Source organism: Oryctolagus cuniculus, chromosome 16, assembly GCF_051225735.1.
Source record: "Oryctolagus cuniculus isolate XC-2025 breed Fujian yellow rabbit chromosome 16, ASM5122573v1, whole genome shotgun sequence".
NCBI lineage: Eukaryota > Metazoa > Chordata > Mammalia > Lagomorpha > Leporidae > Oryctolagus > Oryctolagus cuniculus.
The window spans coordinates 54,467,840-54,610,955 of record NC_142882.1 but is presented as its reverse complement, the minus strand read 5'-3'; the positions used below and the strand labels follow the sequence as shown (position 1 = coordinate 54,610,955).

Below are 143,116 nucleotides of genomic sequence, written 5' to 3'. Positions count from 1 at the left end.
AAATTAAAGTTTAAAATAAACAAATAAAAACCATGTTGCAACCCACCACACACCAACCTATAATGTGGCTGCTCTGCCAAAGGCATGCACACAAAATTTGCCCATCCGCTGCGGAAAATGCCACTTTTCAAGAGGTCTGGAAAGAAGGTGACTTGCTGCACACTCAATCATGATTGGTCAGATTCTGTCCTTTAAATCATAATATGTATGAATCAGCCCATGTATTTTTCTTTAGTTATTCCCTATTTACTTATTTTTCTCCCAGAAACTTTTTTATTTAAGGTATACAAACATCTATTTACATTAAACTGATATATTCTGTGTAGGACAACAAATAGCAAACATCTTTATCATATTATTGTAAGCAAAGCACGGTTCTCAGAACTTTGTGTATACCGATCATAGCATTGCAGGGTAAAAACCTCTGTAATTCCCATTTTACAGATGGGAAATGGAGACGAGGCATGGACAGAGCAGAGCTCAGCCAAGTTCTCACACTAACAAGCAGCCAAGCTGGGATGGACATTCCACATGACCTCTGTGCCACCCACAGCTTCCACACAAGTGGGCCCACGGCTGACTCTCTGCAGCTTCACAGGAGACCCTCCCGAAAGGAGGGTGGGCATCCCGTGGTCCCTGAGGTCAGGGTCCCAAGTTCCCAGATTCAAACTAACTACAGGGAGGGTGATGGCTGACTTGAGGGAAGCTGCATGACCAAGTATTTCTGGATCCACCAGTGTGGTTGGTTTCTAATGCTATCTTACCTTCAAAGCACACCATGAAGTGTGTCGAGTCCAGGCTCCAAGGGCACGCTTAAATAAATAGATAACTATTATTTGCATATGGATTCATATACCAGAACACTAAACGTTCTCCCTGGACTCCCCTTGAAAATACCAAGTGCTCTGAATCAGTGGAGGAGGTGCCGCCGAGAGGTGCGGCGGGTGGGTCTGCATCTCCTACACACTCCTGAGATGTTGACCCTGCTGAGCAGGTCTCGCCCGACGCCTCCTTGCGTGTAGGCACTCCCTTTGACATTGCCACATTGTGCGGGAATCAGGGGGCTCAGGAAGGGCAAGTTCTCCCCCGCTACCTCAAAATGCAATTTCCTCTTCACTTAGTATCCCCAGCCCTTTATTTGCATATAACATAAACGCTGCCCTGTTCATGCATTCGCTTAACTTTCACTTAATCATTGGGGTTTTTGCCCTTCCTTCTTCCTTTTCGGCAAAGACCAGAATCTATTAAGTTTATCTACTCTTCCCACATATGCACTAAGGTTAATTCTAACTGGGCAAGCTTCGGGTTAGGCCTAGGTAAGTGAGCAAAAGTCAGCTCCAGGGTTTCTGGAGCAGTTTCTCCACTCAAGAGACACAAGACAAGGAAGAGGAGGCTCTGTCTGCTTCTGACTGGATGTTACTATGTCCGGATGTGATGCCTGGAACTGCTGCAGCCATGGATGACCATGAGGGTAGGTTTCAGAACAGAGAATCTCTCAGAAGGACCGAGGCCGGGGATGAGGTTCTGGAGCCATCAAAGTAGCCAACCACAGAGCCCCTCTACTTCTGAACTTGTACTTGTATGAAATAATAGATGTCCTCATTGGTTTAGCAAGTTGAATCAGGATTTTCTGTTGCTTGGAACGAAAAGCATCCTACAGGAGCCTGCAAGACACAATTCACTTTGATTAATTTGTTCAACATATATCAACTAAACATCTACTACCACCAAGCATTGTTCTAGAACTTGGGAACAGAGCAATAAATAAAACAGGCAAATCCCTGTATTTATGGAACAGAAGTTCCAGTGGGGACAAAATGGGAGAGGGAATACATCCGATGCTGGCAGGATGACAAGAACCTTGCATTTGGTTTGCATCACTTGTCAAAGGCTGTCTTGTTTATTCAGTCACCAGTTTCTGGTAAGGATGGTGTTTCGGCCCCCATCCCACGGCTGAGGACACTGGGCTCAGCGGTCATAAGTGGCAGAGCCTGGTGGAGAACCCAGCCCTTCTGACACCCACTCTGCCACTCTTTCAGCTCTCCTGCCCCATCATGCCCGTAGAGTAGGGTGTGGGCCAACGGCAGCAGGAGGACAAGAGCCCTCTCCCAAATCCTGGGGGGCTGGGACATGGACACATTGAGGGTTCACAGCCACTTGGTCTCAGGCCATTGTGTGCCCTGGGGATTGTAAACAGGACGAGGCAGTAAAACCCAGGACAATCCCGAACAGATGGACATCTGGAAGCCAGGAGGTAAACACGGCAAGCTTTTGATGACTTGGTGACAGGGCAGGAAGACATGGAACTGGACACTCTGGAGGGCCTGGGATTTCCTGACCTGGCAGCTCTGAGCCAGGCTGTCCTGCAAGGGATTTGGCCCCAACCCCTGCAGGAGACAAACACGAAAACCCCCTGGACCACAGATACGCTAAGAAAGTCGGGGGGGGGGTGCCCCTTCACTCAAGCATGCCCGCGTTTTGCAATAACAACAAGTAAAGCAACCTTCCAAAACTTCCTGTGGGAGTGCCAATCCATACCATGGAGATGGCGACTTCTGTTTCTTGAGTACTTCATACACGCCAGGCAGAGTGCCAAGTCCTTTCTCTGCAGGATCATATTATGAAGTCCATTGGTATTCCTTTTTTTTTTTACAAATGAGGAAACCAAGATACAGAGTTGTAAACACTTGACATGGTCTCCAAATAAATAAAGGGCAGATCTTGGTTTCAACCAGCCTTCCTCTTACCTACCACTCTGCACTCCCTCTACGAGGGATTTTGGGCCCTGAAGGCCGCGTGAGCTTGCATTCTCCTCTCCGCTCTAGGATGCTGTTTCTCAGCCTGTGCAAGGAAAGGACCAGTTTGCTTGTTTGTGTTTTGTCCAGTTTCCTGGGACTGCCAGAGTCCTGATAAGCCGAAAGATTTCCATCAGTAAGACTCATCCCCAACCTGCTCCAGCTCCAGGACCATCCTCTGACCACTCCACGGATGGTACAGCAGTGCCAAGTCACCATGAGGTTTCCAGACATTTCCTCTCCATTTCTGTCTTGTCCCATGTGGGCCACCACCACCACCAGCAGCAGCAAACAGAGAAATCTTTCATTCGCTGGTTCATTCCCCAAATGCCCACAACAGCTGGGGCTGAGCCACACCAAAGCCAGGAGCCAGGAACTCCCTCTTGGTTTCCCATGTGAGTGGCAGAGCCCCAAGTACTTGGCCCTCTTCTGCTGCTTGCCCAGGCACATTAGCAGGGACTTGGATTGGGAATGAAGTCATGGAGTCTCAAACCGGCATTCAACTGGAGTGCTAGCATTGCAGGCGATGACTTACCCCGCTGTGCCACAACACCAGTCCCTAACATCTTTTAATTCCATTTTTCTACAAACTTTTTGAAGTACCCTCATATCCCCAGGAAAGAGAGCCCGACACTCCAAAGTCCAAATGAGAAAGAGAAAAAAAGAAGCAAAACATTAAAATAGTCCATTTTATTTGCGAGGGAGGGATGGAGAGAACAGGACAGAGAGAGAGAGAAATCTCCCCTCTGATGGTTCACTCCCCAAATGCCTACAACAGCCAGCTGAGGCTGGACCAGGCCCAAGCCAGGAGCCAAGAACTCAGTCTGTGTCCCCCATGTGGGAGGCGAGGACCCAACTGCTCGAACCATCACCTGCTATCTCCCAGAGTGCATATTAGCAGGAAGCTGGAATCGGGAGCAGAGCTGGGACTTGAATCCAGGCACACCAATATGCAAAGTCAGTTTTTCAAATAGCATCTTAAATGTCTCACCAGGTGCCCTCTCCAGCAAAGACTTTTCTGAAATGGCTGTTCACAGATCCAAACTCATCTTTCACCTTAGAAACCAGTACGACCCAATTGCTCAACCAGAGAAGAGTAAGACAATACTCCGGGTGCCGGCAGTCGTTGAGATGGATGTGCCTCCCAGCTCCGGCTGCCAGGACAGCACCACCAAGAGCAGCTGCAACAGCAGGAGCTGGTTTCCTCTGGAGGCTGCGGGTCTCAGCTCGAGGTCCCACAGAGCGCCTGTGGGTCAGGACACAGACATCCCTTCTCCCAGCGACCCAAGACAGGAGTGAGGCAGAAGCTCTCCAGGGCTCTTCCTAAGAGGACGCCGATCCTGGAGTGGGTGTTTGGTCCAGTGGGCCAGTGGTTGAGATGCCACTTGGGCCTCCCACGTCCCACAGCAGGGTGCCTGGCTTCAAGTCCCCGTTCTGTTTCCAATTCCAGCTTCTTGTTAATGTGCACTCCCGGTGGCAGCAGGTGGCAGCCTATGTACTAGGATACCTGCTCCCACGTGGGAGACTCACGTTGAGTTCTAAGCTCCTGGCTTTGGCCTGGTTCCATCCTGGCTGTTTCAGGTATTTGGGGAGTAAACCAGCAAATGGAAGACCTCTGTCTGTCTCAGTCTCTGTCTCTCTGCCTATCTCGTATATAAAATTTTTTTTTTACAAAAAGTACACTAATTATAGTGAATCAAGGCCCCGCCCCACTTATGTAGACTTAATAATGTATATTATGGGGGGCCTGCACTGTGGCATAGCAGGTAAACCTGTCTCCTGAAGTGCCGGCATCCCATATGGGTGGCAGTTCTAGTCCCAGCTGCTCCTCTTCCAGTCCAGCTCTCTGCTATGGCCTGGGAAAGCAGTAGAGGATGTCCCAAGTCCTTGGGCCCCTGCACCCATGTGGAAGACCTGGAAGAAGCTCCTGACTCATGGCTTTGGATCAGTGCAGCTCTGGCTGTTGTGGCCATTTGGGTAGTGAACCTGCAGATGGAAGACCTTTCTCTCTGTCTCTCCCTCTCACTGTTTGTGACTCTACCTCTCAAATAAATAAATAAAATCTTTAAAAAAAAGTATATAAAGGCACTAACTATATCCAAATACAGTCACATTGGAGGTTAGGGCATCACTATATGAATTTTGTATACACTTATTTAGTCTATAATAAAGGGATAAAATCAAAGAATTTTAATATGAAAATATCTATAATAAAATAGGAAGATTAACAAAAAAAATTACTCATTCACTATGAGCCTATCTCTAACATACCAAAACCTATTATTAAGAAAACTTGATAAACCATCTTATCCTTAATAATAAATTAGTAGTAATTTTAGCTACCAGCTTGCATTAATTTTTCCCTTAATATTCTTATTAAAAGAGACTTTAAGAAAGTTGTTATAAATTCATTCTTACTAACGTGTAAATGACTGAAACTCTCTATTATGTCCGAGGGAACATTTGCCTTTGGTAGGAGACAAAGTTAGCTGACAGGAATCCTCAGTTTTTAGCTATCAACTTGCTGTGAGGAATAGCAGTGCTTTGAAACCGGGCATCTGACAGGCTTTTTGGAATCACTCGGTACTTGAGACCAAGACTGTAGATGGCTGCCTTGCTCATCCACGGATCTACGGGGAAGTTTGTAACTACTCAGAAATGAAAAGTCATTACTTCCCTGAAGAATTGGAAAACACTTCAGAAAATTAAAGCAATTCAATTACAAGGGAACAGAAATAGTTGACAATAGCTGATAGATAAAAAGTGATTGCTCGTGGAGCAATGAAGTTCGTCTGCCTTTCCCTCCCAGGACACTGCGCATGTCTCACACAGTAACGACTTGCTGATTAGCACTTCCCACAGTGGGTGTCCAAAAGGAACAAATTTAATCAAAGTGCAGCAACTTGAAGGGTTAGCTGGCTCTCCCTGAGGAAACCGGAAGAGATCGAGAGCGAAATCAGGAAGGATTTTGCAGATTCCAAAGCCATAGCTTGCTCTGCCATCATCTCATTTTGCCAGCGCGTCGTCTGGAGCCAGGCGGGTCCGAAGGGCGTCCTGGGCTGGGGCTCCCGGATGCATTTAGAGCACCCGCACCCCTCCCGCACCCCGCCTGCAGGTGATCCACATAGGTCAGATGCGGTGTCAAGCAAATTAAAGTGTTATTTTATTATCCAAAGTAATTGTTTCTGTATTAAAAGGCTATTACGTGGGATCCGTCATGTTGGTGATTACGCCATGAAGAGGGGGGTGCTGACTCTCCGTGCGCCTGAATGCCATGCCTGTGAATGACTTCTTGAAGCCCTGCAGTATGTGGCAAATCATTCGTAACTGGGCTCTCCAAACGGCCTGTGTCCCTCCAAGGTATTTTGCTAAGCCATTAACACACTGAAGCCCATCCTCCAATTCCCCAGGGGACCATGCATTAGCGGTGTAGGAAGAAAGGACCGGGTCTCGCAGGGTGATGGAACTGGACTGAGCCCTGGGGCAACTGTGCTCGGAACAGGACATCCCGTGAGCGCTCTCATCCACATCCGCGTGCCCTCGTGGGACGTGAAGAGGAGCCGGTGAGCAGAGCACTCACTGCTTTTGTTAACAGTATTCTTTCTAATCTGCTGGAATGGATACTTTTTTGTAAGATTTAAGGATTCTCAGCCGGCGCCGCGGCTCACTAGGCTACTTCTCCGCCTGCGGCGCCGGCACTCCAGGTTCTAGTCCCAGTCGGGGCGCCGGATTCTGTCCCGGTTGCTCCTCTTCCAGGCCAGCTCTCTGCTGTGGCCCAAGAAGGCAGTGGAGGATGGCCCAAGTGCTTGGGCCCTGCACCCCATGGGAGACCAGGAGGAAGCACCTGGCTCCTGGCTTTGGATCAGCGCAGCGTGCCGGCCGTAGCAGCCATTTGGTGGGGTGAACCAGCGGAAGGAAGACCTTTCTCTCTGTCTCTCTCTCTCACTGTCTAACTCTGCCTGTCAAATAAAAAAAAAAAAAATAATAAGGATTCTCAACATTGAGACAAACCCACCAATATGGCCTTCAAATAGCTCACACACAAGAGGTCTTCAGAAGGTTCATGAAAAGGGTGGGTGTTTAGCTTAGTGGCTAAGAAGCCCGTGTGCCATGTCTGAGTAACTGTGTTCAATACCCGTCTCCAGCTCTCTGCCAATGCCACCAAGGGATGCAGCAGTCTGGCTCAAGATATTGGTTCCTGCCATCCTTGCATGGGACTGTCTTTTAAAGTTTTCTTTCTTTCAAAGGCAGGATGAGAAAGAGAGATCATACCTATTAGTTCACTCCCCAAATGCCCACAATATCTGGGGCTGGACCAGTCCAAAGTTAGGAGCCAGGAGCTCCATTTGGGTCTCCTTCGTGGGTGGCAGGGACTCAAGTACCTGGGCCATCGTCTGCTCCTTCTTTATAAGGAGCTGGCTCAGAAGCAGAATACCTGGGACTCAAACCTGCACTCTGATCGGGGATCCCAAGTGGTAGCTCAACCCACTGCACCACAGCACCTGCCCCTGTATGGACATTTAGTGCCTATCAAAATAGCATTTTACATCAGCACTAAGAAGATAAATTATTCAAGACATGGCCTTGAAAAAACTAACTAGCCATTTGGAAATAAGCAATAGAGCTAGATCCCAGCCTTATTATTTACACTGAGTTAAATTTCCAGAAGGATCAACTGTTTCAATGTAAAAATTACAACTGAACAAGTAATTGGGGGAAAACAGATTTTCATTTTCCAGGGAAAATAGCAGTCTTTCCATGAACCAAAGACCAGAAATAAAGAGGGGGGGAGGAACTGATAAATTTTATTTCATAACAGATGTAAAACTTCTATAATAAATGACAATCTGAGAAAAATATCTGCAAGAAATATGAGATTTTAAAGATTTATTTTATTTATTTTGAAAGGCAGAGTTACAGAGAGAGAGAGATATCTTCCATCTGCTGATTCACTCCCCGAATGGCCACAATGGCTGACGATGGGCCAGGCCAAAGCCAGGAGTCTGGAGCTCCGTCTGAGTCTCCCATGTTGGTGGCAGGGGCTCCAGCACTTGGGCCATCATCTGCTGCCTTCCCAGGTGCACCAGCAGGGAGCTGGATCAGAAGTGGAGCAGCCAGGACTCCAACCAGCACTCACATGGGATGCCAGTGCCATAGACGGCAGCTAAATGCCACAGCACCGGCTGTGAAATATGATTTTTAAAAGGTTAATAACACTAATCTTAAAAAGAGAGTATACAAGGCCTGCGGCGCGGCTCAATAGGCTAGTCCTCCACCTTGCGGCACTGGCACACCGGGTTCTAGTCCCGGTCCGGCGCCGGATTCTGTCCCCGTTGCCCCTCTTCCAGGCCAGCTCTCTGCTGTGGCCAGGGAGTGCAGTGGAGGATGGCCCAAGTGCTTGGGCCCTGCATCCCATGGGAGACTAGGATAAGCACCTGGCTCCTGCCTTCGGATCAGCGCGGTGCGCAAGCCGCAAGCACGCCAGCCACGGCGGCCATTGGAGGGTGAACCAATGGCAAAGGAAGACCTTTCTCTCTGTATCTCTCTCTCACTGTCCACTCTGCCTGTCAAAAAAAAAAAGAGTATACAAAATACTTTCTTCTCTATATTACAACATTGATTTTTTACAATGACTATATACCATTTTTGCATTGAGAAAATAAAACTTTTTATTTTGAAAAATAAATACTTGTTTAACATAACTACTTCCTGCAGTATATTACATGTAATATTTAAAGGAACCAATCAATAACTTTAGATCACTTAATCACACCCCTCCACGCAGAGGTTCTCAAGGTTGAACATATTTAAGAATAACCCAGAGGAGGTTTTTTTGATGATTTTAGGGGTAGATGAATTTGCTTTAAAATTTAACAAACATCTTCGTATATCAAGTCTTCTAACCTCACTTTGGAACTGTAATAGTAGTATGGCCTGGGAAAGCAGTAGAAGATGGCTCAAGTCCTTGGGCCCCTGCACCTATGTGGGAGACCCTGAAGAAGCTCCTGGCTCCTGGCTTCAGATTGGCGCAGCTCTGTTGCGGCCATCTGGGGAGTGAACCAGCGGATGGAACACCTTAACCTGCAAAATAGGAGTATCTGAATTTATCAGGTGATGTAGAAATACTCAGTACTTCCTAAAGCAGCTGCATGAGCCATTGAAGTCTTGCCCATAGCTTTGGTGGCCCCGTAAGATCTGATGTTCAAATACTGAAAACGGGGCCAGGCACCTGGCAGTTAAGATCCCAGTAGGGACATCCACCTCACAGTGCCTGGGTTCAAGTCCTGGTTCCACTTCTAAGGCCAGCGTCCTGCTAGTGTGCACCCTGGGAGGCAGCAGGTAATGGCTCAAGCACTACCACCCACATGGATTGAGTCCCCAGCGCCCAGCACCAGCCCTGGCTGTTGTGGATATTTGGGGGAGTGAAGCAGTATATGGAAGATCTCTCTGTCTTTCCCTGTTCTTCTGCTTTCAAAGATAAAAATAATGAATTAACTCAAAAAACAGATTGATTGTCCAGGTTTTACCTTCAAGGGCTCTTACATTTTGTGCCAGGAAAACAATTCTGAGACACCAAGCTGAATTCCCCATAGCTCCCTGGCATGAAGTGTGGTGGCCGCATCTTCCTCCGTTAAGTTGTTCTCACAGCAACTCAATCTCTGGGTGCAGTTCAGATTTCATCTACTGAAGATGCCACACGTTTTCTATGGTGGGGAAAAAAACCCTCTGATTCTTTCTCAGAATTCTCCTGCTTCGCCTTGACAATCTGATATTTTCGTAAACTTGAACGACAGGTGCTGATTTCTACTGGGCTCTTCCTCAGTTTGGGCCTCAGTGTGGAGACCTCACAGGCTTCAAGCTCTGAGACATTAGTACAGCTCATTAGGCAGATATGACTTATTCTAAGCTAACTCATTAGATTAGAATCTTAGGATTTTTTTTTTAAAGATTTATTTATTTGAAAGTCAGAGTTACACAGAGAGAGAGGAGAGGCGGGGAGAGAGAGAGAGAGGTCTTCCATCGGATGGTTCACTCCCCAGTTGGCCACACAGCCAGGACTGCGCCGATCCAAAGCCAGGAGCCAGGAGTCAAGAGCTTCTTCCTGGTCTCCCACGTGGGTACAGGAGCCTATGGACTTGGGCCATCTTCTACTGCTCTCCCATGCCTTAGCAGAGAGCTGGATCGGAAGTGGAGCAGTCGGGACTCGAACCAGCGCCCATATGGGATGCCGGTGCTTCAGGCCAGGGCGTTAACCCAGTGCGCCACAGCACCGGCCCCAGAATCTTAGGATTTTTAACTAGTGACATGCCTAGATTTAAATGTGGTCTGCTTTGAGAGATCTTCCTACAAGGGGTTTTTCAAAGGACATACAGGCTTTAGAAATTGATCGCTTTCCCTAACTCTTGTTTCAAATTTCAGTGATGAATAGTGAGGTCCTATCACCTTCATGCTTAAGTTTGCAATCATTTCTGTCTTCATGCATATGTATTACCATATTAGATAAAAGCAGTAGTTCAGTAGATGGGGGCCGGCATGGTGGTGGCGCAGTGGGTTAAAGACCTGGCCTGAAACACCAGCATCCCATATGGGCGCCGGTTCAAGTCCTGGCTACTCCTCTTCTGATCCAGCTCTCTGCTATGGCCTGGGAAAGCAGTAGAAGATGGCTCAAGTCCTTGGGCCCCTGCACCTACGTGGGAGACCCTGAAGAAGCTCATGGCTCCTGGCTTCAGATTGGCGCAGCTCTATTGCGGCCATCTGGGGAGTGAACCAGCGGATGGAAGACCTCTCTCTCTGTCTCGACCTCTCTCTGTAACTCTGTCTTTCAAATAAATAAAATAAATCTTAAAAAAAAAGCAGTTCAGAAGCAGTTTTATTTGCCTAGCATTAAGTCATTCTTTCTCCACGCATCCATTTGCTGAATCCACTGAGCACCTGGAGAGGGTCCAGCTACTCTATTAGATCAGAAATTATATACACTTTTATGGAACACCAATTCTGAGTGATGTAACTTCCTCCTTGTCCAAATTTCTTCAAGAAGAAACCAAACTCCATAATCACAACACAGCTCCAGGAATGTCAGCTCTACAACTACTGCGATGTCAAGCTCAAGAATCTTGGTCAATGGCCATGAAAAAAATCTTAGAGTTAGTGATATCTTCCCAACTGGGGACCAACAGCTAGAATTCTCTGATCTGTGCTCATAGCCCCAGGTGGACCTCCTGTCCTCACTGGTATAGAAATCCTTCGGGCCCGCTCTGCGGCTCACTAGGCTAATCCTCCGCCTAGCGGCGCCAGCACACCAGGTTCTAGTCCCAGTCGGGGCACCAGATTCTGTCCCGGTTGCCCCTCTTCCAGGCCAGCTCTCTGCTGTGGCCTGGGAGTGCAGTGGAGGATGGCCCAGGTGCTTGGGCCCTGCACCCCATGGGAGACCAGGAGAAGCACCTGGCTCCTGGCTTCGGATCAGCGCGGTGCACTGGCCGCAGCGCGCCGGCCGTGGCGGCCATTGGAGGGTGAACCAACGGCAAAAGGAAGACCTTTCTCTCTGTCTCTCTCTCTCACTGTTCACTCTGCCTCTAAAAAAAAAATCCTTCGGGCTCCTGACCCTGATGGTAGGTGCGACACACTCTGCTTTTTCTCCACTTGGGACACATTCTTTCATGATCACCCTTCCTCCAAAGCAACCTTTACTCTGAGAGTAATCTGGGAGTGGGTCGCTGATGAAGGACTCTGCTCTCTGAACAAACACTGCAGGCCCCTCTTGCCCAGAAGAATGAGAGACTTGTTTAAAGTCAAAACTGACCTCCAGATGAACTTTATGTAATTCCATTTTTACACCCAGGATTTTCCATGTTGTAGTTAAGCCCTTCTAGAAGGAAACACAAGAAGCAGACAGCCCAGGGCACCACAGGCAAGCCATGGCATATCTCTTGTGACCAGTGAGTCACCTACAATGGGCAGTTTGGTGAGAATACTGAATGGCTGAAGAAGAATGGCTCCCTAGCCCTACTGGTCGCTGCTGGCAGTCTTGAATTTCCCAAAGCAAAGCGAGAGGTCTTGGGGGCTGTCCTGAAAGCACAGGGTCAACGGCCATCCCCCAGGCTGATACTGGGAACTTCCAAAACCACTTCCTAGGAGATCAGCTTGTCTACGGAATGCATGGCAAAGACCTCCGCGGGCACAGCCTCACCCAGCTGTCATATCTTCATTGGCATCCAGCATGGCCAGGCTGGTGAGAATAAGTTTTAGCACAAGGTTGGATGGTATGAAGATAGAAAACTCTTACTGCTTATAACTCCTCAACAAATATTTGCTGAAGGATGAATTAACACGATCTAATTCCAATTCTCCCATGTTGATAGGCTATTACCAAATCCAGCTGACCTCAGTGTGATTTGTGGCTCAATCATTTTTTTTTATCTTGACTAACAGCACTTCCTACTTTGCATTCTCACTTCTGCATTTTACATTCATCACGGCCACCAGCACCGGCCCTTTCCCATGAACCTGTACAAAGAACTTGGTGGGAAAATTCACCCTCACACATTAGCAGTATCCTTTGTGATAAAATCCCTTGCTGGTCTGGGGCAGGAAAGCAGACACACACACTGTTAGGTGGAGCATGTGACAAGGAACTTGGTCATATGTGCCAACATTCTATTTTCTTTAAGGATTTGTTAAAAGAAAGATAGAGTCATAGACAGACAGATGGACACATCTTCCATTCATTGGTTTATTCCCCAGATATGCACAACAGCCTTGGCTAGGCCTGGCCAAATCTGAGAACCAGAAACTCTAGCCAGGTCTCCCACATGGGTGGCAGGGATCCAGATCCTTGGGCCATCATTCACTGCATCCCAGGCGCATTAGCAGGAAGCAGAAACATGAAGTAGCCAAGATTTGAACCAAGCACTTTGATATGGGACACAGGCACCCCACCCCACACCTTAATGACAAGGCCAAACACTTGTCCCAAACTTATTTTTTTAATTCCATTTTCCATGAGCTTTTAAAATTCCCCTTGTATGGTCAACTTAAAACACAAATAATTGAGAAGTAATGTCTGACATTAACCTACTTGTGTAAAAAGAGGCGATGCATAAACTTGTGTATGTGTAAAAATTACTGATAGTTTAAGTTACAATAGCAGTAGTGACAAGAGATGGTAAGGAAGAGAGAAAGGTAGGAGAATTTTATTTTTGATTTCATACACTTTGACGGCGTTGGAATTATTCGACTGTTGAATGTATTACTTTTATGATATTCTAAAGTGCCTCCCATCTTCCTCTCACCTTCCTCTCATTGTATCTATCTCCGTTTAGCCAACTTGGTTTTCTCAGGACTGGGGTTATTAATTCTAACTTAATTTTCTCTCAAACTCATATGCATCTCCCAGGCTTGTTCTTCCCCAGCCACTTTTTCCTTAAATTTGACCTTTCCAAGATCATCAGCTTATGACTAAGCAGATGCAACCACTAGTACATGAACCCTCAACTTGGGTACTAAATTAGTAAAAAACACACGGGGCGGCGGGTGGGGGGTAAGCCAACTCAACTGGGTCAGCTAAAACATCAACAAACACCAACAATGCCAGCACCACAATGCAGGTGGTCAGGGGCCGGTACACCCTGCCCTGGAAGTCATGGGGACCTACCTGGGGCAGCTCTGGTTCCGCCATCAGGACCGGGAACACTCTGTCTCAGTGGCAGTGCATAAGACACCGTCGTTATCCGCGGATCATTGCCATGATAGACCCAAACAACTGCAGTCTTTCGTGTCAATGTGTATTCGGGGAGCCTTTTAACGCACGGATCATTGGCGAGCGGCGCCATAAAAGCCCTGTAGGAGCCATGGCCATGGATGGAATCAGAGCACACTTGGGGACTCCCCTAGGCTTGGATCATTTACAGCGCATCGTGTCAATGCGTACTCCGGGAGCCCTCACTCTGAGGCTTGTGCGTGCCGAGGATCGACACACACTAGAGACACGAAATAGCCGTCGCAGTGCGTACACAGTACTCACTTTTCCAAATGGCGTGTCAGCAAGTTTAGTGCACCACAAATAACTCCTAAAAGGCACAAAACACTCCTAGAGGCCCAACTTCAACACGGACGGTTGGCCAATGACATGTGGCATGGCTGTGGCGGGTTGGGGGATGGAGGGTATGAGTTTGTCTTACACAGAACAAAGGGGAAAGGGACAGGTACGCTTTCAGTCAAAGTCACTGCTTCTACTCAGTGTTAAATGCAATCCCAAATACTTCCTAATTATTTTCCTGGGTGTTTGATGCTCCAGCTCCACACCCTCTCCTCCACCTCTGCCAAGTTCCAAAGCATCTGCAGATGTGGTGAGAGCCCAGGGCTAGGACAGGGCTCCTTGGATCATCAGCCTCCAGACAAGCTGTCTGATAGAAACAGAACGTGAGCCACATGGGTTATTTTAAATGCTCTTTGTAGTCACGTTTAAAAAAAAGTTAAAAGAGACACTTAATTGATTATAATATGTCCTTTTATCCAGCATATAAAAAGCATTATCATTTCGGGGGCCGGTGTTGTGCCACAGTGGGTTAAGCTGCGATCTGCAGTGCCCGCCTCCCATATGAGCGCAGTTCAATCCTGGCTGCTCCATTTCCAATCCAGCTTCCTGCTAATGTGCCTGGGAAAGCAGCAGATGACATCCCAAGTGCTCTAACCCCTGCCACCCCCAGGAGAGAGCCAGGAGGAGTTCTTGGCTCCTGGTTTCAGCCTGGCCCAGCCCTGGCCTTTGCAGCAATTTTGGAAATAAACTAGCAGGTGGAAGATGTCTCTCTCTTTTCTGTCTTTCAAGTAAATAAATAAATAAACCTTTAAAAACTGTATCATGGGGCTGGTGCTGTGGCATAGCAGGTAAAGCCCCCACTTGCAGTGCTGGCATCTCTTATGGGCACCGGTCCAAGTCTTGGCTGCTCCACTTCCGATCCAGCTCTCTGCTATGGCCTGGGAAAGTAACAGAAGACGACCCAAGTCCTTGGGTCCCTGTACTCACGTGGGAGACCTGGAGGAAGCCCCTGGCTCCTGGCTTCAGATCAGCTCATATCCTGCCATTGTGGCCATCTGGGGAGTGAACCAGCCTCTTTCTCTCTCTACCTCTGCCTCTCTGTAGCTCTGCCTTTCAAATAAATAAATAAATATTTTTTTAAAAAAAGAATATTCTACTTATTAAAAAAACTGAATAAATTCACTACCCGATCAATATACGATACTTAGAATAATTAACAGGGAGGGCATTCTGCCCAGCATTTAGGACACCCATGTGCTAAATAAGACCCTACCCACCTGCCCTGTGCCTGAGTACCTGCCTCTGGCTCCTAACTCCAGCTTGCTGCTAATGCCGGCTGGGAGGCAGCAGGTGATAGCTCAGGTAGTTGCACCTGCCACCCGCAGGAGACACCTGGGATGCTCCCCAGCTCTTGGCTTTGGCCTGGCCCAGCCCATGTCACTGAGAGCATCCGGGCAGTGAACCAGCAGAGGGGAGCTCTATGTCCCTATAACAAATGACTGTTTAAATTACTGAGGAATGAGACAGCTGACTTTTCTTTGCAAACAAATCTTCTTGAGGACACCTCCAAGGAGAGGCCACGTTCCAGGTGCTCAGGAGCCTGGCGCGCCCTGGGTAACCCCCATGGGCCCTGGGTGACCGGCCTGGCATGGGCCGTGTGCACTGGCTCCCTCCAGCAGCCAGTGTCGAGGCAGGTGTGTGTCTTTCCACTTCATTTGCTTTCCTCGCTCTGAGTGCCCAGCGGCCTTCTCTTAGCAGCCTGGGGGGCAGAGGGCGGAGCAGGCCTTGGTTTTTGTCATCACAAAAACGACCACAAATTATACATTCAGAAAGAAGGAAGGAACGACTCGAGGTGCAAAGGCTAGCGCCGCGATTAGCTCATGGTTCTTGGAGCAGGACGCAGGGGAGAGGGGCCGGCGGCCAGGGAAGGGGCAGAAGCGCGGGCGTGGCACGGAGCCGACCTCTTGCCCAGACGGGCCTCGCGCCCCGGGGGTGAGCAGGGTCCCCTCAGTCCCAAGGCCGGAGCCCGGGCGCTGGGAGCTGAGGCTGAGTCTGACCAGAGACACAAAAGGGAGGAGACAGCGAGGCGGAGACAAAGACGCGGGGCGGGGGAGGAACAGGGAAGGGGCCGGCGCTCGGGGAGTCAGGGGCCCGGGGCGCGAGCGGGGCGGCAGGCGAGACGGGCAAGGCGATTTGAATATCAGGCTCCGCCGCACTCGGGGCGCCGCTGACAACTTCATTACCTCGGCGGAGCACGAGGACTGCGGGAAGGCAGACGCCGCCGCGCCCGCCGGACGGCGCCAGGGGGCGGCTGTGGGAACAGGAACCCCGCCGGGCTCAGCAAGGGCTCTGGGGTCCAGCGCAGACGCTCAGCCCTAGGCGGCGGCGGCGTTGCCACTCTTAACCTGGAACCCTGCTAGGAGGGCTGGACCCCGCTGTGGCCGAGCCGCGCCCATGGGGCTTCAACTGGGCGCCAGCATCTGAGAGCCCCATTTCCTTCTGTTGGGCCTGCAGGGGAGGCCAGGCGCAGGACCCCACTCCCGAGTTCCTGAATCCCTCCTAGGGAAACTGAGGCAAAGCTGCAGAAGGAAAAGCATGCACAAGTAGGGCAGGTCACAGGCCTGGACAAGAAGTCAGCCCATTGCTTTGTAACAGCTCCAGTAGCCCCACCGGCTCCCCCGAGTCCCCCGCCAGTTAAGTCATTTTCAATAATGAAACAGCAGCAGTAATAATAGGAAACACGGTTTCAGGATGTGTCATGCACAGAACACTGTCACCTGCTTTAGCCACCTTGCTTTTGTCGCTAAGCCTGGCAAAGGGCCCGCGGGAGCCCAGCCAGGTAGTGAGCTTTCTTTCGGTTCTGGGCCCTTCTCACAGCTCCCAGGGACAAACCCCAGGTTGTCTAAGTCTGTTAAGCCCCACCCCTTCGTTTGTCCAGGGATTGGTTTAGAAACAGAGCATGTGATCTGTACTGGCTAATCCCGCACCCGGTCCATCTGCTGGGAATTCTGGGAAATGCTTCCTTGCTCTTGCCTGCCTTCTACTGGGTGATGTGTGTCTGCCCCTGGCACCCATGGTGGGGCCTGGCGACAAAAATGTCAGAGGGGATTTATCAGGAGAGCTCTAGTCCTCTCTCCACGATGACATTGGGCTGCCGCCTGTTTTTTCAGGGAGATATTGAAGTTAATTTCTTTTTGGATCAAGATATGATACGATAAAAAGAAGTAAGCAAGTGAAAACTTGGCCCTGTGTCTTCCCTACTCCACGTTTTGTCTCTCCATCAGAGTGTGAGTTCCCCTGGCTCTCAAATGGAACTGTGGCCCAGCAGGTTAAGCCTCTGCTTGCAGCCCCTATTAGAAACACCAGTTCAAGTCCGGACTGCTCCACTTCCTCTCCAGCTCCCTACCAATGCGCCTGGGAACGCAGCATTGGCTTATGCCACCCATGTGGGAGTCCCACATGGAACTCCAGGTTCCCAGTCTCCCACATCTGTGGCAGGAGTCCAAGCCCTTGGACCATCTTCCTCTGCCTTCCCAGACCCATTGGCAAGGAGCTGGATCGGAAGCAGAGCAGTGGAGACTCACGCTGGTGCTAGGATGGATATGAGGTGTCACCATCAGGCACTAGTTTAGCCCTCTGCCCCACATCACCAGCCCTCTTGCACATAATCTTGAAATTTTTGGAAAACAATGACTGTTTCACCAGTTACTTCCTACTTTCCTTGGCCAAATATTTTAAAACAGAATCCAAACTAGCATGGAACATGGGTTTTTATTGTTTTGCTAATGTCATGCATATTTTCCTTTTAAATATGCAAAAAACTATAAAACATACACTGAGCCTTTGTTAGCTCATCCAGAGTCCCTAGGCAGTGACGAATTCAGATATATCACTAGTTCCCACCGCCAAGGAAAGGATGCCCGAACTCCAGAGCAAGACAACTAAGACCCTCCAGAACCTGTGCCCAATCCAGCTCCAGCCGTATTGCACCTATGATATGCATTCCCTCACCTAGAATACCCTTGAACTCCATCTCCAACTTTTTAAATACCATTGATCCTTCCAGGTCCACAGTAAATACCATCTCTTCCAAGTAGACTTTCCTACTCCTGGCATAAAGTGACACCTGCTATGGAGTTCCTGAGTATTTACTCCCAGCAATATTTAGCATGCATTCTGTTTATTCACATCCAGTATTCTTAAAATAACACACATTTCCAAATAGGTGGAGGAATTAAATATTATCATGCAAATAAGTAAAATGAGTGATAAATATTACCCAGGGATCGTATGGCCCTCTCTCCAACTTAAGGGTGAGACCTTCTCTTAGAAGTGATCCAGCTGGGCTTCTTTTTTTTTTTTTCTAAATTTCCTTTTATTGCAATCCAAACATTTGAAAACCAGAACATCTAATTATCTGTCCTAATTATAATGCTCTAGACAAAGCATCCAATGTTTTCTTTACATTCCTTTCCCACAAGCCACTTTGCACAGCTGTTGGTGCTGAGTTTCATCTCACTACCTTTAGTTTTCTGAAACACATGGGAATATGTGAAACTTATTGGTATTTCTCTGGGTCAAACCAGAAAGACGAAAAGAACTAACTGATATTGAAAGTCATTCAAATACATTCAAACTACAGATTCCATATAAATCACTGGTACCAAAGTAGGAAGAGAAAGACAATTACAACTAATATCATAGGTCATCAAAATTATTGCTATACAGGTCTATCTTAGCATAGTGTTCTACTGTATAAAATTACTAGCAAGAACAGCAAAATAGAGATTATGCTTAAATTGACTTTTTGTCATAATCCATTCCTACCCTAGCATTCTCCGATGGGTCCCATCCATGAGCTAGGCAGTAACTGCAGCAACATCTGAATGGCTCACTGCTTGATTCACTCTTAACTCCCTTAGGATCACCTTCTCTGCGATGTTTTTTAAGCTGTGGATATTGGTATGTTAGGTATCTCAGCTTGGCCAGTCGCTCTCTCCATCAAATAACAGTGTCCTTACGCCTCTGCTCCTCTGGGGCCTCTGGAATACCATCTTGACAACTCTGCCAGACTGTTGAGGTGGCTCTTCCGGTGCGGGGGAAGGGAATGTGGTAGAAGGGTTGAGCATCAACTTACTAAGGTCCTTTGTTAACACTTCTGAATCCTGAGAACTTTCTCCCATGGAAATCCAAAAGATTCTGTGGACCAGGTTGGGCCACGCTTTTCTGGTGAGTCCACAGCAGTCTAGTGACACCTCTTCCGTGTTTGGCTCTCAAGGAAAGGAGTGCTGGGCTCTCTAGTTACTCCAAAGTAGCCTGAAGAGAACTTGGGCTTTTTTTTTTTTTTTTTTTTTTGACAGGCAGAGTGGACAGTGAGAGAGAGAGACAGAGAGAAAGGTCTTCCTTTGCCGTTGGTTCACCCTCCAATGGCCGCCGCGGCTGGCGCGCTGCGGCCGGCGCACCGCGCTGATCCAATGGCAGGAGCCAGGAGCCAGGTGCTTTTCCTGGTCTCCCATGGGGTGCAGGGCCCAAGGACTTGGGCCATCCTCCACTGCACTCCCTGGCCACAGCAGAGGGCTGGCCTGGAAGAGGGGCAACCGGGACAGAATCCGGCGCCCCAACCGGGACTAGAACCCGGTGTGCCGGCGCCGCTAGGCGGAGGATTAGCCTAGTGAGCCGCGGCGCCGGCTTTTTTTTTTTTTTTTTTTTTTGACAGGCAGAGTGGACAGTGAGAGAGAGAGACAGAGAGAAAGGTCTTCCTTTGCCGTTGGTTCACCCTCCAATGGCCACCACAGCCAGCGCACCGCGCTGATCCGATGGCAGGAGCCAGGTGCTTTTCCTGGTCTCCCATGGGGTGCAGGGCCCAAGGACTTGGGCCATCCTCCACTGCACTCCCGGGCCACAGCAGAGAGCTGGCCTGGAAGAGGGGCAACCGGGACAGAATCTGGCACCCCGACTGGGACTAGAACCCGGTGTGCTGGCACCGCTAGGCGGAGGATTAGCCTAGTGAGCCGCAGCGCCGGCTTGAACTTGGGTTTCTTACACATCTTGTTTCTGTTAGGGTAACTTTTAAGTAATAGAAAACTTACTTCTATACTAGCTCAACAAGAAGGAAAAGGTATCTTGTTCAGACCGTTCTGAGGTATCAGATGCTAAGTTGGTTTATTCAGTGGCTCAAAAATGTGTGTTGTCAAGGAACTTTGCACTCCGCCATCCTCAGCTTGTTGACCTTGTCCTGAGCTGGTTTCCCTTGGGGTCTCAGAGTGGCTGCCATAGTTCCAGGCATTGAGCACATGGCAAAGCCCATCTCCAAAAGATATTGTTCTTATCTTAACATTTTTTAACAATGGAAATTATGCAGGAAAACCCTTCAGAAGATCTTTAGTCCTATCTCACTGGCCCGACTAGATCAACATGACTATCTCTAAACTACCACTGCCAAGAAAAATGAGGTCATCATAACTGATGTCTAATGAGGATTTACCTCTGAATTACACTGGGGGTGTGAGGAGTAGGGTGGGAGAGCAGGGAAGAGACAAGCAAGGCCCAAACAGAAGCTGAGCTGTTGCCAGTCTCCCAGTGGTCTCCCTGCGTACAAACCATGCCAAAGCTAAGTGACTTTAGAAATGTATCATTTTCTCAGGAGTCTAGGCTGAGCACTGGAACAAGGGGGTATTGCTAATGGGCGGGCACTGAACTAATCTCCTGGGAGTTGATGGTTTATCACTTGAAAGTCAAATTGATTACATTTTGACTTTTCATGTATTGGTTCTTCTTACAAAAAAAATGTGTTTGGAAAAATGATGTATAATAATTTAGCAAATAAACTGGTTGGCTGAATTCACTGCCTAATTTTCTTAGGCAATGGTAAAATGATGTCTGCTCTTTTGCTTTACTGCCCGTGCTCCCAAATAACTAGCCACATTGCAGACTCCGCATGTGGTTCTTTAATTATATTAAAACGTGACTGCATTAAGTCATTTGTGTCCAAAGTTCTTTTTTTTATTTATTTATTTTTATTTTTTGACAGGCAGAGTGGACAGTGAGAGAGAGAGACAGAGAGAAAGGTCTTCCTTTTGCCGTTGGTTCACCCTCCAATGGCCGCCGCAGCCGGCGCGCTGCGGCCGGCGCACCGCGCTGATCCGATGGCAGGAGCCAGGAGCCAGGTGCTTCTCCTGGTCTCCCATGGGGTGCAGGGCCCAAGCACCTGGGCCATCCTCCACTGCACTCCCTGGCCACAGCAGAGAGCTGGCCTGGAAGAGGGGCAACCGGGACAGAGTCCGGCGCCCCGACCGGGACTAGAACCCGGTGTGCTGGCGCCGCTAGGCGGAGGATTAGCCTAGTGAGCCGCGGCGCCAGCCTCAAAGTTCTTTAGTTTGTAGACATCTGAAAATTAAGTCAGGAGGATAGCAAGTTGTTCTTTAGATTTAGCAAATAACTTTGTACCTGGATTATTCGCCATCAAAATACACCATTACAAAAGCATTTTAAAATAAAGTTATTTAATAACCATTCTTTTTTTTCATGGGGCAGATAGAAAAACTGCAGTGTATAGTCTTGGTTTCACAATGTCACCTCCTTGCCCCGCTTCTAGTTCTCTGTTAATTTTTGTATATGTAAGGCAGGAACATTCTTGAGTGGTGGCAGTAGACTCGTGTAATTGCTAAGATAGCCCCTGGACTTCCATCTTTTAACAAGTGCATAGCTGTCTCTGTAACAACACCTGGTTCAGCGATGAGTGTTTGTGAAGCAACACGCCTCCCTCCTCTGCTTCCCCAGATACTCACGGAACTACTTGCAAAAATCTGATGTATTCCAACACCATATCTGTGAGTCACAGACCGTTTGAGACAGAATTACAGCCCTCTGATAGGTGAACAGACTGACCCCGGAGTTTAGAGAACTTTCTGGAAGTTGCCAGGCTAGCTAATGACACAGTGGGGTATCAGTATCTTGTTTCCAGGTCGATGGTCCTTTCCACCAGAGTGCTCCTAACGATCGACATTAAGGACAGATCTACCTCTGACAGATCATCAGGTCGGATTCTTAAACTTTTAAAAATTTAGTTATTTGAGGGGTAGAGAGAAACAGACATCTTCCATCCACTGATTCACCCCAAATGCTCACAATAACTAGGGCTGGGCTGGGCTGGGCTGATACTGGAAGCCAGGAACTCAATCGAGGCCTCCAATGACTTGAACCACCACTGCTGCTCCCCATGGTCTGCATTGGCAGGAAGCCAGAGTCAGGAGCTGCAGGCAGAAATCAAGCCCAGACACCTGAATATGGGCTGTGGGTATCTTAACTTCTCTGCTAAATGCCCGCCCCAAGTCAGATTCTTTAATACAAAGTTAGTGGCACTCATTCAGCCAGGCCCCTGCATGGACAGGATGAGCACAATGTCACCTACCCTCCAGCCAGTCACACCCAGAGTCCCCACTGGTACCCCCACCAAGCCCGTTCACGGGTACCCAGGGGCTCCTTGTATCCCACTGCATTGCATCTCTGCAGCCCAGGCCAACCTGGGGCTCGAGGACCATGCTGGACAAGATGGGTCTGTCCCAATGCCATTCACGCAGTGAAGGAAGGGAGGGACACAGCCATGTATACATTGCTGGCCATCTTGTCACCTTCAAAATGAATTAAGTCCAAATCTCAACATGAGACTTTTTTTTTAAGATTTATTGTTTATTTGAAAGGCACCCATGTGGGTACAGAGGGCCAAGTTCTTGGGCCATCTTCTACTGCTTTTCCAGGCCATTAACAGGGAGCTGGATTGAAAGTGGAACAGGCGAAACTTAAACCAGTGCCCATATGGGATGCTGGCGCCGTAGATGTCAGGTTTACCTGCTTTGCCACAGCGCTGGCCCCAAGACTCCTTATATATATATATATTTTAAAGATTTGTTATTTATTAGAAAGGTGGAGTACAGAGAATGAGAGAGAGGGAGAGACAGAGACAGCGATCCTTCGTTGGCTCCCCACCTGGGTTCACACTCCAGGTGACCTCAATGGCTGGAGTTGGGCCAGGCCAAAGCAAGGAGCCGGGAGCTTCATCCGGGTCTCCCACGTGGGTAGAAGGGACCCAAACACTTGGGCCATCTTCCACTGCTTTCCCAGGTGCATTAGCAGGAGCTGGATCAGAAATGGAACAGCTGAGACTTGGACCAGTGCCCACGTGGTCTGCTGGTGCTGCGGGCAGCAGCTTAGCCCACGACACCGCAATGCTGCCCCCAAGATGGGATTCTGACAGTTCAATCATAAAAGGAGGTTTTCACTTCTCAAATGTCAAACTGAATGGTTCTTCCTTAAATAATTGTTTGTGTTTTCAAGATGGAATTATTCCACTTGCAGCATTCAATCAAACTCCCAGCTCCGTTGTTCACATCATACATTTCCAAATAGGAGAGTGTAAATGCACTCCAGTTCACTGATATTTTTAAGCAATTAATTCATAACTAAGATAATGAAGCCTACCCCCCCCCTTTTTCTTCATCTTTTTTTGACCAACAATTGCTGTAAGCCACACTAATGAGACAGACTGTGTTAAGAATTTTCTTCACTTAACGCCTCTCATTATTAATAAATTTTGCACTGACAACTATAAAGTGAACACTTTGGATTTATGCACCTAACCTAATTACATATGCTGCATGTACACATTTCATTATTTACTTGACAGATTCATTCCTTGATATCATAAATAATTAAACAAGAATCAAATATTAACAATCAGATACATGTTAATTCTCCTCAAATATGTACAAATAAACTATATTTTTATCTTCAGCTCAACAAGCACTGGTTAAAATTTCTTCATTAGGCAAATTTCATAAGCAAAGTTCTTGATCTACTTTTCGGGCTTTCTCTGGAAATTAAGTCTGGAACAAATTATTCCAGAATTTCTTCAAGGAAAGAAATGAACACAACAGGATTTATAACAAGCCATTGGATTCATAATCTCTCACAAGAATCACTGTATCTTATATATGAAACATTAATCTATGTGTTTGTTAGGAATTTTCAAATACAGCTTTTATTATGAGCTAGAAGCCAGCATTGTGTTGGTTGCCAGGAGTATATTACCAAAGATGCCTTGTCTTGGGGGATAATGGTTTTAACCAAAAAATATTTTATAACTTATTGAAAGACTAATTTCTCGACATTATGCATAACAGAACTCAATTCTTTGGACTGAAAATGCACCCTCAGGTCAAAGTGCAGCTGTGGTTTTTTTCTGCTTTAATGAACTATGTTTTAATTTTTTTCTTCATGTAGATCAACATCTTCATTGATCAAACTATTCACACATTTTATCAAATTTGCTTTGGTAGAGCACACCACACAATTTCATCATTTAACAAATATTAAAGATTCATAGATAGCCACATTATTCATAATACAAGATTAATGCCAGGCTGACAGGTTTTTGTGAGGATCTGACTCTTTTTCTCTAAGTGCATATACCATATCTACGTGAAATGTACCTCTGATGATACATATTGATTAGTCTCTTCTCCTCTCTTCTCATGCTAAGGAGAGAATATTACAGGATGATTGTCAGGGTTAGTGTGTCTCTGACCTGCACACATACTATTAATAATTTATAAGCTGATTGGAAATACAGCACCAAGAAATCAACCGAGGACCACTGCTGCTGCCTGGAACCACAGAGCCGCGGGGCTGACAGCATTTGCACCCGGATTTTGAGGTTCTTGTTGTTGCAACATTTAGAGATGCGGATGCTCTAAGCTGGAATCAGCTGAACGGGAGAAGCCAGGCCTCTTTGTTAGCCCTTTCAAGTAGCTACATTTATCTCTTTTCATCTGATCTTTTCTATGACACGAGATTTCCTTTTTAAATTATTTAACTAGGTTGTTAAATTAACTGGGAGTGTCTATCAAAACACTGGAGAATGGAAATTCAGATCATACGGAGGTACAGAAAACCAAAGATGAGCTCCGTCTTATTCTTCCCATGCCTGTACACCCGGAGGTTGTCGGTGCGCAACCTTCCAGGCCGTTTCTATGCTCACAGAAACGCAGGGGAAGTGGGAGAAAGTTCCCCGCTACTTCCAAAGCTGCAGTCACACTTTCTATACTACACTGCAGCCTGCTGTTTCCACTAAACAGTATGTCAAAGAAATCCTCCATATCGGCACATACATTGTAGCTCATTTTTTAAACAAAACACGATGTTCTGTTCTAAAGATGTGCCCAGCTCATGGATCTAGGCCCTTATTAATAGATGGAAAGCTCAGATTTTTCACGATTAAAAAATGCCATATCCACTGGACATGCATGCACATGAACTTGCTTAACCAGTTCACTAAGATATAAGGGGATTTAAAAAATGTGGAAAAATAGAATTTAAAAATAAGTTTATTGGGGGTAGAAAAAAGTAGAAAAGCATGCATAGCTTTTGTATAATATGCAATTTCCATGAACTCTTTTCATGAAAAAACTATACTTGAATTTCAAAAAATGTTTGCACCAAAATAAACTTATCTTTTAGTTCTATTTTATATGAACTTTTGATGTACCCTTGGCATGTTCTAGAAGTGGAATTGCTATATCAGTAACTGATTTTTTTAAAATCTCCTTAACCCATTAATTAGGCAAGAATAAATAAATATTTCTACTCAGGATTTAAGTAATGTCACAGTTCATTAATAGACACTCTTACAACACTTAAGTGCATTCTTAAAGTACTTTTAAAATTATAATAATATAGAGTCATTTAAAGAAAAAAATTGAAGTTTTAGTTACATCAATTCCATGTGAGAGTAGCTTCATGCACACAGAAATTTAAGTCTAAGTTTTTTTTTAACCCTGTAGCAATATGTCATCAAGCTGCGTGCCTGTTTATATTGGTTTTAACATCAGTGTCCAAAGCAGCCAGTCTTCATTGTAGCAATGCTACCTATAAGGAAGGCTTGGGAGGTGTGTTTATGGAGATTGACAACTGCTCAGCTATGAATGCTTTTCAAAGCATTTTATATTTGAAAACACGGCGTCCAGGAAATCTAACTGGAGACAAGGCTGTGTTCCTTTGAAAGCGTCGTAAGCAAGCCCCTCTGTAGAAGCCCCTGCTCTCTGCCTGTGGCGTTTGAAGCCTTCTGCAGCGCAATGCTTACCTACTGTGTCTGTCAGGTTCTATTATACCAACTTGAATATGCTTCCAGAACAGACGCCTTGCATCTGATGACAGGGACTTCCTATCTGCGAGGATTCATAAAAATTGGGACATTGATCATTTCGTGTAGAGATTTTCTTTAGCAAGAAGATACAGGAAATCTTGTTATGCCGAATGACTTACTAGTCAAAAGTAGCCAGGACGTTGAAACCTGGAAACTAGTTAATGGTTTGTAACAAGTCAGAAATAAAGATGTTCAAACAAGAAAATGACGTTAAGCAGCAGTGGCTACGAGAGAAAAGAGCAGGCTGTCAGAATCCGGCGAGGGCCGCGGTGACAGGTAGACAATGAAATGGGATGACACGGCTCCTCTCGGTGGGGGCGTTCTCCACGGCTTTCTCTTGGGAGTTTGCGCGCACGTCCTTTGTCGAGAACCTGCCTTTTAAAAATGGCAGCAGACCCCTTGGAGGTCTTATTAAAATCCCCCTTCTGTGTTATAAAGTGCGCTGTGTACGGCAGATGACAGCACCTGAACCGTGCATCCTTCATCGGATAGGGGAAGTGGGGACAGCAGTCACGCCGGTAAGGGAGCTCTGTGGCTGACATCCCAGCAGTATCGCACGGGAGGCGTCGAGAAACAGGAAATGAGTCAGAGGGGAAATCAGTCCCCAAGCCCCCCGAAAATGGCAGACAGCACGAATCCAACCAGAAGCAATATGGGATGTAATGAATATTTCATATTCAGATTGGTATCCATTATATCTGCAAATGAATTTCCTATACTAAGCTTACATCTCCATGGTGGGTAGGCCGCTGGCATCGTTAGCATGAACACTGTTTGCGTGTTTCACAGAAATTCTCTTTCATTTGCTGCTCCCTGCCCCAAAACTGCAGGTGCACAGCATACCTCCGCCTACCTGGCGATGGGCCACCAAAGCCACAGAACCTGGAGCAAAGAACCCGCTACTGCCCACGGAGCTCCCCGGCATCCGTAATTTCAAGGACTGAATTTCTACCCAGAATAATGTTATTACTGTTTATTACTTAACCCTCTTCTTATGTAGTTATATCATTTCATATATGTCTATTTAAAGTGTTATAATGCCACTAAAGTAATTTCCAATAGAGTAATAGCTGTTAGAACAATCATCTAAGCCATTTCTCTCCTTTTTTTTTTATTCTATTCCCAACATATTTTAAGCTGTGTGACAAAATAAACATTTCATAACCTTTTTCAGTGAAAATTTTTTTCTACTAATGTCATTTCAACCAGTGGGAGGCCTATATTTTCCACACGGCAGTTCTACATTTAAAATTATTTCTGCTATAGATTAGCTGTCCCTTAGTGAGCTATGAAAGACAAAATCTTAGCCTCTTTAAGCCTGTCTTGTTTGACAGCATGCAATATTTACATGAAATAAAAAGCAAATATTTGTTCTTTTCATACAAGCTGTCAGCACAAACGTGGGTTGTTTAGAAACCTGTTTAGCACAACAGAATTGGTATTCCTACACAATATAAGACAAAAGCCAATAATATATCAAAGATTACTTAAAAAGGAAAGTAGCATTGACATACATTTTTGGAACCAAAGGTGATCTTATTATGCCATAAATAATATAATACATTGAAAAATCTTCTCTATTAGTTTAAAAAAGCATTGATGGTGATGACCCAAGTATTTGGGCTCCTGCCACCCACGTGGGAAACCTAGATTGAGTTCCTAGCTTCCAGGGTCAACCTGGCCCAGCCCCAGCCATTGCAGGCACATGGGGAACGAATCAGCAGATGGGCGCAGGCTCTGTCTTTCTACCTGTCTATCATCTATCCAACCATTTCTATTCTGTCTCTCCGTCTCTGTCTCTTTCTCTCCATGCCTCTAGAATAAATTATTTAATTTGAAAATGTTTTTAGGGGCCGGCGCTGTGGCACAGCGAGTTAACGCCCTGGCCTGAAGTGCCAGCATCCCATATGGGCGCCGGTTCTAGTCCCAGCTGCTCCTCTTCCGATCCAGCTCTCTGCTATGACCTGGGAAAGCAGTAGAGGATGGTCCAAGTCCTTGGTCCCCTGCGCCCACGTGGGAGACCAGGAAGAAGCACCTGGCTCCTGGCTTAGGATCGGCATAGCTCCGGCAGTTGCAGCCAATTGGGGAGTGAACCATAGGATGGAAGACCTCTCTCTCTCCCTCTCTCTCTCTCTGCCTCTCCTCTCTCTGTGTAACTCTGACTTTCAAATAAATCTTAAAAAAAAAAAAAAAGAAACAAAATGTTTTTAAAAGAAAGCACAGGTTTAGTTATACTAACGTTAGACGCTCACTTACCAGAGGATTCACTTGAGGTCCACCCCAAGCAATAAATAGGAGAAAATTTGCTGGTCACCCTAAAACTCTCCCAATTAAAGTTCTTTTTCAAGCTCTTCTCTCCGGGGAACTCCTCATGGCTGATGGGAACACCCTGAGCATTTCTTATGTCACTGCCACCTAATTAGGGCCACCAAGCTATCACATTCGGCTGCCCAACAAAGTCACACTTTGCTTAAGAAACTGGAGATTCTTGAATCTGCAGGAGCGGTGATTGACCAAAAGACACTTTCCTGGGCAAATTTGCTTCCCTCCTACCTCTAGGATTTGCACTGCCCTGGCTGCCCCAGAGAATGCTTCAAGCCTAAGGGTAAATTTCACCCGCCCCAGACCCATTCTGTTCAGAAGCCACAAGGCCCGGACTTGTTCAGCTTCCTGTGGACGGTGTCCCATCTGCTGAGCCCCCATTGTAATGCATAAGCTCTATTTCCAGGGATAGCACCTATTGGTATTAGCAAGCAAATAGCATCTCTACAAGATTCCCTGAAAAGAAATCCTGTCAGTGCCACTCATCCCACCTTCAAAGACAAGTCTTTGTAATTACTTTCTCCTCCTCCTTTCCCTGTCTGGATAGAGCAGCAAGATCAAGGGAACCTATCCATTTTCCCCAGATACCCTCCAAAATGCATGTCTGTGCTGCGGGCTGGAATCAGGAATTTCATTATCTGTGTTTGTATTAGTAATTCACTGCACAAAGAGAACAGGGGGCAGAGGAGGAGAGCAAGCATGGAAGCAAACATCAGACAGACAATTGTATATATGCAAATGCTTGCAAATGTCTGCCAGCACCCCCTATTTATAACCAGGCAACATGGAAGCCTATTCTTCCCTCCAGACTCTTTGCAGCCAAACGTGCTTGTGGTCTGGGGGGAAAATCCTCAGAAAAATGTTGAGCTTTCAACCACCAGGACGAAATCTAGCTCAAAACCTAAGACATCGAAGGATAATGCATAAGTAAAATCAGTGATTTCCTAGAGAGACTGGAGATAATGCAACCCCCTGCCACAGAGGATGAAAAAGCAAGATGCCCTGGGAGGGGGTGGGGAGAGGAAAATGGCCTTAATCGGCTCTCCGCCTAGTTGACTGAGAACTGAAATTTGTGTCTCTTATCTTCCGGGATCTGCATTTGCATGAATAAGAAACCAGAAACAAACAAGGTCAAGAAAATGCCCCAAGCTCAAGTTCATAAATATTAAGTGCTTACCTTCATGTAAATATATGTGATGGTTGAAAATGACAGTAAGAATCATCACGTATTTTATCTTGAAATCAATTATTCCCAAATAATAATAGTTACAGACATTTCCATGACTTCCTTTATTCTATCTGCTGCAAATATTTGTATTCTGCACACTGCAAATCAATAATAATGACAATAATTCACAAGTGTATATATTTTTCACATACAATAGCTCAGTTCATCCAAAAAATTATGCTTTGCGGTAGGGTCAGTGTTGGACCCATTTTACAGGTTAGAAATTCTAGGCTCAGAAATTCAGAGCGCTACCCAACTTTCACAGCTGAACCCAAACTCTCAGGATTGACTCTGAGTCCCGAGCACAGACACAGCTCTGGTTGAATGTCCCCTCTGAAGCTCATGCGGGAATTGAACCGCCTTGTAACAGGAGTGAGAGGTGGGACTTGGAAGAGGTGATTAGGTCACGAGGGCACCACCCTCAGAAACCGATTACAGCTGTTGTCACTGAAGCCAGTGTGCTAACCCATGGGAGCAGGGAGGGTAGAAGTCAGCGCCTCACAAGAGGATGATTTTATTTTTCTGTCTCATGCTTGCTCCTTGACCTTCCGCCCTCTCTGACACAGTAAGGGCTCCACCAGAGGCAGCCCTGCCATCTTCAAGTTCCCCGCCTCTAGCACTTATGTTGGCAAGTAATCTTCTTTGCTTATGATTTAGCCAGTCTTTGATATTCTGTCATAGCATCAAAGAATGGATTAAGACACACACGTGGAGCTGTGCAGGGTCACCAGGAGGAACACACTTCAAATGTCGTGATCCTGGCCATTTGCACCTCCCAGCCGAGTTTGGCTCTGCTTCCCACTGCTGCCTCCTTGAGCCCTGTGCTTGCACTCATCTGCCTTTCGCCTTTTAGATTTTCTGTCTCCTTTCCTTGGCCTTTTGTCCACCTCACTTTAAATCTCTGCCATCAGTGAGCAACCTTCACCCACTTCAACCCTTCACCGATGGACTCTGCCAACATCCTTTGGGCACCTCCTATGTGCCAAGCACTAGTCTAGGCACATAGGGTACTACAGGGAGCAACAGCCCATCTCCTTGCACAAATGGAGCTTCTATCGCAGTGCAGGTGCAGAGGTAACAGACAAAAACAGCTATCTGTTCAGATGCTGGTGATGAGCGCTATGGAGACTACAAGGTGGGGAAGAGGGGTGGGAGGAGGGGGCAGGCGAGTTGAGAAGGAGACTGTGATGTTAAATCAAGGCTGGTCTCACTGAGCCCGCATGTGTGTCAGGATGTTCTTTGTTCATTCTCCTCTTAGAGGACTTCCAAATTTGCATCTGTGAACTCTCCTGATTCCAACCCACTTCCTGCACCCACGGCTGCCAGCCCCTCGTGCCCTGTTGCCCACTCAGATGAGCAGTTCCAATGCCGCCATCCTTTGCACCACGAATATGCTCTCAGTAAAGAATCTGAAAGAGCAAATGACCGTTCCAGCTACTGAGAGAACACACCAGTCCAAAAAGAGCTACTTTTGCTCTAAGAAGTTATGTCCAGGGAACTAGCCATGTCCAGGGAATTAGTTAACACATCAACCCGACTCTTCCGCAGTAGGTAGGGACACAGTGAGAAGACTGGAACCCCCCTCATATTCATGTTAGAGGACTGAAGTCAACAGCACAGGTGCAGCGAGTAAGTGGCTAACTGAATGTATCAGCGAGTGGCATGCTACGGCAGCCCTGACACGGGAAGTACTCAAGCTACGTAAATGATGTCACGCAGGTCACGCTCCATCCCTCAGCCTTATCATCTTTTGTGCCCCCGCTAGTTTGCGCAGCGGCCGGATGGCGGCTCAGAGTCTCCGCTCACATCCTAGCCGCCTGCCCCAGATGATGGAAGCCAGCTTCTTTTCTCAAGAGTTGCACAGAAGTCACTGGTTTTGATAGGGACACGTGCCCACTTCTGGGCCAATCACTGGCGCCGGGAAGGTACTGTTGCTCGGATCAGCTAGTCTTGGGTTACAGCCCCCTCTTGGGGATGAAGGCTGAATCAGCAAAGCACAGGACCAAGAGCGGAAGAGCAGGTGACTTGAAGGATAAGAATGGATAGTAGCAGGCAAGACACTGGCTGTCCACTGCCCTCAACTGTGACGCCTGATTCATTCTGTTTTGTATAACAGTTAGATGCTTCCACGTGCAGCTGCCCCAGGAACAAGGACTGTATGTTTCACATTCCACCCTGGGATCCACACCGATCCTCCGAATATGGAACACGCTCTACAAATCTTTCAAACATGAATGGATCCTTAAATTAGTCTGGACTAGTTCTTTTGTTAATTGTAAGTTCTGTGGAGTCTTGTTCTCCTTTTACTACACAGAGAGTGTAAGATCTCAGACACACACACACATACACGCCTTGTAACACCCTAAAAGACATAGGATTCCAACAACAAACGCAAATGAGGCATCTTCTCCACTTGCACGGATATTGATTTCTTTCCCCCAAGATCCTAATCTCAGCTCATTTTACACATGTGAGAAACAAAAGAGCAAGATTCTGTGGGGTCTTTCTGAGACGTTTCATTTTGCTGCTCCATTTTCGTCCATCAGATGTTGCATTCGCCGAAATCTAAATCCTGTACCTTTTCACAAGGTATAAGTAAGCAACTGTCATCATTTAGATTCTAGTACAGCGTAGAGATATCCTCGGTCTTTCCTTCAGTAATTTAATTTCTAAGGCTTTTTGCAATGACTCTCTCTTAAATCCTATAACCTTGGGATGGGCATTTAGCTTAGTGATTTAAGATTCCCGCAGCCCCATGGGGCCGGCACTGTGGCAGAGTAAGTTAAAGCCGCGGCCTGCAGCATTGGCATCCAATATGGGCTCCAGCTCAAACCCCAGCTGCTCCACTTCCAATCCAGCTCTCTGCTATGGCCTGAGAAAGCAGTAGAAGATGGCCCAAGTCCTTGGTCCCCTGTACCCAGGTGGAAGACCCAGAAGAAGCTCCTGGCTCATGGCTCAGCTCAGCTCTGGCCACTGTGGCCCTTTGAGGAGTGAACCAGGGGGTGAAAGACCCCTCTCTCTACCTCTGTGTGTGTGTGTGTGTGTGTGTCTACCTCTCTCTGTAACTCTTTCAAATAAACAAAATACATCTTTTTTTTAAAGACAAGATTTCTGCAGCCCCTATTAGAACTCCTGGGTTCTGACTCCGGACTCCAGCCTCTTGCTAATGCATATCCTGGGAAGCTGTGGCGATTGCTCAAGAGGTTGGGTTCCTGTCACCCTCATGGGAGACATGCTCAGCCCCCCTCATTAGGAACATGAGAGAAAGTTCTTGCTCTCTCTCTCTCTCTCTCTCTCCCTCTCAACTAACATCAATAATAAATTCTATCTTAAAATGCTATGCTCTTGGGGCAGCATTGCAGTGTAGCAGATAAACCACCCCCCCCCCCCATGCAATGCTGGCATCCCGTGTGGTACAGTTGGTGTCTTGGCTGCTCCACTTCCAATCCAGCTCCCTGCTGATGGCCTGGGAAAAAAAGCGGAAGGTGGACCAAGTATTTGGGTCCTGGCCAACCATGTGGGAGACCTGGATGAAGCTCGTGGCTCCTGGCTTCAGCCTGGTCCAGGGCTGGCTGTTGTGACCATCTGAGGAGTGAATGAGCAAATGGAAGATCTCTCTTTGTCTCTCTCCCTCTCTCTCTCTCTCTCTCTCTCTCTCTCTGTAACTCTTTCAAAATAAAGAAATAAATCTTTTAAAAAATATAATAAAATGCTCTTGAGTGTGGCATCCTCTGCTTCCTGGACACACAGCTGCCCAGCTTGAGACATTTTCCAGGCTTGCGTGTGGCTGGATGTGGCCATGTGACTCAGCTCTTATCACGCGATGCAGGGATGTGCACAACTTCCAGATCATCTTCTTAAAGCTATCTGGGATTTGATTTCACATCATATAGCACAGGGAGGGGACGAACGATGAAAGTTCAACCATATGAAGATAAATGTTCAAGCCAAGTGACGGGGCCCGGCGCCGTGGCTCACTTGGCTAATCCTCCGCCTGTGGCGCCGGCATCCCATATGGGCGCCGGGTTCTAGTCCTGGTTGCTCCTCTTCCAGGCCAGCTCTCTGCTGTGGCCCGGGAGTGCAGTGGAGGATGGCCCAAGTGCTTGGGCCCTGTACCCGCATGGGAGACCAGGAGAAGCACCTGGCTCCTCGCTTCGGATTGGCACAGCGCCGACCGCAGTGGCCATTTGTGGGGTGAGCCAACGGAAGGAAGACCTTTCTCTCTGTCTCTCTCATTGTCTGTAACTTTACCTGTCAAATAAATTTAAAAAAATCTTTAAAAAAACTTAAAAAAGATAAAAAATAAAAGAAAAGCCAAGTGACAGCCGTATGGCGATGGATGACACCACGTTAGCCCTACATTTGTGCGTGTTTGAAAAGTCTTACTGAGAAAGCAATTAAAAGATGCTTGTCACACTGGTGTTCTTTTCTCTCCTTACTGGCTGCAAAGGGAGCTGCCTGGGCCAGTGCAGCTCACAGGCGGTGGAGCTACTCCCCCAGCCTGGGGCCCTGAATGAACTCCTGGAGCTGGGCTTGCCCATCTCCCTTGGGGGATTACCTGAACTCCCACTGACTCCGCACTCATAGGGACCCCCACAATTTGGAGTTCTTCTGTTATCCAGGCAACCCTAGCCCCTTACAAACGTCTATTGTATTTCAAAACAGTTCCCATTACTCAAGATAGACTTTCAAAAGGTTCATGAGAAATACATACATGCATACTACGCAACTCTCTATGGATTGCAGTTTCTTACACCAAAATAAAATTCTCCTTCTACGGCTCATGAACTTTTCGAAGTATGCGCATATGTCTGAAACACGATTGACCAAGACCACTTCCAGCCCCTCTCCTTTTTAAAGTAACGCTAACATCCCTCCAGGTGAGTGTCTAGGAAGCAGCTCTAGGGCATTCTGCACCCAGACCTCTTCTCTACTGATGAGGAACCTGAGGCCTGCAGAGGCTGGGAGCTGCCTTGGTTACACACCTGCAGCAGAGCCAGAGTGGGAGCGGCCAGACTTCCTTGCAGACCAACACTTTGTGGCAAAGCACCCTTCAGTACCTCCGGCCGTTCCCTACCTCTGACACTGAAACAGCACAGCATCCCAGGAGTGATAACCTTGTAGCTGTCAGCTTACAAATCACCCTTTTTAAAAAACACAAAGAAAACCCTAGGTGAGAGCTGAGATCGTGTATACAAACTTGAAGTGTGCTTATATACACTGTTAATCGTCCTTGTCAAGGTTTATAATGGTTCTCCAAGTCTTGCTGCTATCAACTGTTTATCTTCATTGCCATCCCACTGAAGTGATAATGCCAGTACAACCACAAGCCCTCTTTTTCCTCTGTGAAGGATAGCAATATATTGGTGCAAATTTCTAGTGTTTATCTTTATGCATTCATGTAAAGGGAACCAAAGCTAAATAAATCACTCATTAGCAAGATAATCACAAACAAATCTTGGTACCTAGTGCTTCAATGATAAATCTCATCATTAATTAAAAAAATTCTTTGGAATCAACACAGCAAAAAGAGGGGCAAGGGGAGAGGTGATAGAATTTTTTTGTGTGTGTTTGCAAAGATTTATAGCAGCATTTGTTATATTCAAATGCGAGTTATATTTGACTGGAAAATTTTGAAGGAGATAGAGAAATTAAAAACAGAATTCAAGGAGCAGGTGATGTGGCACGGTGGGTTAAGCTCCCCCTATCCTTGGGACATGTGTCTTCCATGAGTGCCTGGGATTGAGTCCTGCCTCCGCGGCCCACCCAGCTTCCAGTTAGTGCACCTGGGAAGGAGCAGGTGATAGCCCCCAAGTATTTGGGTTCTCAGCTGGTGGGAGACCTGGGAGGAGTTCCCGGCTCCTGGGTTCAGCCTGGCCCAAACTTGGCAGTTGTGGGTAAATCAGGGAGTAAATCAATGGATGGAAGACCCCCCACCTCCATGACACGCTGCCTTTCAAATAAAATTTTAGAAAGAAATCTCAAGAGCAGTGAGTTCCCCACTTTGCAGAGTATTTGTGAATTAATGACGTATTAGGCACGGACAGCTGCACCTTCTGTGTGCTCAGTACCTGTGCTCCCCAGCATTCACTGCCCAAGGCTGTTCATCAGTAGGGGAGGCAGCAGTACCAGCCAGTGTTTTAAACAAGCAACTCTGCTTATCTTCCTCCTTAGAGCCTGAGGGCAGTTGCTGTATTAACCTTATCATTGTGGAAAGAGACAAAACAAAAAACAAACAAACAAAAAAAAACATCATTTCATCTCTGAAATTTCATCTTTTTCTCAAATGAGCAGTTTTCTGATCGTCAAGAAGGGGAGTGGAAGTTAGATTTTTACTGGGCTTTCTTTAAGAGTTCAAAGAAGAAACCAGGTATTCGCAGTGCATTAACCATCACACAACGGGAAGAGGACACAGACTGTGGACTAAACGCTCACGGTGTGAGTCCTGGGTTTTACCCGCATCCACTAAGCAGCTGTGACCAGACAGGAAGCAGCTCCTGAGCAAGCCAAGCTGTCCTCCAGGTCTCTGTGTTCCCTTAGCGATGTCAGATCCCACTGACCCCTCTGTTTGCCTCCTCCGCCAGCTTCTGGGTGCACAGAGCAGCAACTCCAAGGCTCCGTCTCTGAGTCCTCTTTTTAACTTGGACAACAATGCCAAACCTGACCCTGGGGCCCTTCCTCCTGCTCCTCTCTCCAGCTGCTCAGGAATCACCAAACTTTATGATTGAAATGAATGTTTTTATTCAGCTGCAAACGCTGGAGCTCAACCCGGGTAGCAGTGGCAGGGTGAGCACAGCCCTCCGGCGCGCTCAACCAGGTAATACGCCTTCTCCCCTTTTTTTTTCATTATCCCTTTAATGCAGAGCAGGGCTACTGATTACAAAAAGGCAGCTTGACTTCGGCAATAGGTCTTCTTCACTAATCCTCACTGTCATGGAAATTCCAGCTGCTACAAGAATAAGAGGCTCAATCCATATTTGCCAGCTCTAATATGAAATCTGTCAGGGCCCAAATTAATGAGTTCCAAATTCCTTACATCACGATAACAGGTTAAGACTGGTCAATTAATTACATAAATCCTTCCCGATCCATTGTGCGCGTGCAGCCCAGATCGTGTCTTACATTACTCCACGACACAAGGCCTTTTGGCTCCTGTTGTCCCGCAGAAAAGCCCCATTTACGGGGAGTCCGCCTGCCGCAGCACAATGTGAAATGTCACACGTTACATTGGCACTTTTCTGTAATTGCTTTTGTTAAAAAAAATTAAATTAAAGCACAGGCTCCCGGCACAGGGCTATGCTGAGGGCTGGGGTCGGGCCGCCTGGATGCCAGGGCGGGGGGTACCTGAGCTCCATCTCTGATCACGTCCCACGGCCCCGCAGTGCCTGGGCCCTGCAGGGAGCGGAACCCAACAGCTGTCCACTTGTGAACAACCATGTTCCCTCCTGAGATCCGTGGCAGCAGGGATACACACCCAGGGGGGTGCTTTTCTTTTTAAAGGGCTTAAAATAGGCTTCCCTACACAGCCAGGGGCCCTGGTCGGCCCGCCAAAGTCCTAGATATAAAACACGGCCGGCCTAAGCGCCTTCGTGGGAGTGAGCGTTATCCCCGGCGCGGGCCGCATCCCCGTGCGGTCGGGGCCCTTCCTGACGGCTTTGCTATTTGCATTTGTGACTGGTGCACCCGACTGGGGCCGAACTGGGTCCCCAAATCTTCCGACCCAAGCCTCTTCCTCTCGAAGCGTGGAGATGCATTGGGATCCCGGCTGGCTGAGCGTGCCTCGCACTGTCGTCTGTGGTTTCCGACCGCAGCCTTTTCTCTGCGGGCTTCCACGCCGCGGCTTCTCCGGTACCTAAAGCAGCCAGCGCCAGCCGTGCTTCCTGCATCTCCTTACTGAGGGCTGCGGGCTCGGCGACCCCACGAGCGGGCAGACCGCGCCCCCGGGCGCAGGCAGCCGGTTCTCGCGCCCCGGGACCTGATGCCGCAACATCACGCAGGACCGCGCCGGCCCGGCGGCGCCCCCCTCCGTCAGCCAGCGGCCACAGCTCGGCTTCTGCGCCCGCAGACTGACAGGGTGGGGCACTCGCGCACACAAGGATCTGGACCCCCAGCCTCACGGGATGCGCCTCCCCACGCCCGCGCGCACACCCCGACCCAGGGCGCATCCGGCGCGGACGTCGCCTCCCCCTCCAGGCGCCCCTGCTAGGCAAGGGATAAGACCCCCGCGGGGCCGGGAGGGAATGGGGTGAGCCAACAGCGCGCGGGGCGTGGGCAGAGGAACACCGGCCGCCGGGCAGCGGCCCCAGGCGTCCGCGGGGACCGTGCAGGCCTCGGCCCCACCCGGCCTCCGTCCGGCCGCAGCGCCGCGCGGGCATCTGCAGAACAAAGCGCGGGGTCCGGGCTCGGCCTGGGGACAGCGCCACCGCGGGACCGAGTCGGGCGACCGCCACGCAGTCCTGGCGCAGCGAGGCCCCCTGCTCCACGCGCGCGCTCCCAAGCCGGGCGCGCACACCAAGCCCCACCACCCGAGGCCCCTGTGCGTGATCATTATTTTATTATTCTTTTTCCCGAGCAGCCGGAGTTGTCGCCGTGCCGCCGGCCGGGCGCTGCGGGGCGCCGCGAGTCGCCGTCTTTTTGTGCGGGTCGCTCCTGCTCGGCGCCCGCCGCCCCCTCCCCCGGGTTCTTTTTTTTTTTTTTCCCTTTCCCTTTCCGAAGCGCTGTTGCTATGGGTTACCAGGCGGTTGCCATGGGTTACCGGACCGAGGCCGCCGGCTCGCTACCTGCCACCCAGTCGCCGCCGCCGCCGCCGCCGCGGGCGGGAGGGGCGGGCGTGCGCGTGTGCGGGACGCGGCGCGGGGGAGAGCGCGCGAGCCGCGGAGGCGCCGCAGCCAACAGGCGGCCGAGGGGGCCGCCGCCGCCGGCGGGGTGGGGGGCGAGGCTCTACAGAAGGCCGAGGTAAGCGATGAGCCGAAACAGAGCCGCGCGCGGAGCCCCTCGGCGGCCGGACGTGCGGGGCCGGGGTCCGCTGGCGTCGGCGCTCCCGCGCGGCGGCGAAGGGGGCTCTCTCTGCGCGCTAGCCAGGGCCGGAGCCGCAGCCGCGCAGTCTGTGACCAGCGTTTACATTCCGCAGAAGGCTGTCTCGTGGTTCATATTTGCTCTTGTTAGAAGCCTTTGGAATTTTGCAGAGAGAGGATCATTAAGTCCCAGAGTTGGCGCAGCTAGAGTAAATTAGTGTCCCCTGCGCTGCTGCGAACAGCGATCCGGAAGTGTCCAGCACGAGGGACTGACTGGGTCCTGGCTGACTTAAAGGGACAGCGGTGACGCGTTTGCACCGTGCGTGTGGCAGGGGGAGCCCAGTGCTTTGCAAGTGTAGCAAATGCTGAAGACACTGGTGCTTGTCCACAGCCTCCTAAAATTCCGAACGCCACGTAGAAACGTGTGCATTTCTAATGATTTTGATCTGCAAAGACAAGTGGTGTCCATGCTCTGAATGCCGGGTCGTGCAGCTTGGTCCAGGCAGCATTCTGTATGTGAACGTGTTTTCTGACCCACTCCAGACAAAAAGCACAGACTGGGATTGGAGTTGGTTGCTTCGTGTCGTGCAGAGATGCTGCACTGCGCTCCCGGGGCACCCGCTGGCGGGGGAACTGGTCCGAGCCAGACTGTTTAGGACAGAACACGCTGTTGGTACTTTTGTCTTAAACTTTGGCAATGGGGGCCTCCATTGCAGTCTCACTCCGTACAGATACATTCCTAAGGCACCGGAAACCCGTAAGAGGAGCTCAAAGCCATATCCAATGTATTGTTGGCCATAACAGTACCTGCGGTTGGTTATGCTAAATGGCTTTGTTCAAATTCTTACGAGTTACACAAAAGAAATTTTATTTTACGTCACTGCGTATCACTTTTCTGGGATTGTTCAATAAAATGTGAACTAGGCTCTGGCATGATACTCCGTGTCTTCAGAGACGATCACCACTTAATCTGCCCTAGTAAAGTTTAAAACCTGAAATTTTATCTAGAATAAATCCCTTTGTTGCAAAGGAGACTTTAAAAGGAGCCTCAAGTAACAGGTTGCTGACTTTCACTGTTGACAACTTTGAGTCCTAGAGAAATCTGGTTGTAAACAAAGCACACAGGCTGGCTTTGACCTCTGCTCTCTCGGGATGAGCCTGAGAGATTTGGGTTTGCTGTAAGAAAGCACCGGGGATTACCATTTTTCAAATTTGTGTCACCTTAAAAGTAAACATCTATTGTTTATGTTTATGTCTAAACACCTGTATGTTTAAATAAACATCTGTTGTTTTCGTGTCATTACATTGTTTTCTTTTCCTAAAGAAAGCTTTATGTAAAAAAAAAAAAAAAAAAAAAAAAGCCAGAAAAAAATAAGAGACAAAGCCAGAAAACCACTGGGAGCTGAAGTTCTAAATATCCCAGCCGCAGGAAACTGGCTTTAAAAGCGGCCAAGGCTTAGGCATCAAGACAGCTGGACTGAGGCTGAAGGCCTCATGTGGGTGCCGTGTGGCGAACAGCACCCGAGTTGAACCAAAGTTCTTCACGGAAGGTGACCGGTAACCCAGAAACACACTGCCAACTTAGGTCTAAGTTACAAGAAATGCATTTTCTTGCATAAAATAAGTCATCCAGCCACATCGGTTTGTTTGTGATTTGTTGTTGCTGTTGTTTTGTGTGTAAACAGTAATCTTGTGACGTTTGCATACCCATCAATTACTAGGCATCACTTAGTATTAATTTCGATGGCCACATTACAGTATCTGATGATACTGAAAGGGCGGCCCAGTGCACGATTTTCAAAACTGCTGTGAAGCAGAGACGGTAGGAATGCAAACACGCACTGTGGAGGGCCGGGACTGCTCTCAGAGCCCCCCACCACCATCACCTCCTGCTACGCACGAGCAAGACAAGAAACTGCAAAATCTTTTTTTCTGTGTTAAAATAATGAGCCTTGGATCGTAAAATAGCACATTGAACCAAAACAGTAGCAAAAAGTTTAATGCCTTCCATCAAACAAAAAAAAAAAGAAAAATTAAAGATGTCATTCTAAACTTACATTTTTTCTGTTGTATTTCTATTGGTTTTTCAAAAAATGCATTTCGAAGACTTTAATAATGCAATGGCTTTTAAACTCCAGGTTAAATAAAACAGCTGTTTTCTGTAGCAGCCTCTGCTACCCTCCAATTAGGCTGGAGAACACTTGATTAAAGCCTGTCACCCCAGTTTTGTGAAAATTCCTTCTTGCGAGCTTCCCAGAGGATTTTATACCATGGAACAAGGAAGGAACTTCAGGAATTATCCCAGAAGATGCTGCCTCATCTAAAATTTGAAGTTCAAGGTAGTTTATCTAAGACACCTTAGCTTTGGACTACTAAAAAAAAAAAAAGGAAAAAAGGACATTTTTGTTAAAATTATATCAGTCTTCAGGTACATGCTTAAAAAGAAGGGGGTTTTTAAAAATGAATACTTTTGAAATTAACACGTTGGTATTCTTTTAGATTACTTATTGGTGAAATTTATTAATTTTATAAGATCCTTCCGATTTTAAGTAGTAAGTAACCACTACTGATACTAAAAGTTATCTAGTGATAAGAAATTGCACATTTAGTCAGAAAATTAGTCATTAACCTGTAATCCTAATTACACAATGACCATAAAAACAAGTGATTTGTTTCAGACGCCATTTATTTAAGCTGATTGGGGACAATGAGAATGGACTTCTGAAAGTGTAGCCTGCACAGGGAAGAACAATTACTAGCACTGTTTCTGGTTGTTGTTCTACCATGTAAACATTATTGTAATATGTCTCTATTCATATGATACATTTTCCATCTAAGAGGGAAACAGGGTACTGGAAGGGTTAAATACTCGTGAATATTTCTCTCAAACGCCCACAAGCAAAGTGCTGAGCTGGGTGAGGGGGCCTCCCCATGGGCACAGCCTGCGTCTCTGGGGCCCTGGGGTCCTCGCAGCCGCTGGTCACCGTGGTGACATCAGCCCTGCCCCGCGGCTGTAGGAAGCAGCCCCTGTCTCTGCTTTACCCGTGTTAAAATTCAGTGAAACCCACTGGGTTGTTTCAAACACAGAACTCATTGCGTTTCTGGACAGCATCCTGTTTACCAGGTGAGGTTTGGCCGGAAAGGATAATTCGACATTCACAGGCTTGTAGCTTGACACAGAAAGCTTGGCTGGAATGAGACAACATAAAAACGCGTACCGCTAAGACACAGCCCGGCCACCTAGGGTCGCGACGGTGAGCTTTGGGTAAGAGCGGACTCAGCACGCCGCCTCCTCTGTCCCTCAGACAGGAGCGTGGCCGTCTGCTCAGGACCCCTGGGGATCTGGACTGATTTTACATCCGTGTGAGCTGCTGTCATCACTGCTGTGTCCCAGCCCAGAGGATGAACTGGAAGAGAAGAGAGGGGGGAAAAAATAATAAAAAGAGGAAATTGGTTTCACAACACAGTCAAAGCCTGAGTAACAGAGGAGAACTTTAATTATCTCCAGTCACAAAGAGAGACAGGAAATTTGGACTTTTAATTAGCCATTTGGAGTGCAGTTGGATATTTTTTTAGCTAGATAATTTAAACGCGAATAATTCAAGTCTGACTAAATGAAAGTCACATAATCAGAATGCAGATAATTGAATTTCGACTGCATTCATTAATTCCGCGTGGAGGTGTGTGTGAAGACTACGATGATGAGCTGTCACAGCTCAATAAAATCTCAGTCAATTAATTTTTTCATTATCTTAGGATTGCATCAACACGAGAGGGAAGTGTGCGGGCCCGAGCTGCACACGCACGCACGTGTGCGCGGCCCTACCTCTCCGAGTCGTAGTCTGCGTCGTGGTCCTTTTTCCCTTCCTCGTCCTCCTCGGGGAAGCGTCGGTTCATGAGCGCGAACTTGTGGATGGCCTCCTCCACCGAGTACTTGGTCTGCCCGGACACGCAGGCGTCGATGTCGGCGGCGGCCAGGTGGCTCTGCAGGAAGAGGTGCAGGCTGCTGTCGGACAGCAGCAGCGCGTTCTGCAGGACTCTGTGCGCGAGAGAAACGAGGACAGGGAGTTGGGGTGGGGGCGCGGGCCTCGAGACCCCCACCACCCCCGCCACTGCCCAGGAAAGGGGACGGAGGCCCCTGCTAGCTTTGGAACCGCAGGTGAGTGCGTGATGCCCTGACGCTGAGTTAGGAACACCTGGGAGAACTTCAAGGCCATCGCTTCCATGTAACCATCTGTTATGACCGTGTGCATTCATTATGGAAATATTTTGCTTAGGTACTCACAGAAATTTATTCTACTTAAAAAAAAAAAAAAAAACCTTAAACTTCTGCCAACAGCATGCCAGTTCGGTGATCTTTATTGTATGGCCTGTCACGAAACAGCACAGCTTCCAGCTGATTTTAAAAATCATATAAAAAAGCCGACACATTTCTCAGCACGTCTTACATCTCAGGACGGTGACAAGTGTGCAGACCTGCACCGGTTCATGTTCCCAAGAGCTCATTTTGAGAGGTCTTAACTTTTTTTTTTTTTTTGAATACCTAAAGTTGGCTGGAAATTCTCTGAAACCTTTAGTAAGACACTGAATCTCTGTGTTGTCACAAATGGCAACCAAATCAAACTAATCCCAGCCCGTTCGAGCACAGATCCTTAAAACCTCACTCAGTAGGAAGTCCATACTGGTCTTCCCACGTTCAGGATCAAGGTTTACAAACTTGATTCCTGGGGCCGCCACCTGCAGTGCTGACATCTCATATGGGTGCCGGTTTGAGTCCTGGCTGCTCCACTTCCGATCCAGCTCTCTGCTATGGCCTGGGAAATCAGTAGAAGATGGCCTAAGTCCTTGGACCCCTGCACCCACGTGGGAGACCTGGAAGAAGCGCCTGGCTCCTGGTTTCAGCTCCGGCCATTGCGGCCAATTGGGGAGGGAACCAGCGGATGGAAGACCTCTCTCGCTCTCGCTCTCTCTTTCTCAGCCTCTCCTTCTATCTCTGTGCAACTCTTTCAAATAAATAAATAAATCTTAAAAAAAAAAAAAAAAACAACTTGATTCCAACAAGAGCAGCACAGGCACTTGGAGGACTCAGCCCCACCTGTGGGCTGAAATGCCCGTGGCCGGTGCCTGGGTTTCTTCTCACACATAGGGAATCCAGTCAGCACCCCCGTGTTTAAATAAAAACCATCGGCCCATCAGTCTGTGCTAACGCTCCAGTAGTGATGTGACCCAGACACGAAGACAGTGCCGTGGGGGCAACACCACAGCACCACGACTCTGTGTTACCCCGCGTGGCATTTTTATGCCCCCACGGGAGAGCTCTGAAAATCAGGTCAGGTACTTCAGCTCAATGAGCCTCACCTTCTATTCTGCATATTTAAATAAGCGAGTGGAAAAGTGCGTCTCTGCTGGCCACTCAGACCAAGCTAGTCCAACTCCAAGGTCATGAGGAGACCAAGCCCTTTTCTCTAAGACAAAACAGAATTACTCCCTCAAGGAGGCAGAGGTCTAAAAATGCCCGGTACCAAAGCCCGAGGCCTGCCCGCGCGGCCCGAGAGGGGACGGCTCAAACCTCCGTGCTTTCTCTAAGGCAAGGGCCTGGCAAAGCGGCTGACACATGGCCCCGTCCCCTGCCTTCTCCAGAGATGACCCAGTCACGTGATAGGGATGCGGCCAGGGGTGAATCCCTCGTACCACTCCTACCATTGTTCTAAACACTTCGGATTAACCCCAGAGTTATGGCAGTGGCCCAGTTCACAGAGCCCGGAGCTGGGGCTCCTGTGCAGCCCTCAGGGGGCTTCAGGACCCTCCCTGCTTTGTTCCTGTTGCAGACGTGTCTTATTTTCTTTATAAAATAATGGGTAATCTTTACAATTGATTTTAGATGGTTTGAGGCATTGCACCACAAAAGTAATGAGCACTAATGCCAATGATATTGGACACAAATTCATTTTAGCTTTATTTCATGTCTAAAGCAATTCTGCGAAGCCTTGAACGGCTCGCGTGCGGTTATTAACTTGCTGGTAACCTAACACACGGGCACAGCGAACACGAGTGATCGGCGTCCGGGCTGAGCGGGACCTCAAGGCGACTGTCCTTTTTCTCCAGCTATAATTCAATTTCCAATTTTACTGTACATTAGACTCATTATTTCCCGGTGCGATCTCTTCTGCTGAACACTGCCATCTGCAGGACACAGAGGTGAAGCGCGCGGGAGCCAGGCTCTCCCAGCTCCCAGCTGAGCAGAGGGGACAGGGGTGCCTGAGGCTGGCAGGCCACACCCTGGCCCAGGCTCAAGGTCAGGGGCGCTGTGTCTGCCCGCACCCTTGTCTTTCCATCTCTCTGTGTCACTGGCTCAGTTTATGCCACCATACGGCATAAACCAAAATATAAACCAAAATGATTTTTAAATGTACTATGCTATTTATTTTGCGGTCAGGTATTTCATTCTGAAACGTAAAGTACAAAGTCTTGAGCGCTCCTGGGTGCCCTGTCCATTAGAGAGCGTGCGACTGCCACCTTGGTGAGGTTAAATTTGATTTTTTTCCCTTTGTCATCTTGTGCCCCAGTTTTCCACAAATCTAATAGAACATCAGTTTCAAATTTAACATAAAAACTGCTTTGTAGACTAGTCAATAAAATGTCACTTTTAGGAGCTTCAAAAAAAAAGGTTTCCAGCCCTTTTTAAAAGGAACAAAATAGTCTCTAGAATTTTAAAGGAATTTCTGAAAAGGTATTTACAACATCAGTCACAAGTGCTTCCCTTCCCCATAACAACTTTAAACTAAACAAAGCAAAATCTTTGTGTTTTTCTCTGAATTGGACACAGCTGAAAATCTGGTTTTCCTCAACATGATTTTATTGGGTATATTATGTACTAGTTCAGTTGAGGACAATGTATGGTAGGCAGAATTAAATTATTTAATCCTAACCAAGGATGACCTTGGTCCACTGAACACATATAGTGATATATACACACATTTGTATAGTGTGTGGGAAGTTAGCAGTTGGACATACAGAAACAACATTTAACTCCACCCGTTTGTACCTTAACCATGAGAAAACTGAAATAAAACCTAGCAGTCTTCATTGAAGACATCCATGGTCTGGGCTGTGGTGCCCTCTATTGAATGCAAAGACATAAAGAGGGTGTCGGGGTTTGGGGGGGAGGGGATGTGTGTATGTGTTATGTATGTGTGGGCGGGTATATGTGTATGGGGATATAGGGCATGTGTATGGGGGTGTATGTGGGCATGTGTGGGGCATATATGCATGTGTATGTGGGGGTATAGAGTGTGGGGGTGTAGGTGTATATATGTGTGTAGGTATAGGTGTGGGTGGGTGTTATGTGAGTGGTTGAGGGGTATGTGTATGTGGGGGGGGTGTAGGGTGTGTGTGTGTGTGTGTGTGTCTACCTGTAGTGTTCCAAAGTGACTTTAATATCCCTAAAAACTTTAAGGACCACAAAGCCGCCATGTAAGAGTCTCAACTGTGGGGCGAATGTCACTGTGATATTGAGGGGCTAAATTCTGCACAGGAAAGCCGGCTTCCATGCCGATCATTGAGACTCTTTAACCAGTCAGCCGGGATTCCCTCATGCACAGTCTGAGACGGAGTTCCGTGTGCAGCCTTCTTCCTCCAGAGCTATGGGAAGGGACTTGCATTTGGTAATTATTCAGGAGAAAGAATAGAAAGGGAAGAGTACAGTTAAGACGGAAGGAAAACATGACTATATTGAAAAACCTCACTGTCATCCTGCTTACAGTCAGCGTTACAGAGTTCTAATTATAAATTCCCACCCTGTGTCGTGCCTCTACCTTTCACATGATCCTGTCTCCATAAAACAGAATATCCAACTTCTAAGACTACACTAAGTACCGGGACAAAAACAAAATGCCAAACATGTGACAAGTATTCAATCAGTGACACCTGGTCAAACAACTGGATAATTCCTCTATGAAATTCAACCTGAATGTGTACTTTGCAATTAACTATGTACTATTTCATATATGTCCTAAAAATAAAAAAAATACACACATGCACACACACGCAAAGGGACATTTTGGTTTCAGAGGGTTCAAGTGCATGCATGTAGTTCCTGTGGCTCACAACTTATATAAAAAACCAGATTTTAAAAACACATACTACTAAAAAGCTATGACAGAAGCGTGTTTCACATTTTGACAGTATGATTCCTAAAAGTTCCTCTACAGACAAGGTGCAGGCGACTGAAAGGTGGTCCTGCCCCCACAGGGAACCAGCAGAGCCCCCTGGGACAGCAGGCTGGGGTCAGGACTCAGCTCGGAGACAGGCGTTCACTTGCTACAGCGGGACGGGTCAGGCCGGGGGAGAACGCCCGGTCTGCTCTGTGATGCAGGTGTGGTGGACGGAATGTGAGTCACCTGCCGGGCGTTCTGTGCGTCTTGTCCCAATACTTAGGACGCAGCCATAGCCCCTGCTACGCACGGCGTGCTTCCTGACGAGAATGCTAGCTTCAAGAGCACAGGGATCCGGGGCTGTTCTGGGCAGTGCTGGATCGCTGCACACCGCCCAGGCCAAGCTAGCCGCCTGATGAGGTCTGCTGAATGCAGGTCTCCACAGGAACACAATACACAGAATCCAAGACCTCTCTGGCAGACAGGCAGCTCCCCGGCGGGGGTGGGCCCAGGCAGCTGCTGGAGCAAGAGGCCACCCTGCCAACGCCAGCCGCCAGCCACCTGGAGATGACAGCTCCCCCCAGCGCGGTCCCCAGAGGGAGAGGGCGGGAAACGCCCGGCCAGGTCCTGGTGCTTTCCACCTGTGCTACCCAGAGGACTCCGCCCTGGGACACAGGACTGCCCTCCACTACCCAACCTTCCGGTCTCCGCCTCATTTCCATTCCTCTGGCTCTGTGTCCCTTCCCTGACTCCCTCGGTGTGTCACCTTGGATCTCTTGGTTTGACCCCTTCAAAGAAAAGGCACTATGTCAACCTAACAGAGACGAATATTAATATTCATGTGCATCCTTAATACCTAAGCCAGACAGGAAGAGGGCAGGATGTTCTCCCAGGCTGGCTCTAAGGTCCTGTTTAGTGGACTCAAAAGATGATTTCAGGGGCCAGCGCCGTGGTGCAGTGGGCTAGCCTGCCGCCTACGACACCAGCATCCCATAGGAGCCCCAGTTTGAGTCCCAGCTGTTCCACTTCCTATCTAGCTCCCTGCTGATGCACCTGGGAAAGCAACGGGAGATGGCCCAAGTGCTAGGGCCCCTACACACCCATGTGAGAAACCGGGATGGGGTTCCAGACTCCTGGCTTTAGCCTGGCCCAGCCCAAGCCATTGAGAGAGTAAACCAGTAAATGAAAGGTCTCTCAAACTGCTTTGCAAATAAATAAATATTAAAAAAAATGATCTCAAACCTGAAGCTACTAGAACATGGATGAGAGTTCAGGAGACTGGACCCTGCCACTTCTATGTGGGTCGGTTTATTTCCTTTTCTATAAAGTGGGAAGTTAGACAAATACCCTCAGAGCTACTTCCTGTCTAGGCAGTTTAAAATAGTAATGGCCACCAGCCCGCAGACAGAACACGTCATAGGCCAGGCCCCGCTGGACGTGCCTCACGTGCACTCTCAGTGAAGCCCCTCAACAACCTTATGAGGTTACTACCCCATTTTAGAGATGGAAAAATAAAGGCAGAGGAGAAGGGAAAAGACTTGTCCATGTCCCCAGCTAGGAAGTGGCAGAGCCCAGGATTTGAGCCCAGGTAGCCACAGAGTCTGCCTGCCATGGATGGGTATTCTAGCATTCAAGAGTGGAGAAATGAAAATGTACAAGTGCTTTTAAAAACCTGATAAAATAATTTTGTTTATGAAGACCACAGTGGGGGAGGGAGGTTCACAGCAGCGTGAGGTCCGGGGGCTGCAGCTGCAGCAAGGGCTCCAACGCCACCAGGCAAACACGGCACAGCCCACTGCACCTGACGTGCACCTGCCAAGCCTCCCCCTCGTCAGTGACGACGGTGCCTAAGAAGCGCCCTTTTCTAAGAGGGCGCGTCCATTTCCTGGCAAATCAGCACTGTGGGTCTAGCTTCAGGGCCCACGTGTTTGTCATCTGACTCCACTCGCTCACTGCTTTCTGCGCAGAAGGACCTGCTCCCACACAGACACCGTGCGATGTGGGCCACGAGAGGGCGCGCTGACACAGGAAATGAGCCCGCGAGCCGCAGTGTGCGAGGGGGGGGGCTCTTCTGAGCACTTACTTTCGGAGGAAATCCTCCAGCCCTTGGCGACGCTGATCCACGTGCTGCCGATTGTTCATGTTGAAGAACAGGTTTTTAGATGGAAGTTCCGGCACTTGTCTTTAGAGAGAAAGAAGAAGAACAGAATTTTTTTTTTTTTTTTAAAGGATCGAATCAAGGTGGGCTTACAGAAAGGCAAATTTTGCGTGGGGATTCTTATCCCCCAGCTGTTGCAGGGTTATCTGATAAATGTTATCGCTATACGATAAGAACACAAGGCAGCCCGTCTTTAGAAGCTGCCAGGGTCTTTCACGGCCAATGCCCACGAAAGGTGGCGAGAAACCCAGACCCACGAGGAAGCGAGCCCAGGAAGCCCTCGGGGTCTCGGCCGGGCGGCAGCCACTTACACGAGCAGCGCGTTGCTCTGCAGCCTCTGCCTCAGCCACACGAACTCCCGGTACCTCCTGCGCACGCACGACGTCTTCATCGTGAAGCACATGCTGTTGGTCTGCGCAGAGAAACACAGGAACGGGGCCTTTCCAAAGTGCCCGGAGCCCACGCCAGGGTCCCAGTAGTCACTCCGGCCGGAATTTAAGCCACCGGAGATCTGTATACAGCTCGGCCAGCGCTCGGAATCCTGCAGCTAACTCACCCACAGCCCAGGCCTGAGTGGGGCCAGGCTGGCGAGAGCTAGCCACGTGGCCCCGGGCGTGGGGCATGACCCAGCCACGAGGGCAGCCCTAGGAACCCCCCCCCCCCAGAGTACCCAGCACCCTCCTCCCGGGAGACCAGACACTGGCAAGCATCTGTGTTTGCTGGTTTCGAGCAATGAGAATATTCTTCTATTTATTTTTGGCAAGTTCTATGTCAGGATCTCCATTACCATAAGACAAACAAATGTTGGAGCTCCTAAGATGTGTGCTATTTCAAAAACGACCTTCCTACCTCTCCATAAGCCCCACGTGGTTTCCCTGGGAACCGAGGTGATCCCGTGCTTAGTTCTTCACCTGTCCCCGAGGTGCACGGCACAGCCCCCGGTGCCCCTGAACTTCACAAAGCTCCCCAAACCCCAGGGTGTGGGGACACAGGAGCTTGTGGCCGGACAACGCCCTGAGGATGGATGTCAGGGCCCCCCAGGGTCTCACTCTCCCCAGCTCCCGGGGACAGAGCGGGCAGACTGTGCTACCGCAGAATGAGCGCCCCAGCGAGGGCTGTGGGTGGGTGTTCTCTCCACTCCCCATCACTGTGGGCGTCAACAGCTGGATGGCCCCCAGGGGCTGGGGTCCTCCTCTAACCCTCCATCAGCAACATGGGCTCCAGACAGTGGCTGTGACAGCTGGCCCCGCCCTCTGTGCACCAGGATGTTGGGGCCCAGGAGCTGCCAGCGGAGGCTAACCCGGGACGAGTGAACAGCAGCTCCTCTCTCTGCCTGCAGAGCTCCGTGGGCACGCACGGAAGTGCAGCTGGAGCTCTGGCTGGAGCCTGGCTCCCGGATCAGCCGGTACTGAGGTCACCAATGGATCCAGTTCCTCAGAACCCGCTATCCACCCAGACAGGCAGGCAGATCTCTTCGGTGTCACTGTCTTAGCACACCAGAGAAGTGCCAGCGCAACAGCGCCACTCAGTATTTGTGGAACCTGTCATGTCTGGCTTCCGGGGGCAGTTCTCGGTCCACGGCTCCCTGCGAGGGTAGCTCAGGAAGTGCATAGACCATAAATATTACCAGAAACGAGGCATGGGTGTCACACATCTCTGCAGCAAAATTAACTTCCCTTTTTTTTTATTTTTTATTTTTTTTTTAATTTTTTTGACAGGCAGAGTGGACAGTGAGATAGAGAGACAGAGAGAGAAAGGTCTTCACTTGCCGTTGGTTCACCCTCCAATGGCCGCCGCTGCAGCCGGCGCACCGCGCTGATCCGATGGCAGGAGCCAGGATCCAGGTGCTTTTCCTGGTCTCCCATGGGGTGCAGGGCCCAAGCACCTGGGCCATCCTCCACTGCACTCCCTGGCCATAGCAGAGAGCTGGCCTGGAAGAGGGGCAACCGGGACAGAATCCGGCGCCCCAACCGGGACTAGAACCCGGTGTGCCGGCGCTGCTAGGCGGAGGATTAGCCTATTGAGCCACGGCGCCGGCTTTTAACTTCCCTTTTCATTCCATTTCCCATAAACTTTCTGCAGTACCGTGGACTTAAGAAGCAGAGCGGAATCTACACTTTCATTATCTCCTGAGGGTAATTAAGTTTCATGCCTACCATAAAGTGTGTGATAAAGACTCTCCAGGTTTTTTTTTTTTTAAGAGGAAGTTAAAAGGCAACTGAAGAATTTCATTTTACTTCCAGTGCTGACTCTTACAGCCTCACATGTGTCTTCTGGTGTGAACTTGAAAGTTAAACTGAAACGAAACCTAAACACACAGTCGGTCCTGGCAGTGGCCTACACCACAGCCACCGAAACAAGCAGATCTGATTTTCCTGATTTGCTTCCTAAACTGGAGAATCTAGACAGGAAAATTTTTAAAAGTTGGGGGTGGGGGTTGGTCAAAGAAGAAAAAAGCCAGAGTGTACGGCTGGTGTCTGCGTGTCAGAAACGCCAAGCTAGCAGGCAGGTGACACGAAGGCTGCACGTGACTTCACCGGTGCTGGGCATCCACAGGTGGAGTCCGCCTGCGTCTGCGCCCCCACGAGGAATCGGGGTGAAATAAAATGAAGACAGTTGCCGTCTTCCAGATCAAGGTCAACCAACTCTTGCTGCCGTGGGGCAAATCAAGGCTGGGACCTGTCTGTGCAAAGGCAGCTTTATCCGAACGTGACTGTGCTCGTTCAGCTTTGGATCGTCCATGGCTGATTTTGACCTACGGCTGCTGAAATGAGTCGCTTGCAACAGAGACTGTGGGGGCCTCAGAGCTGAAAATACTGACTACCTGGTGGCCCTCTGCAGAAAAAGTCTGCTGATTCGTGTTCAAAACCATCACAGGTGGCCACAGGTCACACTCGCTGTGCAGGAGACTGTGACACAGCATTGTTTCCGTGTATGGTGTATGCTTTCCTAGCTGTTGACCCATGGTGTGAATTACTCTGAATCTAGACTGGGGCAAACAGAATGTGCTTATTCTCACGCCCTACTCTCTGATTCCATAGAACAGGACAAACCTTCCATCCAGAGAACTCCATCTGCATTCTCTCCGAACTTCGCACTTATCAGGCGATGTAACAGATCACAGGAATGTAACAGATCAGGAATGTAACAGATTACAGAGAGACAGCTAATGAGCTATAAACACTTTCTAGCCATGGGTGGGACAACAGGCAACAGAGGTCAAAACAGTAATAGTAACAAAGGTACAATTGGGAATTCAAGAAAGTAACATTTCAACCTCAGGAAGCACCTTACTGCTTCATTTAAGATACAGGCAGTAGTTTTAATTACTCAAATTCAGCTCTTTGAATCAGGAAAACTTTCACAAATCCCTGCGCTAGGTAATCACCAGTGCCCCACGGAGTGCAGTCCACCTGGAGGGTTTCTGTGATCGGTGGGTACTCACGTGAATGCAGATCTCATAGTCGATGTAGGAATGCCAGAAGTCCTCCTTCTGGATCCTGGGGTCGCGGACCCAGACGCTCACGAACTCCTGTAAGGGCATCACGACAAAGACAAGGGTTTCCCAACTGTGCGCCGAGAGGAGTGACCGTTTCAGAGCAGAGCTCAGAGGCGCTTCAGCCAGCGTGGCTGCAACTCCTCCAAAAACCAGAAGTAGTGACGATGAATCAGGCACCACGAGCAAGTCCAGAAAACACTGTTGCCACAAATGGAATTTTTAAAACAATGCAAAACAAAACTGAGGGTGCTTTTTGGGCAGTTTTATAGATGATCTGAGGACAAAGAAGAAACCATACTGGAAAACTGCTTTTTGCTTTTTAATTTTTAGCTATGAAAAATAGCTTCCCATTTTTCTCAAATATTAAAAGCATGGGGTGAGTGCTGTGGCACAGCCACTTCCTACTGTATCTCTGTACATTAGAGGGACAAGGCTTGTTGGTAAACTGCTTCCTAAAACTCAAATAAGGAACGTTTTGTGAAAAGTTACAATCGGAGTTGAACTGAGGTGGTGCATGCACCCAGCCTCATGAGAGTAAGCAGTAAAACGCATTAACAGAAAGATGGACACCATCTTTGACGCAATACTTTCCTAATTTTAAAGTATAAATTCCTCTTCATAAATCCTTGTGTTATAGGTAAAAGTCAGAGACATCGGAAAGAAATGTGAACAGGAATAGCTTTTATTCCTTTGTAAAAATAACGAGAATAGGAAATACAGGGTAAAACTGAAAACACAATACCTTCCAGAAAGTTCTCTTTTCTAAGTAGGTTTACTTTAAAAAAAAAAAGATTTATTTTATTTGTTTGAAAGAAAGAGTTACAGAGAGCGGGAGACAGAGAGCGAGGTCTTCCACCTGCTGGTTCATGCCCCAATGGCCAGAGCTGAGCTGAGCTGAAGCAAGGAGCCTAGAGCTTCTTCCGGGTCTCCCACATGGATGCAGGAGCGTAAGGACTTGGACCATCTTCTGCTGCTTTTCCAGGAGCATTAGCAGGGAGCTGGATCGGAAGTAGAGCAGCCTGGACTTGAATCAGTGCCCATATGGGATACCAGTGCTGCAGGCTGGGGCTTTAGCCCGCTGTACCACCATGCAGGCCCCAGCAGGTTTACTCTTAAAATATGAAAACATGTACAGCAAAAAGATACTATGCTTGGCATAACCGATTTTTTTTTTTTTACAGGCAGAATTAGATAGTGTGAGAGAGACAGAGGATAGTTATAGACAGTGAGAGAGAGAAAGAGAGAGAAAGGTCTTCCTTCCGTTGGTTCACTCCCCTTATGGCCGGCGCTGCGCCAATCCAAAGCCAGGAGCCAGGTGCTTCTCCTGGTCTCCCCTGTGGGTGCAGGGCCCAAACACTTGGGCCATCCTCCACTGCCTTCCCGGGCCACAGCAGAGAGCTGGGCCGGAAGAGGAGCAACCGGGCCAGAATCCGGCACCCAAACTGGGACTAGAACCCGGGGTGCCGGCACCACAGGCGGAGGATTAGCCTAGTGAGCCGGGGCGCTGGCCAGCATAACCGATTTTAAAGTGTAATGTGTTCACTTGATGATCGTAAATTTGCTAATCAAATTTAATTTTAAATGGCTTAACTTTGTGCTAATACTGGGCGTCAAGTCTGAAACACAGACACCTCTTCCTGCTCTGGCCCCTGGGGGGCTCACCCAGGGCTCTGCGCAGAGAAGTGAGAAGGGCCCGGGCTTTCCAGGAAGAGCGTCTCCACCTTATTTTGCAGATCACAAAGCGAGAGTTTTCAGCACAGAGGGTTTTTCTTTTAGAAGTCCACACTCTGCAAAAATAACTTTCGCCACCTGTCAAGTTTCCAGGGGTGAGAGAGGAACCTTGTTTTCTGCGAAGAGTCAGTTGAAGATTGATGACATCATTCTAGGCAATACAACTTTATCAACTTAAAAATTAGCCTGCTGTCGAGTCACTGAATTTCGAGTCCAGCCTGTGGGTGCCTTGGGCCTTCCATTCCCCACCCCTGTAAGCCTCCCCGGGCCCTCAGGAGAGAGGCATGATGGGTGTGTCCTTCCAGACACTTCCAAAGGTCTTACTGTAAACCTCTGACTGTGTATTTTTTAAATCATTTAGGAGACAGAGACAAATTAAAAATAACAACATAGTGATGCTCCAATGGCATTGGCCACGATTCTATAAAAACATATTCTAAATTACACAAATGACTCTAAAAACAGCATTTGAAGCAAGGTATGCGTAATACCCTCTAACCAAACAGCGAGATTGGGGCAGGGAGGAAGTAGACCTTGCCCAGCGATGCAAACAGAAGCCAAGCCCAGGTTCTCTGCTTATCTGCCTCTCACCTTGGTTCCCTGGGGTTGTGGGGTGTGTGTGTGTGTGTGTGTGTGTGTAGTACTTTTCCCACACCCCCAGTTCTTAGAATGAATGAATCAACCATCAATGAAATCAATGAACAGAAACACAAATCAGTCAGCAAGGGAAGTCCAGATTAGATCACTGTCTGCCTCCCCATCTCCCTCCTTCTCCCCCACCCCCTAATCAGGCAGACACACACACACACACACACACGCGCGCACACACACATGCACAAACGCACACGTGTGCACTCAGGAGGCTGCACCCTGACTTTCAGGAGCCCTGGGTACTTTTCCGTCCATGAGCAAAAACACACTAAAAAGCTTACTCCACAAATGCACTACAGATGAACACATTAATGTTATATATCGAAACCTTTTGTTTGCCCTAAAAAAGTTAATTTTATTCTTATGATTTTTAAAAGAATTAAAACATTTTCATGGGCTCTCAAAAACCAGCGTGGCTTCTGGGCTCTGTGCGGGGTGGAGGGACTGGCACCACCAGCTCATGTGGAAGCCACGCTCCACTGCAGCTCCATTTTTCCACTGACTGGGCCCAGGTTCCTGGCTGTAGCAAAAATGGAACAAAATAAGCTATCTCCAAAGCTCAGTGCTCCCCCCCCACAGCACTAAAGGCACCTGTTCCCAAAGTGCTGGGCTCCACGGAGGAAACAACAATAAGACCAGCACACACACTTCTCAAGAGGCTACAAACTCATGGTTCAAAAAAAAAAAAAATTTCTCAACCAAAACAGTAAAACCCCTTATGTGATGTCACATAACCCAACCACTTGATACATTACTAACTGATGATGGCAATGATGACAAATAGTTCTGAAAATAAAAAACCTTGCTTTTCCTATTGCACAAAAGCTTTGAACAGAGTATCCCTTTTCCTGGAAAGAGCACTGACTTCATGGTCACAAGACTGGGGGTAAATTCTAGCCCATCCATTTCCCAGTCTATGTACTTGCTGAGCCTCAGTGTCCATATCTGGAAAATGGGAGTAATGCCTGTGCAACCCATTTCAGCTGTTTGGTAAGTGGAGCAAACAATAAAATACTAGTGAAAGCGCTGAAAATTTTCCTTACGTGCCACATGAATGTCAAATACCCAGACATAGGAGGGAAAATGCTGATTAACTCACAGCACTGAGGCCTTCCCACAGACACTGGCGGAGAAACTACAGAAAGCTAAATCAATCATGCAGCCCTTGCAACACAGGGGTGAGTGGGGTAGAAGTGGTAGTGGCGGGGTGGAGTTGTGGTACCGCAGGTCAAGCCATGACCTATGGCACCAGCTTACTACGTGAGCGCCAGTTTGAGATCTGGCTGCTCCATTTGCAATCCAGCTCCCTGCTAATACACCCAGGAAAACAGGGGAAGATGGCCCTAGTCCTTGGGCCCCTGTACCCGCATGGGAGACTCAAATGGAGTTCCAGGCTCCTGGCTTCAGCCTAGGCCAGCCCTGGCCATTTCAGTCATCTGGGGAGTGAACCAGCAGATGGAAGATCTCTCTCCTCTCCTCTCCTCTCTTTCTCTCTGTCTCATCATCTCTCTCTTCCTCTAATTCTCCCTTTCAAATAAAGAAGTCTTTAAAAAAAGATTTATTGATTTATTTAAAAGGTGGAGTTACAGAGAGAGAGGCAGAGGCAGAGAGAGAGGTCTTTCATCTGTTGGTTCACTCCCTACATGGCCACAACAGCCAGGGCTGGGCCAGGCTGAAGCCAGGAGTCAGGAGCTTCATCTGGGTCTCTCATGTGGGTACAGGGGCCCAAGCACCAGGGTCATCTTCCACTGCTTTCCCAGGCCATGAGCAGGGAGCTGCAAAGTGGGGCAGCTGGGACTTGAACCGGCCTGCATACAGGACACCAGCGTTGCAGGCTGCAGCTTAACCTGCTATGCCACAGCGCTGGCCCCAAATCTGTCTTTTCTAAGGAAGTGTGTGCTGAAAGCACATTCTAAAACTACTGTAGAAAAAACAAAAAGTCTTCTAAGAACCCAGTAGTGTATTTTAAAGGCACACACAAAATTCACAGCAGTGCGAAGACCCCCGAGCATATATGTCAACGCTGGAGTCTGTAACACCGTGCAAGAGTGTGGGTGGCTGGGTGGGGAACACTGGTGTGCCCCCGAGGGCACCCAGGCTGCTGTTTCTTTACAGCTGCGGCCACTCTGGGATGACCTCATGCAGTCAAGGAACTGAGGGAGCCCGTGAGTCCCACGGCTCCAGCCCGGCATCTCCTGCAGGTCTCCATGGAGAGACGAATCCCACGTCTCTCAGAGCCCACTTCCCCGAGGCTTCTCTCTCTTTGATGGCCCCACCTGCTAAATCCACACGGCCCAGAACTTCAGATTCACCCTCCTTGGAAGCACCGCAACTGATGGCCTCTGCTACTGCCCAGGTTTAAGGTCCTCACTCACACCCAACATCAACGTGAGGGCTGCTAACGGATATCCCTCCAGGCCCAAAGCCTAGGCGCCTCGCCACACACACACACACACACACACACACACAGGAAACACATCTGATGAGCTGCCTCCGTGACAGACATACTTCAAAGGCCACCCCACAACCTTCAAGATCAAGTTCCAGCTCCTTAGCCGGCGCCAGGCACCCCTTTCATGATTTTCAAAGGCCGCACTTAAGCCTCCAGACACGAGGTGCCGTTCCGTGCCTCCAGGCCTTTGCACAGGCTCCTTCCTTCCTGGGCGGCTGTCTCTTCTCCACTGCTGCCTGCCTTCCTGTCTTCTTCTTTCTTCTCTTTTACTATATATTTTTTGCCAATTCTAAGTCACATTTCAAATGCAACATAGTCACCAGTGCTCCTGGAAACCCCTCTCCGATTCTCCTGATCTGGTTTCTCTGCGCCTTGTCTGAGCTCCGGCTTGGGCACCATAGCTCACGAATGCTACTGCAATCACCTGTGGGCCCCGTCCAGCACAAGGGAAGCTCCCGCAGCACAGCCCTGGCTGTCTCGTAAGACAGCGCCTGGCACACCCCGTGCGTTCCGTTAATATCATGTAATGATTAAACGAATGCCTGCAGGAATGGCCAAATCGTCTCTAGGAAACAAATGAGCTCAACCATCAGCTGAAATAAAAACCTTCACCCGCTCGGGTACCTGTGCTCCATGAATAAATGACAAGGTATTTAGCAGCCAAAGTTTGTCTTCCTCTAAGGGTGTGCCAATTAGCAGCATAAGGACCCAGGGCAATGCTTAAGATCGCTGAGAACAAACTGTTTTCGGGCACCCTAACCTCACGAAGCACCTATTTCCATACAGATAACGGAAAATCATGCTCCTGGCGTCTACACCTTAGTCCCCTAAGAAGCACACCAGGAAACGACCTGGTAGCCTAGATGGAGTTAAACTACGTCCCGGAGTGTAATAAAAGCCCGTTTATTTTGAAATATTCTACAGTTCCGACAAGCCTCCTCTGGCCCACTGCAGTTAGTAGGCATTAGCGAGGTTTCGCCACACTCCCAGCTCCAGGAGGACACGTGGCAGCCACGGCACTCCATCAGCTCTGGATCAGACGCACCCCTCGCCACCTGCCGCCACCCTTCAGGGGACACCTGACGAGGAAGGCCGGGAACTCCGTCCTACCGTCACCTGGGTCTCCTATCGAAACAACCCCCGCGGCAGCAGCGCGCCAACTTAACAGCCTCCTTAAATACCACGATGGCTCCGGGGGCCTAATGCCCGCAGCTCACAGAAGGAGAAGGCTGGGCAGGGTAGAATTATGAGTTTAAGTTGACTCTGGTCCTTCCTGTCCGTAATGTGCAAACGGGCTTTTGGAACAAAGATGGACTGCTGGGCTCTCTGGAAACCAACGCCTGTGTTGTCTCAGCATCATCACTCTGTGATGTCCATGGAGCCCGCTTCCCTCTCACCACCACCCCAGGTTCAACCTTTACCTGCCTCTTCCTTGTCTTTCCTCAGCCCCGACACGACATGAAACTAACAACAGAATCAGCACGTATGAGGGTGCCGCACCGCTGGACAGTTTCCTTTCATCTTTACAACAGTCCTAAGAGCTCGGCGGTATCACCCCATTTTACAGAGGAGAAAATGAGGCTTCTCCAGCTGAAATCACTGGCCAAGGTCCAAGGTGGGCTAGGCATCCCTTGTTCCAAAACCCATGCTCTCAAACATGCTCTATCCAGTGTTTTTTTTTTTTAATTTTAAGATTTATTTATTTATTTGAAAGGCACAGTTACAGAGAGGCAGAGGCAACGAGAGAGAGAGAGACAGAGACAGAGACAGAGAAAGAGGGAGCGAGGGCTCTTCCATCCACTGGTTCACTCCCCAGATGGCCGCAATGGCCAGAGCTGCACTGATCCTACTTTAATACAGTTTTTTAAAAAAGATTTATTTACTTATTTGAAAGTCAGAGTTACACACAGAGAGAAGGAGAGGTCTTCCATCTGTTGGTTCACTCCCCAACTGGCCACAATGGCTGGAGCTGCGCCGATCTGAAGCCAGGAGCCAGAAGCTTCTTCCAGGACTCCCACACGGGTGCAGGGGCCCAAGGACTTGGGCCATCCTCTGCTGCTTTCCCAGGCCATAGCAGTGAGCTGGATTGGAAGTGGAGCAGCCGGGACACGGACCAGCGCCTATGTGGGATGCCGGCACTGCAGGCAGCGGCTTTACCGGCTACACCACAGCGCTGTCCCCTATCCAGTGGTTCTTACAGCAACAGTAAATACCAGGCACTTTCCAACTCCTGCCATGGCAGTGCTTTGCAGGGTGCGGTTGAGGGAATTATCTGCTTTCCTCTTAGCAGGAACAGCAATTCAAACACTATGCTCTTCTGAAATTGTGTCCTGCTAGCCTCTCCAAGTTTTGCATTGCTAGTGCCAATCACACTACTAGCATGTATTAAATGTTTATTAAACATTTCAGAATTAATCAACTGATTACAAAGAAGACTGAAAAACTAAGGTGTACAGGATCTTTATGCTGAATATTATAAGATACTGCTGGGAGAAATCAAGTTCAGGAACTGGAAGACCCAATGTATAATAAAGAGAGAAATTCTTCCCGAATGAACCTATAGGTTCAACACAATTGCTACAAAAATCCTACCCAGCCTGTATTTTGAAGACAAAGATGGGTTTGTTCTAAAATTTATATTAAAAGGGAAAGAACCTACAGCAGCCAAAACCACTCTGACAGAACAAAGGGGAAGGACTTCCTCTGCCCAGTGACGAGGCTGCACCCATCCAAACAGCAGGGGAGTGGCAGGGAACAGACTCGAGACCAACAAAACAGAACAGAAACCCCAGAAAAGGCCCCACACAGATACTCCCAACTGATTTCTGATGAAGCATGTACTCATCATAAAAATATTTACTCAGGCTACAAAACGATGGTGAGGGTGGAGAGTTCCCATAGCAGTGACTCCCAGCTCCGATTCTGACTCCAGCTTCCTGCGAGTGCGGGCCCTGGGAGGCAGCAGATGCGTGCCAAGTAATTAGGTCCCTGCCACCCACCACGGAGACAGGGTTGAGATCCCTGCTCCTAGCTTCAGTCTTGGCCCAGCCCGGAGCATTTGGGAAGTGAACCAGTAGATGGGTGCACTTTCTGTCTCTGCCTCGTTCATAAATAAACAAATAAGTAGAGAAAAAAGCCCATTCAAGCAGAACCTCTAGATATGAAGTGAACATTAATTTTTCATAGCCTTAACAAGAATTTTTATTGCAAAAAAAAAAAAAACAAAAAACAAAAAAAACACCTTGCTTCAATGTCTCAGTTTCTCAGGACATTTTTTTCCTTAATTGGAGATCCTTCCTTCCTTCCTTCCTTCAGTTACAATGTCTAGAACACGGACTGTGCCAGGCAATTTTGTATGCAACTGATGATGCAATGTCTTACTCACCAAGGGTCTGCCCAGGACCCCTACAGAACAATCTCAGAATTCATATGGAGCCCACTCCACACAGGGCCTTCTTTAAGTTACAGACTTGAAAGGCAGAAGGAACATGTCCCAAAACCCTCCTTCATTTCCTGACAACAGAGGAAGACACGGGGCAGGGGCTGCTGCAGCCTGCACTGTGTTCAAGGCAGTTCTCCAGTGGCTGTGAATGGTGACTCTTCAGGATAAGCAACTGTGCTCGGGCGACACCTGCATTTACAAGACATCACAGCTCAGGAGGCGGCAAATTTCTTTCTTCTTTCTTTCTTTCCTTTTTTTTTTTTTTTTTTTTTTTTTTGACAGGCAGAGTTAGAGAGACAGAGAGAAAGGTCTTCCTTCCGTTGGTTCACCCCACAAATGGCTGCCACGGCCGGCGCATCACGCTGATCCGAAGCCAGGAGCCAGGTGCTTCTCCTGGTCTCCCATGGGGTGCAGGGCCCAAGCACTTGGGCCATCCTCCACTGCCTTCCCGGGCCACAGCGAGAGCTGGACCGGAAGAGGAGCAACCGGGACAGAATCCAGCACCCCAACCAGGACTAGAACCCGGGGTGCCGGCGCTGCAGGTGGAGGATTAGCCTAGTGAGCCGCGGTGCCAGCCAGGAGGCAGCAAATTTCTATACATACACAGTATCCAAAACTTCGCAGGAGTTACCTCTTTTTCTCTCTTAACCCACTAAGGAAAGTACAATGAGGAAAAAAAATGCATCTCCGGTGCTAAACTCCACTGCAAAGACGCAAGCAGCAGATTTCAGAATGGGAAAACCTCTACAAGGACAAAGGACAGCTTCTTCAACAATGCAGTGCAGAAGGAGAGAAAGGGAGAATTAAAGACCTCAAGCAACTGCTGAGCCCAGCGCAGTGTGGGGCCCTTACTTGTGCTGCGATTAGAACCGTCACTATCTGAGAGGCTGCAGAAACGAGTGGAAAGATCAGTTTATGGTGGAGTCAGGAAGTTCCTGAAATCCGTGCCCACGAGGAGGGGTCTGGGTGGGCTGAGGACAGGTAGGCCATGGTCGGTCTGTGAGGCTGGGGAATGGCAACACGGGGACTCATTACATCCTTCTCTCTATTTTGTCTACGTTAAAATTCCATGACAAAACGTCAAAATCATGAAAACTAAAAGAAAGGGAGGTGGGGGGTTGAGGGGAGGTCATCCTAAGCCGACTGCTCTATGAAAAAGAACAAAGAAAGTCAGAAAAAAAGAAAGTCAGAAACATGGATTGGAAAATGTTAACCCTTTGTTCAACACTGATGGACACCATGAACATAACCATCTCCTAGTACTCCTTTACCCTAAAGAAGTAAAAACAGCCAGTGTGGCACAAAAGGCACGTTAAGCCGGCACCTACACCACCAGTGTCCCATATGTGCACCGGTTTGAGCCCTGGGTGCGCTGCTTCTGATCCAGCTCCCTGCTAATGCCCCTGGAAAGGCAGCAGAAGATGGCCCAAGTGCTTGGGTCCCTGCACCCACCCACGTGGGAGATCCAGATGGGGTTTCAGTCTCCTGGCTTTTGCCTGGCCCAGCCACAGCAGGTGCAGCCATTTGGGGAATGAACCAGCGGATGGCTCCCTCTCTCTCCGTAACTGCCTTTCAAATAAATAAACCAATCTTCTTTAAAGAAAGGAAGGAAGGAAGGAAGGAAGGAAGGAAGGAAGGAAGGAAGGAAGGAAGGAAGGAAGGAAGAAACTGCCTAAATATAAAATAAAAATATAAAAATTTTAACACAGATGGGTTTAAAGGGAGAGAAAGTGTCAAACACAGATGAGTATACCAGTTTCTTGTCCACCTGCCCAGCATTTTTGTATGTTTTCTATATATGCAACTTTTTTAAAAACAGCTATCTATTTGAGGGGCACAGACAGAGTCATACAGAGAAAAAAGCTCTCATCTACTTCACTCCCCAAATGCCCACAACCAGCCAGGGCTGGGCCAGGCTGAATCCAGGTCTCCCCCGTGGGTGTCAGAGCCCCAGCTGCTCCCTTCCAGGCTCTGCATTGGCAGGAAGCCGGAGTCAGGAGCCGAGCCAGTCACTCCAACATGGGAAACAGCCATCTTAAGTGGTGTCTTTAACCACTATGGTAATATATGCAATTCTTTAAACAAAACATAATCCATAATCCATAATCTCTTAGAAATCTTTGTATGTGAATATACATGATTCCGTGTCACTTGTCTTACAATAAACTCTGTCACTGACAAGTTGAAGATAGAGAGGAAAACTGTAAAGATGGAAGAGAGAGTTCCTCTAGCTCCCGCCCCGGCGGCCCATGTCATTAACATCCGACGTGTTCCTGCAGGAGGAACCTGCCAGTCGGGTGCCACATGGCCAGAGGGAGGGTCCTTAGAAGCGCAGAAAGGTCAGGCTGCCCATTCTGGACATCCGAATATAAAAAGAACAAAAACACCGGACTCCACAGAAGACGCCATCTGAAACGTGTTCCCTGGCACAGCCACTTGCCTTTCCATTTGGGTCCGGGGTTCTGTCTCATTAAACAGCAGAGTCGATTCAGTGGAGTCCATCTAATTACTCTTATTAAAATATGTAACCATAATATTTTAATTGTAAATTAAAGTTGCATGCATGAATGAATCTGAATTCATTTTAATTTTACAATGGCTCAATGCCAAGGCCTTTTTATGGGGAAGATCCATCAACACGGATACTGCTCTCCGGGGAATTCAAACCAATGTGCAAATGGAACATGTTTAACTAACAAGGGAGACGCTCGCTCTCTCTTCTCCTCTCTCTAGATTTATTACAGTAATAAAGCTGTTTTAACAAGAGAGACTGTATTTGATTTCAAAGCCACCAAATCCTAAAACAAACAAAAAAAATTTACCAAACCTGCAGGCTCGGCACGGCCAGTTAGGCAGAACCAAGATGTCACTCTCAGCCGTCTGAATTTTGAGCAAGGATGGTCACTAGGAGAAGTCAATGCCAACCTCAGGATTGATCAGCAGCCTCTGCTGTAGGCACACCCCGGGCATGGATTCCGGAGCAGTCGGGACACTGCACACACTTGACCCTCACGTACACCACAAGGTGGGACTGGAATCACTGTCCAGCCACGAGGTCACAGAAAGCGCACCCGAAAGCTGCTCTGTGGGCACTGGCCAGCGGCTGGTGCCGGGGCAGGTGAGGAGACGCGGGGCCTCTCACAGAAGCCCCGCCTTGCCCCCTCAGCCTCTAAGGAGGTGTAAGCCAGTCACGGCGGGCACGCGGGGCAGGAGAGGGTCACGGGCAGCAGGAAATAAATCCTCAAGTCCGGGGGGTGATGGTGCACAGAGCTCGTGGGTGTCTGGGGGAGCCAAGGGAAGAGCAGTGCACCGGGCGGGAGGCGGGTCTGCAGAGAGGGGCGGGTTGGGACCCTGCAGGACCCTAGAAACCACAGGCAGGGGCTCTGACCTTGCTCTGAGGGCAGTGGATTAGAAGCCAGATGACCACCCGGGCTCCATGAACAAGGACCGAGTGGGGGACTAGCATGAATGCCTGCGGCCCCCCGGGAACCCTGTGGGCATGTCTGCTTCTCGCTGGCACAGGCTATCGTGCCAGCGTTGAACACTGCGTAGCTTTCTACTGCAGCAGGGCATTTCCCCCACCGCCCCTTTTCCATGGAACGCTATCCAGGATAAAACCCCTTCCTGTGACGGTAGTATTCTAGAATTACTTAAGAGAAAGGACTTTCTCAAGGTCACTGACATGCTATATGCAGTTGCTTACAATTTGTGTCTAGTTTACTGAAATGAGTTTATAATAAAAATCAAATGATTAAACCAACCAACCAGCACCAAAAAAAGAAAAAGAGGTTCCTCTTTATAATGAGAGAAATGCCTGCACTGAGTAGTCACATGAGCCAATGGACAGCGTGGCTGGGGTGCCCCCTGCTCCTAGAAAGCACCCCTCGACCCCCAGGACGTCCTACCACTGTTTGCCTGGGCTTGTGATGGGAACACTGGGCCACATTGTATCAATTCTGACTTCCACAGGAAAACAGAGCCTAGAGGTACATCCACCTGTGCACAGACAATACTAAGAAAACACTGTGTCTGCAGGTACACATTGGGCCCAGCTGTCAGGAACTGGGTTAAGACTCGCATGCACCACAGAGCAGAGCACCTGTGTGCGTATGAAACCTGGCTCTGCCTCCTGACCCCAGCACACCTTGGGAGGCAGCAGTGACGGCTCAAGCAACCATGTTCCGGCCACTCGCATAGGAGACCTGGGTTGAGTTCTGCTTCTCAAATAAACAACAATTAAAAACTTTTGAAAAAAATTTAAAAGTTGTTCCTGTACTTAACATGCACAGATTTTTTTCCTGCATCATTATTCCCTGCACAACAGAGTGCAACTACTTACACAGCAGTTACCAAGTATTACACAGCAGTATCCAAGTGACCTAGGGATGAATGCAGTACACAGGAGGATGCCCACCGGGTATGGGCAAGCACTGCACAGTCTTATCCATAGTGGGTCCTGACACGGAACCCTCTGAGACACTGACGGTGCACTGCATTAGCTCAGTCTACAGGGAAGGCAGGATGCGACAGAATCCGAAATGTCTGGACACTAGAGGCGTGAGGGAGTGTCCTGGTCAGCAGCCCCCTGCACCACTGTCACACAGTGAGGCTGGGCGGGCGACGCATCCATGGCAGCGTGGGAGAGGGTGAGCGGAAGCTCCGCGCGTGGTGGCCCCCCGCCTGCTCCTGCCTCTGTCTCTTCCTTCGGCTGCTGCTGTTTTGTATTCTTTCCCTGTGGTCAACTGGACCTGTGTCTGCAACAGCTCCCAGGGAATTCTGCGAGTTTCCTTGTGAATCACCAGACTTGAGGGTGGTTTCCAGGAGCCCCAAAAACTTGCTCTGAGTGTGGGAAGGGAGGGTGGGGGCTGTGGGGGCTGTGCCCCTCACCTTGCAGCATGGCTGACATCGCAGAGCAGGTGAAGAGGGGGCAAGCAGCTCAGTCCCAGCTCTGCTTAACACAGGATGGGGACAAAGGATGCCTGGACTTGAGACTGTGCAGGTCACCAACGGGGACAAAGTACCTTCTGTGGGGCTGGGATCTCGACCTTTCTCTGAGTATGGGTTATGTAGGTGGACACACAAGAAACAACCTCATGAGCTGCACACAAAACATGAGGGCATTTTAAGCATCTTGCTGTGCATATGTTTATGTGACAGCAAATCACATTAATGACATCTTAAGTCTCGCTCCTCCATTTTGCCTCCTTTCTCAGAAGCACACTAACCACCTGTCAGCCTAACTGGCACTACTCTACAGCCATAAATGTTTTAAATTTATTTTTATTTATTTGAAAGGCATAGAGACAGACGAAGATCTTCCATCGGCTAGTTTACTCCCTAAATGCCTGGGCCAGCACCTGGGAAAGCAGCGGAGGATGGTCCAAGTCCTTGGGCTCCTGCCCCCATGTGGGAGACCTGGAAGAAGCTCCTGGCTCCTGACTTCGGATGAGCCCAGATCTGGTCATTGTGGCCATTTGGGGAGTGAACCAGCAGATGGAAGATCTCTCTCTCTCTCTTTCCTTCCCTCCCCCAATCCCTCTCTCTCTCTAACTCTGCCTGTCAAATAAATAAACGAGTCTTTTTTTATTTATTTATTTATTTATTTTTATTTTTTTGACAGGCAGAGTGGACAGTGAGAGAGAGAGACAGAGAGAAAGGTCTTCCTTTTGCCGTTGGTTCACCCTCCAATGGCCGCCGCGGCCGGCACGCTGCGGCCGGCGCACCGCGCTGATCCGATGGCAGGAGCCAGGAGCCAGGTGCTTTTTCCTGGTCTCCCATGGGGTGCAGGGCCCAAGCACCTGGGCCATCCTCCACTGCACTCCCTGGCCACAGCAGAGGGCTGGCCTGGAAGAGGGGCAACCAGGACAGAATCCAGCGCCCCGACCGGGACTAGAACCCGGTGTGCCGGCGCCGCTAGGCGGAGGATTAGCCTAGTGAGCCGCGGCGCCGGCCTACGAGTCTTAAAACAAGAAAAAAAGAAATGCTGTGGCACCAGCTCCTAGCCAGCTCTGCATTAACTTGTAAATACCTAACATTTTGCCTCTTCTTATGCCCAGGCACATTAACAGGGAGCTGGATTGGAAGAGGAGCAGCCAGGTCTCGAACCAGTGCCTTTATGGGATGCCGCCACCACAGGTGGAGGCTTAGCCCTCTACACCACAGCACCAGCCCCACAGCATTTCCTTAGGAGCTGGTCCCTTAGCTGGTCTGTGTGGAAAAAGCCTTGCTACAATGCAACCAGGTCACCTGTCCATCCCGTTGAGAAGCGCACGTGCAAGTTGCTATAATAACCCCTTTTGTTCTTATGTGGAGCTCTTGCTTCATTTCTCGGTCTCGGAATTCCTTCTCAGTTCAGGGCGTATTACACGCTACGCTGGCATCCAGACAATAGGATAACGTATTACACGCCATGCTGGCATCCAGACAATGGGGTAACCCTATTTTAGAAAGCTTTATCTGCACATACAGAGAGAAAGGTGCAGGGATAGAGACAGAGGTAGGGAGGGAGGGAGGGAGGGGGAGAGGGAGAGAGAGAGAGGGAGAGAAAGATTCTTGGAAAATGGGAGAACCCAACCTGGGAATGAAGGTGGGAACGGATGGGCTGGGCTACTGAGCAGAACCTGAGCCCAAAGGCAGGGCTGAAAGGAAGGATGTGAGGTGTAGCAAAGGGGTTTCTGGAAAGCCTCTGAAATGGATTTAGCGATCACGTGACTCATGTCTGTGCACACATGCTCGTGTGCACCTGTGTGTACATGTGTCTCCTGTATGTGCACACATGCTCCTGTGCACCTGTGTGAACATACGTGCACATGGCCTGGCCTAGATAGTCCCATGGGCTGCCATTCTGTTTCTCAAGCTCACCAAGTGATGACGTGTGTTGTACCACGGTGGGCTGGGTGGGCCAATGGGACTCGTGGTAACAGGTTGGTAAAGTGGGTGTCCTAACGCTCCTTCCAGCCAGACAGAAGCTCGGGAAGCTGGAGCTGCAGGCCTGGAGGCCAGGCCTTGCCTGGATTTCTGTGACACCGAGTCCAGAGGTCCAAGAGGCAGCAACAGGAAAGAATGGAACCCACGGCTGACAGCTCCTGTGGGACACCACCCAAAGGCGGCAGCATCAGGGGTGAAACGATGAAGCAGAAATCCAAGAAAGCAGGCAGGGGTGGGAGCCAGAGCCAGGGAGGACCATGAGCAGCTCGGTCCCTGATACCAAGAGATGAAGGCCACTGCCACACCAGCAGGTGCGCTTGGCTGTGAGAGCGCTGGTATTAACCCTGCTATAGGTGGCCGTGCACTTATGGGTAAGGAATGCAGAACTAACCTGCGGTGACTCAAACACATGGGCTATTGATTCTCGAGTCTGTGATGACATACCTCTTTCTGCTGTTCTGGAAACATCTTCAGCTGAGAACACAATCAACCTGGAAAAAAAGAAAAAGGGTATCATCTCCGTGTGATCTGGGGTCTTCACCCTGGACTGAATGTGCATGGCCTCCCAGCCATGTGTCCCTTCAGAGGGTCTGCCCACTCTCCGTCCTGCTCCTCCCTCACTCCTGGCCACTGCCGACTGGACCACAGTGAACGTCAGCCCACACCGGGCACCTGGACCACGGCAAGTCCAGGGCAGTGGGACGATAAAGAGGCCCTCAAACTGGTAGCTTTGGGATCTGCATGGAAGGAAGGCCTATACTTCCAGGAATGGAGAAGTCTCTACCTGTACTTGCGGGGAAGAAAAGTCCTTGTCAAGGTCCCTGCGGGTGCCTAAAGGTCAACCAATGAGGATCAGACCCGCCTGAACCTTTAACCCCCATGCCCTGAATCTATAAAAGGAGCTCTCCCAATCTCTGACGCGCGACTTCCCTGACCCCGGCTCTGTTGCTCTGTTGGGACCGGTGAGCCTCTCCCGGGAGCGGACCCCCAATAAAAGCCTGTGAATTAATTGATTCGTCTGCCTGGGAAGATCTGTTACGCGCCGGACACCTTGCACAAACGACAAGGCCGGGACGGGGTGGGGGGGGTCAGGCTGCAGTCGGGCGTCCCGGGGAATCAGAGGAGGCTGGAGATGTTGGGGAGCAGACGGGGACATTGCTTGGTGGGGATGAGACAGAGAAGAGGGGGGAAAATGCCCAGAGAGATCCAGCCCTGGGCAAAGCAACTCAGCCCCTTGAGGACCTGGTCACTCCTGGGACATTTAAACTACAGGAGAAGTCAGAGGAGATGGCACAGGTATGGCCCAGAGTGGTGAAAGCCAGGCCCTCCAGGGAAGGGCCTGTATGTCTCCCAGGGCTGTCTGCGTTCCTACAGCTCTGTCATCACATGAGCTGGCTGGAGTGAACACCTGCACCCTGCCCGTGTCTGCCCACCTGCACTGGAAGGCGGCTGGCTCACCTTGTACCTTGTACCTCTACATAGATTATGTAAGCATGAACTCATTTTCTAGATCCTGGTTATCGTCCACAAAGGCTTCCGGGCTCGCTACTGTCCCTGGAGGGGAGCTAGAACACAAGCGCCAGCCTACAGTCCTGGCCAACCCCAGCAGGCAGATGACAGGACATGCGCGGGAAGCCGGGTGGGAGTGGGGGTCAGTAAAAGCAGCAGGTGCACGGGTTTCCCGGGGGCAGTCAGGAGCATCCAGGAGAATGGGGGGAATCTCAATGTTTAAGGGGAAAAAAGGGGATTTAAGGCAGCAAAAGTGACAATGACGCACACAGAGGATGACGCTGCACGTGCCATACAGCCAAGGGACGGAGACCAGCCCAGAGCAGCTGAGGGGCAGGCTTCCTGGAGGTCTAGGGGACTGCACCGTGGCAGCCAAGAACACTCGTCCCCGTCCCAACCCTCGGAACCCGTGAATGTGATGTTATTTGGAAAAATGGCCTTTGGCGATCTAGTCAAGTGTCTTAAGGTCCCATCACAGATTACCGGGGTGGATCCTCAAGGTCAGGTGTCCTTGGACAAGAGGGAGGAGGAGACAGACACACGCGCAGAGAAGGCCATGAAGATGGAGGCTGACGAGGAGATGGAGCCGCAAGCAAAGAGACCCGTGGAGCCGCCGGAAGCTGGAAGAGGCCAGGAGGCTTCTCCCCTGGACCCTCCAGAGACCACGGCTCCGCTGACCCCGATGATGGACACGCGGCCTCCAGAACTGCGAGGGCATGGGTTTCTGTCGTCTCGAGTACCAAGGGCCTGATAACCAGGTACGGCAGCCGCAGCAAACTAACCCGGGGGGTGTCTGTGGGGATCGGGCTGGAAAGTTGTCTGAGGTCATGATGGCAGCGGGGGTGGGGGACACACACTCATTCATTCACCTATGCATTAATGCAACAAATATTGATGGAGCTCCTACTGATGTGGGAACGGGTGTTTGAATTTTTACTTCAAGTCCTTGCCTGGCACAAAGACAAACATTTGAAGTGCAGACATGTGTGTAAGGTGCAAAATAGTTACAAGATGTATTCAAAAAGTGAGAAAGTGGACACACATGAGCATGGGCTGCCCCACATGGAAAAGTACCCATCAGGAGCAGGCAGTGGGCCAAGGGAGGAGGGTGGGGGAAGAGAGAGAGGGCACCTATGCGGCACAGAGACAGGGCTCCTCCCACGATGCCAGCCCCCTTTATGAGACAGGGATGGTGCCTCTACAGGTGTGAAGCCACATGGGAATTTTATGATGCCGTCACAAGTTTCCAGGTATAGCCTAATATCCGTATTTTCACGGCATCCCTGCACAGGTCCTGGATGACGCAGGTGCATCCTGGGAAAGGGGGCATTTTAACTGACAGGAGGATGGAATTATATGGGGGCAGGGAGGAAGGGCGGCTCACAAGTACTTCCAGCTCAAGCTGACCTACCTAGCTGCGTATTTATCCCACATCACGACTATGTGCCCCATGCTGAGCTAGAAGCAAGGCACACAGCGGCCTTGACTTCAATCCGCGGCTTTGATTTGGAGATGACTTCGTGATTGCAAGGTGGAGATGGTGTGCAAGCCAAGGACTGGGTGCCCTGTGACAAGGAGGCCACACACAACAGGAAAGGACCCTGAAGCCACCGTGTACCTGACTCAGGATTCCACCACAGGAAGGAGCCAGCAGTCAGAGAGCAGCACGCAGGGAGGCGGGGCAGGGAGCTGACGAGTGGCTCCGGACTGTCAGTTTGGGAAGATGACCTGTTTGGGACTGAGTGCAAAACAGCATGAAGACACAGCTACTGAGCTGAGCACTAAGATAATGTTAAGGCGGCAAGCAAGCTGAATGGAGAGCGAGAGTTAGCCAGGAAAGCGAGGGGAGAAAGGCAGACAGGCCGGCGGGAGCCAAGGGGCGGGGCTCACAGGAGTTCCAGCTCCCGGGGATTCCTGCACTGGTGAACGTCAGACAGCGGCTTCTGGCGTGCCAGGATCTGGCCCTGCTCCCTGCACAAGCACCACACTCCACACCGCCGATTCTCTGCCCCCGGGGACCCTCTGCCAGCACCTTCACCCTTTCCAGATACCCTGGGAACCCCCAGCAATGTCCCAGGCTTCTGCACAGAAATCGCTCCCTTCTCCTGCCCGGGCGTTGTCTGCCTCCTGAGAGTGCATGTTCTGTCTCCTGCATTTGATTAAACTTCACACCCATGTTGTGAGCCAGATTCGGGCCCGTTCACTCTCCAGGTAGGAGAACAGAAGGCCAGAGAGATGAACCCGACTGGGCTCCAGGAAACCCTTCTGTATGACAACTGGTGGCTTGGTCTGCAGACCCCTGCCACCTGCCATAGAGCAATTGGTCCTGTGCCTTCAGGGGCAGGCGTCCAGCCTGGTGGCTATGATGCCACGTCCCACACCACAGAACCTGGGTTCCATTCCCAGCTCCAACTCCTGACTCCAGTTCCCTGCTGATGCAAACCCTGGGAGGCAGTAGTCATGGCTCAGGTAACTGGGTTCATGCCACCTGCGTGGGAAACCTAGATGGAGTTCCCAGCTCCCAGCTTTGCCTGGCCCTGCCTCGGCCATTTGGGGCATTTGGGGAATGAACCAGCAGATAGGAGTTCCCTACCCCTCTCTCTGTCTCTCAAAAAAAAATTTTTTTTAAAGTATTGTGCCTTCTGTCCTATACCTTAATAAAGCCCTTTCTGCAATCAACAAGAAAAAAACATGTGCAGGGCAGAGCTTGGTCTACACGCCCACAGGCAGCCTCCGCTCTGACCCAATGCTTGCTAATCGGGTGTGAGCAGAGTAGGGGAGACTTTTGAGATGGTGAATGGCAATGAACAAATAGGGCCTATTCCTTTCTATAAAGTGAAAAGGCTGGGGGGAGCCCCAGGGTTCAGTGAGCACAGTTTGGGGCTAAGGCTGCCCAGCGTGGATTGCTGGGGCACAGCCCTCACCGACATGTTCCTGCCTTTCTCTGTGAGCGAGCCCTCGCTCTCGCAGCGCAGAGCGGCTGCCAGGAGACAGGGCCAGCAACAAGCAGATCCTCCCCGTGGGTTCTGCACCTGTCTGCCCGTCTGCTTCCCACCCTGAGAGCAGCAGGGGGCCCTCATCTCACGTCGAGCAGATGCTGGCCCCATGCTCCAGAACTTGGCCACCTCCACGCGCAGGAGCCAGGACAATCCATCCTCTTTAGAATTCTCCAGCTTCGGGTATTGTCGTGGCAACAGAAAATGGACACGAGACTCGCCACTCCAAGTTAAACACTGAATAACCCAAAACACTTGCTGACCCTCAAGCTAGATTTGAACTTGTATCAAAGTCACAGACAGCCTAACAGATAAGAAAGAGGTTTTCCTGCAGATTTAGTCACTGTCCCACAGTCATCCCAAGTTCGCAGACCAAACAGACAAGGTGCTCTGCGTTTCCAACACAGAAGCCACGAGAAACCGCTGGTGCACCTAGAGGAAGCTGTGAGTCGCTCCGTGGCTGACCGCTGCAGGGACAGCCCTCCTGAGACTGTGGGAGAGGGGCGTGGCCTCTAAGGAAAGAACCTTTGCAGGAGTCAGATCTCAACAGGAGGCGCTGGATCCAGAGGACTGACTCCCGAGGGCAGCCGCGGCACCACAGACCTGACTGGCACTGCCTCGCTATAGAATATCCTGAAGACATCAGAGGAAGAAGGCAGTGGCTTCTTTATGTTTTCAAAAGAGCATAGAACGAACGAGATTCGGGGAGCTGCTGTGATGTTTTGCGGGGAGAAATAACACCAGCATATGGAATAGCAAGGCCCACAGAGGACCAGAATCACCCGTAGGAGGCCTTCCACTTTCTGATTCCAAAATTTACTACACCACAACAGGGCTCAAGACAGAGGCCAGCGTTGTGGCGCAGCAGGTAAAGCTGCTGCTTGCAGTGCCGGCATCCCGTATGGGCACCAGTTCGAGTCCCAGCTGCTCCACTTCTGACCCAGCTCTCTGCTATGGTCTGGGAAAGCAGTAGAAGATGTTCCAGACACTTGGGCCTCTGAACCCATTTGGAAGACCCAGAAGAAGCTCCTGGCTCCTGGCTTTGGATTGGTGCCGCTCTGGCTGTTGTGGTCATTTGGGAAGTGAACCAGCGGATAGAAGACCTCTCTTTCTCTCTCTGCCTCTCCTCTGTGTCTTTCAAATAAATCTTTAAAAAAAAAAAAAGGAAGAAGAAGAAGAAGAAAAGGTATGACACTGGGCAAGGATAAACACATGGATCAATGGAACAGAATTGAAAATCTAGAAATAAACCCAAACCTTTACAGTTAACTGAATCAAGACAAGGGTGCTAGAAGCACTCAAGGGAAAAGTCAGTTTCTTCAGTACCTGGTGCTAGCACAAGCCACGTGCCAAAGTCTGAAGCTGGACTGCTACCTTCTACCATATATAAAAAATTAACTCAAAACAAATCAAACACTTAAATATAAAAGCAAGAACTACAAAAGTCTTAAAGAAAACACAGCAGTAACTCTCCATGGTCTTGGATTTAGCAAAGGATTCTTAGCAACAGCATCCCAATTGTAAGCAACAAAAATATAGATAAGTAAGATTTCATGAAAACAAAACCCTTTGGTGTCTCAAAGGACACCATCAAGAAAGCTAAGCAGACAACCTACAGAATGAGAGGATATTTGCAAATCATAAACTTTGTAAGGCTTGCTTCTAAAATATATAAATTCTACAACTCAGTAATAAAGACAACCGGCTTCAAAAATAGACAAAGGATCCTGAATAGACATTTCTCCCAGAAAGATGGAGAACGCCAATAAGCACACGAACAGATGCTTGACACCGGGCGTCATGGGAGAAAGGATGATCAGAATCACAGAGACAGTGCCCCCACCCCCCACCACTGGGCTGGCTACAATCAAGGCTTGGCAAGGACATGGAGACTGGACGCCTGGCTCACTGCTGGTGGGCACATGGAACGGTATAGCCGCTGTGCTCAGCAGTCTGGCAGTTTCTCCAACTGAACAGTCACCATTCCACTCTGCCACTGCACCCCAGGTTCATATCCAAGAGACAAGGAGTGCCGGCACCCCATACGGGCCCTGGGTTCTAGTCCCGGTTGCTCCGCTTCCACTCCAGCTCTCTGCTGTGGCCCGGGAGGGCAGCAGAGGGTGGCCCAAGTGCTTGGGCCCTGCACCCACATGGGAGACCAGGAGGAAGCACCTGGCTCCTGCTTTGGATCGGCGCAGCGCCAGCTGTAGCGGCCATTTGGGGAGTGAACCAACGGAAGGAAGACCTTTCTCTGTCTCTCTCTCACACTGTCTATAACTCTACCTGTCAAATAAAAAAAAAGAGAGAGAGAGAAAGAGAGACAAGGGAATGCGATTCCCCACACAACTTCGTGGGATTCCTCATGGCCAAACCAAACCAAACAGCCATCAACAGACAGGTAACTCACGTGGCAGAGCTACACAGTAGAATATTTTGCGGTAACAAAATAGGAATGGCATTCTGATGATACACACTACAACCTGAATGGAACCTGACAACACAGCCCGAGGTGAAAGAAGGCAGAAGTACAAGTACATCGCAGCCCCACTCCCACCGGGTCCAAGACAGCACTGTGCCCACCGATGCTGGTGGCCTGGGGCTGGGTTGAAGGGAACTGGGGAGGAGGAGTGATCTGGTCACTAAAGGATGCAGAGTCTGAGATGAAAATGTTCTAGGGCCGGTGCTATGTGCAGTGGGTTAAAGCCCCAGCCTGCAGCGCCAGCATCCCATGTTGGCACTGGTTCAAGTCCCGGCTGCTTCACTTCTGATCCAGCTTTCTGCTATGGCCTGGGAAAGCAATAGAAAATGACCCTAGTGCTTGAGCCCCTGCACCCACATGGGAGACCTGGAAGAAGCTCCTGGCTCCTGGCTTTGGATCGGTGCAGCTCCAGCTATTGCGGCCATCTGGGGAGTGAACCCACGGATGGAGGACCTCTCTGTCTTTACCTCTCTCTGTAACTCTTTCAAACAAATAAAATAAATCTTGAAAGAAAGAAAGAAAGAAAGAAAGAAAGAAAGAAAGAAAGAAAGAAAGAAAGAAGGAAGGAAGGAAGGAAGGAAGGAAGGAAGGAAGGAAGGAAGGAAGGAAGGAAGGAAGGAAGGAAGGAAAGAAAGAAAAAGAAAATGTTCCAGCACTGACTGTGGCGGGGTGAATCTGTGAACTAAAACCCACTGAATCGCACGGTGAAGCTGTCGCTGGGTCAAGTGCGCAGGGTGTGAATGGACCTCAATAAAGCTATAAAAACGGGTGGGGGCACGACCTGAAACCTAGAGCCCGACCCACCTCCCTCCTGGCACTGGGTCAGTGCGTCTTCCCGACAGGGCAGTCACAGTGTGGCCCACACTGAAACCTCGCCGGGCCGCGGCCAGCCCCCAGGGCTCTCGGCTCCTTTCCCCACTGTCCCTTCTAACAGCTGCTGCCGCTGAGCCTGGAGCCAGCAGGCGCCCCACATTCACACCCGTTCCTCTCAGCTGGTCGGGCTTCTCCCCTCCCACCCCTTCCCTCTCTGAACATGCAGCTGGAGGACCCCCAAAGGCAGCTGCAGGGGAGTTCCCCCAAGGGAAGGCCCCAAACCCTCCGGAGACAGAGCTGGGGAATTCCCAAGGCAGAGGCATGGAGTTCAGGGTGATCAGCGCACTGGCTGGGGTCGGGGAACTCACGCAGATGGCGGCCGCTGAGCCAGGCCAGGGACTGGACAGCAGGGTGGGCCAGGGGCACAGGTGTGTAAGGAATTTTGCTGGGGGCAAGGGCCAGTCTCTTCCCTGGGTAGGATGCCTTTATCAGTGCCTAGGGAATGGTCCAGCCCCAGCTGTGGTTCAAGCCTGCAGCAGGCATGCTGTATTTTCCACAGGACCTGCAGGAGCCCTGGGCCAGGACAGCCCCTACAGCCTCCCAGGTGCCAGCTGCCCGATGTCTCAGGGACTCAGGCCTGAGTCTCGGGGCCAGGAGGAAACCCAGGTCCCTGGTCACTACTATCTCCACACAGCAGCCTACCAAGGACCACAGCCTGAGAAGGCAGCCCTTGCCCTCCTCCTCCCTTGCTTCTCCTTGTTCGCAGTCACCACCCCCCAACCCTGTCACCTGCTTGTCCCCACTTCTCTCTTACCTCTCCCCAGGGGAGGAATGGCACGCCTCAGCTCCCATGGGTCACACCTGCCGCCTCACCCTCTGTTCACCACCCCAGATGTGCCAGAGCCAGCCAGGAACTAATCACTGAGATGCCAAACTGAAGCCCCCTCTGACTCCCAGGGACCTCCTCTCCAGGTCCGGGCTCTTCATTCTCTCCAGCCTGCTCTTCCAGCTTGGGAGGAAGCACCGGAGCTCTGGCCCCACCCTTCCTCTGGACTCCGCACTTCCCTCCTTCTACCGTCTCCAGCATCCCTGGGGTCTGCCCCACCGACCCAGCAGCTGCATCGCCCTGGGGAGTGAACCAGCGGATGGAGGACCTCTCTGTCTCCTGAATTCCTTCCTCTGTCCAGTCCCAACCCCCTGAGACCCTCTCCCAGCACTCAGGAATCCTCCCACTCTCCCTGGAGAACTTCAGACCCCACCTCCCACCTGCAGTGTCCCCCAACTCTAAACCCCACCCCCACCCCACACACACCACCCACTGCTCCCTGCCCCCACCATGGCCAGCTGACAGCCAGCCCTCCCACTTCAACATACAGGAAGACCATTCTTCATCTGGCTTCTCTGCCTCCCTGAAATCTACCCAAATATTCACCCATACTCCCTTGGTCCCACATAACAGCACCAGGGTGGGCGTCTGGGACAATGGTTAAGACACTGCTTGGGACACTCGCATCCCATATCACAGTGCCTGGGTTCCAGTCTTGGATCTGCTCCCAATTCCAGCTTCCTGCCAGTACGCACCCTGGGAGGCAGGTGATGTTTTGGGCTGAGGTCCTGGCTCCCAGCTTTGTCCTGGCCCAGTCCTGGCTCTTGCAGCCACTTGGGGAATGAACCTGCACATGGGAGAACTGTCTGTGTGTCACTCTCAAATACATAAAACAAATGGAAAGACAAAAAGCCCCAAATGCTCCCATCTTTGTGACTGATCACCTACCTCTTCCAAGAATTTGACCCATCAGTTACTCCAGGCCCTCCCCCAATACGCTCCAGCTCCTGTCATCCAGGGTAGATGGGCAGCCCTGACTAATTCACCCCAGAGATACTTGCTGAGGCTGATTAAGTCTCAGGCACTGCTGCAGCACCAGATATAAGGCAGTGAGAAAGATGACCCAGTTGTCAAGGTAGGAAGGAGACAGAGTAAACATATGAACAGGGGCCAGTGCTGTGGCACAGCGGGTTAAAGCCCTGGCCTGAAGTGCCAGCATTCCATATGGGGCTGGTTCAAGACTCAGCTGCTCCACTTCCAATCCAGCTCTCTGCTATGGCCTGGGAAAGCAGTAGAGGATGGCCCAAGTCCTTGGGCCCCTGCACCTGCGTGGGAGACCTGGAAGAAGCTCCTGGCTCCTGGCTTCAGATTGGCACAGCTTCAGCCATTGCGGCCAATTGGGTAGTTAACCAATGGATGGAAGACCTCTCTCTCTCTCTCTCTCTGCCTTTCCTTCTCTCTGTGTAACTCTGACTTTCAAATAAATAAATAAATCTTTAAAAAAAAACATATGAACAAATACTTGAACAAGACCATGAAAACAGAACAGGCTGCTGTGAGGGTGCCTGATGCTGGGGCCTTGGTGGGTGGAGAGAGCAACCATTTGAGGTGAAGCCAGACAGGGAAGAGGTAGCAGGTGCAAGGCGTTTGGGGAAACTGGGGTGCGGGTGGTTCAGACAGAGGAAGCACCTGTGCATATCCGATGGAGGACAGAATGACCATGGATGACTTTCAGTAGAAAAGGACCACAGCACCTTCTCAGGAAGGAATCTGGGAGACAGGCAGAAGGGGAAGGAAGGAGGCAGACACCTGATGCCGTCGGGGCCTGCAGCAGACACAGGGCAGCCCAGCGTGGGGGGAAGGCACTGCCTCCCCGTGCACAGATGACAGCAGGTTCTTCACAGGGGTGTGAGCAGGGTCACCGTGTCAGCGGAGGGGCACCACAGGGGACCCCCAGAAGCCACAGACTCATGGTCACCTCCCACTTTAACCATCAGGACCCTGCCAGCCTCTTCCACTCTAACTCACCCTCGTTCCCTTTGGCTGCCATGCCCACATCATGGGCACAAATGTGCTAAATCGTTGCCACACCAGCTACCTCCTGTGGACATCTCCATCCAGGCGTCCTGCAGGTGCCCCAGACTTACTGCATCCAAACCAGGCTGGCTGCCCCGCTACACCCTGCCCTGGACTTGTGTGCCCAGGCTGTCCACTGTAGTTCATGGGACCAGCATCCACACAGCGGCTCCAACAAGAATTCCAGACACTTGGATTGCTTCTTCTCTCTTCCAAATCCCATTTACTCAGTAAGCCCTGACAATCCTCTCCCTACATGCCTCCTCAGTTCACTTCCTTCTCTCTGCCTCCAAGGTCACTGGCCAAGTTCAAGCTCTCATCACTTCTCTTCTGCACTCTCCTGGCAATAATGGTAGAGTCCCAGAGCCCAGACATACTTAGCAGCTGCACAGTCAGTGATTTAAAAATTTTTTTTTTTATTCAAGAGACAGAGATAGTCAGAAAAACATTCCGGCAGACACATCTCCCATCTTCCGGTTCAGTTCCCAAATGCCCACAACAGCCAGGCTGGGCCAGGTGGAAACCAGGAGCCAGGAGCTCAATCCGTGTCTCCCACATGGGTGGCAGGGACCCAATCACTTGAGCAGAACCTTGTGCTTCCCAAAGTGCACATGACCAGAAAACTGGAATCAGAAGCAGGGCCAGGTATCAAACCCAGGCACTCTGACATGGAATACGGGTGTCCCAAGCAGTGCCTTAACCACTGTGCTGAGTGTCTTCCCGCCGTAAATGATTCTTTAATCAACCAGAGGAAGAGTGCATGAATGCACAAAGTGACTAAGCGGATAAATGAGAGAGGGAAGCAATCAACACACAAAGTAAATAAATAAACGTAGGCCCTATGGAGACAGGGAGAACTTGGAACACATAGCCTGACGGAGGAGACACGGGCATCACACGGCACACGCAGCTTTACGTGCAGGGGATGGAAACCAGGGCCTGGCGAAGGTCTTCCAGCCGGCAGGTACTAAACCACCACACGGCACAAACTGCACAACCTCACCCGGCAGCCATGTCAGAGACCGCACTCTGCAGGGGGAGCTGACTAAAGTCACTTGGCCCCAAGGGGCAGGTTGGTTGGCCCCAAGCCTCGTGCTGGGGAGTGGACACAGACTTGCCCAGGTGGGGGGGCTGTACTGGTACCCACATCTCAACAGGAACTGTTGTGAGCACTCAGACATCTGTCCTTATAAAAATGACAGGTACGAACACAGTCTCCTCTTCACAGCTAAGGAGACAGGTGCACCACGGAGTGAGCAAGTAACCTGTTAAAAGCCACACAGAATTGGGGTCTGTTCCAGGGTCCCTGCTGTCTGTTCCTTTAACCCAGGGCTGGGGAGCCTTTGTTCTGCCCAGGGCCACTTGGACACTTAAGACACCGTTCACAGGCCATACAAAATCATCCATTTAGACACTAGCCTGCTGTAGACTTACTGGATTTCGGGTCCTGCCTCTGGTTGCCTTGGCAGGGCCAGATCAAAGGATCTCACAAGCTTTATGCAGCCCACAAGCCAGATGCTCCCCACTTATGCTTTAGCCTATGTTTCACTGCCTTCGTGACAGAGAGACAGGGGGGTAGGGTTCCAGGCTCAGGGTATGACGCAACCTTACACAGGGAGATAAGATGGTACAGTCCTGTTAGGGAACGGATTCACTGTGCCTGGGATCCGGGGGTGGTGGACACGGAGGCTGCAAGGAAATGATGGGCTCAGCTCTCAACTCCCTGATCTCGGGTCCAGGGATGGAGGTGTTCACTCTCTTTTCTTAACCAAAGCATTTCGTTCTCTCACAGGTGAATGTAGTGAATGTAGAAAAACTAAAAGGCAGGGCCGGCGCCGCGGCTCACTAGGCTAATCCTCCGCCTAGCGGCACCGGCATACCGGGTTCTAGTCCCGGTCAGGGCGCCGGATTCTGTCCCGGTTGCCCCTCTTCCAGGCCAGCTCTCTGCTGTGGCCAGGGAGTGCAGTGGAGGATGGCCCAGGTGCTTGGGCCCTGCACCCCATGGGAGACCAGGAAAAGCACCTGGCTCCTGGCTCCTGCCATCGGATCAGCGCGGTGCGCAGGCCGCAGCGCGCTGGCCGCGGCGGGCATTGGAGGGTGAACCAACGGCAAAGGAAGACCTTTCTCTCTGTCTCTCTCTCTCACTGTCCACTCTGCCTGTCAAAAAATAAAATAAAAATAAAAATAAAAACAACAACAACAACAACAAAAAAAAACTAAAAGGCAGAGGGATAGCTGCTTTGCTGAAGGCTACCAGGAATTAGACGGTGCCCCTCCCTACCATTCATGCAGATAAGGATTGGCACCTTGACCTCTTAGCATTTATCCTTAATGCAGTTTCAGTTGAAAAAGGCTATTCGTATTTTCAATGTCTAATTCTGTTTCATGGTACTTCAAATGCAAGCCAATAAAACTGTCATATGTCTGCTTCACTCTGATGAAGCTACAGAAGTCAGCCAAATATAAACTTGCTCTGGGAAACTTCAGTAGGCAAGCATTGCAATTCCCCAAAAGTAACCTTTAACTTTAACCTAGTTTTGGGAAAGACAAAAGGGAACAGGCTCCTGGGTCACTCTGAAACTGTAAGGACCCTCAATCTCATCAGGGTAAGAGAAGGGCACCTGGGAGCCCCTGAGGGCTACTCCAGGGCCTTCCTCCCTCCATGGGAACCTGGGAAATGACCACAGCCCCAGGGCCTCCCAGGCTGACTACAGCCTCTGAGACCCCCATTGTCATCTCCAGCACAGTAAGAGGAGCTGGGGGAGCAGGCGCCTGGTCTGGTGGTTAAGACACGAATTGGGACACCCATGTATAGTGGTGCCTGCACTGGAGCCCTGGCTTGGCTTCCAACTCCAGTTCCCTGCTAACTGTATACCCTGGCAACAGGTGATGGCTCAAGTGGTTGGGTCCCTACCGCCATGTGGGAGACCTGGACTGAGTTCCAGGCCATTGTGGGCACTGGGGGGAGTGAACCAGCAGATAGGAGCCTGCTCTCACATGCTCTCACTTTCAAATAAATAAATAAACAACAGGGAGGCTTTTTTGTTTGTTGGTTGGATTGCCTTTTTTTTTTTTTTTTAAAGAACAGGGGAAACTTAAGTGCTAAGTAAAAGAGGACCAAATAATTCTCTGATCTCAGAAAGTAAATATTTTAAAGTAAAATAATTCTTTTCACATATATTCCTAACTTTAATTAAATCTAAAATATAATTCAGGAAGTTTGAAAAACAGAGAAGTAACAAAACCCTAGACCGCGTGACCACACACGGAGCCCGGGCTGCCCAGGACAGCAGCGGCTTGCACCTGCAATCTCAGCGTAAGTATTAATAGCTCCCCCATTCCCGGACACGAACCCCTGAAAGGTACTCAAGACCGGCAGGGTTTAGATTACAAACTGTTTTCGCTTCCCCCACCCATCATCCTCCACTGTAAACCATCATTATCGTGATTTTCATACATTCGTCTTTTTCTCACGTACATGCTTTTTTTTTTTTTTTTTTAATCATCATAATCATAAGTGTTTTTAGAAGCCGACGTGTTTTCTTTAGTTCTGTGTTTCTGGGCCATCAGTCGCCACATTCTCCTGCATTCTATGTCACGTCTCCTCTGCGGCTGAACATTTCAGGTGCTTCAAGATCGCTTAAAGGAGAGGCATTTGCGGGGTGCTCAGAGCATCAGTGCATGAACCTCAAGAGAAATTCCAGGGCCGGCGCCATGGCTCACTAGGCTAATCCTCTGCCTTGCGGCACCGGCACACCGGGTTCTAGTCCCGGTTGGGGCGCCGGATTCTGTCCCGGTTGCCCCTCTTCCAGGCCAGCTCTCTGCTGTGGCCAGGGAGTGCAAAGGAGGATGGCCCAAGTGCTTGGGCCCTGCACCCCATGGGAGACCAGGATAAGTACCTGGCTCCTGCCATCGGATCAGTGAGGTGCACCGGCTGCAGCGCACCGGCCGCGGCGGCCATTGGAGGGTGAACCAACGGCAAGGGAAGACCTTTCTCTCTGTCTCTCTCTCTCACTGTCCACTCTGCCTGTCAAAAAATTTAAAAAAAGAGAGAGAGAGAGAGAGAGAGAGAGAGAGAGAGAGAGAGAGAGAAATTCCAACCTAACTGAGGGGGAGGCAAACAGTCACAGTTACTAGGAGCGATGCTGGCCAGTTCCTTCCCATGAACAGTGGGGCAGTGCCCTGAACCCTCTCCACCAGCTCACGCCTGGAGAGCCTCTTCCAGATGTATCCGGAACCTCTGTGCCAGCACTGCGGCTAAACCCTGGTCCCGGTCACCCCCGTCTCTCAGTGGACTGACTTGCCTGTCTCGCCTCATGAAGTCCATGCATTCAGCGACCTTCTCCATGCAAACTGCAGGCCAACACCCTCTCCTGCAGGAAGTCTTCCAGTCACTCCCCACCGCAGTAGGCACACACTCCAGTCCCCTGCCTGGAGCCACCAGCCCTGCATGCCCTGGCCCTGCCTGTCCTCCTGCTTCACCCCCACCCCAAGCTCACTCCAGGCCTCCACATCCCCTCTCCCGGGAATGCTTTCCCTCTGTATCTGTCTTCTGGCTGTGTCCTCTCCAAAGCTGCCTGCACTGTAACACACGCAGCCCAGGTCACTCGGTGTCAGCTACACGACTTGGTTTTCTCTAGAGCCCCTAACCCAGTCTGAATCCCTGTGTTATTACTTTGCTTTGGTGACTTTTCTCCCCCTGCCCTGTGAGTCCCACAAGGGCTCATTCACTGCCACACCCACTGCCCAGCGCATATTTAGAGGGTAACATGGCCAGCAGTGAGTAACACGGGAGCGAATGAGCCAACAGCCGGCAAAAGTCACCGTGAGGTCAGAGCCTCATTGAGTCCACCAGGTACCGTATAAAACTCTGGATCTGGGTTGTAGTTGTGGCACAATGATTTAAGCCACCAGGATCAGAGTGCAGGTTCGAGCCCTGGCTGCATCACTTTGAAGTTAACACCTTGACAGTAGGGACTCCATTTTGGAGTACCTGAGACTCCATTCTGGGAAGGCACCCCCCACACCATGAGACTCTGGTCTGAAACTATGATCTAAAACTCTCGGACAATAGCAGTCCCCTACACCACACTTGGCAAAGCATAGAAACCCCTTAGCATGATTGCTCAAGCTTGGAAGTGGATAGGTTGTATCCGGGTTAATGATAAAAATGTAATTTGTCTATGTCCTACATATGATTTAAGCCAATACCTGGATTAATGTCAAGATTACAATTGAAATTGTTAAGATTGCAACTGGTATTGTCAAGATTATAATTGATATTAGTTTCGCATAGGCTTTAGGTCAGCTTGACCCCAGTAACCATGTATTCCCCTCCCGATTTTGTGGTTTTTGCCTTTATAAACCCTGTTGTTTTGGGCTTCAGGGTCGAGAGTTCTTTGGGACATGAGCCTACTCTTGGCTGCTGGCAATAAAGGACTCTAAAATTTATCAGTGTGTGGTGCTCCTCAGACACAACAGCTTCCGATCCAGCTCCCTGCTGATGGCCTGGGAAAGCGGAACAAGATGATCCAAGTGCTTGGGCCCCTACACCCACGTGGGAGACCCGGACGGAGCTCCCAATTCCTGCGGGCTCCCACCTCAGCCAAACCTGGCTGTTGTGGCCATTTGGGGAGTGAACCAGCAGATGGACAACTCTCTCTCTCTCTCTCTCTCTCCCTCCCTCCCTCTGTTGTTCTTTCAAATACATACATTTTTTAAAAAGAAAACTCAATGAGAATGGTTAGAGAGGCTTTGCCTCATTTTTTAATTTACGTTTATTCTTCATAATGACCTGAGAACTATTATGTGTGAATCATGAAATGTTCTGACTACACATCATCACCACCAGCAAGCAGAATTACCTGTCAAATGTTGGCTTTGTAGGAGCCCAGCATATAAAGGAAAACTCCAGCTGTCTGAGACTTACAACAAGGGGTCCCAAATGGCACTGAGGCCCATGACCAAGTTCATACGGGGCCACAGAAAGTGGGAAACAGAGGAGCCAGGTACTGACCTTGTTCTAAGGCCGCAGTCCCTCAGTGTGAGAGCTCGCCTTCATTCTGAGACTGCAGAGGCACCAAAACATTCTTCCTCTTACAAAATGACAAGGACTCTGCCTGACAGGATTTGGGGAGATTTTTATGTCTTTTATAAAAATAGCAAAAAATTAGCAATTGTGCACAAGACCTTCACCCTTCTTTTTCAAACTTTGGTAAAATCCTAGAATTCTACAAATCTGGGCACCACTCCTCTCAGCACTTCCTGCACCGCATCTCAAGTCTGGGCCCTGTCGGGGTTCTCCTGGGACCATGCTGCTCCAACTCCCCTCTGGCAGTCGGGCTGCTGGGAGAATGAGGAAGGATCCTCAGGGCTCGCCTGGCTTAGGGATCTATTAGTGATGTCTGCTCTGGTTGGGAGGACAGGAAGGACCCAGGGGCATATGAGTGACCAATGAGTGATGTATGCCATGGAGTGATGTGATGGGAGTGACACGTCTGACAAGGACCACCCCCGGCCTAACACATGCCAGAGCCTAATAGTAAAACCATTTAGTAAAGCACAACTGGAAACAGCCAGTGAACTGTGCAGCCCTTGTTGGACACAGGAGGCAGCACAGCGAAGTCAGGGCGAGTGGTCAGCAGGGTTCACTCTCTCCCTCCTGGCGGCCACTCACGCCCTGCCCCGGGGAGAAGACCCTGGCAAATGGTCGGCACTAGCCCACCACTTCAAGGGGCTGTAGCCACCTGGAACGGCACGCTGGGCCAAGAGGGCTGGCCAGGAACGGGCTCTGTGGGAAGCGGAGTCTTTTCCAGAGAAAGCTCGGCCTGTGATCTTGTCAGCAAGGGGAGGTCCAAAGGCTAACAAGACGAGAAGGAAACCGAGAGCCCGGGGACGAGGTGGGAGGCTGGAGACCGGCTCCATTTCAGAGCAGACGGCCTTCCAGCGCTCTCTGCGACATCTCTGGATTGGAACAAGAACCCGAGACCTCTATTCCCTCGGAAAGGATTGGGGAGGTGGGAGTCGAAGGATGGGGGAGGTGGGAGTCGACGTATCCTGTGTCTGTTCGTTCACACTCTGATACAGAGCAGAAAACGATCCGGAAGTGTGCCACAGTGCCACAGTGACGTATCAGGAGGGCGTCAGCCAACCTTCCGTTTCTGCTTTAATTTGGCTTGCCCTTGTAACGCTCTATTCAGTATCTCACAATCAGACAGAAAGGAAGCACGAGGACACATTTCGCTTGCATCTGTAATGGTAAATGGGGCTTTATCGTTTTTTGAAATATATTTCTGGGGCAGGTATTTGGGACGACCACTAAGATGTTACTTGTGTCGCCCCCCTCCCGGATTGGAGCGCCTGGGTCCCACCTCTGCACCTGGTGTCAGCTTCCTGCTAACACACAATGGAGGTGGCAAGTGGAGGCTCAAGGAACTGGGGCCCTACCATCCACACAGGAGAGCCAGACTGAGCCCCCAGCTCCTAGTTCAGCCTGGCCCAGGCCTGGCTGTTGTGGACATTCAGGGAGTGAACCAGTGGATGAGAGCTCTTTGTCTGTCTATCTTTCAAACACAATAAGTAAATAAAAACTTAAGAAAAAGGATTCCTTTAGTGTGTTTAAAAGTATAAATGAATATAAAAATACAAAGAGCACACACAGTAAGTAAGGGTCCCACAGCGCCTGTGGTCCTCCCTTGCTGAATCAGGAAAAACCAGTAACTAAGAAAAGGAATGGCCCGGGGATCGGGGATCGGATGGCTGGCTTCCTCTCCCCAGCCAGCCCAGCACTGCAGGGTGTATTTTTATTCAGTTCTGATCAAAAAACCACACTTAGTTTTTGAAGCAGAGTTTGCATTAGAACAAAAGCAAAACAAGCACAGCTGGGCGAATGCAGGGCCCTGCCCAGCAGGCGGCCAGCGCGCTGCCCATCGGGCACAGCAGCCGCACACTCTGGGCCACGGCCCCCCCCCCCCGACACGGGAACATCCTCCCCCATGAGAACGCCCCCCCTGCACAGGAACGTCCCCTGACTCTGGCCAAACCGCCCCTACCCCGACCGGGCCCCCGGATGCCTCACTTACTGTTTGTCTCCCCTGCCTTCCAAATGCACCTCAAGCAGTTCCCAAAGGCACTGAAGGCCATGAACAATGGCTGGGGTTGGGGGAACCTGCTGCTAAACATGAACTCCTCACGCTTCATAAATGCACTTAATTTTCAGTTGACACGTACGAGAGCTCGGTCCTTAGGGTCTACACTGAGAGCTCGGTCCTTAGGGTCTACACTGCGAGACCAAAGCTTACAACGACCAGGAAAGTAACAATCCAGAACCGCTGCTCCGTGGACACCCCTGCCAGGCCAGGGGAGGACTCCCCACACACTCAGGTGCCCCCAGCTCTGTAGAGGCCCGGATACCTGCCTATGCCACCCGGTGCCCGTGTACCTGCAGTCAGCCTCCGGACACCGCAGTTGGACACCTTCAGTTAGTAAGCGGGAAAGGCAGCAGCGAAGTGTTTAGAGCTCAAGTCACGGGTCACTCCCCTCTGAGTTTAAACCCCAGCGATGGCGCTCACAGCTCTGTGGCAAGTTCCTCAACACAAGCCTCATCTCATGGGAAGAAGAAGGGATCTTATTTCATAGGATTGCTATACAGATTAACCTCAATAATAAACTTAAGACACTTAGCAAGGACTCAGTAAAAATTAACTATGAAGCCACCATTGGCAACACCCACGTCACATATCCACGCACCAACAGTTCAAGTCCCAGCTCCTTTGCTTCGGATCCAACTTCCTGCTAACACACCCTGCGAGGCAGTGGACGATGGCTCGAGTGCGTGGGCCCCTGCAGTCCAGGTGAGAGTTCCTGGCTCCTGGCTCCTGCCCGGCCCAGCCCTGGCTGTTGCAGGCATCTGGGAAGTGAATTAGCAGACATAAGATCTACCTCTCTCTATAGCTCTGCCTTTCAATTAGATAAAAATAAAATAAATAAACATTTAAAAAAAAAAAAACCCTACAAATGGCCATCGGCTGAATTCTAGCTGCCCTTTTCATCAAAACGGGAGAACAGTGGGAGCTGGAAGAGGCCGCAGTATTCCGACACAAAGCTGGGCTGGACACTTGTGTCCTCATGTCCATCCCCACAGATCAGACTTGCCTTTCTTAAAGGACACACAGGGATCCACGCACACCTACAAACACAGCGGCAAAAAGCCCCGGGCAAAGGGAGTCCGACGTCGGTCCAGAAAACACGCGTGTGCCCCCCACTCGGAGTGCCGCCTGCTGCCCACATCCCAGCGGCCGAGCATACCCAGACCATTTGAAGACCGCCATGAAACCTCCCTCCATGTGCCGAGTTCACTACTCCAAGGTACTCAGCAGCTCTTGCCACAGAATTGTGTTCAACATGAGTCTTGTTAAGGTTACAGTGAAAGGAACACAGACAGGGATAAAAACAGCTCTGAATCACGGCCACGCGCCAGCCCCATGCACACAGACTTGCTCGAGTCTCACAGCCGCCCTTTTTACAGATGAAGATACTGAGACGTTGGGAAGAGAAGTAGCTCATCATCACACACCATCGACTTGTTCCAGAGCAGGGCTGGAATTCAATCCCAGCTGTCACCAAGTGATACCACTCCCTTCTCAGATCTTGGTTACAGTCTCACTAACCCAGGGGAACCTGCCCTGCCTCCCTCTGATACCATCACACACACACACACACACACATACACCATACATTTCCCTTGTACCATCGTCTCCCTCTGAGCACAACAATATTTCTACCTTATTCAGGCAATCTTTACATATATATATATATATAGTGGTGTCAATGTGTGTGTGTATATATATATATATATATACATGGGAGGCAGAGAAACAGAAAGACAGACAATGAGAACCCATTTGCTGGTTTGCTCCCCTTTACCTGCAACAGCCAGAGCTGGGCTGCGGATGAAGCTCAGAGCCAAAAACTCAATCCAGGTCTTCCATGTGGGTGGCAGGAACCCCATTACATGAGCCACACCACCACCTCTGTAGGAAGCCACAGTCAGGGCTCAAACACAGGCACTGCAAGGTGAGACCTGGCTGTGTTAACCACTAGGCTAAAGAGCAGCTCCCTCAGGTAAATCCTGAATTAATGGCACCGGTGTGGTGGCGCAGCAGGGTAAGCTGTCACCTGTGATGCCGGCATTCCACATGACTGTCAGTTCGAGTCCCAGCTACTCCACTTCTGGTCCAGCTCCATGTTAATGTTCCTGGGAAAGCAGCAGCTGATGGCCCGAGTGCTTGGGCCCCTGCCACCCGTATGAGAGACCCAGATGGAGTTCCTGGCTCCTGGCTTCGGCCCTGACCAGCCCTGGCCATTGTGTCCATTTGGGAAGTGAACCAGCAGATGGAAGATCTCCATCTCTGTAACTCTGCCTTTCAATCAATCAATAAAAATCTTTTAAAAAATATATTGCATTGTCTGTGTCCTCACTAAACCATGAGTTCTGCACAGCAAAGCTCCTCCTAGCCCTGGTCTATTTAGGGTTCCTGGGCTCTGCAGTACCAGGCACACACGGAGTTTTCCATACACATTTAGAATGGGTGAATGAATGGAGAAAAACTGTGTTCAGAAGTCACCCGGGGGTGTTGGGCACTGCCAGAATGAAGCACATCCCACCCAGGGTTCACCCATGTGGGCACCACCGGGCCGGCTGAGCATCCTGAGGGCCAGGAGAAGGCGGGGGCCAAGGTCATCTCGGAGCCTGGCGGGGCGGGGTTGGGGGGACACAGCAGCATCCTCGCCGTCAAGGGCGGCAGTACGAGGTCTGGACTCAAGCCATCACCCCCGGAGCTGGGTCACCCAGGCCCAGTTTGGCTCAGTGACACTGGGTCTCTTAACTACTCAACCCCTCTGTACCTCGGTATCCTCACTATGAGACAGCGGTTAACCACAGAAGCTAACTCTGCATCGCTGCTGGCAGGAACAAACAAACTAATCAATGAAGGCACCTGGGAGACAGCCCAGTCATGTCGAGCACGCACTACGCTACTTGCTGCTGCGGATGATTAATATCGGGTTAAAAAGGAAATCAAAACGGAAGAAAGGCCTAAGTGTAAGCCCTGGACCCTCGGAATGACTGGAAGAAAACAGGGGCGACTGCTTCAGGCACTGGAGTGGGCAAGGATGTCTTAGATGAGACCCCAGGAGCACAGGAGACAAAGGCAAAGACAGATCAACAGGAGGTCACCAAATTACAGGGTTTCTGCACGGCAAAGGAAATGGAGTGAAGGGACAACCTACACAGTGGGAAAAAATGCCACACATCTGTCAGAGGAGAATAAACAGAACGTCATAGGAGCACAGCATCGCACCACTCTATAGCATTTTAGAAAAAAAATCTAAGCAATCCAATTTCAAAATAGGCAGCAGATCTAAAGAGATATTTCTCAAAGGAAGACATACAAATGACCAATGAGTACAGGAGAAAAACACTCATCACTAATCACAGAGACATGCAAATCAAAACCGAGATGGGCTGTCACTCACTGCAGCTGGTGGGCTGTTACTGAAGACAAAAGATAACCTGTGCTGGTGAGGACCTGCGGAGGAAAGGGGACCCTGCACTCCATGGGTGGGGGTGTGAGCAGTAACACCGCTGGCAGAGTTGGGAAGTTGCTCAATAAACAGAAACGGGGCCTGTGTTGTTGTGTAGTGGGTAAGGCCACACCTGCAGCGCCAACATCCCAGATGTGTCCTGGCTGCTCCACTCCAATCCAGCTCCCTGCTAATGTCCCTGGGGAAGCAGCAGAAGATGGCCCAAGTGCTTGGGCCCCTGCACCCACGTAGGAGGCCCGGATGAAGCTCCTGGCTCCTGGCTTCGGATCGGCCCAGCTCCAGCTGTTGCGGCCACTTGGGAAGTAAGCCAGCAGGGTGAAGGCTCTCTCTTTCTGTCTCTAATTCTGCCTTTCAAATAAGTAAAATACATCTTAAGGGGGAAAAAAAAAAAAAACACACCAGAAACTAGACCCCCACCCCGGCCCCGCAATCCCACGTCCCGGGGGCAGGCAGGCACTCTGTGGGAGAGCCAACCACACCCCAGTTTACTGCAATCCTGTTCCCATAGCCAAGAAATGCAAACAACCAACGGGTCCATCCACCAATGCATGCATAAACAAAATGTGCTACAGACACACATGGACTACTACTCAGCCACAAAGAGATGAAATCCTGTCATCTTGGCCAGCATGGAGGGAACTGGAGGTGACTATGCTATGTGAAATACGCCAGGCACATACAAACACCACATGATCTCACTCACGCTGGAACCTGAGAAGCGCGCATCTCCTGGCGGTTACCGGCGGCCGGGAGAGCAGGGACGGGGCAGCAGGCAGAGGCGGACTCATGAGTTAAGTCACAGCGGGCGGAGTAAGAGGCGCTGTGGATCTGCTGCACAGGACAGGGCCGCACACAGGGCTGCTGCACCCTGCGACTCCCTGTGGAAACAGACCCGGGCCTGCTCCGTGGCATCTGCTTGCCCACCGGAACAATGCCAGTGAACATGGATGACAGAGGAGGCGGCGGGGAGGAGTAAGGGCTTTCTGCCCCTCTGCTCACTTCCTGCAGGGCCAACTCACCAGGGTGAAAAAGGACAGGTGACCATACCATGGACGCACCCAGCCCTGACCCTGCGATTCCCTACAGCTCAGGCTACGCCCAGGTCAGAAATCACAAGAATCTAAACCAACCGACTTCCATTTAAAAAAGAAAAAATTTGGCCGGCGCCGCGGCTCACTAGGCTAATCCTCCGCCTGTGGCGCTGGCACACCGGGTTCTAGTCCCGGTCGGGGCGCCAGATTCTGTCCCGGTTGCTCCTCTTCCAGTCCAGCTCTCTGCTGTGGCCCAGGAGTACAGAGGAGGATGGCTGAAGTGCTTGGGCCCTGCACCTGCATGGGAGACCAGGAGAGGCACCTGGCTCCTGGCTTTGGATCAGCGCGGTGTGCCGGCCGCAGTGGCCATTGGGGAGTGAACCAAGGACGGAAAAAGGAAGACCTTTCTCTCTGTCTCTCTCTCTCTCACTGTCCACTCTGCCTGTCAAAAAAAAAAAATTTAAAAAAAAAACTTTATATATTTTCATCTGCTTGAAAAGTACAGCAACAGAATGAGTGAGCAACTAAGAGAGAGAGAGAGAGAGAGAGAGAGAAATCTTCCACCCAAAGTTTCACTTTCCAGGTGCCCACGACAGACAGGTTTGGGGCCAGGTCAAAGGCAGGAGTCAGCAGCCAACAGGCAGAAACTCCATCCTGGTTTCCCATCCATCACTTGCTGCCTCCCAGGCTCATGACCAGAACACTGGAGTGAAAGCAGAAGAGAGGGGACTAGAACCAGGCACTCAGAGCAGCAGCTGAACACACCTGCCCCTAACTGACTTCTTAAGCTAGACCAAGGCTGAAGAACTGGCACCTGCTGTGAGGAAAGGCTCATCCACTGGTTTTTCCCTAGGGATAGTAGTAAGCACAGAATTTACAACAGGCATATTGAAAACCTAAACGTGATACAAAAACCCAAACCTCAAACTTGGAAGCTTCAAATCTATGTATTTATATCAAAGTGCCCCTTTAAAACTGTTTTCTTAATAGAAAAATACAAATTCACTTGACTTTGTATTACGTTAGCTGTCTTGCAGTTAAAAAACACAATCAAGTATTTGGTGATTTAAAAAAAAAAAAAACAGTAAAACAGTCAGATGGGCATTGTGGGACAAATGAGGTTATTCTCCCGTGGGCCTGTTTATTAACTAGTGAATGAAGTTAAATATCCTGGGCGTGATACGTGATGGTTTCCAGCGGAAGGGTTTTGTTCCTGGGGCATGCGTCGGGTAAATAACGCTCCCAAGGCACACCAGAGGCCTCGCTGTTCTCTCAAACCCGCACATTCACTCCGTGCTCTTCGGTCAAACCCACACCGCTCTGCTGGACTCGGTGTTTGGAATCCATTTGGTTGCCTGTCCTCCCTCTGTATGGCTTCTGTGTTGGGTCTCCTTCCTGCTCAGGCTCACCGCTTTCTATTCCCTTCCTCCCGTATCTTTTTGCTTCAAATACCGTAAGCAGAGTCACAGGCAGGACACGGGCTCTCCCTTTGACCCTCTGCTCCGAAAGTGAAAGCGACTGGCATGAGAAAAGCTGTATAAACCCCAGAGCTCCCACACCTTGGCTCCTCTGGAAAAGTCAGAGCCGCGGGGGCAGCCCAGGGGTCCCGAGCAGTCCCTTTTAAGGCCCCGGGACCTGCGCAAGCGCCCTCAATCACCGTAGTAAAATCATCAGCAGCAAGTTCTGATTTCCTAAGAGAAGGGACAACGCTTTAAAAACACAGCCACACACAAGCAGTCAATCCAACACCACCAAAAAGCAGCAACGCTTTGTAAAAGAAACCCCATCTGCTACCTGTCAGGAACCCAGGTCCTTCGGGCTCGGAGCCGCCGTCAGTCTGACCACGCGCTGCATTTCACAACTTTTGAAAATGTTTTCCGGCACTAGTGAACAATGCCCTTAACAGGAAGGAAGGGGTGGAGACAAATGGGGTGGGGCATGGCTGGGCGGGGTTTCAGGTGGGTATGCTGGGTTCCGTAATTCAGTGTCCAACTTGGCTGCCTGGTCTGCACACAGCCCCAAACTCACTCCATGCCTGAATGACTTAACCCTTTGTGCACCTGTGCACTGTACACGGTTCGGATCTCCCTGAGTAACCCTTTCAGAGCCCCAGCGGCAATGCAGCCTCCCCTGCTGGCAGAACAATGGCAAAGAGCCCAGTGGAGCAAACTCTGCCAGGGGCAGGGAGGCAGTGGCCTTGGGCAGCAAAGACTTCCTTACGTGACCCAGCAGGAGCAGGTGCCTGTGGGATGAAGAAGTTCCAGAGACACTGAGAAGCCTGAGACGGCAGATCTCGCATTCACTGTTCTCAGCACAGCATAGGGAAATGTAAAAATGATAGAGGACCAGGATCCGGGCAGCAGTGTTCCTATCAGTCCTTCGGGGAGACCTCCAGGGAGACAGCCGGGCATCCCTCACACACCAGCACCCAGCACTCGCCCCTGTGCCCCTTCTGCACACCCAGCGCTGCCTCCTCGGCCGGCTCACCCCACGTCTACGGCTCTAGGTCGGGGTGCAGAAGCTTTCTTCTGCCAAGGGCTATTTGGGCATTTATAACATCGTTCGCAGACCACACAAAATTATCAAACTAAAAATTAGGCTGCTATAGGTTTATTTTTTGAGTCCCATCTGTGGTTGCCTTGGCAGGACCAGACCAATCGATTTCGTGCCTGTGAGCCAGAGGTTCCCCACCCCGGCTAGGTGCAATCTGCACTTTAATGTCAACACCTGTCCTGCCCTAAGAGACACAGCAGGCACACAAAGGATGAAAACCCAGGTCTCTTCCTCAAATCATCTCTCCATGAACCGGCAGATCCTGCTAACTCCTGGGTCTCCAGGCTGAGGCCACCGATGCCACTGGCCCACAGTCAACAGTGAGAGACTCCGGAGGCAGCAGCCGTGAGCACCCACACCTGAGAGGCAGATCTGGATCCCTGGGGGCTCCCTCTCTACAGGAACTGAGCCTGGCAATCCAGGACTCACCACTAGTTAGGTGGTGGCCCCCGAATCCACCCACTGGGGGCAGGGGACACAGCGGGGGCTGGGGAGTGACCGTCCACGTGCAGGTCAGGCTGCGCAGTGAGGGGGGGGAGCGAGGAGAGGACTCTGGAGTGGAGGCTCAGAAGTGAGGCCCGGCTCCCCCTCACGCACCCCTGATGAGCGTCCTCACCACACGCACTGCCATCTCCGCCCTGCTAGGGCTCCCAGCACGCTGGCTGGACCCTCTCCAGCCCAGCTCCCAAGACCACCATCACGGCCCCACACTCCCACCCAGCCTGACGGCCTGCTTCCCCCTCGAGTGCTCCCACCCCTCCATACAGATCCCTCTTCTGCCTCTCCCCAGCACCGGGCTTGCTGTCCCCAGAGGCCCTGCTGCCCCCTCCTGCCTCCCTCACCCACTCAGGCAACACATCCACAGCAAACACCTGCACGGCCCTGAGGACGGCCCAGACCTGACCACGTCACACGGGAGCTTTGTGCTGCCCGCAGCGGCCCTGTGCCGAGGCCTTGAGACGGCCCTCGCCCCACTCAGCCACACAGACCGCTCCTCCTCACGTTCTGTGCAGAGCACCCACGGTGCAGGTGCAGGTGCACCCAGGATTCCCTTCAGCGGCCCCCTGGTGGGCACTGCTGTGCTCTTCCACACGGTGCCCAGCGCAGAGCTGTGGGTGGCACTGAAGGGCGCACTCTGCACGTGGGAATCTGGGAGGGCGGGACCCTGGGGGTCATGAACTCCCCAGACCCTGGCAAGGTGCCCCCTGTGGGGAACGGACACCCACTCCCCAAGCTGCCCTTCCCCCGCCTCCCTGCCAGCACCCAGCACCAGCCCAGACAGGTGACTGCACTGACCCACTGAGGCACCACAGCACACACCGCTCAGGGACTTAGGAGACACAGAGTTATTTTATAGGGATTGGGCTACTTTTCCAAGTTCTGGCTCTTTTCTTATTGACTTCTAGGTCTTTTTGTATTAGGGAAAGTAACCTCTAGTCTGCAACATAAAATATATTTCTCTGGTTTGCAAGCTGTCTATGTGTACAGTGGTTTTACTATGCCAATCTCACTTTAAATGAATTCGATCCATCCTTTTTGAGGGCTTCTGGATTCCGCATCACTCTCAGAAAGAGATATCTACTCCAAAGGCACAAAAATAACCTCCTTCAGATGCTGCTAGACCCCAACACCTGTGGCCAGTGAGAAGTTCTGCTCTGCGGTCAGGACTTACGCCCTGGCCAAACGTGCAAGAACCACACTTAACTCCGTAAAGCGCGCTTCCGACGGCTTACAAGGTCATCCCGCAGCACTCGGTGAAGCCGGCCGGGAGGCCCCCCTTGTCCTGTCGTAGCAGAGAGGTTAAGCCGCCACCCCACTCGGGGCAGACTCACTGGGCTCCAGGAGGCTGTCTCCCTGCACTGCCTCTCTTCACGAAAGGACGACGTCCATGCTGCACCAAGCCAAGGGCTTCTCCAACGTCATCTCTGACTAACCTCCTAAGACTGCAAATAATCACTTTTCTGGGCCAAATCAGTATTTTTCAAGTGGGCCACACGGTGATCCAATTAAGCAGTGACTCATCCTTGGATCTCAGAGCCAGTGTTAGCAGCTGACAGAAGCCCGTGTCCTGGACTGTGTCTTAGGAACTCTGCAACACTTAATTGGAAAGGAAGAGACGCACACAGCCCCACAGACTGGGGACAGTTTTCCTCACCTGGAGCAGGTAGGGAAGGCAAGGGACAGTCATGCCACGCACACCCAACACCCCCACTCCGCAACAGTCTCCCCATACGTGCCCCTCATGGCCCTCAGGGCGCTGACCATGGGGAAAACATCACAGCCACTGTTCTAGGGCCATGGGTTTGGCACAGAGGTTGAGTTGTCCCGTGTGATGCCCACATCCCATATCAGAGTGTCTGCTTTGAGGCCTGGATCCCGGTGTTCCAATCCCACTTCCTGCTGCTGCACACCCAGGGAGGCAACAGGTGATGGCTCAGGTGCTTGGGCTCCTGCTACACATGGGAAACCCAGATGGAATTGCTGGCTCCTGCCCTCAGCCTGGCCCAGCCCTGACCATCATGGACATTTGGAGAGTGAACCAGCAGATGGAACATTTCTCTCCGACTATCTGCCTTTCAAATAAAATACGTAAGTAAACATTTGAAATAAATAAATAAAAGCACTGTGCCAGGGGACAGGGAGCATATTTGGATGGCCCCAGCCAAGTCAGACCCTCAACTTCATACAGCAGGCCCCTCCCACGTCTTTCTCCCTTGGACATGGCCTGCTTCTCCCCTTCCCCACCAGCTCACCCAGACGACTCCTCCCACTCCTCAGGGCTTTGTCTCAATGCTACCTCCTCCAAGAGGCCTTAGCTGACCACCACAGAAGCAGACTGCCCCTTCTGTGGTCTCCCTAGGTTTTACTACCATCAGTGTTGCTTCTTCTTTATTCTCTGTCCTCTCGAAAGTCCCCTGAGGACAGGGATCTTGTCCCAGTCACTCACACTCTACAACCCTGGCCTTAACACAGTGCCAGCAGCAGTCAGTGCCCAGTTGCTTTTGGGTAGATTAAATTGGACTGAGTTCCTTCCGGCATATTTTCTCCTTGTCTGCAACACCATCAAGTCTCTAAGCAGCCCAACGAGCTGGCACAGAGAATGGGCGTAAGAACAGGGACACTGAGAACAGGGACGCCGTGTGGCCCCGGGAGTGCAGAGCCCACGCTGGCAGAATGCGGCCAGGAGGTGTCGGGAAGGGCTGAAGTGGGCATCTGGGGATGGCGAGGACAGCAGGCCACTGCGTTGTGGCTGCTGACGCCTGCAGACGCCCCAGCCCTCATGGAAACAGGCTCATGCAAGCACTGCAGCTCAGATACCTGAGGGTACTTTGCACGCCATCGCTCCACTCAAGTGGACCCAGCGCCGTGCTCTGTGCACAGACACCTTCCGCTTTTTGGAACCTGCAGGTACTTTTTTCTTCCCTGAACAGCTTCAGGCCGTGGTTAGTCAAACCCACAGGTGTGGAACCCACGGGAAGTGAGGGCTGACCCCAAGCACAGGCCAGACACAGGGTCACTGCGTCAGAGGACAGGTTGGGGGAGCCAGGTCACTGGCCATGAGCCGTACTAGAAACTGCCAGAATGCAGTGAGAGGGCAGCCTCACGGGCTCAGGGTGGGCAGGGATGGAACAGAACTCTTGGGAAAAACAAAGAAGCGGAGTCCTGAGGAGTCAGCGGGGAGTGGATGATACCACAACGGTGGGCACGCATCACTGAACATTTGTCAAAACCCCACAGGACAGGGGCTGCAGCTGATGGCCCAGCAGGTTAAGCTGCCTATAAGAGTCCAGGTTCGAGTCCCAGCTACTCCTCTTCCAATCTAGCTCCCTGCTGTGGCCTGGGAAAGCAGCAGAAGATGGCCATGTGTTTGGGTCCCTGCCTCCCACATGGGAGACCCAAATGAAGCTCCTGGCTCTTGGCGTCAGCCTGGCCCCATTCTGCCTATTGCAGCCATCTGGGGAGTGGACCAGCTACTGAAAGGTTTCTGTGACTTAGCCTTTCAAGTACACAAATAAATCCTAAAGAGAGAGAGGGAGAAGAAACAAAAGAACAACCCCGCAGAACACACAGCAGCAGGAATGACCTCTAACGCGCGCCCTGGACTTGGGGTGAGGAGGAAGTGGCAGTACAGGTACGTGACTGTAACAGTGCACCACCGGGTACTGACCGTGCCCAGAGATGTCGCTCTGTGTGCGGTGAGGCACAGGAGACATGCGACCTCCAGGTGACCTGTTCAACCTGGCTGTGAACCTATTTTAAAACAAAACAAAACACAAAAAGAACTTGGCCCGAGCTTAGTCGAAAAAAGAGAAAAGGGCGTCTGGGATGACTCACAGAGTGGTGACGGGAAGGAGACGGTGTTACCAGCAGAAGGAGGAAGCTGGAAGGGAGGCCAGGCTGCAGAGGTGAGGCAGGAGCACAGTGAGTCGAGCTGGGACCATGTGGGCCGACGCGGGACGTGCACACATGGAGTCACTGGGGAATGATGTAACCAATGGGCACAGGTGCACAGACTAGAGACGCCCACTTTCACACTGAGCGAGAAGAGCAACCCCATCTGCCTGAGACCTGAGACCCTGCGGCTGGGGTCAGCTCCTTCTCCATGACAACAGGAAAACCAGGCATTGTGCAGGAGCCATGGCAGGTTCAAGTCTACTCAGGGGACATCACCACATCTGCACAAAAATGACCACAGATTCCACCTTTGGTCGGGGAGTGCTCCCTAACATGGGCAGGAGCATGGAGGAGGCGGGGCCGATGTCCAGGCCATAGCCGCCTGCACAGTCTCAGGGTCACTCACTCATGTCCCTGAGCCTCAGTGTCCTCCTCTGTAAAAGGAGGTGACCGCTGCTCCATGGACCTGCAGTGAAGTTCAAGGGAGCAGGGAGAGAGGCAGGTGCCTCGCACCCACTGTGCCGGCTGCTGTCACTCCTCACCATCTGCTTTATATGTAGTGTTTAAAATATTTTTATTTGAGAAGCAGAGAAAGAGAGACAGAAGGAGAGGGAGGGGGAGAGAGGAGGAGAGAGAGAGAGAAAGAGCTCCCAACCACCTGTTCACCCCTAAACATCCTCAATGGCCATGGCTGGGGCTGCAGCCAGGAGCCAGGAACTCAATGAGGTCTCCCAGGTGAGTGACAGGAACCCGATTATTTCATCCATCACTATCCTCTCCCAGGGTCTGCATTAGCAGGAAGCTGGAGTCACGAATGGAGCTGGGAACTGAGCCCAGGTGCCCCAGTGTGGGACATGGGAGCCTCACCTGCCCTCTGACCCACTAGGCCAACGCCCACCCACCCTGCATTTCCTGTCTCAGACTCTCCAGGTCTTTGTAGTGAAAAATGCTGGGGCACCTTCCCTAGGATTACAGGGCATCTATTCCTTTAAGTAACCTTTTCTTCAAGTATCTTCCTTGTAAGCCAGGATAAAAATCCTTAGGAGCAGAATGTGGTACACCCCCATGCTCTGAGACAGGGCCCGCACCTCTGAAATGCACAGCACGGCTCCATCCTGGGAACCCGAGAGCATTCACCCCTGGACATCCACCCCTGGCCTGGACCCCACAGCCTAAGATGACACACACAGTCCTTTACGACGTGGGGAAGACCCTCAAGTCGCTCTCAAACTCGATTTCCCAGAAGGAAAGAGCATTTGACACGAGTCCGTCTGAGCTCTACTGGGCAAAGTTCTCAAAGCAGACAGGACACTTTCCAAGGTTTCCCAGCCATCAGGGAAAGGAGCCAAGCGGAAAACCCCGGCTTGTGTTCCAGTCACTGTAAACCACGAGGTGAATTTCCCATGTGTTGAGCTCAGCTTCTCAGCCCGATCACCTGTAGATAAGCTGCCCGAAAAGAAGGCTAAGGTTCCAGGTCATCCCCCGAGACGGGGACCGGGGCTGGGGTCTCATGCCCATAAGGGATGCAAACAGTGCAGGCCACAGTGCCGGCTGCATTTTCTATACAGAGCCCCCAAGATATCCAAGAGTAAGGCCCTACAACACTGGGGAGCAGAGGAGCCACAGTATCGGGCGAGTCCATTTGGGATGTCTGTGACACATCCCAGGGATTGTAGTCAAATTTAATGTCCGGTGTCAAAGCCTGGTGCTCCCAAGAAACTGTGAGACATCCGCATTAGGGTGACACTTACAGCCAAGGAAATGACCAGCCTCCAGACCACCCGGGAGTAAGAGGCAGATGACCAGCTTGCATCCTGGGCCTGCAGAATTAAGAATCCTGAGGCCCAGTACTCTGCTTGAAGAAAAATCCAGATAACTCTGTTGTACATAAAAGGGGGAAAAAAAAAAAAAACAGATCTAGGGAGAGAGGGTTCAGGCCAGGAAAAGGGCCCAGGACAGGCCCTGGGGAGCTGCCAACTGCAGGTTCTGGAGCAATGGAGGACCAGGCAGGGGACAGAGAAGGGAAGTTGAGGAGCTGGCGGCATCACCACCGGACGGGTTTACCAGGAGCGTGGGAGGAGGCCCTGAGAGGCTGCATCTGGGCCCATGAGCAACTGAGCGGAAAATCACGTGCCTTCAGGGACAGGCCCACCTCACGGGGCCACGTGCAAGCAGAGGCACCCCGTGGGAGGCCCAGGGAATGGGAGTGAGAGGCCTGCAACCCTGGGGTTGTGACTTGCCAGTTCTGAACAGCTGCCTCTGGCTGCCTGTGGGTCCTTACAGGGAGCTCCCCCACAGCTGATGGAACTTCAGGGGGTCCCTCTTCCTGATAACCCAGCCACAGCTAAAGCACAAAGGGGCAAACTGGCAAGAATACTGTTAATGATGAGATAAATACCCATAAGGCCTCTGGGTGACCTGCAACCCATGCAGCTGAGGCTGACACATTCTGCATTCCCACTGCCCAGCCGCTGAGAGAAATCCAAATGCTCCCTCTAACCTCCCCTTCCTCTGGGGTCCCTCAGCTTGGAGACCCTCACAAATAGGTTCTGCCTCTAGATGGCAAAACTGGCTGGGGGCTCCGAGCCCAGCCCCTGTGAGAGTGCAACACAAGTGGCCCTAGGAAGCAGGGAGTAGCAGCAAACACGGGTACAGGGCGTGGAAAGGAGCCGGTGGAGCACGGGGCGGGGATCAGGTGCTCCGGCCGTGGTGAGCAGTCAGGCCAGGCTGACTGTGCTCATGGCAGAAGCTGTGCCAGGCTGGGAAGGGGAGGCTGCAGGCCAAGGGAGTACGTCTGAGCGGGGAACACTGTGCTCCGGTGGGTCCACCGCCAGGCTCCCACGGTCATTGCCATGTGCAGAGCAGGCACCTCGGAAGGCCACATCAGGGCGAGCACCCCAATCCGCAGGAGAGGCCTCCAGAAAGTTCACATGAAATGGGCATTATGAAAGTAATACTTGTGGACTTAAAACACTTTTGTACCAGGGCCAGCACTGTGATGGGTTGAAGCCCTGGCCTGTGGCGCCAGCATCCCATATGAGCACCGGCTCGAGTCCCAGCGCTCCACTTCTGTCCAGCCCTCTGCTGGAGTGTCTGGGAAGGCAGCAGACGATAGCCCAGGTCCTTGGGCCCCTGCACCCATGTGGGGGACCTGGAGGAGGCTCCTGGCTCCTGGCTTGGGGTCAGCTCAGCTTCAGCCCTTGTGGTCACTTGGGGAGTGAGCCAGCAGATGGAACAACTCTCTCTATCTCTCTCTAACTCTGTGTTTTCAAGTAAATAAAATAAATCCCTAAAATAAAATTTTGTACCACACCTTTTAGTTCCATTTTTCCATGAACTTTTATTTAAAAACAAGACTATTTAGAGGCCAGCGCTGTGGCGCACTAGGTTAAGCCTCTGCCTGCAGCACCGGCATTCCGTATGGGTGCAGTTCAAGTCTCAGTTGCTCCTCTTCTGATCCAGCTCTCCGCTAATGGCCTGGGAAAGTGGTGAAAGATGGCCCAAGTGCGTGGGCCCCTGCACCCATGTGGGAGATGCAGAAGAATCTCCTGGCTCCTAGCTTTGGATAGGCTCAGCTCTGGCCATTGCAGCCATTTGGGGAGTGAACAAGCAGATGGGAGACCTTTCTTTGTCTTTCCCTCTCTCTGACTATAACTCTGCCTCTCAAACAAATAGATAAAATCTTAAAAAAAAAAAAAAGACTATTGATTTGACAGGCAGAGTTTCACAGAGAAGAGGAAAAAACAGAAATATCTTTCATCTGCTGGTTCACTCTCCTGATAGCCACAGTGGCTGGGGCTGGGTGAGGCTGAAGCCAGGAACCAGGATCTGCACCCGTGTCTCCTACGTGGAAAGCAGGGATGACCTGGGTCAACATCTACTGACTTCCCAGGTGCATAAGCAGGAATCTGGGTTCTAAGTGGAGAACCAAGACGTGAACCCACACTCGGATACAGATGCCAACGCCTCCAGTGGTGGCTTAACCCACTGTGCCACAATGCCAGCCCCTCCATGGACTTCCTGAAGTCCCTATGCACGAGGGCCTGGGCACACTAGGGTATCCTTCCACGTTTTCTCTGATTCCTAGGGAACTCTTGCCAAATGCTATGGGGGCCTTAACAGAAGCAGGGAAGTATCAAGGTGATCCAAAATGGAAGCGTATACTTGAGATGGGAAAATGAGAGAGTGGATTGGGAAAAGGAGATGACCATGACCTTGCACCACTCATCTCAAAGTTAAAACGCTCACAAGTTTTCACCTACTTTATGGTTTTGTAAATTAACTAGGACAAAGCCCTGGTTGTCCATGGTGTCAGTGAGAAAATGCATAACCCAGCCCCAAAAGCACAGCCTCTCAGAGCCCACACAGAACATGCTGGAGGAGCCGGCCTCAGGGTCCTACATCTAACAATGCGCCAGCATGGCTTTCAAACTTTGCCCTCGACAGTTCTGTCTGAGAGAACGTCATGTTGGCCCTAAAACCAAACACGATGCTGGGACTCGCTGAGGGAAAACAGCCATGAGAACAGCTATGGGTTCAAATTCTGCTTCCTACACCTGCTCAAGTCATGAAATGTCTCTGAAATGGGGTCGGCGCTGTGGTGTAGTAGGTTAAACCGCCAGCTGCAGTGCCAGCATCCCATACAGGTGCTGGTTAGAGTCCTGGCTGCTCCATTTCCAATCCAGCTGTCTACTAACAGCCTGGGAAAGCAGTAGAAGATGGCCCAAGTCCTTGGGCCCCTGCACCCATATGGGAGACCCAGAAAAAGCTCCTGGCTCCTGGCTTCAGATCAGTGCAGCTCCGGCTGTTGCAGCTATCTGGGGAGTGAACCAGTAGATGGAAGGCCTCTCTCTCTCTCTCTCTCTCTCTGCCTCTGCCTGTCTGTAACTCTGCCTTGCAAATAAATAAATTAAAAAAGAAAAGAAAAGAAAAAAGAAATGTCTTTGAATCATAGAAAATGTATTTCTTGGGGCTGGCTTGTGGCTCAGTAGGTTAACCCACCTCCTAATAATGCCAGCATCCCTTATGAGCATGCATTTAAGTCCCTGCTGCTCCACTTTGCTTCCGGCTCCCTGCTACTACCATCTGGGAAAGCAGAGGAAGGTGGCTCAAGTCCTTAGGCCCCTGCCACTCATGTTGAAGACCCAGATGGAGCTCTAGGCTCCTGATTTTGATCTGGCCCAACCCTGGCCATTGCAGCCATTTGAGGAGTAAACCAATGGATGGAAGATTCTCCCCCACCCCCCCAAACAAATAAATCTTTAAAAGGCTGGCCTATGGGAGGCCAAGTGGCCTAGCAGTTGAAGATGCTGGCTAAGGTGCCTACATCCCATATCAGAGTGTGTTTGATGTCTGCCTCTGACTTCTGACTCCCGTATCTTGTGGCTGCAGACCCTGGGAAGCAGTGTGTGTGGTACAAACAGTTGGGTCTCTATCAGCCACATGGGAAACCTGGATTCCTTTTCAAGCTCCCAGCTTCAGCCAGGCCTAACCCTGGACAGTGTGGGCACTTGAGGAGTGACCCAGTAGATGGGAGCTCTCTGTCTCTCTGCCTTTCAAATAAACAATTCTTTTCTTCACAAGGTTGGACTAAACTAATAAAGGTCTCACAATCTATCAGGCCTCTTTTTTCCCTTGGAATGTCAAACTTTGGCTAGGAGACGGCCTTGCGTTCCATGAGACATAGGCAGCACAGAATCTCAGGCTTCAGGGACTCGTTTGAATTCACTAAACCTCTCTGCAAAAATGTTCCAACATCACCGTCCTACCAAGGAGTCTAAATGGCCAGCCTGTGCCCCAACCAAGGCATGTTCTGGAACTTTCCTCTTCTCCCTAGTAGGCTTTGGTTCTGCTGGTGGAGTCTCTCAGAGTTGCAGATTTTCTGTCCTGAATCACAGTCAGGTGGCTGAGCTCCCAAGACAGCAGGCCGAAGCACAGGCGCTGCCAGCAAGCTCTGCTTGGCTCGCACAGGTAGCGGCAGCCTGGAGGGAGGGCGGGAGTCTCTGCCGCTCCCTAATTCATCTGCCTGGCACCACTTATTCCTCAGGGAAGCATCAGGGCCAAGTGGAAAAAAGCGAGACTGGAAGTGAGGAGACCTGTTTGAGTCCCTTGCCTACCTCCAGTCAGCTGTGGTGTTCCCGTTCCATTATTCTGCCTTTCCTAGGGCCTCAACTGCATGTTTGCAAAATGCGATTACTGGGGGTCCTGGCCCACACACTAAGTGAGAGAGCGAGCTCTCCATCCACTGGTTTACTCCCCAAATGGCTGCAATGGCCAGGGCTGGGCCACATCAAAATCAGGAGCCTAGAGCTCCATCTGAGCCACACACTAAGCCTTAAAAAACTACTGACTACTAGAGTATGTTGGGACAAATTTGCAGGGTGGTTAAAACTGTGAGCTGAGATTTAAAAAGTCACAAATGGCTGGATGGCTTGCTATCCCCAGATGTAAAAAGCAGACATGATAGGATCTGCACCACAAGCTTGTTTGAGGCTTAGGGAACCAGACACATAAAATCCCTTCACAGTGCCTGGCACACAGTAAGTCCTCATTAAGGTAGGCTGCTGGAGTTAACAATTAAGGAGGAGAGGGGTTGTCATATATTGTTTTTGTTTTTGTTTTTTTTACAGGCAGAGTTAGAGAGAGAGAAACAGAAAGGTCTTCCTTCCGTTGGTTCAGCCCCAAATGGCTGCTACGGCTGGTGTGCTGCGCTGATCCGAAGCCAGGAGCCAGGTGCTTCTCCTGGTCTCCCATGGCGTGCAGGGCCCAAGCACTTGGGCCGTCCTCCACTGCCTTCCCGGGCCACAGCAGAGAGCTGGACTGGAAGAGGGGCAACCGGGACAGAATCCGGTGCCCTGAGCAGGACTAGAACCCGGGGTACTGGTGCCGCAGACGGAGGATTAGCCTAGTGAGCTGTGGTGCCAGCCGATTGTTATCAATTTTTAAAAAACATTTTTTTTAGACGGAGCTCCAATCTGCTGGCCTACTCCCCAAAACCTGCTACAGCTCCAGGAAAAAGACAAGAACTGGTTCTTCCACACGGGCGGCAGGAACCCGGTCCCATGAGCCATCACTGCTACCTTCCAGTGTCTATGAGAGGGAAGGTGACAGGCTCGGAACCCAGGCGCTCCAACACCCAGGCGCTCCAACACCCAGCCACGAGGCCTAAACTAATAAAGGTCTCATGACCTATCAGGCCTCTTTTTTCCCTTGGAATATCAAGCTTTGGCCAGGAGGCGGCCTTGTGTTCCATGAGACATAGGCAGCACAGAACCTCAGGCTTCAGGAACTCGTTTGAATTCACTAAACACGTGCCTACCCCACCTCCCTTTTACTTCTGAATAAAAGACAACGGAAACTGAAAGCTGCCAACAACACCTCAGCTAGCAAACGACTGTGCTAAGGCTTCCACTGGGACGGTCTGACACCAGAAGTCGTATCTGGTCCCTGCACGAGGACACCCTCTTGTTGACCAGGCCTTGGAGAACCTAGAGCTAACTCACACCTCCCCGATGACCAAGAGAAAGATGTTTGGAGACAACAACCAAAAATCTGGGGAATTACCACGGAGTGCACCACGACCCCAGCCAAAAGCCCTCCTTGGCCACTCTTGGAAACCAAAGCCTGCGTAGACTGGGCCCTGTCTGTAGCCAGTTCTCAGCCTTTCCCCAGCTGCTCCACCTCAGCCCGGACACCAGAGGGAAAGAAGCTCCTCCCTCCCCCATGGCTTAAGCAGCAAAGGAATCCCCAGAGGGAGAGCAGGGCTAGGCCAGGGCTGGGAAAGATCAGCAAGGGGCTCACAGTCAAGCTCACTGCTGTGGCCCGCGGTGCCCTATGCTGCTGCCCTACAGGCTGCCTGCAGAAGGAGGTGTGCATTTCTGCTTTTATGAACCTAATGGAGCAGACCACACCTCATGACCTAGGGGCCAGATGAGGCTCGGCCCAGGGCCCTGGGGAGGAGGCAGCTGCATCGGGTCACCCCTACCCCTCCCCGCCCCTGAGGGGTGCTGGGGCCTGAGCAAGACCCACTGTCCACACCAGGCCCTCCCCAGGCCCCAGGGGAGCCAGCAGGAGAAGGCAGTGGCCTGACTGCTGCCCAGGGCACTCAGCTCTGGGCTCCAGGCTCACAGGAGACCTTAGCGCCTCACCTCTACTTCAAGAGCATTGAATTCCCTCTTTCTTCAAAACAGCCTCCAGTCACTGTCAAGTCTGCCATGGCTTTCAGAAACAGGAAGACCCAGCTGCACTCACCTCCCCTCACCCCCATCCTCCTGGCCAGGAGCCCCAGCCCACCTGGGCCTCACAGGGTCTGTTCTAGCCCCTCCCCAAGCACAGCCCACTGCCCAGGGAGGGAGGGGAGGGGAGACCCTCCCACCCCGCCCCTCACCCCAGCTCTGCAGTGGGGGCAGAGCTTGCACCTGCGCTGGGCACCTCCCTCCCCGCGCCTCTGTTTCCCCGGTGATGGACACCACGCGGGAGCCTCCTTGTCGCTCTGAACGTCTGCGCCCATTTTCCTGCGCGTCCCCGCGTCTGGGGAGCAGCCGCTCCTCCCTTCCAGCAGACACGTGGCTGTGCAGTGCGCCCACCCTCGGCGACCCCCGTGCCTCTGGGAGAGTCTGCCGCCACCACAGCTCAGCGGCAGCCTGTGCCTCCTCCTGTCACTGGCCCTGCAGCTCTGTCCCTGTGGATTTTCCCCAGGCCGCTTCCCTCATCCCACAGCCCCGAAAAGACCCTGCCTGCCGCTCCCCACTCCCAGTGTCCATGCCGGCTGCCAGGAATTTCCAGTGCCCACCCACCCTGCTGCTGCTGCGAGGGGCCAGCACTTTTTCTGAAACCCAGCTTTGGCCTCTGCCTCACCCTCTCCCGGGGGTCATTCCAGGCAAACCACAGGATCAACAGGGCCCAGCCCCTTCCCCAGCGATCAAGCCCAGCCCCCTCCCCAGCGAAGGAGCCCCGCATCACCTCCTCCCCCGCCGCGCCCGCACCCGCGCCCCGCCCCGCACACCTCGGCCGGCCAGAGGAGGCAACGCTCAAAATCAAAATCGGGGAGCCCGCGCCTCTCTCAGCCCGCAGGGCCGACACCTGCTCGCAGGGAGGGTCCCGCGAACTCGGAAGGGAACGGGAGGCCGGCTTGGGCCAGGGCGCCGTCCCCACCGCGACCGTGAGGGTAGAGCTGGGCAGGTCGGCCGTCACTTACCCGCTGTCCTGGAGCAGCGCAGGCCGGGGGCGGACGGCGGGCGCCGACTTTGCTGACTCAAAGGCGTGGCGGCGAGCGCCCAGGAACGCACGCGAGCGCAGCCCCGCGCTCCCCGCGCACGTAACGGCCCCGCGCCCGCGCCCAGCGCCCGCCGCCCGTGTGCGGCCGCTCGGCCTCCTGCTTCCGCCTCCCGCGCCGCCCGCCCAGGGGCCGTCTCAGCCCGCCGGCTTCTGACCCGTAGGCGGACCCCGGCGGGCTGCGGCGGCGCCGGGAGCCCGGAGCCCGCGACCTTCGTCCCCACAGCGGCTGCTCATCCGCCCCCACCCCCCAAGCGCTGGAGCTGACGCTGTGGGAGCAGCAGCGCGGGACTGGGCCCTGGAAGCCCGCTGGAGCCGGGACCCAGGCCCCTCAGCTGTGTGCGCGCTGCGGGGAGGGGCGGGCGGGTGCTGGCAGGGGGCCTCGGGGTTGGGGGGCGTGCGTGTGGGCTGCAAATGCCGACTTTAACGTTTAAAATGTCTGATATTTAGGAGACGGGCTATGGAGAGTGCCAAAGGGCCTGAATCAGGAACGTATTTCAGAAATGACACCTTGGGCGGGGTCTCCCCCAATCCCTGCCCCTGAGGTGGGGGAGGAAAGGACACCATGGTCAGCGCCGCCTCATCTTTAAGTTCCCCAGTGGCCCTGGCTGTGCACACCTTGGGGGCCACGCACAGTCCACTGGAAAGTCCGCGCCATCTGTGTGTCCACAGTGAGCGTCCATTCGCTCAGGGTGTCCCCAGATGATCAGTCTGAGGTCAGCGGTGCGCAGAGGAAAACTTTATTTCCCCTGGGAGAAGTGAAGGAGACAGCAGGAGCCCCCGAAATAACCGACCCCCGTGAGGGGCAGATTCCCGGGCTTCTCACGGGCGTCCCCATGTCGGGAAATGGCGCAGTCTCTCCCCGGGTGGAGAATTTAATCCTGGAAGCAAAGCTCAGCTCGGGTCTGCAGACTCGGACTCAGAGCGGCGTCTTGCAGTTTTGTGGCTCCTTGTTCGTGGCGGCCCTGCCCTCCCAGTTCACTGTAACAAACTAAGCTCCCCTGGTAGCTCCGGAAAACAGGCTCAAGGCGGCTGGTGCTCTCTGCCCCAGTCCCAGTTCTGCCCTCCTCCCCTAAATCCTACATTCTTGGCCACAAAATGCTCCCTGAGACCTTTCACTCCCATTCTGGAGGGAGGGGAAAGGCAGGAAGTGGTGCTTCGGTAACTACTTCCTGCTGAAGCTGGCCACGGCCCAGGCTGGAGAAGTGAGACTCCCTCAAGATGAAGCAAGGGCTTGTGTCGTGGGGAGTAGCCCTGGTGGCCCGCAGTGGCGTCCAGGCGTTTAGAAGCATCCTTAGCTGACATTCAGTGTGGGGTCCTTTGGGGGAACAGTTTGGGGTCTGACCTGGGCTCTCCAGGTAGCCATCAGAGGGTTCAGGTGAAGTGAGGCGCGCTCTGCTCTCAGGAGTTCCATGTTGTAAAGTTCCATGTTGTAATTCAGGAGAAGAATGAGTGGTTAGGAGCCGGGAGTGCTGCTGCCAGATGGGGCTGTCTGCTCCCCACAGCTCAGTTTGCAACCTTTGAGTGGAGGCCATCTCCCAGGAAATGGGGGTGGGGTTTTCTACCTGTGCAGGTGAGGGTGGGGTCTTATTTGCACATCAGAGGAGAGCAGTCCCAACCTGCCCTAATATATGTTCTTGTTCCCAGTTTCTTCATCTGGGCAAGTCAAGGGGCCAGCCCAACCTGGATAGGGTCTGTCGGAGAGAAACTCATCTGTGCTAAAGCCTAATTCCTTTCTGTGGCTACTGTAACACAGGTAAAGCACCTGAATTTCGTGGCAAAGGTTAGCTAAGGTTATATTTAGGGTCTGATTGGGACCTCTAGGCAAAGAGTCATTTCCACCTTATGCCTACAGCTTGGGGAACTCCAGCCACCATCTTTGAAACCAAACCTACCCATTATCACTTTGTTCAGTCATAAGCAGACCAGAGAAATTTCTCTTTTCAGGCTTTTTTTTAAAAAAAAAACTTTTTAAAATTTATTTAAGAAAGACAGGTAGCACCCATCTGCTGATTCACTCCTGAAATGCCCACTCCTGGGGCTGGGCACTCAGTCCAGGTCCGACACATGGATGGCAGGGACCCAAGGACTTGAGCCATGATGTGCTGCCCCCCCCCCCAAGGAGTACACACACGAGAAGCTGGAATCAGGAGTGGAGAGCTAGGACTGGAACCTAAGCACCCCTGTGTGGGATGTGGGTATCCCCAGTTGTGTCTGAACTGCTCCAAACCCACCCCTTAGAAGGCTTTTACTGACCCGGATGTGCACTGCTCTATCTTGACTGAAATGCACAGAAGCGTCTGATATTGTGGCTGGTCTCTGCCCAAATGTGGGATGCAGAGCCCAGGGAAACCAGTCAGAACTTTATTTATTTATTTTTTGGACAGGCAGAGTTAGACTGTGAGAAAGAGACAGAAAGAAAGGTCTTCCTTTTCCGTTGGTTCACCCCCCAAATGCCCAAATGGCTACTACCACCGGTGCACTGCGCCGATCCGAAGCCAGGAGCCAGGTGCTTCTCCCGGTCTCCCATGCAGGTGCAGGGCCCAAGGACTTGGGCCATCCTCCATTGCACTCCCGGGCCACAGCAGAGAGCTGGACTGGAAGAGGAGCAACCGGGACAGAATCTGGCGCCCCGACCGGAACTAGAACCTAGGGTGCCGGCGCCACAGGCGGAGGATTAGCCTAGTGAGCTGTGGCACCAGCCACGAGTCGGAACTTTAGAACCAGGCCACAGGGAGGGCCGAGGCCCCAGCCATCTCGGTGTCTCCTGTCGCTCACACTCAAGTAACAGTGCATTTGGTGACTCCAGGGTGCAGCAAACACTCCAGCATGTGCCCTTCTGTCTCTAGGGTAACCAGGGCCTCCTCGGGGACTTGGAATTTCTCTCCAGGGGCCTTCTGGGGAACCCGGGACCCATCAGCCTTCTTCTGTCCAGGGGAGCTGAGAAGAGTGGGTTTGCCCGGAGCCCTTCTCATCTGGGGACAGCTTGGACACTGTGAGCGCCAGTGCCCTCTTGCTTGCTTTGGTGCACTGGCGAGGCCCTGACTTAGCTGCTGGCCTTTGGATGGGCTCACCCTGGGGGCCGGGATCACTCGCCTCTGTCAGTTTCCCTCCTCGTCCTTAGTTCCCTGGAGGAGCCGGGAGAACAATGAGCACACCCTTCCTGCTCCCAGGCTGTCTTCGTGTTTTGGCTCAGGGAACATTCAAGGCAGTGTCTACCAGTCAAGAGGATTTGCCTCAGGGCTGCGAGCCCATTTCTGGACACTCTGTGATAGAACGTAGCTGTTAGAACCACCCGACTTCCCTGGGCGTCAGGGTCCCAGGAAGGCTGCTGTCTCCCAAACCCTCATAGCCTCTTTGGGATGTAGAGGCCCCTGTAGAGTTTGGGAGTCCAGATTCCAGCTTCCACGTGGGCAGGTGTACAAACAGGTGACCCACGAAAACTACTAGGGACCGCGGGAGCAAGAAGAATAAAACCCCAGACATAACCTTAGCAAGCAGAGGAGAGATGTGATCAGCCATGGAACGTGAAATTCCCTCTCATTTTTCACCTATGGAAGGCAGAGGTCTCTAACCCCGAATAAAATGGTCCCACACCTGTGAGGCAGGGAAGCCCATGGACCAGCAACCCAGAAACCTGGCTCCGGGATTTCTCAGACCTCACATTTTCCACTACTCTGTCTCCCAGCACAAAACCTGGCACTTGCGTTGTGGCATCCTGGAAAAAGCTGTCTCCTTCTCATTCTCCAATTCTGCCCTGCTGGTGAGCATGCACTCCTAGGAACCCTTAGTCACTTCTTAGAGCTGCGAGTCTGAATGATTCAGCCCTGGGTCCCGTGCGGTGCTGGACACACAGGCGTCCAGGTGACCATGCACCTCTGGGGTCTCTGCATCAGGAGCTCAGGACAGCCAGGCCCCAGGCCACATCTGAATGACACCAGGTGCAACAAGGGTCCCCAAGGGTAAGTGGGCCCTGCATGAGCTGCTGCCACCATTGCTAAGATCTTGGTGATGGACAACTTGACCCAGGATGGAGCAAGTGTTCCCTGCAAGCTGACCGGCCCTGTTCAATCAGACTTTGCTGATTACTTTGCTCCCAGTTCCCAGTTGCCCCCATCCTGGGCTAGGAACCCTCCCATGTGGGTCACCAGTGTAGTTGCTGGACGTGAAAGGTCCATTTGCTTGGAGTGTTGGCAGTTTCTCAGCTTCAGGCAGACAGTGTTCAAAGGAGAGTTACAAACTTGTGAGGAGTAAAGGAGAAACGGGGGAAGGTAAAACCGCCTCCCTGGGGCTGTACTGTGGTGCAGCAGGGTGGGCCGCCACCTACGACTCTGGTATCCCACACAGCAGGTTCAAGTCCTAACTGTTCCACTTCCAATCCAGCTCCCTGCTAATACGACTGGGAAAGCAGTGAAAACTAGCCCAAGTATTTGGACCCCTGCCACCCACGTGGGAGATCCAGATGGAGTTTTAGCCTCCTGGCTTTTGCCTGGCCTATTTCTGGACAGGGTAGCCATTTGGGGAGTGAATCAGCAGGTGGAAGACAACTCTCTGTGTCTCTCCCTCTTTCTGTCATTCTGCCTTTCAAATAAATAAATCTTACTTGAGAAAAGAAGAGCAAAGCATGGGCCTGAGCAGCAGATTTCCAGTTATAACTGGTATGGGAGTGGCTAAGGTGTAGTCAGAGAGGCCAGGGAAGACCCCTCCTTTTCCTAGAAGTCCAAAGTCATTCTTAGTCCCAACTCACCTTGGATCTCTCTCATCTGAGGTCGTGCATCAGCTACAGGTAGCACCAGCCCTGGAGAGTCTGTTCAGTCTACACCTAGGAAGCAGATGGGAGACGGGGTGTCCAGAGAAAGACAATGACCTGGGCAGAGTCACTTGTACAAGGAGGGTGCTGGTCTGTGTCTGCTCTCGCTGTGGCACCGGCTGCCCCCAGGCCTGCCCTGTGGCAGGTGTTGGTTGTGTTGGTGCAACTCTGGACAGTGGGGCATGTTGGGGGGTGGGGGGACAGATAACAGCCCACAGGGTCTTCGGAGAAATCTTGTGTGAAGAAGGAGCTCAGCTTAGGGGCCGTAGGAAACAATATCACTTCCTTGGTGATGACTTAACAAAACTGGGTAACCTGGGAATCAGCACCCACATGCCAGAGCAGGGTTTAGCCAGCACACCAGGTTCCAGACTCTCAAAGGAATGTTCTCCTGTTGTCCCTGACCAGGCCGAGGCCCAGGCCCCAACTGTGGGTACCTTGTCCGGTGATGGAGACACTGTGTCTGCCCTCGCTCACCCCCAATACCCCTTGTGCTTTCAACCAAGGAAGGTGAAGGTGACAGAGAACAGCCAGGCCAGGACCCCACTGGGGAGCCCATAGCCCCCTGGATGTGTGGGGGGAATAAGGGGCCATTTCACCCTGGGTGTGGGGGATGAGGGAGGGGTGGGAGTTAGCACTCCGGTAGGAACCTGAGACCCAGACCCAGGTGGCTGGGGCACTGCGAAGGGTCCTTGCTTGTCTCTAACAGATTCCACATGGGTGCCCGCACCCCTTCCAGAGAGCAGAGATCATGGGGTTTTCAGTGTCCATCCTGAACACGCATCAGCCACCAACACCAAAAGGGAGGGACAGTCCCGGCCAGAGCCCCTGAGCCTATGTCAGGTTCATCCCCAAGAGCCTGTCACCCACCCAAGGCCCCAGGAGAGCTGTTGCGTTGGTAACAGCAGAAGTGGAGCAGGGAGGTGGTAGATGCCCATCTCCCGGTGAGGGAAGTGGGACCCAATGGCTCTGCCCGTGCAGTAGCTGACGAGGTCAGGGCTGTCCCCGGCACCTGACCTCACATCTGGGGCAGAACAGCACCCTGACCTTCCAGAAATAGCCATGCCGGTACCTTATTTGCCCCCAGCTGATGAGCACCAAGTTGAGGATGCCCTGGGGGACAGCCATACTCCTGGTCACAGTGCAGGGCCCAGTGGTGGCCTTGGAGCCATGGGTGTGTGGGGCAGCTGAGCCGGGGCCCAGCGTGTCCCCAGCTGCCACCAGGGACGTTGCAGGGGCAGCAGAGGCAGCTCTGGCCCTGCCCCCAGCCCCAACTCCTGAAGTCCCCCCACTCCACCTCCAAGGCCAGACCTGTCCTTCATTTTCCTGGGATAATTTGTTTCTCTGCCAATTTTCTCACTTCCTCGGCCCTGTTTGTCATGTTCCTTAATAAAATGTAGTTTGTCACCCGGTGTGAAGTGTACAATTCAGCACAGTGTGAGATTCCCAGGCCATTCCTTCCCCACCCACCTCTCGCTGCAGAACGCGGCCAACGCCAAGGACTGGGATCCTCTGGAGGGGACACTGACACATCCCCGGGGCACAGACACTGCTGTCTGTCTTGGACAGGGAGCAGTGACTGCTGGGAAGGCCAAGGAAGACAACCAGCAGGGAGACACTGTCATGGCTGGGGCAGCGCCTCCTCATGGTCAGGGACGCGGGCTCTGGGGTCAGATGGAACTGACCTGCAGTGGGACTGCCCATGCAGCATCAGTGTCCTCATCTGTGAAATAGGATGGAGCCCCACCCGCAGACATCACAGGGACAGGGAATGGGATGGCCTGCCCCTCCCTGCACACACTGGGAGCCCCCAGCTCCCGGGATGAGGAGTGCACAGTGGGGATAAGGAAGCAGGGGTGGGGCTTTCTCCCACTGAGGACAGAGCCTCGGGTCGGGGCCATGCTCACACAAGAGCCAGCACAGTCCCTGTTCCTGTGCTCAGCAGGGGGGGCTGGCAGAAGCACAGCAGGGATTCGCCCAGCTGTGGGAGCCCTGATGTCCACAGCACAGGACAGGAAGTGGGCTGGGTCCATGACCCCCACGTGACTCCAGACAACCCGCTGTGCAGGTGGATCCTGGACAACCCCAACGACAGTGACCGGTCCTGTATCTGACCTCCTGGGATGTGCAGGGCCCAGGCCAGGCCCTGGGTACCACGTGTCACCCATGGGAAAGCCACTGCTGTCACCCTGGGTTTGTAGATGGGGAACAGCTCTGAGAGGGAAGCCCCTGCCCAGGTCTCGGCTGTGGTGGCGCCGAGGTGTGGCCTCCCCTCCTCATGCTGGCCTCAACTGTGGGGCGGGGGGGGGGGGGGGGGCATGACCCTAAGAGCAAACATGGAGGCCAGAGTGCACAGCAGCAGGGTGGGAGGGGCAGGAAGGGTGTGAGCTTCTCTGAGAGGCTACAGCCCCAGGCATTTTCTTAAAGGGCTTCTCAGCTGGCCCACTAGGCTGGGGCTGGGCTGTGAGGAGGAAGCCGGGGCACTGGGAAGCTGACAGGTGTGTTCCTGGGAATGGCCTGGATCAGACCCAGAGACGTCACCATCCACAGGAGAGCCCCCATCTGGAAAATGCCCAGATCACCACCAGACCCACCCTGGGCACCTGTCAGCCTGGAGCCCCAGGTGCAGCCCACCTGGAGGGAGTGGGTGGGGTGGGTGCGCCTGACCAGGGGAGCCCAGGGCAGCTCAGTTTGGCTGCCTTGGGAGAGAGGAGCCCCAGGCAAGTGTGACCCCAGCACTGGCCCAGGCTGCAGGTGACACATGGAAGGGCACCCACAGTACGTGGCACACCACTCAGGACAGCCAACGACCACCAGTCCAAGGTCCTGAGTCTCAGGGTCATTTCAAGCCCCAGGCACCAGGGGATCTGACGGCAGAAGCCTGGGAACCATGGAACCTATGGAGAGCCAGACTTCTCAGAGCAGCAGTGAGGTCCGAGATGGGGGAACTCCCTGGCAGAGGAGGAGTGGGCAGAGGCAAGAACAGGGTGGAAGCCACGGCTGCACTGGGAGACTGAGTCTGAGCAGCTGAGAGTGTCTGAGGCCCTGCAGAGCCTCCGTCCTCACGTGCGGGTCTCATTTCACCCTCCTGCTCACTCGGTGACCGAGGTGCACGATGGCCCCACCGCACGCATCAGGCAGCGGAGGCTCGGAGCTCTGGCTCCCTGTGCTCTACTGAGCGGCAGAGTCTGAACCCAGATGCTGCCAGAACCCGTGGGGCTCCCCTGACAAGGAGGCTGCACCTGGGAGGGACCTCTGGACCCTGCATTCCCTGACCCTCAGATCCTGGTGCCAGAGAGAAGCTGTGTCCTCTCACAGGTGGGCTGTTCCTGTGACCTGGAGAGCTGAGGGCAAGTGTAGGACACACCCAGCCCAGGATAGTGGTGGCTACGACCTCCCAGTTCCCTGAGGGCTCCAGGATGGGGGGAGGGGGTGCTGTTCATGAACCTCCAGACCCTGAGGCCCATGGGGGCCTCACTGGGGGACCGTGGATAGGAAGGAGCTCACAGTGCATAGTCAGAGACGGGGGTCACTGTCCCGTCCATCCTCGTTCTAGCTGCTGACCCTGACGAGGCTTGAGCCTCTCTTTCCCCATCTGTGGAGTGGGAAATGACCAGGCCGTCTTCACAGGCAGTGGACAGAATTCCCTGAGAACAGACTTGGAATTGTGCCGTGTTCTTTGCCCATGAAGGGCCGCCCCTCCTACCTGGCTCAGGGATGTTCCTCGTGATTGGAGGGGGAGTGGAGCAGGTGCAGGGTGACAGCCCTCCCAGGAGAAGGGGCTCAGTGTGGGACAGAAGGGGGACTCTGTGCCCAGTAGTTGACCCTGTGCTGGGAAGCCCTGTGACCCCACCCTATGAGGGCCCCCTCCATCTCCAGCCTCCCAGGGAGCAGCTGCCTGGAGGCGCACAGTGGGCGGAGCTGCAGTGTATAGAAAGCTGGATTGGAGAAATCCCCTTAATTCAAACAGGCACGAGAGGCTGGGTGGAGGATCAGCAGAAGCAGTTTATTAACACTGACAGGCCCAGTGGAATCACCTCCCAAGGCTGGGCATCCGATCCAGGTGTCTTACAACATGTACAGGTTCATCAGCATCATGCCTTCCCAGTTATAGCATAGTGGGCTTAGCTGCAGCCTGCGGGACTCAGGACCACCCGAGAGGAACCTGAGACCACACGTACAGGGAACTTGAGATGGGGGGGGCAGGTTTACAGAAAACTGAGATGAGGATACCTGCGCAGACAGGTCAACACCTATGGAGAACAGAGATTTGAATGACCACCCAGACATGCCAGTACCTTTGGGGAACTGGAACGGGGGTTACAGTAAACAGAGATTAGGACGTCTGCCCTCCTCAGGGGCCTTGTCCTGGTCACAGCCTAACGTCCTTGTCAGCAGGACAGCAGACCCAGCTCTGAGCTGGCTGGGCCTCAGCTTCCAGGAGGTGCCCCAACAGGCGCACACTGCTCCCGTCCGTGACACCGCAGGGATGTCACTTCCTCAGTCCTCCTAGGATCTTCCTGGACAGTGCCCTTCCTGGAACACAGTGTGGGTCACAGCGACGGGACCGGTCCCACCCCTGGCTCATGCATCCCCAGGAGGACTGCTGGGTTCAGAGCTGAGTGAGGTCCCCTCCCCAGGAGGGTTCCTGGAGCCCACCCCCCGACCAGGGCACACGGCTGAGTGCTTCTGGGGGCCTGGAGGCTTCTGGACCCTGAGCGTCCCATTCCTGCCACGCTGACCATGAGGGCTACCAGGAGGCTGAGGGGAGCAGGCAGGGTGGCGTGTGTGAGGATGGCAGTGCTCACCTGCGAGGCCAGGTCCACGGCATCAGATGGCAACTAGCTCAGGAGGACACAGGCCAGGTGGGCTCCAGGAAGGTTCTGGTTCCTGTGACATTCACTGCATTTCAGCCACACTCTGGGTACCCCGTGTCCTGTGTGCAGGGACGAGGGCTTGGGATGCACTCCAGAGAAGATGGAGCAGGAACCCACAGAGCCCCCCCTGTCCCTGGGGCAGCCCCTCAGTCACAGGTGTCCTCAGGCCTCCAGACCACACGTGGGCACCCTCACAAAGGGGATCCACTCACCTCAACACCTGCAGCTCTCTGCAGTGGAACGAATCCCACTGTGTTTGCTTAGGGCCTGAGGTATCCACAGGGTCCTCCCTCCCAGGTCAGGCATGAGGAAGGTCAGCTGTGGCCGAGTGAGCACACCCTTCTTCCCCAACAAGGCGTCCACTCTGCTGGGCTCTGAATGCAGGCGGGGGCCTGTGGGCACAGGGGAGGGGCATGGCCAGCCCTGCATGCCTCGGACATGCAGGCAACAAGAACAATAGGTCAGGGGCCAGTAATGTGACACAGTGGGTTAACACCCTGGCCTGAGGCGCTGCAATCCCATATGGGCTCCAGTTCAAGTCTTGGCTGCTCCTGTTCCCATCTAGTTCTCTGTTATGGCCTTGGAAAGCAATACTAGGTGGCCCAAGTCCTTGGGCCCCTGCACCCGACTGGGAGACCTGGAAGAAGCTCCTGGCCCCTGGCTTCAGATCGGCACAGCTCTGGCCATTGCAGCCATCTGGGGAGTGAACCAACAGATGGAAGACCTCTCTCTCTGCCTCTCCTCTCTCTGTGTGACTCTGACTTATGTGTAAATAAATAAATCTTAAAAAAAAAAAAAAAAAAAAAAAAAAACAGGTCAGGGCCGCTACACGTGGCTCAGCACGTCGGATGCGCAGGGGGCAATGACGCAGCCTGCAACTCCTTTGGGAACTTGGTCATCCTGGAAATAGGCACTGAGTTCAGCTGAGGGACTGCTGCTGGCGCCACTTGACCCTGGCAGCTCAGTCTGCCTTAGCAGAAGGTGTTTAATCACTGGCCCCTGGGGACGGGGTCCAGGGCTATTCATGGACCACAGCCACACACATGCTCTGTCCTGGTCTCAGTGTGGTCAGGAAGGGACTGAAGGATTGACCTTGCTTGGCCCAGTAGGACATAGTCCCTGGGACCCCGCCTTGCTGAGGTGTCCCGAGTCAGGGATCTGCAGCTCCCAGGAGGGAGACACCCGCGGGCACAGGAGGAACCACTGGGCAGGAGGGCAGGGCTCTGATCAGAAGGAGGGCACGGAGGGTGGTGCTGGGCACTGGGGCACCTGTGCCAGGCAGGCCCATGGGGAAAAGCCCATTTCCTCTCAGAGCAGAGGCAGAACAGGGTCTGGGCCCAAGGCCCCTAGACTTGTAGCTCTCTTTGTAAGTTGCTCTGGAGATGTGCAGGGACAAGGTTTGCAGAATGCCCAGTGGGGACAGAGGACGCCAGAGAGGAGGCTTGGCAGCCAATGCAGGGACCCCTAGAAATGCAGGGCAGCCTCACTTGTGGAACCCCACCTCTGTCACCCCCACCCTTGGGACTCCCTCTTCAGTGGCTCCCACCTGGGTTGCATGGCGGGGCCTGCGCTCTGCATCTCAGAAGGGACCCTCCTGGAGCCACTGACTCCCACTGACCCTGAGGTTTATGCTTGCAGGGGTCCTGCCTGATTCCCCGGGGTCTTCTGAATTCTGCGTTTCCTCTCACAGAATCCTGCTCTCAGGAACAGGTCGGCCAAGTGATCCAGTTGAGGACACTCGGGAAATTCCATGTGTTGGGGGCCATGGAGCTTAAATCAGCCAGTGGTGTATTCCCTGCCTCCCATCAACCTGGCAGGGAGACCCACCTGGGTAGGCAGCTGTGGGCCCCGCTGCTGGCGCCACCCCAGCACATGGCCTGCCTTCAGATCCCGCCTTGGCTGTCACGCCAGGGCAGTGAGGGCATCCTTCCCCGGGGAAGGCTCCTGTGTTGGGGTGCCTCTGGACACAGTGCCCCCTCCCCCCAGAGCCCCAGCGCGCTCCAGCGGGCGCGAGTTCCTCTCGTCTCCTCCCTAGCCCTCAACACTCCTCAGCACTCTGCTTTCTGCGTTGAAGGATCAGAAATCTGGGCTGGGCACAGGCGGTGTGAGTGAGGTGCTGCTTGAGACCTGGAATCCCATACTGCAATCCCCCCTGCAGTGCCCGGGTTCCACTCCCTGCTCCGCCCCCTGTTGTAGCCTCCTGCCAGTGCGCAGCCTGGAGGGCAGCAGGTTAAGGGCTCCGCATTTGCTGTCTGCACTGGATGGAGTTCTGGGCTCCCCTGCTTTGGCCTGGCTCCACCCCTGCTGTAGTGGACATTTGGAGGAGTATATATGATGACAGGAGGTCTCTCTGTCTCTTTAAGTAAACAAACAAACAAAAAAGAATCATACATTTAAAACACTCACAAATGCTCCAGCCAGCCTCCATGCTCAGGTATCCTTGGTCTCCCTGCTGCCTGGCATTTCGGTCTGGGGCTCAGGACTTCCCAGTGCCACATGTCCAGGTGTGGGCAGAGCCAGACTCCAAGCAGCATTTCTCTCCTTCCCTTGCCCTCCTGCCGTCTGAAGTCACCCTGTCACCTGTCACACATGAGCAAGGAGTGATGGGACAGCCTGTGGGAAGAGCCCCCACCCGCACTGCTCTGATCCCACATTGGCCACCCTGAGACACTGACTAGTGCCCCCTACCCTCAGTAACCCCCTCCTGCCCTCTCCTCCTTCCAAGGGCAGGGGATGCCAGGGACCCACGCCAGGACCAGGTGGCCCCATCGACACCCTCTGACCTCCCTGCTGTGGAAGGAGCCCCTCCTGGGGCCCAGCATCTCGCTCTCTGCCCCCTCCTCCCTGCTCTACATAGAGAGCTTAAGCACTCCCTTGAGAGGCTGCCTGTCCCTGGGCTCCCTGGAGTGGGCTTCCCTGGGCTCCCTGAGGTCTGTGGGGCAGGGACTGAGGGGGAATGACCAGAAACCCAGCCCCTTGCAGGTTCTGTGGAGGTGTGCTGTAAGCCAACATGTAGGCAGCTGGTGTGGGGCTGGTGTCAGGGTGGCTGTCCTGGCTGCTGCCCCTGACAAAGCCCTAAACTGTGCTGGGAGCTGCTGTGACAAAAGGTGGGCTCCAGCCCGGATGTGGGCACCTGGCCAGTCTGCTGACCAGGTAGGGATCACCTGGCTCCCAGATCCCCACAGACTGGAAGCCAGGGCAGGAGTGGGGAGGGGAGCCTCTGTGGAGGACACAGGTGTGGGTCAGGATCCCGGCTCAGCAGGACGGACCTGGGGGACCCTGACAAGCACAGCGAGTGTGGCTCTGCTCCTGTTTCTCTCCCCAGGCCCCCCAGAGAGGGACCCCTCCCCTCAGATCTGGCCTTGCTTGGGTGCTCTCAAGCCATGAGGCAGTTTTCCAAAATTACTCCAGGGCTGCCTCCCTGTTAGCAACAAGAAGCCAAGCAGGGCCAGGGACTCTGTTTCCTTAGAACAAGGAGAGCAGCCAGCCCAGCTTCCCAGAGCCCAAGGCTCCTGCCCTGCACCGCCCAAGTCCCAGGCCATGGTCCCGGGTGGGGTCAGCTGGCATCCTGGCATCCCCAGGACTCTCCTGGTCACAGTAGGTCCCAAATCCAGACCGCTGGTACCCAGGCAGCCCGGGGTCCCTCCCTGATCAGGATGCTCAGAGGGGCCTTGTGTTGTGGCTTTCTGTAGATAACTGATCCCACCCCTGGAGGCCACCACACTGGGCCCCTGCAGAGTGACCAGGGACAGCTGCTCTGTCTACAGACAACTGCCCAGGGACCTGCAGGGGTTCGTCTACGTGGTGCTGAGCTGGCCATCAGCAGTGGAGCCTCTGCTGTGCTCTGCCCTGGGGGAGGGGACAGAGCAGGTACTGCACTGGTCATCCAGGGCTCTGAGGTCCTTCGTGGGGGAAGGGCTCTAGCCATGGGGTTCTGATGAGCCTGGCTGTGCCCAGGATGGCTGGGTGGGTGCCAAGCCCTGTGCTGAACATCCCTTCAGGAGGGGACTGGACCCTGGGCCAACCCAGAGAGGTGACCTTGGACTGAAGGGGCAGGAAGCAGAGACAGTTCTTCAGAAACTCCTGCCAACCGCAGTTCCATAGGACAGGGCCCCTAAGGCCCCCAAGGAACTCAGACTTTTCTCAGAGAAGCAGCTGCTAAGGGGTAATTAGCAGTGCCCTTGGAAACAACACTCATCAGGTGACAGTGACCGCATCTGTGTGCAGCCAGCACTCAGAGGGGAGGCGTTGTTTAGGCCACAGGCCCCGCCCCACTGCAGCTGGCCCTGGGCAGGTGGGCCCTGAGCACCCGCTGCTCCCCTGTACACCCCTGGGCTCCACATTATGAATCCACTGAACCCCTGTCTGATTTTGGCAGGCAGATAGGGTGAAATTAATCAGATTCATGAGCTGAAAACCACACTGCCCCTACGTGATCTCTTCTGCATCCACTCACCTACCAGTCAGGCTACATAACCACTCATCTTTAGGAAGCAAATAAGAGGCGTGGGGCGCCCTGGCACCGCCCCTGTTCCCAGCACACCTCTCGGGCTGCGGCCTTTTGGTCACTTCTCCCTGTTGATGCCCACCTGACACCATGCTATCTGTGGTCTGTGCTGTCAGCACGGTTCTTCTCCCACGCGGCTCCAGCCTGTGAACGCGTGCACGTGGCCCCTGATCTGCTCTCTGCCTGGCATGGAACTCCCAGTTCACCTTTCTGAACGCTTCTCCCTTATTCTCTCACTGCCCCCCAAAATTCTGAACTTTTACTGTACTGCCTGTCTGTTTATGCCTAAGTTTAGAATGCTTCTCTATGCTTGAGACAAGATCCCGAACTATTACTTTTAAAATATGCTCCCTAATATAGCTTCCAGCTCACAGGCCGGGCTCAGGGCACAGTCCTGCTAGGCGCACCATCCCTCCCTGTATAGGAAGGTGACGGTGACGATCCTCCCCACCCTGCATCATACCGTGTCCTCTGGGGAGGGTCTCAGGCCAGGTCTGACAGGCCCCCAAGGACCCTAGGACCAGGGACAGCAAGGACCGAGTGGCTCTGCAGGAACTCACCCGACTGTCATCTGGGGTCAGATTGGAGGGTCCACCCCACAGATGCATGATACCCACGAGGGACACTGGCCTCTGTCCTCCTCTCCAGATTAGACTGAGAAAGTCCCTAGGACCCCGCCTGTTCTCACAGAGCCCCACAATGTCTCTACCTTACCGACCCCGCACCCAAAGAGAGCTGCTGCCACTTCCCGCCCTCAGCACCCCACGCCTCCGAGTGCGTGTTCCCTTCTGGGCCAGGAATGAGCTGCTCTGGGACCTGACCCACCACCCTCAGAAGCCCAGTCCTCCACACAGCCTCAGTCTGAACAAGAGGTCTTGTTCCCTTCTGGAAAGTTCTACACCCTTCCTACAGGGAATAGTGCACCTGCTCTTCCACCTCCCCAGTCCCACCAGAAGAGCCTGTCCCTAACCATTCATGGAAGGAGGATTCCCACAACAGGGAATTAGCCACTCGGTAACACGTATGACACTCACAGCATGTGTCACCACCCCTAACATCTACTCCCCAAACACTCATCACTTAAACCACACCCCCACACTACTCCTGGTCTCTCCTCAGCCCCATGCTAACCCCCCGCCCCAGCACTGACCATCCCCTGTGTCTACAGCACTGCCTGCTTGGGACGCTGGATGGAAATGAAATCTCGCACTCGTGACTTCGTGCATCTGACCTCACTGGCAGTGTTCATGGTTCCTCCGGGCAGCTGCGGTGCCAGACCCCACTCCTGTTCATGGCTGAGCGCTGCTCCACTGCACCGACCCACCTGCTGGCGCCTGCCTCTTCCTCTGCTGGGGGCGTCAGGGCTGGGCCCCTCCTGCCGTGCTGAGCAGTGCTGCTGGGCACACGCGGGGACGGGACTCGAGTCCCTGTGTTCAGTTCTTTGCTCAGATGGCTCCTGCAGGCTCTCCTGCTGCCTGCTCTGGCCTTCCCTCCCATGCACAGTGAGGCTCAGTGCCCCTCCCTTGGCAGCTGCTCTGACTGACAGCTGGAGGGCACTGGGAGGCTGCTCACCCACAGCACTGCTGGGGCAGGCTCCAGAGGGAAGGCTGTTTTATTCACAAAGACAAAAAAGAACCAAGAGAGCAGTCAGGCAGCGCAATGCCCCAGGCCACGGAGCTATTTGAGGAGGGGGGGGGGGCTCCCTGCTCAGCTCTCAGGTGTCTGTAGTTGACCCCACCTCCTGGCCTATATCTTCTCCAATGGGTGACCCCACCTAACTGCCTACCATCACCCCAGCCCCAGCCCCTCCCCCTGAAGCCAGGCAGTCCCTAGAAGGAACAGAGCTGCAGACTCCACAGGGGTCAGCCCACTGGGACACAGGGCAGGACAAGCAGACAGTGGGAGACCTGGAGTGCCCCAAGACTCATGGGTGGAGTCACTCTGCATGTCATGATGAATGAAGTGACCAGTGGCGGGGGGGGGGGGGGGCTCAAATCAGTGGTGCCACAAAACACGTGCGGCACCAGGAGTCTGGAGAACAATCAACACGGACAAGGGGTGAAAGAGTCATCGCCCTGATGGGGACACTCCAAGCTGCTCACTGACCTCAGAGAGCACAGCCCTGTCCCCAGCTCCCCGGGAAGCCTGGCTGTGGCTCAGCGGCCGCTCCACACTGGTCCAGCCCTGGATCCTGACCAGGGCCACCCCAGGGCTTCCTCCGGAGTGCACAGCAGAGCTGTGACACGGGCACTCGGGTGTCAGCCACCATCAGCCACACAGAGCAGTCAGCCCCAGGTGCACACGGGCCCCTGAGCCTGGCAGCTCATCTCAGCTTTGGGCTCTAAGTGGAACCACTCTCCAGGTGCGGGTGGGTGCAGCTGGCCCTCGGGGTGGGCGGTGGGCTCAGCTTGCGCAATGTAGAGAGCAGAGGCTCCCTGTCCCAGGGTGTGATGGGGGCTCCTGCTCCTCAGCTTCCACCTCAGGACAGGGGAGGGCGCCAGCCTTACTGGCAAATGGTCCAGGGACCAGATGGGAGGCTGGGATGTCCTGAGAGGGACAGTGGCCTGTGTGTGGTCACACTTGTGCCAAGGAGAGGGTGCAGGTGAGCCCAGCTCTGTCTCCTCCCAGCTGTGGCACTGGCTGCCCCCAGCCCTGCACTGGGGCAGGAGTGTGTTATGCTGGTGCAACTGTGGACAGTAGGGACAAGGCGTGGGGGTACAGGGGAAGCACAAAGCCTTTGGGGGAGACATTGTGTGAGGAGGGGGCTCGGTACAGGTGCTTCAGGAAGTGACCTCACGTGACTGGTGATGACCTCACAGTGCTGGGTGCCCCCGGCAACCAGCCCCACATTCCAGAGCTGGGTCTGAGCCAGTACACTTGGTGGGGACTCCCTCAGGAAGATGTTCCTCTGCTGTATCCCGCGATGCCGAGGCCCAGGCCCCAGGAACCCCTGCTGTGGGCGCCTTGCCCAGTGGAGGGGACGCTGGGCCAGCCGTCACCCCCGATGCACCTGGTGCTCCTACCAGAGCAAGGGCAGGGTGAGCCTGGCAGCCAGGGCAGGGCTCTGTGGTCCAGGCCACTCCCCGAGCCCTCCTGGGGAGCCCACAGCCCCCTAGGAGTTGGGGAAGAATCAGGGGGCCACTTCACTCACCTGGGGAGGAGGTGGAGTTTGGAGGATGGGGGAACCTGACCCCAGAGCTGGGGAGGAGGTTGGGGGAGCCTGAGGCCCAGGCCGGGAGGGTGTGGAGGGGACCCCGGGATTGTGTCTTTCCTGCCACGTGCAAAGAGTCCCTGTTCTTCTCTCCTAGGGCCAGGACAAGTCAGCCCCAGCCCTGGCGCAGCACAGCGGGCTGGGCATTGCCAGCATCCTGCACATGCACCGGCCGCCCACGCCGGATTACCTGTGTGTGGTGGAGCAGTGGACAAACTTGTCCCCAGCCCAGGAGCCCCCGTCAGGGGTGTTCCCCAGCACGCACAAACCACGTAAGGTGGCGCTCAGTCCCTCAGTGCTGGTGACAGCACAGGTGGAGGCCTGGGGGCCCCCAGAGGCCCACCTCCCAGTGGGGGCAGTGGGGCCCGATGGCTCTGCCTGTGCCGGAGCTGAGACAAGACCAGAGTCAGCCCTGGCCCCAGACCTCGGAGCTGGGGCGCCTCCACAGAGCCCTGACCTGCCCCCAGAAGCCCCGCTGGAGCTGTGTCTGCCCCTGGCAGATGAGCAGGTGGTCGAGGAAGCCCTGGGCACAGCCACGCCCTCGGTCACCGAACTGCTTCCAGTGGTGGCCCTGGCCGGAGAGAATGCTGCAAAGGAGGCCCTGGAGCCATGGGTGTGGGGGGCAGCTGAGCCAGAGCCCAGTGTGTCCCCAGCTGCCGCCAGGGACGCTGCAGGGGCAGCAGAGGCAGCTCTGGCCCCGCCCCCAGCCCCAGCTCCTGAAGTCCCCCCTGCCCCACCCCCAGTGCAAGACCCGTCCCTCCCCTCCCCCATGATCGTTTACTATTCCGTACTCATTCCCGTTTTCCTGATGTTCTGCTCCATGTTTACTGCGCTGCTCAATAAAAAGTAGCCTGCTGCCGAGGGCCAAGTGTGCGGGCAGTGCAGTGCCAGCTCCCCGGGCTGGGGCTCCCCTCCCAGCTCTCTGCAGAATGGGCCCAGTCGGGAGGTGGGCACGCGGGAGGACACTGGTAACGCCGGGGGCACAGTGAGAGCAGCACTCGCAGACAGGGAACCACTGCTGGGATGGCTGAGAAAGGAAGGGGACCGGGGACAATTCGGGAACCGCGAGCTCCCGGGCTGGGCCCTCCCCACCCAACTCTGCAGAATGGGGCCAACGCCAAGGACTGGGATCCTCTGGAGGGGATACTGACACCTCCCGGGGCACAGACACTGCTGTCTGTCTTGGACAGGGGACAGTGACTGCTGGGAAGGCCGAGGAAGACAGCCAGCAGGGAGACACTGTCATGGCTGGGGCAGCGCCTCCTCATGGTCAGGGACGCGGGCTCTGGGGTCAGAAGGAACTGACCTGCAGTGGGACTTCCCACGGCAGCCTCAGTGTCCCCATCTGTGAAATGAGCTTGGATAAACTCCTATATTTCTCTGGTGTTCTGTGCACGTCGGAGCCTATGCTACCACAGCAAGACAAGAGAAGGTCCTTTCTGTCTACTCACCCCTGATGAGGTGTGAAGACTTGCACATCTGCACAGCAAACATGAGCAGGCCCAGAGAAAGGAGCACCCCTGGCAGACTTAAAAATTGCCAGGCCCTGGAGTGTGTGCCCCTCCCACCCACACACCCAGGGGCAGAAGCACAAAGTTTATGGTCCGAGGGCTGTAGTGTGCAGCCTCTCGCCAGGAATTGTCTGACCCTAAGCTATGCTGGAACACAACACTCAGGGTGCCTGGACTCAAAATAACACAATTATAGTAAACCATGGGTAGTGAGCTACGATACGATGCTGCTGACTCATTAACAGAGAAAAGAAGACAGCTGATTATTAATGGACCCAAAATAAAAATCCATCACAAGTGACAGTGCAGATGTGAGCGACGAGGCTGCAAACAGTGTCGGCGATCAGTAGAGGTGAACCAACGAATGGTCAACCCCCACGGAAACTAAGGAGGGATAGGGAACAAAGACTTACACTGTGGCCAACACGGAGTCATTCAACACCCCGTCACTGGAGTCGACCTAGGAAAAGAGAGAGAGATGGGGGCTGAAAACTTTAAAAGTCATATACTTGATATAAATGCTGATGTGGAAAGTGGTAGAAACCAAAAAGACATTTGACGTGTCAAAAACACATAGCAACGCGGCAGACGTAAATTCAACCATAACAATAACCACACTAAATGTACGTGGATCGAAGTCTTCCGGGGCCAGCACTGAGAGAGTGGATGTAGCAGCAGATCCACTTGTGCTGTCCAGAGGAGAAATGCGTCGGATTCACAGACACACGTGGGTTGAAAGTAAATGTATGGAAAAGGAGACACCAGGCAAACCCTGCCTATGAACGCGGGCGCCCCTCTGCTAATGTCGGACAAAATCCACCTCAGACAAAACTACTTCTGCAGACACCAAGGGACAGTTCTTTAAAATTAAAAATAAAAATTTATTTATTTATTTGTGAGCCAGAGATACAGACAAATGAGGCAGAGAGAGGTCTTCCATGTACTGGTTCATTCCTCAAATGGCCACAATGGCCAGAGCTGGGCCGATCCAAAGCCAGGAGCCAGGAGCTTCTTCCTGGTTCCCCCATGTGGGTGCAGGGGCCCAAGGACTTGGCCCATCCTCCACTCCTGTCCCAGGCCATTAGCAGGGAGCTGGATCAGAAGTGGAGCAGCCAGGACATGAACCGGCACCCATATGGGATGCTGGTGCAGTAGGCAGCGGCTTACCCTACTACACCACAGCCCCGGCCTCACAAGGGATATTTTGTGATCAATAGAACATCAATCACTCAGGAAGACAGATAATAATGAAGGTCTCTGAATTTAACAAGAGAGTTTTCCCAAATGTGTGACTGTTGGAGACAGTGCAATTTGGCACAAATAAAAACAATAAAAACTCAAAACACAGAAAAGAAAAATCAGAGACGAATGTTCACCCTTCCTGAGGAAGAAGTAGTATTTATTCACAGAAAACACAATCCTGTATTTTGAAAATCCCATGGACTCACGGACAACAGACACCCACGCAATCTAGGACACAGGTTCCCAAAGGCTGCGGGTAACAACCAGGTCCATTTCTGCACACTGGTGGGAAGCAAGGTGTACACGAAAGAAGAAAACCGCCTCACCCCAGGCCGTCTGGGCTCCTGCTGTGGGTCTCTGCTGACTCCAAGTTGCAGGGCACCTGCTGGCTTCTGCAGGGCTTTCACACACACACACACACACACACACACACACACACACCCATGCTCTCATCTCTCAAAGCCTTTGCTGTAATGTGCTCCCATCCCTGAGACTCCTCCCCAGCAGGGTCGCTTGGCAGCCGCTGGCCCATTTCCTCCTCGGCTTTTGCTATCACCGTTGCCTTTTCCTCTGCTGTCCTGAGGTTTCAATATGGCCCAGGTGGGGTCGTGAGTTCTAAAATCCCCCTTCTCAGTCAGAGGAACTCCTCAGGCTTGGCACTCAGGCCTTGAACCTATGTCTTCCACGTACACAAGTCACAGGTGGGGAATGACATGTGCACATTATCAGCTCTCCTTCCCCCTGGAGCCACATCCCCAGGCCTCCAGCTGGGTCGGACAAGGTAATTCCCATCAGGCCCATGGGGAAGGCGAGGAAGCAGTGCCAGCCAAGCCAGCCCCGCGGTTGGAAGCAGGGGAGTCACGTGGGCTGGCGCTGTCCTCTTCCAAGCTGTTCTTCATCTCTGTTATGGTGTCAGAGGGACAGACTTCATTTCTTGTTTGATTTTCTGTCCTTCGCAGGACACAAAGACACAGATGACAAAAGGGAGGTCGGCACCCCACAGAGGACGTCTGCCCAAGCCCGGCCACAGTGCCGCACGACAGGCGAGGGCAAGGTGGTTTTTCCACGTGGGCAGGTACAGAACGCTGAAAAACCCCCTGACCACCAGGGAACGTGTGAACAGGGAAGGAGGGGCCAGATGCGACATCCCCAGGCACTGGAGGGAGGAGCTCTGACCGCGCGGGTTTTTAGTGGCTCTGGGACAGGAAATCCCCTCTCGTTCCTACCGGTTCCTGGGGAGGTCTCTAGGCCTTCACCTGTCAATCAGGGCAGGATGGGGTCAAGTAGCCCAGAAACAGGGCTTGGGGACTGCTGGGACCGCTCCTTTTGTGCTGCTCCATCTCCCAGAGCGAAGCCCAGCATTCAGATCCTGGTCCTCCTGATAGGGCACTTCCTGTCCTGGCTTCGGGCACTTCCTGTCCTGGCTTTGGCCACTTCCTGTCCTGGCTTTGGCCACTTCCTGTCCTGGCTTCAGGCACTTCCTGTCCTGGCTAGGCTCGCAGCAACTCTGAGACACTAACAAAGCAGCGATCCCCAATCACTCAGCCTTTGTTTCTGGCAAGTTGTGGACAGAGAGGAGGCCGGCTGCTCTCCATCCCTTGGGTGGCTCAGTCAGCAACACTGGCTGGCAGGACTGAGTGACAGCTCCTACACGGACAGATATGACAACTGCAAGCCTTGACAAACACTGCGTCAACTGCTTTGCTCCCAGTTCCTGGTTCTCTGGATCCTAGGCTGGGGATGGCTCCGCATGGGTCACCAATTTTGTTAATGGACTCAAGGGCTCCATTTGCTTGGTGTCACCCAATAATCAGTCTCCAGGGGAGCTGCTTGGGGTGGGGGAGCTTTATCTACTGTAACAAACAAAGGAGACTGTGGGAAAGTTTAGCTCCCCGAACAAACTGCCTCTCTAAGAAGCAGTTTGCCAGGGCTTTCTTAGTGAGGGTTAGGGACATCCAAGATGTAGGAAAGGGGAGGGGGATGCCCTCCCACCCCTGGCTCATACATATAAGCAACACACATCTTCATACTTTGCATCCTCAGAAGGGGTGGCACAGTCCTCTCCTAGGTGGAGAATTTAGAATTGTGGTGAGGAACGATCAGCTGCAGCCACGAAGATCGCACTCTAACACTTCTCGCAGCTCCAGCTGCTCCTCACTTGCGCTCGTCTGGCTCCCTGCAGGCAAGGTAAGTTCTGGAATGTTTTCTGCAAAACAAGCTAAAGGGAATTCAGCTTCTTTTCCTGTGCCCCAGTGCCCGCTCCTGCTTTCTGTCTAAATCCCGCATCCTTCTTTGTATATATCCCACACCTGCATTGAGCTTCCACAACCAACTGCTAAATACACAATATTGCCTCTTAACATATTCGACCCTGGCGAATCCCGAGTCACCGGCATTCGGTTTCCTAAAACTGCACCCAGGTCATAGCACACAAGCGAGGGCAACCATGATCGCTTGGGAAAATCAAATTCACGTGCGTTTTTCAGATCCTTGTCCCTGTGCTGCACAGAGCAAAGCATCGCGAGGAAAACAAACCCAGCAAGGTCACTAAGACCTAAGAGTTCATTCAAAACTAGAGTCTTTCCAAACTATGACTTTAACAAGCATGGAGTAAACACCCGTGCAGGGTCTGCAGGAGCTCATTCAAGGTCTGTGGGAACTGCGGCCCTAACAGAAGGGAAGAACATGAAAATACCCCGGAAAGGAAAGGGACGAAGCAATGAGGTACTATTTGAATCCAACCCGGCAGCACAGTGGCTGGATCGTGGTTTTTGGTTTAAGAATTCTAACTTGAGACTGAATCCAGAGTCCGGGGGACTGATGCGACAGCATAACTTAGGCTGTGAGGATTTTATTCCACTGACCGTGGGGTGGGGTAAAATGTCCTCTATGGTGGTGGGAAAAAAAAAAAAACTGCCCAGTGCTGAGGTCATCCCCGCTTTGATGCAGAAATATCAGAATGCCCAGCTGCCTGCTAGTGCAGACCCTGCAGGGGAGGCGGCAGCGATGGCTCAAGGGAGTTCCTGCCACCCATGGGGGAGACCTGGGTTTTGAGTTCCTGGCCCCAGGCTCCAGTCATTGTGGGTATTTGTAGGTCTATCTCCCTACCTCACATAAATAAGTAAGAGGTGTTTGGCTACCAGGTTTTTAAAAATATTAATTTTATTTATTTGAAAGAGTTACAGAGAGGGGTAGAGACAGAGAGTGAGGTCTTCCATCCGCTGGTTCACTCCCCAGTTGCCCGCAATGGCCAGCTGCACTGATCCGAAGCCAGGAGCCAGGAACTTCCTCCAAGTCTCTCATGCAGGTGCAGGAGCCCAAGGACTTGGGCCATCCTCTACTGCTTTCCCAGGCTGTAGCAGAGAGCCAGATTGGAAGAGGAGCAGCCGGGTCTAGAACCAGTGCCCATATGGGATGCCAGCGTCTCAGGCCAGGGCTTTAACCCGCTGTGCCACAGTGCTGGCCCCTGACTAACCAGTTAAGATCCTCCTTGGAATGCCTGGGTTGGAGGCCTGGTTTCCACTCTGGATTCCAGCTTCCTACTATGCACACCCAGGGAAGCAGCAGGTGATGGCTCAAGCAATTGGCTCCCTGCTACCCGTGAGGCAAATGTGGATTGAGTTCCTGAATTCCAGCTTCACCCCAGTCCAGTCGCAGCCATTGTGGTTATTTGCAAGAAGTGAACCAGTGGATGGGAGCCCTCTGTCTGTTTGCCTCTCAAATACCTAATTTTTAAATACTACATTTTTGTAAGTATTGACTTAAATGGCAAATTTATTTTGCTACAAACTAAAATGATAAACTAGTTGGTTAAAACTGAGAAAGACAAAAGGAAGCACAGTGTACCTGACCACATTCTGGGCATGAATCCAGTCCCCAGTTACCAAGTCTCTGGGCCTTTGCTATAGATTGCAGGGGGGTAGTTACGAATGATTGGGAACCGAAGAGCAGAGACCATCTACCCAGAAGGAGCAGCTGAGAATGCGCCCTCTGCACACACAGGTGAAGCCTCAGGACCGGCCCAGGCCACCTGCCCTGGATCACGAGTGCATTACAGTCCACAGCCATGTGGAGGCAGTAGAGTGCACCAGTCAAGGCTCAGCCTCCAGCACCAGAAAGCTTCCTTCCCCGCCTGGCACTGTGGCGCAGCGGGTTAAAGCCCTGGCCTGAAGCGCCAGCATCCCATGTGGGCAACAGTTCTAGTCCTGGCTGCCTCCTCTTCCGATCCAGTTCTCTGCTATGGCCTGGGATAGCTAGTAGAAGATGCCCAAGTCCTTGGGCCCCTGCACCCTCGTGGGAGACCCGGAAGAAGCTCCTGCCTCCTGGCTTCAGATCGGCGCAGCTCTGGCCATTGCGGCCATCTGGGGAGTGAACCAGTGGATGGAAGACCTCTCTCTGTCTTTACCTCTCTCTGTAACTCTTTCAAAAAAATAAAAAATAAATATTTTTTAAAAAATAAACGTAATACATAGCATAAACTCTAGGTTGGACATGGGTGAAGGAAGAATTACTAAAATGGAAAACACAGTTGTAGCATTTGCCCAGGGTGTATCACAGAGATACAGGAGAGACGTGGGTAATAAATTCAGAGTCTAAAATCCCTACCAGGGGTATAACACACCGGATGGAACATAAGGAAGCAATGGCAAAGTGATGACACTTGGAAATTGTCCAGAGCTGCTGAAAGGTTTTTCATGTGCTGCCAGTGCCAAGAAAGAGGGTGATGGTCAGGCTACAGCCACTGCCTCACTGCAGCTGGACTCGGACAGGTTGGGCCCTGCACACCTGCTCCTCCCCTGCCTCCCCCAGACTCCCCAGCATGAACCCCCAGGCTTCCTTCCTAGCTCACAGGCAGGGCTCTGGAGGCAGCTCTGCAATGCCCACTCTCGTTCCCTGTCTGTTCAGGAAGGTGACAGCCACGATCCTCCCCAGCCTGCGTCACGCTGGTTTCCACTGCGGAAGGTCTTGGGTCAGTACAGAGTTCCTTAGAAACCCATCTTTGGTTTCCAAGGTAGGGAGGCATGCAGTCCTACCTAGGCAAGGGAGCCCATTTAACAATGAATGGGGTGGGGGGCCAGTGCTGTGGCACAGTGGGTAAAGCTACCACCTGAAGCGCCGGCATCCCATATAGGCACTGGTTCAAGTCTCGGCTGCTCCACTTCCAGTCCAGCTCTATGCTATGGCCTGGAAAAGCAGTAGAAGATGGCACAAGTCTTTGGGCCCCTGCATCCTTGTGGGAGACTCGGAAGAAGCTCCTGGCTCCTGGCTTTGGATTGGCCCAGCTCTGGCCGTTGTAACCATCTGGGGAGTGAAACAGCAAATGGAAGACCTCTCTCTCTCTCTCTGCCTCTGCCTCTCTGTAACTCTGCCTTCCTGCACCGGGAGACAATGCCACCAAACTCCCGGAGCCAACCTAATCCTAAGGAGCATAATGGGCAGGCATTTTGTCCAGGTCCTCAGATGCGTGGCAGGTGGACAGCCTGACTTACAGCTCTTGAGTCCTGTGCCATAGGACACGTCAGGTTTCTTAACAGAAAGAACCGGGGTACAATGTTTAATTCTGCCATACCCTCTCCTACCCACACTGGGGGATCGGTCTTTCCCTCCTCCTCCTCAGTCGGGATACCCGTCAGAACTTTTGTTGGCCGCTGGTCTGCTCCTAATCTCACAATCAGGTCTCGGCCCAGGAGATTAAGTCCTCCCTCGGGTACACATAAAAATGAATTCTCGGCTTGTTCTCATCCTGGTCTGATGAGCATTTTTTAAAATATCAGAACATGGGATCCTTCCCCCTTTACTCCAACCCCGTCACTTTTCCCCCGGAGAATTCTGGGCCCTTTGGTTGATGGGTAGGGAGGAATGAGTGGCTCCCCTGTCAAGAAAAAGCGCTGCCCTTCCCCTCTGGTTCCGCCATTACGTTATCGAGGGTTTCCTGGAAGGACCCACTCAGAGGGAACCCCTGAGCCCCCTAATCCTCGTCAGCAGTCATGAGGGGATTCCCTCCTCTTCTATCTTCCATTCTGGGCGTCCTGTCCTACCTTTCTACCCTGTAACACACACTGAGTTGTGGGAGCTCCCCTCTGTATTTCCTGCCTAGCTGTTGACATTTGGGATTCCCCCACCTTTGGCAAGGGGGATTCTGATCCAATCTCTTTTTAACTACCTCTTCTGCAGTGGAAACCATCATTTTTGCCCCCCTCCCCTTCTCGTCTCATGAAAACTTTCAGTACTTTCTAAGTGGTTCCTCAATTGATTTCTCATTCCACCCACCAATATTTTGCAATTTCTTTGTGGTATCAGGCTGACTATTAATTATAAAATCAACTTTTAAAAGTTCTTGTCCCAGGATTATCACTGTAGCACAGTGGGTTAAAGCCCCAGCCTGCAGCTCTGGCATCCCATATGGGTGCCAGTTTGAGACCCGGCTGCTCCACTTCTGATTCAGCTCTCTGCTACGGCCTGGGAAAGCAGTAGAGGATGGCCCAAGTCCTTGGGCCCCTGCACCCATGTAGAAGACCTGCAAGAAGTTCCTGGCTCCTGGCTTCAGATTGGCGCAGCTCCGGCTGTTGCGGTCAATTGGGAAGTGAACCAGCGGATGGAAGACCTCTTTGTCTCTACCTTTCCCTTTCTCTGTAACTCTAACTTTCAAATAAATAAAATAAATCTTAAAAAAAAAAATCCAGTCCCACTGGGTCCTCTGAATCCAGTCTGGAGTATTTCCTCATTGGACATCTAAGTCTCTGTAGAAAAGCAGAGCTGGTCTCCTCTTTCCTGTTGAATTTCCAATGCCTTAGCGACATTCTGTGACCTGGGCGCAGACTCTTTGATTCCTTTCATTATTAGCTCCCCAGGATCCTGCATCTCTGCTCCATGCTGGGGACCATCATTCTTTCACTCAGGAGCAGCATTCGGAAACTTCTGTTCTACGATAAAACCCCCTGCCCAGGAGGATGCTCTTTTTCCCGATGGCCGTGGCTGCTCTGCTAACCATTCCCCTCTCCTACCCTGTGAACGGGACCTTCATCTTCCTTGTCCTACAGGAACTTCCCAAAGAGGGAACATCCTAGATGCCTGCTGTCTGGAGGGGAGAGGGAAGTTTTCTTGGTGGTTCTTACACTGTCCTAATTCCTTTCTTAAATTAGGATAAGGATTTAAGGAGGCTGTTGGTTTGACTTTCTCATGATCCCTAGATCCTATTGCTCCTGACTCTTCTGCTGTCACCCCTTGGTTTTCTTTTCCTGCAGCCTGAGGGAGACAGGGAGGGGGAAGACATGATAAGGGGTCCCAAGGCTTTACACTGGGCCCTCCTCCTCCCTTTTGAAGGGTAACATAGTGGTCAACACCTTCATCCAGCAGAGAGCAGGATCTACTTCTTGCAAGGATGGTTTCTGTTCACATCCAAGCATCTGAGCCAAACTTGGGCCAAAAGACCAAGAGCTCATGAACTGGGTCTTTGGGCCAAATAACACAGCAATCCTGAATCATTGTTTTGGCTCTCGGTCCGAGGAACAAACTCCAGGACCCCAACGTTCTCACAAATGGACTATCAGGGAGACTGTCGGAGGGAGTCTCTCTGGCCACCCTTCCCAAGGCCTAGGATTCCTAGTTCCCATGTTGGCCCAGTCTCTGTGTCTGTCTCCCCGTGCTCAGTCTCTGGTCATGGAGATCTCCTGCACAGCACCCCGAAATTTCCTGTAACCTCAACCCCCCTCCCGATGCAAACGTTTCATATACACCCCAGGACCCGTGTCATCTATCTCTGACCGTTTCCTTCATGGAAGAACGGAGGCATGGGTCAGGACTCCACACTCGCTTTGTATGTGGGACTGGCTCAGTCTCACACACACCTGACCTCCCAAAATACCCAACCACCAGGGCAGTACTTACAGTCCATTTTCCCTGACTTGACTGGTGCACTAGACTGCCTGGTGGCCCTGGTGCCGGCTTTTTCTTTCCTGCGTCACCTCTGCTGTCTGTTGAATAGCACTCTCAAGTTTTTCTGCAGCTTCTGTGGGGACCCAGGGCACCTGGACAGAGCAGGCCGTACAAAATCAGGTAGGACACGTCTGCTGGAGTCCTCACCCAGGACAAGCCTGGAGGCTTGTGGAAATGTCCTCAGCGGTCCCCTGAGGAGCTGAACTCAGGAAATGCACTGAAAGTCAGACTTTATTGTTGGCCTTGCAAGATCAGAGGCTGCTGAGCAAGCACAGCTGAAGCAATTAACAAGAAATTTACATCCTATCACACAGGCCCCTCCCCAGCCCTCATCCCCTGAGTTCTCTGGGGTGACAATATTCCCACACATCACCTAAGTTACCTTCAACCTTCCTGCTGTGTATTTCATATCCACGTGTGGATTGACTACTCCATAAAAATTCAGTTTGCCTAGTGAATTATGATACATCTGCAAGTCAGTGAGGTGTAATTGTCCATTCTGTATAGAAAATGGACCACCAGATATTTGCTCACATTTGTTTAATGTCAACACCTGTCCTGCCCTAAGAGACACAGCAGGCACACAAAGGATGAAAACCCAGGTCTGTTCCTCAAATCATCTCTCCATGAAATGGCAGATCCTGCTAACTCCTGGGTCTCTACGCTGAGGCCACCGATGCCACTGGCCCACATTGACAACGAGAGACTCCGGAGGCAGCAGCCATGAACACCCACACCTGAGAGGCAGATCTGGATCCCTGGGGGCTCCCTCTCTACAGGAACTGAGCCTGGCGATCCAGGACTCACCACTAGTTAGGTGGTGGCCCCCGAATCCACCCACTGTGGGCAGGGGACACAGCGGGGGCTGGGGAGTGACCGTCCACGTGCAGGTCAGGCTGCACAGTGAGGGGTGGGAGCGAGGAGAGGACTCTGGAGTGGAGGCTCAGAAGTGAAGCCCAGCTCCCCCTCACGCACCCCTGATGAGCGTCCTCACCACACGCACTGCCATCCCGCCCTGCTAGGGCTGCCAGCACGCTGGCTGGACCCTCTCCAGCCCAGCTCCCAAGACCACCATCACGGCCCCACACTCCCACCCAGCCTGACGGCCTGCTTCCCCCTCGAGTGCTCCCACCCCTCCGTACAGATCCCTCTTCTGCCTCTCCCCAGCACCGGGCTTGCTGTCCCCAGAGGCCCTGCTGCCCCCTCCCGCCTCACTCACCCACTCAGGCAACACATCCACAGCAAACACCTGCACGGCCCTGAGGACGGCCCAGACCTGACCACGTCACACGGGAGCTTTGTGCTGCCCGCAGCGGCCCTGTGCCGAGGCCTTGAGATGGCCCTCGCCCCACTCAGCCACACAGACCGCTCCTCCTCACATTCTGTGCAGAGCACCCGCGGTGCAGGTGCAGGTGCACCCAGGATTCCCTTCAGCGGCCCCCTAGTGGGCACTGCTGTGCTCTTCCACACGCTGCCCAGTGCAGAGCTGTGGGTGGCACTGAAGGGCGCACTCTGCACGTGGGAATCTGGGAGGGAGAGACCCTGGGGGTCATGAACTCCCCAGACCCTGGCAAGGTGCCCCCTGCGGGGAACGGACACCCACTCCCCAAGCTGCCCTTCCCCCGCCTCCCTGCCAGCACCTATCACCAGCCCAGACAGGTGACTGCACTGACCCACTTAGGCACCACAGCACACACCGCTCAGGGGCTTAGGAGCCACCCACTTCTCTTATAGGAACTGTTTGCTCCTTACCCTCGACCATCTAACCTCAGAGTTCTTGCTCTTTTCCTATTGACTTAGAGTTTTCGTATTAGGGAAATTGTTAATCTTTAACACAAAGTACAAATGTTCTTTCTGGTTGGAAAGCTGTCTTTCGTGAGCAGTGGTTTTGCTACGCCAATTTTATTTCTAGTGAATTTGATCCATCCTTTCCCGAGGCCTCCTAGGTTTGGTACCGTACTCAGAAAGACCGTTCCACTGTAAATTATAGAAATATTCTGCTTTAGAGTCTTCCAGCCCGGACATCTGTGTAAGGGCAGAAATTCTGTTCCGTGGCCACCAGTCACACCCTGGCCAGAAAGTGCAGGAATTAAATTAATTTCTAACGGTAGCTTTGTGACATCTGCAGTTTATCAAGCTCCTCCCACAGCAGTGAGTGAAGCAGTATTGACACAATTCTGGATGACGCAGTCATGGGGGTACTGTCATTGCCTATTTGTCAGCACCCACAGAACAGACAGCACCAGGACTCATGCCCAAGGCAGTGCTGGATGTGGTGTGGCTGGGAGGTATCAAAGCAGGTGCATGGACTGTAACAACTGCACCACTGTGGTGCTGACGGTGATCCTGGCCAAGGCCTTACCTGTGCTGGGGCGGGGCCTATGACACTCAGCCCAATTTTGGAAGAACCTGAAACTGCTCTTTAAAAAAAAAAAAAGAAAGAAAGAAAAAACTACTTCAAAAAATAAAGCAGCAGCATGTGGACCCAGGCCATATCCAGATGCTGCCTGGGGGAGGGGAGGTGGTGGAGACTGGAAGACTCAGTCACCAACAGGGGGAACTAGGTAGGGACCCCGTGAGGACCAGGGGGACATCCATGATGGGAGGAACGCTGGGGCTGAGGAAGAAAGCGCCAGGTGTGGGCTCAGGAGAAGAACCACACAGCACAGGTTCTGGTTGTGAACTAGGTGAGAAATGCTCCTTTAAACAAAAAGGGCCCTGCAGCACCATCTTCCTGCCACACTACCCGCCTCTGTGGAGACCCTGCATCCGGAGTCAGCTCCTTTTCCATGACAACAGAAAAAATCAGGCATCAGGTAGGAGCCAGGGCAGGTTCGAGTCTACCCAGGGGACGTAATCCATATCTGCAGACAGCAAAGTGAGGGACAAAAATGACCACAGATTTTGTAGGACCCCAAAAGCGGTGTCCTCTTGTGATGACCCCAGAAACACAGACTCCGGACCAGACGATGCAATAGAACAGGAGGTAATTTTATTTCATTTGTACAAATGGGCCCCCTACTGCTGCAAGCAGCAAGCAAGTGAGAGGAGCCCCGAGCAGCTATCTCACACAGCTTTTAAAGGGCAAAACCACAAAATTAACATATTATAGGCTGGCGTAAGTTCATTGGATAATTTTCAGTAGCGGGCCTTGTATGGCAGTCTGAAGTGCTAATGTCGGTGGAAAAGTACTAGGTTAAAGGGATACATTAGGGGGAGGGGGTTTCTAGGAGAGAGGAATAGGTTGCTACGTGCCTTGCAGCTTTCTTTGTTAACCTTGAGCAAGCGTAGGGAAGGGGCTTATCTACAAGGCAGGTGTTCTGTGTATCTCTGGTTAGTAGCTGACTGCTTTCTCTGTGAACCGGTTTACTCCCCATTTCCCAAGGCCGTCTCTGGAACAGTTTGTCTCAAGAGCCCCATTTTTTTTATGGTGGCTCTTGGCTCCTTTCAATTTCACTTAGGTTGGGGATTGCTCCCTAACATGGGCAGGAAAGGGGCAGAGAATGGGGGAGGCAGGCTGATGTCCAGGCCACAGCTGCCTGCACAGTCTCAGGGTCACTCACTCATGTCCCTGAGCCTCAGTGTCCTCACCTGTAGAAGGAGGTGACCGCTGCTCCATGGACCTGCAGTGAAGTTCAAGGGAGCAGTAGAGAGGCAGGTGCCTCGCATCCACTGTGCCGGCTGCTGTCACTCCTCACCGTCTGCCCTATATGTTGTGTTTAAAATGTCTTTATTTGAGAAACAGAGAAAGAGAGACAGAGACAGCAGAAAAGACAGAGATCACGCAAGCTCCCATCCACTAAACGCTCTCAATGGCCGTGGCTGGGGCTGCAGCCAGGAGCCAGGAATTCAGTGAGGTCTCCCAGGTGAGTGACAGGTACCCGATTATTTCAGCCATTACTGCTACTTCACAGGGTCTGTATTAGCAGGAAGCTGGAGTCATGAATGGAGCTGGGACTGAGCCCAGGTGCCCCAGTGTGGGACATGGGAGCCTCACCTGCCCTCTGATCCACTAGGCCAACGCCCACCCACCTGCATTTCCTATCTCAGACTCTCCAGGTCTTTGTAGTGAAAAATGCTGGGGCGCCTTCCTCAGGATTACAGCGCATCTGTTCCTTTAAGTAACCTTTTTCGCGGGGCCGGCGCTTTGGCACGGTGGGTTAAGCCTCCATCTGCTGCACCGGCATCCCATATTGGCATTGGTTCAAGTCCTGGCTGCTCTCCTTCCAGTCCAGCTCCCTGCTAATGTTCCCTGGAATTCAGGGTAGGAAGGCCATAGTGCTTGAGCCCCTGTACCCACTGGGAGACCTGGAAGAAGCTGGTGGTTCCTTGCCTCAGTTTGGCCTAGCTCTGGCCGTTGCAGCTACTCGGGCACTGAACCAGCAGATGGAAGACACTCTCTCTCTCTATCTTTCTGTCTTTCTCTCTCTCTTCCTCTCCCTCTTTCTCTGTAATTCCTACTTACAAATCAATAAATAACTAAATTAAAAAAATATATATAAACCTTTTCTTCAAGTATCTTCCTTGTCAGCCAGGATAAAAATCCTTAGGGAGCAGAATGTGGTACACCCCCATGCTCTGAGACAGGGCCTGCACCTCTGATATGCACAGCACGGCTCCCTCCTGGGAACCCAGAGCATTCACCCCTGGCCTGGACCCCACAGCCTAAGATGACACGCACAGTCCTTTAAGACATGGGGGAGACGCTCAGGTCTCTCTCAAACTCGATTTCCCAGAAGGAAAGAGCATTTGACATGAGTCCGTCTGCAGCTCTACTGGGCAAAGTTCTCAAAGCAGACAGGACACTTTCCAAGGTTTCCCAGCCATCAGGGAAAGGAGCCAAGCGGAAAACCCCGGCTTGTGTTCCAATCACCGTAAACCACGAGGTGGATTTCCTGGCAGGGGAGCTTCCTGTGTCTGAGTTGTGTTTCTCAGTGGGCCACTGCTGCCCTCCCCACACACCTGCTACAGCCCAGGGCCCTGCCTTGGGAGGAGGCAGCTGCATCAGGTCACCCCACCCCTCCCCGCCCCTGAGGGGTGCTGGGGCCTGAGCAAGACCCGCCTGTCCACACCAGGCCCTCTCCAGGCCCCAGGGGCAAGGCGGGCGGGGGGCGGGCGGCAGGAGGCGGCGCGGACTCCATTGGCTCAAAGTTGTTGCAGCGGCGTGGCTGTCTGCATAGGCAGCCGGCATCCTGGAAAGCACGCCGGCGCGGCCCCGCGCACCCCGCGCACGTAACGGCCCCGCGCCCGCGTGCGGCTGCCTGGCCTCCATCTTCCCGCGCCGCCCGCCCCGGGGTCCCTTCGGCCGGTAGGCAGCCCCTGACCGGTAGGCGGACCCCGGCGGGCTAAGGCGACGCCCGGAGCCCAGAGCCCGCGACCTTCGTCCCCACAGCCGCTGCTCATCCGCCCCCACCCACCACGCGCTGGAGCTGATACTGTGGGAGCAGCAGCGCGGGACTGGGCCCTGGAAGCCCGCTGGAGCCGGGACCCAGGCCCCTCAGCTGTGTGCGCGCTGCGGGGAGGGGCGGGCGGGTGCTGGCAGGGGGCCTCGGGGTTGGGGGGGCGTGCGTGTGGGCTGCAAATGCCGACTTTAACGTTTGACAGTGCCTAATAATAAAGTGTTTATGAGAAAAGCTATGGAGTTTGCCAAGGGCCGGGATCAGGAACATGTTTTTGTAAAGAGCGCCCTGGGCGGGTCTCCCCGCGGGAGAGCAGTGACCAGGGGCTGGAAGCAGGCATCACCCTGACTCAGCTCCTTTTATCTCTATCAGGGAATGGTCCCTTCTCTCTCTTCCTCATTGGCTTAGCAGCTTGGCAGGCAATAGCCGAACTCCACATGGCGTCTAAAGAGTGGGGTGATGAGGATGAGTGCTGTTGGGCAGATTTAGGACAGGGGAGAGGCAGTGCCGTTGTGACAACAGCCAGCCTTCCAGGACCTGAGACGGGGGAGCACTGTGGACCAGGCATCGGTGGTTCCAGAGCTGCTGAAGGCTACAAAGGGAACGTGGTTTGTAAAGCAAGCTGAGCACTTGACCTACTTTGGGGTTCTTGTGACCCTCTGTCTCACGTGCTACTGAGGCCTAGTATCATGGCTGCGCTGAGGCTAGGCTGAGTCTCGTACAAAACTACGCCGTGGGTTATTTCTCACACAGCCCCTCCTTTTCTTTATAGTATTTGGTATTTTCATTTATACTCTGGCATTAAACTGGTTTAAGAGTGCCTGACTTTCTTCTTTCTACTCTGCATCCATTTGTAACAGCAGTACATGGTTCTGTTGCTATGTTAATGGCATTTGTTTATTAATTGTCACTTGTATTAGTCTTTGGGCAAATCCTTTTATACAAGGGGCAGTACAATATCCTATGGCAGTTAGGGACCCTGGTCACAGTCCTGGTTAGAATTGAGGCTGCCATTCTCCAAGCCAGTCCTCCAATCATCCTGCAGAAGATTCACTACTCCCTGAATTTTGAACTAATTCATTAGCCAGGGCCCTTAGGCCTTGTAAGGCTCTACTAATGGATCCACTAGGTACAGCATCATTAGGAATAAAAGTGCAACTTTGCCCTCTCAACTTTACACATACGTTCCCAAGTCATCCTGCTGGTGGCACTAATTTGTCTATTTCCTGGAGGGCATCAAAGGTATAATTAATAAACCTGTTGATTATAGTAAATATAATTAGTCCAATGAATATTTGTGTTAATGGTTGACCACGAGAAGAGAGAAGACTCAAGTCCCACTGCTATTTAGTTTTGAGCCTTGAATTCACTAAGGACCTCTCAGGAGACCCCTAGTGAGTCTGGGTATGCATGTAGGTTAAGATAATCTGGTACTGGTGACCTCCGGGATGGACGATGGTCAACAGTGTGGGATAGGTTCTGAACACCAGGTGAAAGGCGGCACCAAGTGCACCAGGACACAAGTCCCTGTCCAACTTGACGGCGACCGGCCACAAACCACCAGACATCAGCCCTTGGTGTGCTTAAGACGGAAGAGTTGTTGCTATTCGACTCAGCCGAGACATCTGGGATCCGGCACGGGTTGAGAGCTCTGCCACAGGCTGACTGAGCTCCATCCCCTGCGTGGAGAGACAGGAAGGGCATGGAGAGGGAAGGAACAAGTGCCCGGGAGCAGGACCTTGCTGGGCACAGCAGCGACAAGCCCCTGCAGGTCTCGTTTCCTCGTGCATCCTTGTCTTGGTGTAGAGCCAGCGTACAACTCACTCCAGCCGCAGCGGAGTCCCATCTGAGAGCGAAAGGGACCAGTTGTGCCTGTGGCCATCCGGCCGGACATGTGTAACAGCTGCCTTTATCAGTGGCCTGTATTGAGAATTGTACCCATTCAACCCAGGCATTTATTTCCCCATATCTCATCTCTATTTATAGAGTTTGTCCTAATTTTTTCATTTTGGATCTACTATAGAGATGATCTAATTGTATAACCTTGCTAGTGGAGACTTTGAGCATAATTAAAAGGCTCAGTACAAGAAGCATATTCATCAAGCCTTGAATATATGATGAGAAGAAAAAGTATTCCCTCTAAACACAGAAAATATAATACTGTAAAAGCTACTTCAGGCCGGCGCCACGGCTCACTAGGCTAATCCTCCGCTTGCGGCACCGGCACTCTGAGTTCTAGTCCCGGTTGGGGCGCCAATTCTGTCCCGATTGCTCCTCTTCCAGGCCAGCTCTCTGCTGTGGCCCAGGAGTGCATTGGAGGATGGCCCAAGTGCTTGGGCCCTGCACCCGCATGGGAGACCAGGAGAAGCACCTGGCTCCTGGCTTCGGATCGGCGCAGTGCACCGGTGGTAGCAGCCATTTTGGGGATGAACCAACGGAAGGAAGGCCTTTCTCTCTGTCTCT

The 143,116-nt window shown here is 52.1% G+C and overlaps 1 protein-coding gene across 8 annotated transcripts; it reads right to left on the bottom strand.

The window, feature by feature from the left end:
- Positions 1 to 41,261: 41,261 nt before the first annotated feature.
- SNX10 (sorting nexin 10) lies at positions 41,262 to 107,499 on the bottom strand. 8 transcript variants are annotated; one of them, XM_051852863.3, is made up of 8 exons: positions 107,085 to 107,274; positions 70,734 to 70,853; positions 68,051 to 68,097; positions 52,350 to 52,436; positions 49,216 to 49,316; positions 48,830 to 48,928; positions 42,420 to 42,632; positions 41,262 to 42,000 (listed from the first exon to the last, which is right to left on the bottom strand). In XM_051852863.3, the coding sequence occupies exons 3-8, from the start codon at positions 68,072 to 68,074 to the stop codon at positions 41,919 to 41,921; spliced, it is 606 nt and encodes a 201-aa protein (XP_051708823.1). In that variant the 5' UTR covers positions 68,075 to 68,097; positions 70,734 to 70,853; positions 107,085 to 107,274; the 3' UTR covers positions 41,262 to 41,918. The 8 variants fall into 8 exon arrangements, with proteins under 8 accessions (XP_051708823.1, XP_069915785.1, XP_069915784.1 ...); XM_070059684.2 differs by lacking the exon at positions 70,734 to 70,853 and adding an exon at positions 97,829 to 97,969 and having other exon boundaries at positions 107,085 to 107,200; XM_070059683.2 differs by lacking the exon at positions 107,085 to 107,274 and adding an exon at positions 92,735 to 92,799.
- Positions 107,500 to 143,116: the final 35,617 nt, after the last annotated feature.

Excerpts from the sequence above, each read along its gene's own strand:
- SNX10 (XM_051852860.3), bottom strand. The coding sequence starts at position 68,074 with ATGTTTCCAGAACAGCAGAAAGAG. Across the intron at positions 52,437-68,050 it reads TTCCAGAACAGCAGAAAGAG|GAGTTCGTGAGCGTCTGGGT; the intron begins GTATGTCATCAC and ends ATGCCCTTACAG. Across the intron at positions 48,929-49,215 it reads CAGAGCAACGCGCTGCTCGT|ACAAGTGCCGGAACTTCCAT; the intron begins GTAAGTGGCTGC and ends TTCTCTCTAAAG.